This window comes from Gigantopelta aegis, chromosome 3, assembly GCF_016097555.1.
Source record: "Gigantopelta aegis isolate Gae_Host chromosome 3, Gae_host_genome, whole genome shotgun sequence".
Lineage (NCBI taxonomy): Eukaryota > Metazoa > Mollusca > Gastropoda > Neomphalida > Peltospiridae > Gigantopelta > Gigantopelta aegis.
In genome coordinates, this window is record NC_054701.1 from 81,881,134 (window position 1) to 82,006,998 (window position 125,865).

At 37.0% G+C, this 125,865-nt stretch overlaps 1 protein-coding gene across 1 annotated transcript; it reads left to right on the forward strand.

Moving 5' to 3' along the window:
- The first annotated feature begins 55,242 nt into the window (after positions 1-55,242).
- Positions 55,243-121,552, forward strand: LOC121369163 (leucine-rich repeats and immunoglobulin-like domains protein 3). Its single transcript, XM_041494059.1, has 20 exons — positions 55,243-55,666; positions 60,842-60,913; positions 80,017-80,088; positions 80,435-80,506; positions 84,803-84,940; positions 87,286-87,429; positions 90,257-90,400; positions 92,721-92,792; positions 99,771-99,842; positions 106,321-106,464; positions 108,837-109,061; positions 109,856-110,019; positions 110,746-110,888; positions 111,510-111,684; positions 112,380-112,661; positions 113,171-113,734; positions 114,563-114,730; positions 115,749-116,102; positions 116,443-116,565; positions 117,121-121,552. Exons 1-20 carry the CDS (start codon positions 55,479-55,481, stop codon positions 117,366-117,368), a joined length of 3,564 nt encoding a protein of 1,187 aa, XP_041349993.1. The 5' UTR covers positions 55,243-55,478; the 3' UTR covers positions 117,369-121,552.
- Positions 121,553-125,865: the final 4,313 nt, after the last annotated feature.

A 125,865-nucleotide genomic window follows, 5' to 3' on the forward strand; every position in this document is an offset into this window, starting at 1 on the left:
GCGAGGAATTTTATTTTTTCCCTCGCTAATGTGCACTGCAGTCTCGCAACTTCTATTCTGGTATGATACTGGTGTGACTTTCTGAGACGGATCGAAAGTCGTGTTATATGACTTGAGTAGCATTCACCTGATTAAGCGAAAATGTTATACCTCTAAACGAAATGACTGTTTGTAGAAATTATCAAATAGAGTAAGTGGTTGTTATAGTATTTTTTGTTTTGTAACAATGGTCATGAACATAACAATTTTATCTTATTTTTTATATTCGAAATCCAACAGACATTTATACTCATAAAAATTAATTAAGGGCCAGAAGATTGTTTTTTAAATTTATCTTTATATATTGTACAGAATACGAAAAACTCATTGCGTGCACGATTTTAGGGTGCACCACTATGCAAAATTTACTCAACCAACGTTTCGAAATTAAAACATAATATTATGCTACCTCTGACTACCAACTGTCAGGACGAAGTTGGCCAACTCGCCGATCCCACGACTTCTACGACTGTCAGTACGTACAACTCCTACGACCGAGTAGTTGTTAATCTGAGCGCACCCGTCAAAAGTAGGGAGTTGGCCAACTCCGTCGTGGTAGTTGATGGTGTCACCCTAGAATTACATTAGCAAAAACTAACCAATAAGTCTGTTAGTCCTTACTTAATTTTGTTGAGTATAATATATCTCACCTGCTGATAATACCTCACCACTGGCGTAGCCAGGATTTTATATTGGGGAGGGGGAGGGCAAACCATACTGAGGGGGGTAACCCACGCTATGTATATATATATGTATGTATGATTTTATAAAATTTAACAAAGTTAAAAAAAAGAAGTTTGATTTGGGTGAGGAGGGCGGCATGGCCCCCGTGCCCACCCACCTCCCTACGCCACTGTACCTGGGACACACCTGAACAAATCTGGATGTCTCTATCACATACATCTATATTAATAAAAATGTTCTCTCCATGTCTTTTGTTACTATACGTTCTGAGTTACCTGTCAGGGATAGTATTTCAGGTGTATATTTGAAAATTATATAACAGAACATCATGTACCTACATCACCAACATAAGAAACATAATTGGATTGGATAACATATTAACGTGCCTATATTCAATTAACGTTTAAGCACTTCTCTTCTAGGCATAATCTCTGACTTCGCCAGTGACTGGGTCTGGGACAGAAGGGGTGGGGTGGAGTTGGAAATGGAAAATATTAACTAACTCCACAGTGCATTATGCTTTTAAGACAAGGTTTAAAAATAGCATATTGTTAAAACTAAAAGTCGCATTAAAAAACACTAGGCGTATTGATTGGGTTTTTTTATATTTAAAAATACAAAAGGTTTCTGCCTTTAAACAATGATAATAATGCATTTTAAAATCCTACATCTAAATTAACAAATAAACATATATTTATATATAGCAAATCTAAAGAAAGTTAATACCGGTATCGCTTATTAGATTTAATATTAAATAGGTTCCCGGTTAAGATATTCTGTATATTAAATAACAAAACGTTGTATGAAAAGGATATCCTATGTCGATCGGTGCATGTAACAAGTATTTGTCACTTACAACTATTTGTGCATTTATCTGGAAAATCGTTTCAGGATTCATTTTCACAATTTCCTGTCGCATGAAAAGAAAACTGGAAACTTTTAGAACGCGTGCACTTAATGAACACAAGCACATAGATGAACGGTGATAAAGGTTTACACATGACGAGTGTAGAAAATCTATTACAATCTGTAACTTGTCAATGCATGGGAATGATATTTTGGTAAATCAAGACTAACACCCGAAGTCGTTACCAAACCGGGTTGCACAAAAACCGGGTATATATAATACTATTAATATAGCATGGGTTTAATAACGTCTGTTATGCATTACCCACGCACTCGAGATTCAATATCACACTCGAAGAGTTGTATACATCACACAACAAAGAATCACTGTCGATCGACATATTGAAAAACATACCCACAGTGTGTTGGCGGCTGGGCATAATGACAGAGTTTAATACGAGTGCGAGTGCGAATAATTTTTACATGCTCATATACCACTACAGTTTTGAGCTTGTCCGTCCCGGGGCCTGTCTCTGGATAGCCAGTGACTTGGAGATTAATACAATATTACTGCGATACAGTTCGTTTTGATGGGAAATTAATTTAAAGATTATCTAGTACATGTATTAATCTGATATTACTGATCATCCGTTGTATATCCAGGGGTGAAGTTAAAGGTTGTTTTATTTAACGACGTAGTGATTAATTAATCAGCAGCTATTGGATGTCAAATATAATTTGAGTAAATGTGAGACACGGTAGAAACTTATTCTTTACTAAGGAAAGTAAAGGAATGTTTAACAAGACCTCAGCACATTTTATTTAAACTACGTCTTTTCGGATCTTAACATGGTCATTTCGAAATTGGTCGAGAGAGAAGAAGAAGAAGAAGGAAATGTTTTATTTAACGACGTACTCAACACATTGTATTTACGGTTATATGGCATCAGACAAATGGTTAAGGACCACACAGATATTAAGAGAGGAAACCCGCTGTCGCCACTACTCTTTTCGATTAGCAGCAAGGTCTCTTTATATGCATCATCCCAATGGTGCCACCAACGGGGATCTACCCTAAACCGACCGTGCATCAAGCAAGCGTTTTACCACTGGGCTACGTCCCGCCTCTTGGTGAAGAGAGAGAAAAAAAAGAGAGAGAGAGAGAGAGAGAGAGAGAGAGAGAGAGAGAGAGAGAGAGAGAGAGAGAGAGAGAGAGAAAGAGAGAGAGAGAGAGAGAGAGAGAGAGAGTGTGTGTGTGTGTGTAAGGGGGGGGGGGGGGGGGGGGGGGAGGCTGCTGCCGACACAGGTTACTCCTACTGATGAAGCAGCCAGAGATCTTTCATAGGCATTTTTATAGATAGGTCAGTACATACATACCCTTTGATATACTAGACGTGGGGCATCGGTTGGAACGAGAAAAACCCCGAATCTCTTGAAGTCGATCGGTCTTGCGACTCATCCCACCCAAGGCGAGCTACATTGCGCTCCTCCATAAAGGAAAACGTCTCTTCAACTTACAGTCCCATGAAAATTGAATTTCGTGCAGTTTTGTAATTTAAACTAGAAAGCTTTCACTCTACCCTCGTTTTGATAATATTACACTATTTTGAATTAAAAAACCTTCACTTCTTCTTATTAAAATATCTTCTTTGGTGGTTTTTCTTGTTTAAACTACAAATATCTAAGATGTGGAGAATGTTTGAAATTCAGTGTGCGTGTGGCTGAAAACTCCAATATTGATTGAAGTGTTTAGTATGGGCGTTTTCTCACACCGTCTCCTTATTAGTGCATACTGCAGTCTGTTTAATGAGATACATCACACGTATACCAATACATGAAATATCCAATCTCATTAAAGCCTTTTTCAAGTGTAGCATATCCCTTTTAACATAGAACTTCTTTAAGCATCCTGTGTGTGTGTGTGTGTGCGTGTGTGTGTGTGTGTGTGTGTGTGTGCGTGCGTGCGTGCGTGTGTGTGTGTGTGTGTGTGTGTGTGTGTGATAAATATCGAGTAATGAAGATAAGGAAAGGTAATTTGACTAAATCGAGTTTAGATCAAATACAGGAAACAAACATTTAAGCCGCAGATCGTATTAGCAAATTAATTATTAGAATCTGTAGAACAAACGCTAAACGTTAGTTCGTTTTTGTTTAACGAAACCACAAGAGCACACTAATCTGTAGAACTAGTACAATTACAAAATATCAGTACTTGAAATGAAATATTTTGAAAACTTTTACTTAAGCAAAGAAAGAAAGGTTTTATTTAACAACGCACTCAACACATTTTATTTACGGTTATATGGCGTCAGACATATGGTTAAGGACCACACAGATTTTGAGAGGAACCCCGCTGTCGTCACTACATGGGCTACTCTTCCGATTAGCAGCAAGGGATCTTTTATTTGCGCTTCCCACAGGCAGGATAGCACAAACCATGGCCTTTGTTGAACCAGTTATGGATCACTGGTCGGTGCAAGTGGTTTACACCTACCCATTGAGCCTTGCGGAGCACTCACTCAGGGTTTGGAGTCAGTATCTGGATTAAAAATCTCAATTTTCGACTGGGATCCGAACCCAGTACCTACCAGCCTGTAGACCGATGGCCTACCACGACGCCACCGAGGCCGGTAAAATGTATATTGAAGCCCACATATTAACAAAACTCGCCATGTGCAGAAAGAATTCTGGCTTTTTTTATTTCCGTTTTATTAATATAATGACAACTGTTTAAAAACACCCGGTGGGGCACACTGTATAAAAGAGAATGCCAACACAGGACCTGCCTCGATACAATAATAACTTTTATTGGCCTTGTAATTTCTTTGATGTTAACTGTTATTGTATGTAATTTTCACCCATGCTTTAGTGCAGCCACTTTGATTTAAAACACACCATTGTTCCGTTTATTGTGCGTATTGTGCCGTGCAGATTCGGCTATGAAAGATACAAACATAGGTTCGAGTTGGTTTCAATAGACAATCGTAATATCGGTTGGAAACGTCATTGTGTCGGGATAAAAACATCGCTTTAAAAGAGTCATATAAATTCCGGTTCTGTACAACTTGACATCTTTTGAGGGGTTAATACTCGGTCAAACAGCAGACCATAGTAAATGCTTTATTATTTCCTGTGTTGTTAATTAGCCGTGTACATATATACAAGTATGCATTTACTACCAAATCTCGGTACATATATGGGGACAACCCCCCCCCCCCCCCGACTGACATTTCATGATGAGAGTTAAAAAAAAAAAAAAGAGTCCATGTTTCTATATGCATGTATATGTAATATGTATGTGATATATTTTTGAATCTGCAATATACTCTAAACACATTCAATGAATGAATGGATGAATGGATGAATCAATGAATCAATGAATGAACGAATGAATGAATGAAAGGATGGATTGATGGACGGACGGACGGACGTACGGTCGACAACACGAACACGGCTACAATAAACCCGCTACATTTTTTCCATTAGCAGCAAGGGATCTTTTATATGCACTTTCCCACAGACAGAAAAGTACATATCACGGCCTTTGACCAGTTGTGGTGCACTGGTTGGAACGAGAAAAAAACCAATCAGTTGAATGGATCCACTGATCCAGGCGACGCAAGCACCTCAAGCGAGTGCTTAACCGATTGAGGTAAATCCGTTGCAAGTTAGAAGAAAAAAAGAAGTTTCCTTTATAAAAGGGTGGAATGTAGCTCGTCTGAGGGCTGCGATGAGCTGCAGGATCGATCGCCGTCTATGAACCCTTTAGTTTTCTCTCTCCCCCTGTCTCTAATCCCATCCCCTCTTGCACCCCTCCCCCCCCTCCCCCCCCCCCTCTCTCTCTCTCTCTCTCCCTCCCTCCCTCTCTCCCCCCTCTCTCTCTCTCTCTCTCTCTCTCTCTCTCTCTCTCTCTCTCTCTCTCTCTCTCTCTCTCTCAATGGGCTACTCTCTCTCCAAAGTGTGAAAATAACCATATGTCAGATTTGACATATCCTTACTTTAAATATGCTGAAGTATTGTTAAACAAACATTTCTTTACTTAACCAAAACACAATTAACTATAAGGAATCGATCCCATAACCTCTTGCTCAATGGGCGGACTCAACCGAGCTATAACACCCCTCTTAACAACTCAAAGAAATCCAGTTTCCTACAGTTTGTCACTAGATTTAGCCAAAGACTGCGATGCATCTAATTCACAAGAACATATATCTAATTCAACATAAAGCAAACATTAGCAAATGAGTGAGAAACGTGGTTAGCCATTTGTCAATTAAAAGTGAAGATCTTATCGTGATGTGGATGATGGGAGGATTGGAGGGGGAAGGGGGGAGGGTCATCGCCAGCTGTACATCTTGACGCTCCCGGCACTGTATGGATTACGGGAGGAGTTTTATTTTCCGTTCAAACAAATCGCAAAGCAAAGTACTTTAGCAAATAAACAAACTCTTCACGTAAAATCCTACCAGAGTGTGAAAGGTGCGATGTGCAAACGATGTATATAAAAACTTTTAAGTTCGCACACAAAAACCGCTTTCAATTGGTTTGTTAGAAATGAAAATGGGTTAAGGAGCGAATACTATTCTCATATATTTGAGAATTAGTTTCTTTTTTTTCTAGACCCGTCTAACACCTGTTTAATATGACGGTTCTATCCAGTGTGAACAATAGATCAAAAGTGGACGAAAAACGCGTTTTTCCCTTCTAAGAATGTTTTCACAGCGTTATGAGCAAACAAAAGTTTTTAGCCAGTTTTGACATTTTGTTCATTTCTGGATATGTCAAATATTATGACAATCATTATCATTCGCTATGTCCCATCCTTATTTAACAAGTAAGAAAAAACATTTGTTGACACGCATTATTCTTCTTACTTCTATTTGTACTTTCATCTTTTACTCGTCTCTTTTGCAGAGGCAGCTCATTATTCCAAGCTGAGTAGCCAGAATTGCGTGCTTGGCGCTTAATTGGATATGAGCATTGTAATCTTATTTTCATACCACAGTGATTCATTTTATTATTGACATATTGAATGCAAATATACACTGGTTTTCATTGAAATAGGTGTTCCTTTCAAAAATAAAGAATTCAGACTAGTATTGACATACTTCGTAAATGTGTATGACAGAAAAGGAAGGGCCGCATTTGGTTAAAACAACCCGAGGCAGTGAAAATAACATGTATATCCTCACCTGATCTACAAAATTAATATAGAAATACATGCATATACGAAGCATATTCGCGGCGGGATTTTGCTCAGTCGTTGAGCGCTCGCCTGTGGTGCTTTCGTCGCAGGATCAAACCACCTCGGTGGATCCAATAAACTGACTGGGTTTTTTCTCGTTCCAACCAGTGCACCACAACTGGCCAAAAGCCGTGGTAGTAGTATTAAATTTACTTTTAGCCGTGTGGCTCATAAGCATATAATTACAAACACTATTATAAAAAAATATATATAAACAATCATCGGCATAAGCATAAAGAAGTGGATGTGTATTTGGAGGATGGGCAGTGGTATGTGCTATCCTGTCTGTGGAAAAGTGCATATAAAAAATCCCGTGCTGCTAATGAAAAAATGTAGCAGGTTTCCTCTGATGACTACGATGAGAATTACCAAATGTTTGACATCCAATAGCTGATGATTAATTACTCAATGTGATCTAGTGGTGTCGTTAAACAAAGCAAACTTTAAACGAAGCATATCCAGAGAAAGGGTTGTAAATAGGAATCGGTATTATGAGATTGTTTGTATCGCAGTATATCACGATTATATCGTGAAATTGGTACCCTGTATCAGGTTATGTATCATTTATGTTTATATATAACTCGTTCTTCGCATGGGAAACTTTAGATGGGAAGTGGTTCAGTTACACTGGGCTTTGCCCCCAAAATATGACCGCTGTCTAGATAGCCATTTCTATGTCATGTGACAAAGATGGCCGCATCCAGTACGGTTGTATTTATGGAATTCATCTTTGTACGCAATATTTAGCACGATGTGTGTTCAGCTGGGTAGTCGACTGAATCTCAGCGCTAAACGATTCTTGTGAAGTGCGGCATCGGATAAGTACACAGAAGGATGTCGGCAGTGCAGATTAAAAAAGAAGTTATCAGAACGTTGGGGAACTGTTAAAAGGGCATTGCATAAAATATTATAAATTTACAACAGCGTTAAAACTATTACAAAATAAAGAAAATACGTGATATAAGTTGAAGATCATTATTTAAAACGGAATTATATGGAATGTTTTATTTAACGACACACTAAACACGTTTAATTATGGTTGCCCTTAACCATATGTCCGACGACATACAGCCATTGGACCACACTAAGAATGAGAGAGAAAAACCGCTGCCTCCACGCCGTGGGCTACTCTTTCCGATTAGCAGCAAGGGATATTTTATATTCAAAACCCCATAGATATATATTTTAACATAACACGGCCTTTGTTACACCATTTGTGGAGTACTGGCTGGAACGAGAAATAGCCCAATGGGCTCACCGACAGGGTATGGGTTAGTTACATCAGTCAATTGAAGTTTGTCAGTCATTGTCTTTTTGAAAATTCTAGACAGAGAACTTTAGACTACAGTCGAAGGCAAGAGATTAGTTCTTCCGACTAACAACGGAATTTTAGGGAATTGTTAATCATAGTACATATATGTCGGTACACAGATAATACCGCGCAATATCCCAGGCGCAGATTCAGAGGTCGCATGCCCCCCCCCCCCCCCCCCCCCACTTCTAACTTCTAAGTGCCCCTTTAAAATCCTATATTTAAAGCATGAATATAATCATTAAAAAATGTATTAGGGATATTTAATATACTAGTATTGGTCAACTGATGTTTATAGGGATGATTTTTTGTTTGTTGTTTAACGAAACCACTAGAGTACATTGATTTATTAATCTTCGTCTATTGGATGTCAAACATTTAGTAATTCTGACATACTAGTATAGTCTTTGAGAGAAAACCGGACACATTATTCTATAAGAAGCAAAGGATATGTCATGTGCACCATCCCACAGACAGGATAACACATACCACGGCCTTTGATATAATACAAGTTGTGGTGCACTGGCTGGAACGAGGAATAGCCCATTGGGCACACTCTCGGGGATCGATCCTAGAGCGACAGGGCATCAGTCGAGCGCCTAACCATTGGGCTACTTCCCGTCCCCTTCAAGGGAGAACTGGGTTATAAATAATGCATATTAATGTTTTTCGGAATACTGTAGGGTCCCTTTTTAAATTACGCATTAAATTAAAAACAACACACACACACACAAACAAAAGCAATAAGCAATAAGCAAAAGCAATGGCAAAAAACAAAAGCAAAAGCAAAACCGAACACCTGCATTCACCTCTATACTTATAATGCCAATGGTACGTAGTATACTATGTATCACATTAACCGTGTTAGTGGGTATAGTATGTTTATAGGTATACACCACACACTACCTATTTATTGTGCGTGCCACGCTCGCCTATTGCTTCATTAAAAACACACACCTGCACGTAACATAAGACGTACCTAGTACACTATCACCATGTTGTATATATCAGTGGCGTGTTCATGGAAGAAAGCGCTCGCAAACAATTAGACCGGTGCCATCATCTTCTATGATATCGCATTTATCTAACATTCGGTGAAAAAAAAAGTCTAGCGATCGACCCGAGGGCGAGCGAACGTGGTCATTTGTCAGGCTGGGGTTTTTTTTACGCCTAATGTTAATACGATGGTATCAGTCAAATTATTCGCGAGCGCTTGCCGTCCTGAACACGCTCACTAACCACGATGTTTTCTGATATATTTATTACTGTTGTCAATCAATGTTACCGACTGTTTTCTGAGCACTTTCCTTCATAACATGTGTAAAGTCGTTTACTAATTTACTAATCATCAATATCGCTTATTATTTTTGGTAATTTGTTCATCATCAATATTATTGTAGCTGAGCTGATTCCTAGTTTTTTTATTACTTTTTTCCTTTAACGGAAAACTGTCAGCTAACTTATGTAGATGAGTCTTGACATAGGCATACGGGTTCCCATTTCTGTAGGGGGGTGGGGGGCAGGCTGGTTTTTGCCCGAATTAAACGAAAATGCCTGAACCTGGATACCAAACAGCTATATAAGGTTGCAAACGAAGCACTACGCAGTTCTACAGGGATTACAACTAATTTTGAGGGTACAATGCTGGAAATACATGGTAAAAAGGTCTCAGGTTAGCACATTTTGCCCAAATATCTCTATTATTTTTTCTCGAATTTGAGGTTTTGTTCCAGCACTGGGGTGGGTAGGGTGGGGTGGGCAGTTGTCCCCCCCCCCCACCCCCAACCCCCATCCCCGTGTCGTACGGTTATGAGTCTTGGCGACGCATGTGATTAATAATTCAAGGATAGACAGCCCAGATACTGAGGTGTGTGTGTGCCCAGGACAACGTGCTTGATCTTTACTTGGATTATTATGTACTATGGTATGTACTATCCTGTCTGTGGGATGGTACATATAAAAGATCCCTTGCTGCTAATCAAAAAGAGTAGCCCACGAAGTGGCGACAGCGGGTTTACTCTCTCAATATCTATGTGGTCCTTAACCATATGTCCGACGCCATATAACCGTAAGTAAAATGTGTTGAGTGCGTCTTTAAATAAAACATTTCCTTCCTTCCAGTCAGTATAACTGAACTATATGTGGCTGTGCGTTTGAATGTCTCTTTAAGTGATCAAAACTCACCGCTGCGCTACGCACGCACTCAATCGTAATGGCCTGTAACCGGCCTATTAAAGCGGCGACAGATTTTACCACGCACACCTGCAATATATTGTAGGATCGATACCCCTCAGTGCACCCATTGGCTTACTCCCCGTCGTACCCAGCGCTGCACGCCTGATATATCAAATGTCGTGGTATGTGATATCATGTCTGAGGGAAAGTGTATAGGTGATAGTCTTGCTGTTTTTTTGGAAAACATGTTGCAGGTTTCCTCTGTCAAAATAACTTCTATATAGGTTCTGAGTTGTTTGTCTAGGATAGCGTGTTTGTGCCGTTGAGGAGCGGGATAGACTTCGGGGACGGGTGGATGAGCTGGGGGCGGGTAAAACTTCGGGGTGGGGGAGCTAGATTCCGGGGGAGGGGCTGTGAGAGATTTAGGGGTGAGACTGTCCTGAGTTTGCTGCCGGCCTCGGTGGCATAGTGGTTAAGCCATCGGACTACAGGCTGGTAGGTACAGGGTTCGCAGCCCGGTACCGGCTCCAACCCAGAGCGAGTTCTTAAGGGCTCAATGGGTAGGTAAGGCCACTACACCCTCTTCTCTCTCACTAACTACTAACCAACTAACAACTAACCCACTGTCCTGGACAGACAGCCCAGATAGCTGAGGTGTGTGCCCGGGACAGCGTGCTTGAACCTTAATTGGATATAAGCACGAAAATAAGTTGAAATGAAATAAAATGAAATGCCATTGTAAGATGCTTCTGACTAACAGAGCTTTTTTTTTTTTTAAGTTTGTTTTGTTTAACGACGCCACTAGAACAAAATTGATTTATTAATCATCGGCTATTAGATGTTAAACATTTGGTAATTTTGACATAGGGTCTAAGAAACGAAACCCGCTACATTTTTCCATTAGTAACAAAGGATCTTTTATATGCACCATCCCATAGACAAGATAGCACATACCACTGCCTTTGATATACCAGTCGTGACACACTGGCTGGAGCGAGTAATAGCGCAACAGGCCCACCGACGGGGATCGATCCCAAACAGACTGCGCATCAAGCGAACGGATAACCACTGGGCTACGTCCCGCACCTCAGAGTCTTTTTAATAACTAAAATGACATAATAAATATGTTTTCTTGTTTAGAATATCAGTGTATGTATATATACAATGTGTTTCTCGTTGTCTTAATGTTTGTAGTAGCTAAATGTTCCTTCAATTTCTTAATATAAATTTTTAATACGTACGAAATTATTTTGAGGTAAAATCCATTTTGGGCTAAGTTACAAACGTTATGACAATAAAAAAAACCATACAGAGTGAGTCACTGATATTCTATTCAAGAAAATGTATTTTACAAGGCTCTGTTAATCGAAACATCTTACAATGGCTGAAAACTCGGGACAGTCTTTTTAAAGGGACAGACCCTAGTTTTGAAACACTACGGCATATTTTTCACTATTAGAGCCTTATATTTTATTGTTTAGAGAATCCATTCTCTTACAACCGAAGTATTTCTGGTCATCCTGGTGTTTCTAATACCACAAAATGCTTTTTTTCCTATTTTTAAAAACGCACGTGCGTCTGAGAAATAACAGTTATGGAGTCGAGTTTTGGTCTATTTTTAACGATATTTCACCGTTTTAAAGTCACAGACTTTTGTTTCACTCTCTTGTAACGTTATCCAAATGTGTTACAGGTTTGTAACTTAACCAAAATTAGTGTCCATTTTTACGGGTTAAAACTAAGGTCTGCGCCTTTAACTAAATCTTAATAAACCATATTATTTCCATACAAAATTTTAACACAACTAGATAATAGGGGCACAGCGTGGTCTGGACCTGGTGGGGGAGGGGGGATTCGTATATGAATCTAGCGGACCCTTTTGTCGGCATCTGTCCTGGACACATCTATTAACAGCCCAATACTGCACTCTAAAAATAGTTTTAACCCCCCGAACTGACCCACCCCAGTCTACGTCCCTGCATGAGGAATAAACTCGTGTGTTATTGTATGCCCTTTCATACAATAGTCAACATATACGACTGAGTGGCCATGTTTAAAATACTTTAATACAGAACAGAAAAAACCCAGTTCAATAGTGCCGCGCTTCAATGCATCAAAATGGGCAATAATGCACCTTTTTAAGAGTGTAAATAAAAAAAAACGTTTTAACAAAATACAATCAAATTGCATAGGTTAAGTATCTTTTTTTTATACAGGCTCAAAGGCAGTTGCCAGAACAGCCAAGGTAAACAGTTGCACGTGCATTTCTGCCTTTTAGCCTCTGTGTACTAAACATTTGCCTTCATCTCTGTTTTAAAAATGTAAATTTTTAGATTAAATTCAATTATAGTTACTTGCCAATTAATTCATCTGTCCATTTTGACGCAAACAGACTGGCAAATTAAAGCAAAGGGAAGTAACTCTTACAGCAATTGCTTCATGTAAATATATAACGTTTGATGAAACTTAGAAATGTAAATCTTGGAAACGTAATAAAGGTTGTTTCTAACCGAATGGTATTACTGTTATTATTTAAAAAAATATTTATAAAGGCAAATGCAAGTGTGAAACTTTACAATCAGACTAAGTTTCACCACCAGTTGTAATAAAATGTAGGAATACCCATGTCCTTGTTCAACCATTACATTGTATGCTTGTTTAAAAAATCAAACCACATACTTCAAAATTCAGATCTGACATTATCGGCCTACCAGAAGTGGATTTAAAAATTATAGGCCTATCGTTTTATGTGTTGAAACAGCAGGTTGACATATAGACTGACAGCGGGTTGACATGTAGACTGACCTACGAGTAGAAAAATAACAGAACGTATCAAATTGATAAAACGCGGTGTATGGGTTTTGATACAACCAATGGTAAGTCGGCACTCCGAACTATCGAGTACGGCCGAGCATGTGTACACTCGAGCATCACGCTATCAAGTGTCTGGTGTATTTATTTTCTTTGTGGAAAGAACCCGTCTAAGAGCTGGATAAACATTTCATTACTGGCACATCATGCTTCCATATTTCATTACCAGTCGTGTCAGCCGACGAGAAAACTCTTGAAACTACTGCACGTGCAGCACTCGTTTAGCTTGTCTCGTTTTGGCGCGGGAAAAGCCGATAATTGGGCATGATAATTAGTTCCATCTAGCAAACAGACTTTAATTTGCAGACGATATCTGCAGCTGTTAATTCCAGCGGTATTTTTACCTATATAGCATTGACTGCGATGAATTACGATATTAAATTTGTATATACTGATGGAAAGAAATAAGGGAACACAGTAATAGTACCATCAAATGTGTACTGCAATCAAAAGCCTCATCCACAGTATCTGGATGTTAGCTGCTACTGACAGTCAGTCGGGACAGTTTAGATAGGGACTGGGTGTAGTGGCTTTACACGCCCCCCCCCCCCAAAAAAAAAACCCCACACAAAACAACCCAACAATTACAACCGCCGTGTATATAGATAGCCCTCGTAGCAATTTAATTAAAATTAGCTCCAATATTACATGTGGATCTAACAGCAGCCACTGGGAGCTCATGTCCAGTTGACCTTTCATTCGACCAATCAAAAGCTTACTTGCAAAATCATGCCAGTGATTTGAAAAGAATTTGAAAAAATTCGGGATTATGCTGAGGGTATACGAAATGATTCGGGTGAATTACGAATTATGCCGGAAACTAATTGCAATATAATTTTTTTATATATAAAATTCGTTTCAAGACGAAAAAAAAAAACCGTGATGGTATAGCCATAAAATCTATTTATACTATTGTATACAATCCAGAGTTTATTACTGCAGTTTCCCCCTGTTTTTTTCAATGTTGAAATAGACCAACAAGTTCGCCTATTGCATAAATAGTCTCGCCCGATATTTTTAGAATTTGTATGCTCCCGAATAACGCTATACGGTTCTAACAGACCAAATCAATTCCTATTGCCGATAATGTTAACGTTTACTAATAAAACTGATATAAGCAGCGTTTCAACACACCCAGGAAATACAGCAATAGAAAGTGTGGCACCTCACATTTAATCTACCTGCAAGAAAATAGGGGGTCACGTATCATTTAAGAAATTTAATTAATGTTTTTAATAGCAACCGTCATTTTTGCTGAAAATTGCAGTTCCATTTTTGGGGGTACCCCGCATTAGTTTCAACCTCTGGTATATACTGCCTAACAACTGTATAACAAATAAAAGTGTATTTATTTATTGTCAATGGACAATAGTTATGCACAAATAATCAATGTCACATATTACTACCAATCACACCCACAGCTGCTTTTACTCCGTATATATTTGACGATGCACGTCGAACTTTGAAACAGAACTCTCTTCTTTGGTACTATGCAATCTATTAAAAACAAAGTGTAAGTGGTCGATATTTAAATTGTTATTTATAGATGAAATGTCACCTGGACATGGGAGTCCACGCAATGTTGTTAGATCTACTGGTAAACCCAGTAGAGCTAATTTTAATCAGATTGCCCTCGTACCCGAGACTATATACACGACCGCCGTATGTATAGCCACTTCTATTTTAAGTGACAAACATGGCGACATCCATTGCGGTTGTATTTATGGAATTCATCTTTTTACGCAATATTTAGCACGATGTATGTATGGTGGTCGACTGGAATTAAGAGCAAAAAGATCCTTGCTAAGTGCGGCATAGGAAAAGTACAAAGAAGGATGTTGGTAGTGCAGATCAACAGAAGAGCAGTGGTCAGAACGATTGAAAACTGTTTAAAAGGACTTACATGTTATATTATAGATAACTACTCCCTTAGTGAATTATATTTGGTCTCAAATATTATGTGTCCCCTTAGTTTTCCCGTCAGTATATATCGGCTGGTAGATAGACAATCAGATAACGCACCAGAGACATACATGCATGCATACATACATACATACATACATACATACATACATACATACATACATACATACATACATACATACATACATACATACATACATACAACATACATACATACATACATACATGTCCCAGCAACGGCATGAGACAATTTTTGAGGCCAGAAAGGATTTAATTATCCCCTGCGCCAGTGCGTTAATATCTATGTATGTAACAGTCAACCTCGACATACATACAATATAGATATTCATACATCAATACATACATACATACATCCAAAAAGACAACTGTATATTCAGACAGTAGATATTCAAACATAGTAAAAGAGGGGAGAATAAACGACATTGAATTGGAGGGGGGGGGGGGTAAACATGAATCGGCATTAAGAAATAAAACCAGAACCTAATTAAATATGAAGAGTTAAAGTAAAAATTAGTTTATGTTTTTTAAAGCAACAAAAATAAACAATAAACAAACAAAAATTAAAACACCACCAAATAAACAATAAACATTTTAGACGGTCCAGACAATCAAACGTTTTCCTTCGGGGTGGAGAGTGGGGTATTTGCTTATTATTATTATTATTATTATTATTAGTTATTAGATTATTAATTTATTTGTTTTTAAAATCCCAATTTTCTTTTCACCACAGTATACTGAATACTGAATTTAAAAAAAGAAAAAAAGAAAGATTTTTGAGCTACTTTTACACCAGCGAATCAAATGATGTAATTACTCAACATTTACTTGAACACGTGACTACTAAGTAATCGAGTTAACCCTTCGACGGAAATCCATGTTTTAATTAACTCTACTAGCAACTGATGTAGATTAATAATTGACTTTTTTTTCCTAATCAAATTGGGCTGATCAAGTAACGAACCATCTCCCCAATACCAGACAAATAAACAAAAATATCACGAATCAACAAATTAGACGCCAAGCGCTGGATAACTGCCAAGCTTTAATGAAAAAGTCGACTTTTTAAAAACTGTTCAAAGCGTCCTGGTCGCAGGTGTAAAAACGTTTACTCAGGTGGGGAGCCGATAGCCTGACGCCATACAGCCTCATTACCTGGCGGAGGGGTACACCGGATGCGGTCGTGGAACGGTAGCCATCTAGCGGAGCTTTTAACCGCGTGCGCCGCTCTGCTACGCCGCTCGCGTAATGGTAACTCCAGACGTCAGCAATTTGGCTTACGTCTGCTATTTAAAAAGCGATATTTAGCAGACAAATGAAGTTCATTAATTTCAAAGCCAACACGTCTATTTGAACGTGGTCAGCGGATCCGATGTGTGCTGTACCACTACAACCGGCCTCTGTGGCGCAGTAGCTAAGCCATCGGACTACATGCTGGTAGGTACAGGGTTCGTAGCCCGGTACCGGTTCCGACCCAGAGCGAGTCTTAAGGGCTCAATGGGTAGTTGTAAGGCCACTACACTCCCTTCTCTCTCACCAACCACTAACCAACTAACAACTAACCCACTGTCCTGGACAAACAGTCCAGCGTGCTTGAACCTCAATTGGATATAAACACGAAAATAAGTTTCAGTGAAATGAATGTACCATTACTGTATAAATACTTTGACTGGAGAGAAACATTAAATTGACTACAGCGTTTGAAGCACGGTAAATCTTTATGATAGGCACCAGTAATGTGGTAAACGAACTTAAAATTATTAATAATGTGTTACTGTAAGCAGTCTAATCAAACTTTTGGGCACTTTCTTATACGTTCTTACATTATAATGGGTGTTAAATACGCCAGTCATATAGGTACGTGTTTTGACCTGTAGTGATGATATGATGACAGTGATGGTATGCTGATGATATGATGATTATGGTGGTGATGATTATTATGGTTGTGGTGATGATGATGATACATTTTAATGGATGTTAAATAGACCGTCATAGGTACATGATTTGACCTGTAGTGATGCTATGATGACGGTGATGATATGATGATTGTCGTGGTGATGATTATTATGGTGGTGGTGATGATGATGAATCATTTTAATGGATGTTAGACGGTCATAGGTACATGATTTGACCTATAGTGATGATATGATGACAGTGATGATATGCTGATGATATGATGATATGCTGATGATATTATTATTATGGTGGTGATGATGATTATGGTGGTGGTAGTGATGATGATGATTATGGTGGTGGTGGTGGTGATGATGATACATTTTAATGGATGTTAAATAGACCGTCATAGGTACATGATTTGACCTGTGGTGGTGATTATTATGATGATGATAAAGATGAAGATGATGATGATGCTGATATTCTTCAGAACTGCTTTAAACTGAATATACCTTTAAAACAGGACTTTAATACCATCACAGATCTTACGATTGCCAAACGGTGGTAGATCGCTCGCCCGGGTCGTTGGATCGATCGAATTTGATAGACTTGGTCCCCCACCCCCACCCCCCATCACAGCCAGTGTCCACAATTGACACACTAATTGTCCTTAAGTCCATATAAATTATTTCTTGCTGGTTTTGAGTTTTTAAAATAAAAGCTGCTTATGTACCAGAAGCGAGTTTACTCTCTCTCTCTCTCTCTCTCTCTCTCTCTCTCTCTCTCTCTCTCTCTCTCTCTCTCTCTCTCTCTCTCTCTCTCTCTCTTTTCTCTTTGTACATTTGAAGTTCTACATATTAAATAGCCGTATTTTAGATATACTATTTAAAATACGTTAAAGGTCAGTAAATACATGGCAATTCACAAAGAAATGTTGCACAAAGTTTTAATGCACTGGTTGGAACGAGAAATAGCCCAATGGGCTCACCTACGGGGATCGATCCCAAACCGATCCCACATCAAGCGGACGCTTTACCACTGGGCTACACACAATATTGCAGTAACAACTACGTACATTAAAATGTTCACATCAAAACGAACTATTTACACAAAGAATATTGATTGCATCGTGTATTCAATACAAAATTTGGAATTATTTCGTTATTTTGGTTGATTTTATCAGAACTATCGGTGTTATAAATATTAATATCAAGGATTGCGTTGTTTGTGTTGTTTTTGTTTGTTAGTTTGGTGGGGGGGGGGGTTGTTGTTGTTGTTTTTTTAGAGTTTTTGTCTTGTTTTGTTTTGGGGGTTGGGTTGGGTTTTTTTGGGGAGGGGGGGGTTTGGGTTTGGGTTTTTTATATTCGCTTACTAGACACAGGTGTAACGCATGTGATGTCTAATTATCGAACATAGATAACTAATTGCTTTTTCTTTTGTTTCTTTCTTTCCTTCCTCCCTTCTTTATTCCTTTCTCTATTGCAATAATATTAATTTCTGTTCATAAATAAATTGAATAAATATATTACTGTCGTGATGTTTATGTATTATGGAGAAGGCTTAGCAAGGTGAAAAACTTGTGCCTAATCAATTTTTTTGAGCAGTATATACCGAAATATCGGTAAACAAATGGTCTTTTCCTTTTTGTTCCGTCTAAATTTTAAAATACCAAGTTTTTTTCTTTTCTTTTGAATATCTGGCTTATTCAGCACACCGAGATTTGTGTTGAATCGCTCGACACTTTCTCTGTGACATTTATGAGGGTTTCTTTCTTTACGGTGCATTTTCCTGTTTTTTGTTCAAATACTTCTCTCAGTTAACAGGATGCTAAGTCCGTGCTTCGCCTCTTGTGTAGCAGTCGGCCGATAAACACGCGGTTTAATGATCTTAATCCTAGGTCAACACGCAGAAAAACAACCATATCTTTTTTATTTAAATGTGACCCAAAAATCGTGTCAGATAAGCCGTAACAAAGTAAGCGGAATTTAAAAACATCATGTTTTGGAATTTGTAACTTAGATTCAAAACTGTTCTGTTTTTCATTCTTCTGTAACAGACAAAACAAAATTTTTGTTGGGGTTTTTTTTTGTGTGTTTTTTTTTGCAGTTTGTTTTTCTCTTTGTCTGTCTGTGTGTCTGTTTGATTATTATTTTTTGTTTAATTTGTTTTATTTACAAAAGGACGACTTCAGTTTTTAACACCCCCTCCACAACACACCCATCCCCCATATATCCATTATTCAACACTAATTTGTAAAACAGATTCCATTTTGAAATAAATAATATTACGATTATAACAAACAATTATTTAATTAAATCAATATTTCTCAAATTTCATTAATTTCATTTCAGCCTGATGTCGAGCTCATATTATATAGAAGTTCAAGCACGATGTCCTGGACACATGCCTCAGTTATCTGGGCTGCATATCCTGGACAGGGGATACTGGTCAGTAGGTGTCTCTGAGTTGGATTCGATATTTGGAAGTGAACCTGATACAAAACAACCTTTAAGACCGATTGTTAATAACTGAACCTCCGCATTATATGTGCATTTAATTATATGATGAACAGAAGAAGAAAAAGAGTTCAAAAACGTAATAGAACAAGAACACATAGAACAACAATAATCATCGGCTATTGGATGTCAAACATTTGGTAATTTTGACATATAGTCTTAAAAAGGAAACCTGCTACATTTTTTCATTAGTAGCAAAGGATCTTTTATATGCACCATCCCACAGACAGGATAGTACATACACGACATTTGATATACCAGTCGTGGTGCACTAGCTGGAGCGAGAAATTGCTTAATGGGCCCACCGAAGGGATAAAAAAATAATAATAATAATAATAATTAAGACAGCATAATGAATTCAGTAATAACACCTTTTGGAACATTGTACATGTAATACTAATTGTGTAGTTCTCTCACCTAGCTATTAACATGCTAATTTCTTAACACGCCTAATTTACTATATCTTTCACAACTTGTAGGAGTGGACCAAGACTTCAATCCGATAGAACTTTAAAACTATGAACCGGAACGTGAATAATCGCGCAGGTGAAAGGAAGGTTAATAAAAATAAATTGCTCAGCGGCTTCAAAATGAAGTAGGATGGTCTTCACCACTTTCTGGACATCCGGGACCTTGTGTGTCTGGTTTCTGGATGAATTCTGATGAGGCTTTTTGGAGGATTGTCGCCACTGCGCAGACGTCTAAATGCATTGCTGCTACCTTTAGTAGACCTATTAGCACGGACTCGCTAAAACTCGGCCCCTTCCCTTTGCTAACGCTAAACCATGATGGTCAATGATTAAAACGAGCATAGCGTAAGATTTTATACAAGACGATCTCTTCCGTGTGTAAAGATCACGAGAGATTAGTGGGCGAGAGAAGAATGTTGGACCTTTAAGCTAATAAATTCAGCTGCAAAAAAAAAAAAAAAAAAAAAATCTTTTCAAATCTTTTAATTGGCAGTGTATCATCCTGGACTGCATTTAGTCCCCAAGACACTTCCGCCATCTTGTGCTGGCAGTTTACCCTGCCGCCGTCATTCTTATTCATGCTGGACTCGTCAAATATTTGTTCTTGGTATCGGGTGGAGGTTAAATGTCGTGCTAAGTGAAACGGTTTGGCGCTACCTTGTAATGGAAGTGAAATACCTGAAAGTGAAATGTCTAGAGATAAAAGAACACCGAGGAGTTGCTTACAGGTGATGGGGCGATAACGTAGCGCTGAGGTAAAGCGCTCGCCTGATACGCGGTCGGTCTAAGATCGATTCCCGTCGGTGGGCCCATCTCTTGTCCCAGACAGTGCACCACGACTGGTATATCAAAGGCCGTGTTATGTGCTATCCTGTCTGTGGAATGGTGTATATAAAAGATCCCTTACTACAAAATGGAAAAATATAGCGGGTTTCCTTTCTAAGACTATATGTCACAACCTTGGTCTACCGTGTCACACCTTGTCCCACCTTGTCCTATCTTGTCCCACCTTGGCCTACCTTGTGTTAAATTCCTCTATTTTGTCTCATTTTGTCCTTTATTGGATATTAGCTCACCTGGGCTCACCTTGTCCCATTTTGTATTACTTTGTCCCATTTTGTATTACTTTGTCCCATATTATTGCAGCTCAGCTCACCTCTCCGCAAGGCTCAATGGGTAGGTGTAAACCACTTGCACCGGCCAATGATCCATAACTGGTTGAACAAAGGCCATGGTTTGTGCTATCCTGCCTGTGGGAAGCGCAAATAAAAGATCCCTTGCTGCTAATGGGAAATAGTAGCCCATGTAGTGGCGAAAGCGGGTTTCTTCTCAAACTCTGTGTGGTCCTTAACCATATGTCTGACACCATATAACCGTAAAGAAAATGTGTTGAGTGCGTCGTTAAACAAAACATTTCTTTCTTTCTTTCTTTCTCGGCTCACCTTGGCCCACCCTGTCGTACCTTGGCCCACCCTGTCACACCTTGTCCCATCTTGACTCACCTTGATCCGCCATGGCTCACCATGCCCCATATTATCCTACTTTTCTCATTTTGTCCCTCTATGTCTCACATTGTCCCACATTGCCCACCCCTATCCCACCTTGTCCCACTATGTCCCACCCAACAACAGAACCGGCCATCACGGAGATATATACATAATATATATATATATATATATATATATATATATATATATATATATATATATATATATATATTTATACATACTATATGACAGGATTTCGTTCTACCTGTATCTTTCAAACCTCGGGAGACTGGGCTCTTTGTTGTGACAGTTTGATATTTTCTTTAGCTCGCGCTACCATTAACAATTCGGTATGCTCAGGCACGCGCTGTGTAAATACGCCGCAACACTTCTCACCGCGGAATAAGAAAGATACGAGTATTTCTGACGCCTCAATTCAATCGGCAGAAGAATACCCGAACATTGCTTCTTTTCAGGGATTGTAACAAGTTGAGGTGGCCAGTTTCGCAACACACAGCGACAGCCAGCCCCGTGGCCCACATACTTTATACCGCTATAAGACACCTTGGCCTTTATTACAAGGCTTCGTCACCCGGGTTATCGCGCCCCGATTACATATACCGAGGACTGTTCTAGTTGGGGTGACACCGTAGTTATAATTTTATTCCGGGATGGTCTGCTACTGAAATTGTACAGTATATGCATACTTGGTTTAAATAATGTATTTTATTGGTAGTACATAATATTTAGTTTTATAGCCCCCCCCCCCTCCCCCCTCCCCATCACACACACACACACACACACACACACACACATACCCGCTATCATCTCCCTATACCCCACCCCGTGATCAGATGTGGAGCAACACTGAATACATCCACGTTGTCCTGTCCCAGGTATTCCAATAACAGAACTGTATATTTGAGCAGGTTCGACTTGTGTATAAACTGTCTATATCTGTAACGAGGAAAGGAAGGAAATGTTTTATTATATAACATTTAGTGAAATATCTTAAAATGTCAGTGAAATAAAAGAGTTATCAGTCAGTGACGATAACACACTTTAGAGTGAAAATTTCTCTATTTCACTCTAAAATGTGTTATCGTCACTATAGAAAGTGTTATCTTCGCTGTAAGAAAGCAGGAACTATTTTGCTGCTGGCATTTTAAAACTAAAGGTAAATTGCCAAAAGTTATATAATAAATAGAAAATTTCATTTTTTGGGGGTCAAATATGATTTATATCTCATCTCGTGAAGTTTGCAATCATATCACACTCGTCGCGCAAGCGCGTCTCGTGACATAATTGCAAATTTCACTCGATGAGATATAAATCATATTTGACAAAAAACATGAAATATCCTCTATTCATTTAACGACGCACTCAGCACATTTTATTTACGATTATATGGCGTCGGACATATAGTTACGGACCACACAGATATTCAGAGAGGAAACCCGCTGTTGCCACTTCATGAGCTACTCTTTTCAATTAGCAGCAAGGGATCTTTTATATGCACCATCCCACAAACAGGATAGCACATACCACGGCCTTTGATATACCAGTTGTGGTGCACTGGCTGGAACAAGAAATAGCCCAATGGGCCCACCGAAAGGAATCGATCCCAAACTGACCACGCATAAAGCGAGCGCTTTACCACTGGGCTACGCCCCGCACCTATAAATCAAGTAAGTGTTGTTTAAGTAGCAGTGATTGAGTGTGTCTGATAAATGAGAGAAAAAAACTTGCTGTCTCCGACCAACAAAATGGGACAAAACAAGTCCCGGCTTTTGCCGTGTCAGTTATGGAGCACTAGTTCAAATCGGAAATAAAAAGTTAAAGTTTGTTTTGTTTAACGACACCACACGAGCACATTGATTTATTAATCGTTGGCTATTGGATGTCAAACATTTGGTAATTTTGACATAGTTGTAGACAGGAAATCCATTAGTAGCAAGGGATCTTTTATATGAACGATCCAACAGACAGGATAGCCCATACCACGGCCTTTGATATACCAGTCGTGGTGCACTGGCTGGACCTTGAAATAGCCCAATGGGCCTTCCAATGGGGATCGAACCTAGACCAACCGAGTATCAGGCGAGCGCTTTACTACTGAGCTAATGTTCCGTACCCCAAATCAGAAGAAGTTTGTTTTGTTTAACGACACAACTGGAGCATATTGATTAATTAATCATCGGCTATTGGATGTCAAACATTTGGTAATTCTGACTCGTAGTCATCAGTGGAAACATGCTACTTTTTTTCTAATGCAGCAAGGGATCTTTTATATGCACTTTCCCACAGACAGGAAAGCCCATACCACGGCCGTTGTCCAGTTGTGGTGCACTGGTTGGAACGAGGAAAAACTATCAGCTGAATGGATCCATAGAGGTGGTTCGATCCTGCGACGCAAGCACCTCAAGCGAGCACTCAACCGACTGAGCTAAATCCCGCCCCTTCTAAATCAGAAATAACACATTGGGGCCACCGTTGGGGGATGGATCTTACGACTCATTGCACTTCAGACGAACGCTCCAAGTTCCCGTTCCTCCGATAGAAAAGAAAAAGAAAAAGGATCGTTCTTTAACGACAAATCATGTCATTTTTAAACCATGGATATTTCGACACTTAACCGAGAGACAAACAGTCATCACGGTACTCCCACCAAAAAAGCAGTAATGGATCTTTTTATTTTCAACCGGCCTCGGTGGCATCGTGATTAGGCCATTGGTCTACAGGCTGATAGGTACTGGGTTCGGATCCCAGTCGAGGCATGGCATTTTTAATCTAGATACCGACTCCAAACCCTGAGTGAGTGCTCCGCAAGGCTCAATGGGTAGGTGTAAACCACTTGCACCGATCAGTGATCCATAACTGGTTCAACAAAGGCCATGGTTTGTGCTATCCTGCCTGTGGGAAGCGCAAATAAAAGATCCCTTGCTGCTAATCGGAAGAGTAGCCCATGTAGTGGCGACAGCGGGTTTCCTCTCAAAATCTGTGTGGTCCTTAACCATATGTCTGACGCCATATAACCATAAATAAAAATGTGTTGAGTGCGTCGTTAAATAAAACATTTCTTTCTTTCGTTAAATAAAAGAAAGAAACAAACAAACTTTTATTTGCAGGACAGTAGGTATACAGGACAGTAGGTATACAGGACAGTAGGTATACAGGACAGTACCGGCATCGCTTGTGTAGTAGCTAAGTTATCGGACTTAAAGCTGATAGGTACTGGCTTCGCATCCACCCAGAGCGAGTTTTACGACGCAGTGGGTAGGTGTAAAGTCACTACACCGACTTCTCACCCACTAACAAGCCACTGCCCAGGACAGACAGCCCAGATAGCTGAGCTGTGTGTGTGTGTGTGCGTGCGTGCGTGCGTGCGTGCGTGCGTGCGTGCGTGTGTGTGAAGGACAGTGTGCTTGAACCTTTATTGGATATAGGCTTAAAAATAAGTATAAACATACATACAATACATACAATACCATACAATACCATACAATACCATATATTACAATACAATACAATACAATACAATACTTATTGCAACCATTGTATGAGTACACTTGTTAAGGGGACAGATTCCCATTTAATAAAAGAAAGAAAAACCAGTGCATACAACAGCCTTTTGCCAGTTGTGGGGCATTGATTGGGATGAAAGAGAAAGAAAAGAAAAAAATGTCCATCGATGGCGATCGATCCTATAACCCATTACATCTCAGGCGAGCACTTTACCGCTGAGCTACATCCCGCCTCTAATTAAATGTTAGAGCTAGTAATAAAATAAATATTCGTTATATCATATTTATGGTTGTTAGATGGTAAAGGTGATGGCTCCCTCAGTCGACTGGATTAAGATGGCTGAGGGTGGAATTGGAGTTCGACAAGCAGTTTAATATGTCCCAATTAATTACACATTAAGACCATAGTTCAGTGTCGAAACGATAATTGAGTGTGATGATTTTTGAGTAAATAATTAGTGTTGGCGCTAATCACAGATATTGGTTTTGATATGAATCATGGAAAAGAAACGATAGATTAATATATTTTCTACGACGATTCAATTACACTGAAATGGTTTGCTATTAGCAAGTCATTTCAAAATGCGAGGCCGCAGCTAAGAAAAAAAAAGAGAAAAAAAATAAAAGCAAAAAGGACGATAACTCGGGGGAGAGAGGAATAGGAGTTAACAAGTATTAGCTAGAGCACCAGAAACAGAGGTTGTTGGGGGGGGGGGGGGGGGATATTTGCTTCTTTTTTTTTAATTTAATTTTTTTGAGGGGTGGGTGGATGGGTATGGTTGGCTTGTTTCAGCAGATTGTTTTGCTTTAAAATAAATTTCGGCCGAAGTAGGAGGGTATGATTGAGATTCTTCACTTTTTTAAATTACCGTGTACCCTGTTTTAACTATTGTGATATCTTAGTCATATGGGTACGAGACTGACAATTTCAGTGGTTTGGGGTTGGCAAAATTGGAGAAATTCTGAAATTGTCAGTGGTGGTAGAGTAGTCGGGCAAAGCCTGTTAAATGGCTAAATGCTTTGCTTTGCTTTGCTTTGCTTTACTTGTGGTTTTCGGGGGTGGGGGGGGGGGGGGGGGGGGTGGGGTTATTGTGTGTGTATTTGTTTTTCGTTTTTATTGTTGCTTTGGTGTGTGTGTGTGTGTGTGCGTGTGCGTGTGCGTGTGCGTGTGCGTGCGCGTGCGCGTGCGCGTGTTTGTGTGTGTCTGTGTGTGTTGGTGCGCGCGCGTGAGTGTGTGTGTGTGTGTGTGTTTGTGTGTGTGTATTTGTTTTTCGTTTTTATTGTTGTTGTTTGTTGTTTTGGGGTTTTTTTCATGTTTTTTTTTTAATAATTTTTTTCAGTTTTGTTTTGTTTTTGGGGATTTTGAGGGGCGAAGGTGACATTACATTGTCTGTTGACACAAAAGCTAAAATCAAAGTGAAATTTTTGCTATCAGTAGACAATATAATAAAATGACATTCAGATTTTGTGCATAACATTCGACAAACGTTTATTTATCAATTAATTATTTGGTTTATCACGCTGGTCGATTTGATAATCGGATAGACTGACAGGTAAGGCATGCGGGTATTGTAAAAGTGCTCGCCTAAAGCGGTGTACAAAACCAGTGTACTGCAACAAAAAGCGAAGCCAATTGTAGTAGGTCGTCTGTAGTACACATCTCAGTAGTAGGTCGTCTGTAGTACACATCTCAGTAGTCTATTCCATTAGGGTATCCATCTTTCCGCTCATATCGGGTTTCAAAGTATCCGTCTTTGAATAATATTAACAAGATTTATTAATCGCGGTCAATGCCCCGAGTTCGTTTGACGGCCCTATACACTAACTCATGAATGAATGAATGTGTAACGACACCCCAGCACGAAACATACACCGGGAAGGAAAGAAGGAAATGCTTTATTTAACGACGCACTCAACACATTTTATTTTCGGTTATATGGCGTCAGACATTTGGTTAAAGACCACACAGATATTAAGAGAGGAAACCCGCTGTCGCTACTTCATGGGCTACTCTTTTTGGATTAGCAGCAAGAGATCTTTTATGAGCACTATCCCACAGACAGGATAGTACATACTACGGCCTTTGTTACACCAGTTATGGAGCACTGGCTGGAACGAGAAATAGCCCAATTGGCCCACCGACGGGGATCGATCCTAAACCGATCACGCATCAAGCGAGCGCTTTACCATTGGGCTACGTCCCTCTCCCTCGGCTATTGGGTGTCAAACTAAGGTATTGCTCAAATGTAATAATAATCAACATCGATATAAAAACCCAAGAATTAAAATTAAAACATAGTGTAAAGAACTGTGCCAAAAAAAAATACAAATATCAGATAGATAAAATTAAAATTTGGACTAACATTCAGTATCACGAAGAAATTTCAACAAAAATTTGATCCATCACACTTCTTCTACTAAATATATATTTCCTAGTTTGCTTAAGATGATTGCATGCCACCGAAAACTGATGCACTGTCAGAGTACACTGACAGTGATTACACAGGATCCTTCTTTAGAATAAATTAAAGGGATAGTAAACTCAAACATGAGCCTTATGTGTTGGAAAGATGCATACCCGGACCACCAACACATACTGACGAGTATGTATGCTGAAAAACCCATGGCACTATAAACTTCTACAACGTTACAAACTCACCGATCAAAATACACTGGTATTGGGGTGCGAACCCAGAGTCTCTCAGAGTTGAAGTCGGTAGCTTAACGACTAATAAAGTTTGTTTTGTTTAACGACACCACTAAAGCACATTGGATTAATTAATCGTCGGCTATTGGATGTCAAGCTTAACTACTACGCTAACAAGACTTGGGAATTGGGAAATTGTTTAACGTGCACATTCAGAGCACGTTGTTGTAGCGCATGCCTGTCCTGGGCACAAGTACCGGCCTCAGCCGGTTCCTCCGTCCAGGACAGGAAAGGGTTGGGGTGGGTGAAGGACCGCCTGCACTGACAGGTGCATGGGAGCACCAGCAGTCCAACCGTAGTCAGTAACAGGCGGTATGGTGCTATGTAATTTGGAATGTCCCGTAGGATTAAGCCAAAGGGAAATGAGTGCGCATTTTGATGAAGGACGTTTGGCGCAATTTTGATGGTCGTTCTAAAGAATAAAAGGTAAGGAGCTATGTATTATAGGTTTGGATTTAGTAGGCTGAGAGTAGCTCGTTAGTTAAGACCTGCGGATGATGAGGTGTCTAATAACAAGATTGCATTAAAAAGTGTTTTATTTTGATCAATATTATTTATCTGTACAGTGAGTGCATGTATTAAAATATTGTCCCACCTGTTCAATGTCCAGTTAAATTGCACCAAAATATTGCTTTGAAATAAACAATTATTCCTGAACTCTGAGACAAATATCGCATCAAGGCGGTAATTAAACCGCATTTGAAGGTCTAATAAGGCAAATCAAGAAACGTTCACGGAATCAAATAATGTTTTTGGCGGGTAAATTGACGTCCGTCGTCTGCCTGATGAAGCTGTTTGCCGCTTTTAGCAGACTTTATCATTAAATAAACAATTAGCTGCCACTAATTGTAGCCGTGGTGTTAAGATCAACACCAGTTACGGACCAACACTTTGATGTAGATTTGAAAAAGACCTACAAATCGCTGAGGGTAATGAGGGTAAACAGAAAATGGCAAGTGCAAAAAGCGCCATTGTTCCCGGTGGAATTTTTGCACCTTTTCGTTATGAACAATTTCTCTTTTCGTTTTTCGTTGCGCAGAACAATACATATGACACATTTCTGTTTGCTTTAACTACAATATAGATGTGTGTGAAGTTGGAAGGTGGAAATTAACTACAAACAAAACATGAAGAACACTCGATATGGCATGTTTGCATTAGCTTGTAAAACCACTCAGAAGTAAGAATATTAAATTAGGAGACTGGCGTTTTTCTAGATGGTTTCGTTACATACCCAACAGCATACAACAATTAAACAGTACATGAAACACATAGGATACACGTCCGTATTCAATGGACACTGCATTCGTAGCTCCACGACTAATATTTGAAAGTTAAAATTAAAGTTTGTTTTGTATGTCAGAATTACCAAATGTTTGGCATGCAGTAGCCGATGATTATTAAATCAATGTGCTTTAGTAATGTCGTTGAACAAAACAAACTTCAAATCTAAGCTTTAGACAAGAGTTTAAAGTTAGTTTTTTTTAACGACACCACTAGAGCACATTAATCTATTGGATGTCAGACATTTGGTAATTTTGACATACAGTTTTAGAAGACACATGCATTTTTGCTTCAGCAAAGAGAGATCTTTTATGTTAATTTTCTAACAGACAAGACAGCATATACCACGGTTTTTGATGTACCAGCTGTGGGGCATTGGTCAGGACAGGGGGAAAAAACAACAGAAAATGGACCCACAAAGAGAGTCCAGTTCTACGACCCATGCACCTCAGATGAGCGCTCTATGCCAAACAACTAAAGTTTTAAATGTGCTGAATGTTGTTACACAATCATTTCTTTCTTTTCCTTCCTTCCTTTTTTATTTAGGGGCTGGACGTGGCTCAGTGGTAAAGTACTCGCTTGATGTGCGGTCGGTCTAGGATCGATTCCCTTAGGTGGGCACATTGGAATATTTGTCGTTCTAGCCAGTGCACCACGACTGGTATATCCTGTCTGAGGGATGGCACATATAAAAGCTCCCTTGCTACTAATGGGAAAATGTAGCGGGTTTCCTCTCTAAGACTAATTACCAAATGTTTGACAACCAATAACCGATGGTCATTGACCAAAACAATTTTTTTTTCTTTTCCATTCCTTGTCCGTGCGTCCGTCCATTCTCTTATGCTCCACATTTGTGATTTCCCGTATCCGCTATAGGGGTATTTGAGACATGTGTAACTGACCCAGATGTAGGCTACCAACATGCACGGTTAGAGTGTGTATACACAAGCGGTGCACCGAGGCATGTGCTGTAACCAACAGCTGCCCGCACCAGTGTAAAGAGAAAACAGCCGTTGCCTAAAATGTGAAAATATCGGTGGATATCAAGTTTTAATAAACCTCCCAGAGTTTAACTAAATGAAGACTACCAACTTCGAGGCGCATTAGGAACACCCTGGTTAGGTTACGTTGTTTATTTACCAAGTACGCAGTTAACGGTTGGTTGTTTTTGTTTAGTTTTTATCAAATGTTACTTCGCACTTTCAAACAGTTTGTTTGTTCTGCACCTACGGGTCTTCGTGGAAAGTGGTGTTGTCGTTTATACTCAAAACAGAACTGGGTAGTAATTTGACTTTCTGCGCAAATTAACTTTCAGTGGCGGATCCAGAAAATCCATTTAGGGTGCCCCACAATAACATGTGGCCGAAGGCCAAAAACGTTCCAGGAGGGATACTCGGATTCTACAACGTAAAAAATTAACAAAAAGTTAAATTTAGGGAGTCCCCCTTAGACCCGCCACTGACTTTAGATATCTTTAATTCAGCAGGTTTGATTTTGCTAATTTTTGTTAAAATGAACTCTAGTAAAGTTAATAAAAATCACCATCCAATTTCGATTAAAATATCTGCAAAACTAACACATCTTCTTTACCTAAATGCTGAATTTGCCTACAAGTTGAATAATTACATGCACATATACCACATATAAAGTTAAAGGCGGAAATGTACTTTATATGATATCACCAACTGACCCTATTATTAGAACGGTATTTCCCGGGAAACAAAAATATATACCGGTACTTACTACAATGTGTATGATATTAAGAAATATTACTGACACAAACCTTCTTAGCTTAATATATGTGCAATTATTGTATGTTAACGTAATATTAGAAAATTAATAATGTAATATTAGAAAATCTTTAAAATGCATTATACGTACGTTTTCAACATATTTAATTGTCTACCCTCTCTGCAGCGCTTGTTTGAAGTCATTCAGTTGTATATGAATAAGTATAATATCATATATCCATAAGTAATAGCGTATAGTTTTTATCGGGTTTATCACTAAATCGGGTTTTGTTTTAGGGTTTTTGTTTTGTTTTGGTGTTGTTGATTTTGTTCGCTTTTGTGTTGTTAGTTTTGTTTTGTTGGGTTTTTTGTTTTTTTATCAATACAGGATTAATGAATTTTTATTTTTTATTTCAAATAATATCATTTAGTAATACATGTTTTCGCTTACCATCTTAAATATAATTCATCTTCAATCAATCAGCAATCAACCACCTGACATGTCTTTACATTCACTATAGATGTTTCAGTCAATCAAGCAATCACAACCACCTGACATGTCTTTACATTAATTATAGATGTTTCAATCAATCAAGCAATCAACCACCTGACATGTCTTTACATTAACTATAGATGTTTCAGTCAATCAAGCAATCAACCACCTGACATGTCTTTACATTAATTATAGATGTTTCAATCAATCAGCAATCAACCACCTGACATGTCTTTACATTCACTATAGATGTTTCAGTCTATCAAGCAATCACAACCACCTGACATGTCTTTACATTAATTATAGATGTTTCAATCAATCAAGCAATCAACCACCTGACATGTCTTTACATTAACTATAGATGTTTCAGTCAATCAAGCAATCAACCACCTGACATGTCTTTACATTCACTATAGATGTTTCAGTCAATCAAGCAATCAACCACCTGACATGTCTTTACATTCACTATAGATGTTTCAGTCAATCAAGCAATCAACCACCTGACATGTCTTTACATTAACTATAGATGTTTCAGTCAATCAAGCAATCAACCACCTGACATGTCTTTACATTCACTATAGATGTTTCAGTCAATCAAGCAATCACAACCACCTGACATGTGTTTACATTAACTATAGATGTTTCAGTCAATCAAGCAATCAACCACCTGACATGTCTTTACATTCACTATAGATGTTTCAGTCAATCAAGCAATCAACCACCTGACATGTCTTTACATTCACTATAGATGTTTCAGTCAATCAAGCAATCAACCACCTGACATGTCTTTACATTAACTATAGATGTTTCAGTCAATCAAGCAATCAACCACCTGACATGTCTTTACATTCACTATAGATGTTTCAGTCAATCAAGCAATCACAACCACCTGACATGTGTTTACATTAACTATAGATGTTTCAGTCAATCAAGCAATCAACCACCTGACATGTCTTTACATTAACTATAGATGTTTCAGTCAATCAAGCAATCAACCACCTGACATGTCTTTACATTAACTATAGATGTTTCAGTCAATCAAGCAATCAACCACCTGACATGTCTTTACATTAACTATAGATGTTTCAGTCAATCAAGCAATCAACCACCTGACATGTCTTTACATTAACTATAGATGTTTCAGTCAATCAAGCAATCAACCACCTGACATGTCTTTACATGTTTCAGTTAATCAAGCAATCAACCACCTGACATGTCTTTATATTAACTATAGATGTTTCAGTCAATCAAGCAATCAACCACCTGACATGTCTTTACATTAACTATAGATGTTTCAGTCAATCAAGCAATCAACCACCTGACATGTCTTTACATTAACTATAGATGTTTCAATCAATCAAGCAATCACAACCACCTGACATGTCTTTACATGTTTCAATCAATCAAGCAATCAACCACCTGACATGTCTTTACATTAACTATAGATGTTTCAATCAATCAAGCAATCAACCACCTGACATGTGTTTACATTAAAGGGACATACCCTAGTTTTTAAACACTAAGGCATATTTTTTACTATTAGAGCCGTTTTTGATAACTGAAATCATACTTTACTTAATTTCTATTGTTTATATTATTCATTTTCGTACACACGAAGTGTTTTGGTCATCCTGGTGTTTTTAATATCACAAAATACATTTCTCATATTTTTAAAAACGCACGTGCGTCTGAGAAGTAACAGTTATGGAGTTGAGTTTTGGTCTAGTTTCACCATTTCAAAGTCACAGACTCATGTTTTACGCAATTGTAACTTTATCGAAATGTGTTACAGGTTTGTAGACTAACTAAATGTAGTGTTAATTTTTACGGGTTGAAACTAGGGTATGTCCCTTTAACTATAGATGTTTCAATCAATCAAGCAATCAACCACCTGACATGTCTTTACATTAACTAGAAATGTTTCCTCTAAGACTACTGTATATATCAGAATTCCTGACTTTAAAATCGACGTGTTTGTCCCCCCCCCCCCCCCCCAATAAAACACAACTAATCAGTGATAGAATTCCTGACTTTAAAATCGACGTGTTTGTCCCCCCAATAAAACACAACTAATCAGTGACAGAATTCCTACTATCTTTTTTTTTAAATATATATATATATATATATATATATATATATATATATATATATATATATATATATAAACACCTGTTGCATTGGTTGATATTTGTATATAACTCAGGTAAGACATTGTCGTGTGTCCAGGTAACAGGTATTTTTAATCTCCCCAGCTCCCACCCGGGATTGACTACTACTAGTTAATTTACCACGGGCCCCGACACAATGGCTAGGTGTCAAAAGTACACGATCGGGCGTGAAAACTAAGTTTTTATATCGCATTATCCTCCAAGTTATTGCAGGAGATTTGCGCGGGTTATTGTGGCTTTGACCTACTAAAGCGTACTGTTCAGTCTGCTTCATATAAACGGCTTTGAGTTATGGTGGGATTTTTATTACATCATCAGAAAAGATTTATATCCACGATGGTTCTCGCAGGTGTAAAAACCACCCTCGGCTGTTACGGTTGTTTAGACAAACAGAAATAAACTCTTTACAGCTGAGGTAGAACTCATAATTAATTATATTTAATTATATTATATATCAGTATTGTATATATGTGTGTGCGTGTGTGTGTATATGTGTGTGTATTTATGTATTGATGTATTGATGTATGTATGTATTTATTGATGTATGAATATATATATTATATCTATATTGTATGTATGTGCGTGCGTGCGTGCGTGCGTGGTTGCGTGCGTGCGTGCGTGTGTGTGTTGCTCAGGGTTTCTAGAATTGTTATAAAATCCACTAGCCATGGGATCAGTGATTTTAAAAATTTACTAGTCATGATTACAAATTCACTAGCCGTACTTTACTTTAAGTTAATACAATTTTACTAAATAATAGTAATAATCAAATATGTCACCTAAAGGAGATAGTTTAAAAACACTAACATTGATTGGGGTGGGATGGAGGCAGTATATTCATATTTATACGGACGGACGGACGGACGAGTGTGCGGTCGGACGACGCACATAACATGTATACAAACATATGAATGAACGGATCAATGGAAGGAATGTTTAATGGACGAAAAGACGAACGGACGGATGAATGCATACTAATACTCCTAAAATCCTTACAGGTGTGAAACGACATCACGTGTTCCATTTTCAATTTCCCATGTACCTATTTAAGCTAATTAGCCTCTCAAGTGCCGCTAAAAAGAGGCAATTGGCACGTTTTAATTTAATAAATGATACAGCGTTTAATACCGCTGTTTGCATATTGCCTTCGTCGAGTGGCCCGCAAGTCCCGCGATATGCTAAAACTCAACAGTCGCGGCTTACGCGGAGATAAGGCATGAAGGAAGTCGGTGGTAAATTTAAATAAATAACAACATATTCACAAAATGACATGCGCTCGTATCAGACATTGACAGCCCTGGCCCTGGCTTTGATATAGAGGTACAGGACATTAGACCCCGGTGCGCAAACAGCTCTTATTATGGTGAGAAAAACGTTCACAAGAGGTAGCGATTCTTACCTTTTTATCTTTTAATATCCAACACCTGTATTTTTTCAAACGTCGATTAATCATAATCGTAATGGCAGGGTATTGACGACGAGTGGGTGACATGCTTATAGAAACGTAATAGAACACCTGATACATGTGTATTTGTAGCTGGTAGTTGAGTCAAATTGTTGTATTTACACAGGCATGTAACCAAGATTAAAGGGGACATATTATGTAGAAGCTGTATAACGATAGCTTCCCGCCAAAATTATTTATTACTTCTTGTTTTCAAATGTAAAAATTACATAAGTTTTATTTAAAAGAAGAAAAAAAAAATTTACTAGCAAAAAAATAAATAATAAATAAATAAAATAATAATAATATTGTGAAATCTTTACATACGTCACAGTTATCGTGTAGGTTTGCAACTCATAAATCTTTGAGAGCAAAACAAAATGACCACTGTTTGATGAATATGCGACTAACAGTTTTGTTTCTTTTTTATCCAGAATTCTCGAGGAAGACATTATTTACCGCCTGGTGATAGTACATTATAATTTCGATGTTCTCGAATCAATTATTATGCAAAGATTATGCGCTGAATAAATTAATTATCTATCTATCTATCTATCTATCTATCTATCTATCTATCTATATATATATATATATAGTAGAATCTCATTGGCTCGAACACTGTCGGTGCATCAAAGTCTGTTCGACCCATCGGGTAGTTCGAACCATGCATTCGGCCGTTGTCGGGTGCTTCTGTAACACAAAAACCAATCAGAAAACCTCGTATATTTTCGTAAAACTGGCTTGGGCGAGATGGTCCGATTGACTCATGAGTAACGAAGTCGCCTTCAAATGTCGGATGAGATACATATTTGTAACTATTATTTATCACCGTTGAATAAACAAATAATAAACACACTGGTAGTCTGTATTTATAAATATTTATTAATTTAAAAAATCGTTCTTTATTATGCTGTTGTAGAATCTTTTGCGACATATTGACAACGTTGAGAAAAGAATGAAAGTGCATGAAGCACAGGCGGAGGCCCTTTACCTTTTATTGTTGTAATCACTACATTACATTGATCTCTCCTGTATTTCAAGTTAAAAACAAAATATGCCGACGCTCATGCGTAGAGTAGCGATTAAAATGATTAAAGTAAACCGACGAGGCCGAACTAGGCTCACCAATTGATTGGTGTTTCATGCAAGGTTCATTCAGCTCACGATTATCGTAGTACTATTATCTGTACTAGAAAGATAATTACCGATAGGTGCTAAATAAACAACATGAGAAGCCGGCATATGATCTAGGATTAATTCGTCCACTTCCGAATTTATATTAACTTACTTTGTGACTGACGTGAAAGGGTCAATGAAAAATTCGTAAATAAATATAAATTATTTTTTGTATTTCTTCGGATAGACTTAGTCGTTCGAGCTATATATGTTTAATTTTACAGTTCGGACTAATAAACTGGTTCGAGAGAAACATTCTGTTCGACCCTAGGGGTATTCGACCAATCAGCACCAAAATAAAAGGGTTTAATAGAGAAAAAATTCGGGATATTGTTCTTGGTTCGAGAATACCGGTAGGTTCGACCGTTGGGCGTTCGAGCCAATGAGATTCTACTGTATATATATAAAATAATAAAGGTAAAAATAGCGAAATGTGGCATATATATTAATATATTATTATGAAAATGGACATTAATGCGGTGGCGAATCTAGTGTGAAATCGAACAGGGGTCATTAGGCTGTGATGCTGACGGATGGCGAAGGGTGGGTGGTAGCCCAGTATTATTGCACTTTTGTTAATATTGTCTGTATGCTGTATGTATATATATCCTCATATGCCGTAGACTACGACCTGAGTGTAAATAAAGTTCAGTTCAGGTCAATCACAACAGGCAGGAGGGGGTGTAACGCTTAGGTTAAAGGGACATTCCCGAGTCTGTTGCATTATAAGATGTTTCCGACTAATACAATATTTCTACGATTAAACTTACATATTAAATATATTTTCTTGTTTAGAATATCAGTGTCTGTATATTCAATCTGTGTCGGTCGTGTTAATATTTGTAAGAAGCCCAAACTGGATTTTGTCTTCAAATAATTTCGTATTTTTATGAAATAAAATGAAATTTAACCTAATACAAATATTATAACGATCAGAAACACGTTTAATATACAGCCACTAATATTTGATGCAGAAAAATATATTTGATATATAATCACAGTCGTTAAAAAGTCTGTGTTCGTCGATAACATCTTAAAAAGTTCAGCAAACTCAGGAATGTCCCTTTAAAAAGGACACCTGCAATATTCAAAAGTACACAAACGTATTATCTATGTAGTAATATTCCACAGAAATATCAAGCTGACCATTGTAAACATATTCCCCACTATAAAAGTATTAGTCTATGTTCATTTGCTCATTACTGCATTTTCGGGACGGGAGGGGGGGGGGGGGGCATTTTTAGATGGGATGCGTACCTCCAACACCCTCGAAGGCAGTTCATGGCCCTCGTCAGTCACATCTCCCCCCCCCCCCCCTCCGCCCCTAATGTGGGTGGTCTCCCTATATAAAATCCTGGCTAGACCAATGCTTACGCACCCCCACCTCCGACTTCCACGGTCTTGATAAACAAACAATTAAACAAACAAACAATCAAATACGTACCTCTATTGGCATATCTACTGAACACTTGTAGAAAACAGAACATCACAGTAGCCTAGTTAGCTGTCGACAATAGGCAGTATTACATCCATGCACAGATATTTTACATATGTATACATTTAAAATTAATATGATTATAAATGTCAATGTTAGCACATTTCTGAAGTAAAATTATATTCAGAATGTACGTAGTATCGGTTTGAGATCAATAAACATATTAATATAAAACGTCATAGCATTGTTGACGTCATGTCAACGTTTTAATGGTAACGTTTTCGGTCATTTTCTTAACTTTACGGAAAATTTCGAAATACCTTTGAAATACACACACACAGTACACTTGCTTCTCGCCTGACAGACAGGATAACCTACAGTGACAATCCACGAGGATTGATGATACAAACAATATAATGTGCCAAAAAATATTTATAGGCCTATAATAATTTAACAGTCAGGTGTTGATTTTTATCTGGGTTTTTTGTTTTGTTTATTTGTTTGTTTTGTTTATTTGTTTGTTTCTTTGTTTTGTTTGTTTTTTGGGGGGTTTTGGGGGTGTTCAAATTCAAAATGAAGCGTTACATCTCAAAATGCGGTAATAAATGAAATTATTTGATGAGAGTAGATTTAACATAATTTTAATGGGATTCCTAACTTAGGGTATTTGCTCTATAATGCGCGGTCGGCCTAGGATCGACCACCGTCGGTGAACCCATTGGGCTATTTCTCTTTCCAGCCAGTGCTCCACAACTGGTGTAATAAAGGCCGTGGTATGTACTATCCTGTCTGTGGGATGGTGCATATAAAAGATCATTTGCTGCTAATCGAAAAGAGTAGCCCATGAAGTGGCGACAGCGGGTTTCCTCTCTCAATATCTGTGTGGTCCTTAACTATATGTCTGACGCCATATAACCGTAAGCAAAATGTGTTGAGTGCGTCGTTAAATAAAACATTTCCTTCCTTCTTTCCTGTTAGTGTTAACACTCATATAGACTTGATGCGGCGCGTGCGTGCGGTTATATTAAAACAAATCCAAATATATTAGTTTCAATGAGAGCGTCTAGGCTGGATCCGTGCGAAATAATCGTATATGGTTAAAGCTAGCCATCCATGTATGCGTGATCCGTGATCCGTGTATGCGTAAATTTAACATGTTAAAATATGTGAAAACACTTAAATATAAATAATAATAATGTCCCACTGTGTTTGATGGCATCGAGGTCATGCCAAGCTTCAAAATAACGCATCCGTGCCGGTGAAAACCGCTCACAGAGCGATTCCTCGCGGATACGAACACGGACACGAAAACGGAGCGGATCAATGGATGCTTCACAGAACAGAACAGAACAGAACAGAACTTTATTTACTCTCATGGCCCCCATTCGGTGGCATCAGAGAAACATAAGTAATAATAAACATACAAATTGTCAAGTTGATTTCAAAAACATATATACCACGATACAAACAGATGAGCAGCTAAATATTAAATTTTTTTAAAATTACACATAAGTCAAGAAGCACAAAATTGTTTATTAATAACTGATATAAACTTACATCATTTTTTAAGAACACTAAGACGTTTTGCACTGAGGAGTTGCTGGAATTTGTATATATTTGGTCTTCCCTATGTAGCGATTTCTCACGGAAACGGGCGCGGACGCGGACGCGGATCACGGATCACGTATGAATGGATGGATGGCTAGCTTTATATGCCCAAAACGCAAGCCGCAGACGCAACAGTGGGACCGCACGCACACACGCGCCGCATCCACTCTGTATGAGCCTTTAATGTGAATCCTTATTTCTTTCCATCAGTATAATATTATTATATACACAACGTTACTGCATATATTAATATTAATAATAATAATACATTATTCAGTTATATAGACAGCCATTTTATGCTCTGAGGAAATGGTTAGAGCGTATTTTCGTTACCAGCTTTGATCGATCAAACCAAGTGAACAAGTGTGACTGGGACACATGATATACGAGCCCCATTAATCTGAGCCTATTTCCGATTTATTGCCAGATCCTTGTTATACATTCCATGCATAAAGTATATTCACGAGCAGCACTTCATAAATCATGTTTTTACAATTCAAATACAAAATTACCGGCGATATTCGAATAACGCCAATCAATTGGCCAGTTATATATTACGAAAAGACGCGGACTCTTAAAGGTTTTTCGTGTCTATTAAACCACAGGGCCGGGGATGCTTAATAAATACAATAAAACAGTCAGTTTGTTCCTCAATTTGAATAAGAAAGTTGGCAATTAATTTCCTAAATTAGCGACCTGGGAGTAATATTTTGTGCACAGTGGCAGTGTATTTGCAAATTTGGCGGGGAAATATTACAATCGCATGAAGCACTTAGTGTTAATTACCTTCATGTAATTCAGATTGTGTTAAAAATAATGACTCTGGTGTCAATAAATCAAAGAAGACATCTCGTCCTTTTGAAATGAATCTGATTAGGTATTGAAACAATCAGTTAAACTTGATTTAAGGTGTTCGGTTAGTGTTTAATTTGCTTAAAGTAGGCCTATAATAATTTCTTTACCGTCAAAGTTGTGGTTAGACATTTCTAAATTTTAATTTTAATTTTAATTTTGGATACTTTAATTCGTACTTCTTATATTTACATTTAATATATTCAATAGGTCTAATTATTCAAAAAGTATCTAAAGGGCATCAACTAAATTGTATTAATTATATCTATACAGTTTTAGATTGGTTTCATTTATAACTTATAAGTTATACAGTTGCAATAGTAGTAACAAAAAAGTAATTGAATAGTGCCAAACATACTAAATCAATTCAAAATGGTTTTGGTTTTATAAAATATTAAAAATGTCCACTTTTTAATGTAAAAATTACACAGGTTTTTTAAATTTTTAAACAGTTTAATTTATTTTATTTTTTTAACTTTTGCAAACAACATCCAACAAAGAATTTATTGCTTTTCGTTCTTCGCCATTTCGACATAAGTTTCACAGATTAAAAACCTACATCATGTTAACTACAACGTAATACTAAAAATAGATCTTCATGAATTGTGTTTACATCACCTTTAAAACGATTACGCTTGGAAGCAACTGTTGCTTATAACACATAGGTACCGTTATAATTGTGAAGTGCTGGCAAAAGTTGCCCATCTGTTGCCGAGATTTTTTTTCTTCTCTTATACCTCCACGAAATTCACATGGCATTATCCCGAGCCGTAAATACGAGCTCTAAATGACAATTATTCCATTATAAATAAACAGAAGTAAACATTGGTCTCATTAGGTAATGGGTGTGGGTGGGGTAGGTCTACTAACAATGTGTTTATCACGAAACACGTGTGCGGGAAACGCTCGCCTCATGTGGTTAGTTACCGAGAAGAATTTATTGTATTATAATCGATTCAACACCACGAGGTTGGATATTAGCTGTGCAATAAACACCGCGCTACGTAAATAGATTACGCTTCAGTATTACATGAGCGTGAATGTACTGTGTGAAATTTATGAAGCGAGTTGGCCTATTGTTTTTATTCCGTTGACGAGTACATTTCATTTCAACTTATTTTCATGCTTATATCCAATTAAGGTTTAAGCACGCTGTCCTGGAAACACACCTCAGCTATCTGGGCGGTCCCTCTAGGACAGTGGATTAGTTGTTAATTGTTTGTGGTTAGTGAGAGACAAAAGGGTGTAGTGGCCTTTACACCTACCCATAGAGTCGTTAAAACTCGCTCTGGGAGGGAGCCGGTACCGAGCTGGGAACCCTGTACCTACCAGCCTGTAGTCCGATGGCTTGACCACTGCGCCACCGAGGCCGGTTTGGCGAGTACAAGGCAAATATTAGCCTACAATAATTCGATGAGGTGTTTCGAAAACGCGACTTGTTATTGCGAATATATATATTAAAAAAAACCTAATAAAAAAAAAACAAAAAAAAAAAACAACGGTTAACTTTTTTGGAATTTGTTTTATTGTTACTTCATATATATTTTAAAAGGTATACGTAGATACCAAACAATAGTGAATTACGTTTTCGACAAGCCTGGACCTTTAAATTTTCTGGCGAGTGTGATAATTTCTTTATTAATCAGGGGCCTAATTCACAAAGCTCTCTTAGGCTCTGTTAGACAACAAAGCATCCTCTTTGCAATTCTTTTTGCATTGCACTGCGAGATCGCAAAGTTGCGAGAGTTTAGTGAACTAGGCCCCAGGTCCCTAGAGCGAGGAAAAGCAATCTTGAAATAAGTTCTTTAAATTCCGTATAACATATGCCCGAGTGTAATAACTTTAAAAACTTATATCAAATTGTCGTTAAAACAATGATGTATACATAGGGAAATTAAATACAGATTATTATTAATGAAACTAACTTACAAATAATTGTTTTTATTAGCTACATGATTTACAATAAATGGTTAGTAAATTAGTCGACGATTTCAATAAACCAGTTTTATAAAAATCGTATGGAAAAAATAAAATAATATACACTCGCGGAAAAAACGTTTTTGTGCACCCAATAAAAATGGTCTCAAAACAACTAAAAGTTTATATTTTTGACTTGTATAAATCGTTTCATAATGACCAGTAAATAATTTCTTGAAAAAGATTTGATTTTCCCGTCATACCATTCAATATGTACTTTGTACAATACATGCTCGGGAACCTTATTCCGTGAGTATATATTCGTTCTACTTAATGCTAGCGTCAGACTGTCAACTGTTACGACGAAGTTGACCAATTCGACAGTTGCGTTGTTATTTACGACAGGTACGCTCAGATTAACAATTAGACGGTTGTCGAAGTCGTATACGACGAAAATCGAGTTGTGAGAACTGGATAATAATAATAATAATTTATTCTCTGTAAACATACAGTTCATAGGCACACACATACATTATTTATAACATAATTATACATGCACATAATTACATTAACCGTAATCCACCATATACATGCAGTTATATATTCATCACATAATAATACATTGCAGTACATTGTGGAGAGTGATGCGTAGATCTATTATAAATATAAATTATCTTTTTTTTTGAGATGTTGCTGCTAATAAATATTTACACGATGTTGTTAACTGCTTTACGTTATTAATGGACAGTAATTGTATTGTAAAGTTAAAATGAAGATGGTCGAGTAATACATGAGAAGTTACTTTGTTTTGTTTCACGAAACCACTGGAGCACATTGATTAATTAATCATCGGCTATTGGATGTCAAATTTGGTAATTCTGACACGCAGTCATCAGAGGAAACCCGCTACATGTTTCCTAATGCAGCAAGGGATCTTTATATGAACCATCTCATAAACAGGACAGCACATACCACGGCCTTTGATATACCAGTCATGGTGCCTGGATGGAGCGAGAAATAGCCCAATGAGCTCACCGACGGGGATCGATCCCAAACCGACCACGCATCAAGCGAGCGCTTTCCCATTGGGTTACGTACCGCCCCCTGTTAATATATCAGAGTACTATAAAATGGACAAACTAATATGAAGTGGAACTCATCTTCAACTGCATGCATGTTGCACAAATTACAGTCTTTCTCATCTTTCAGTATTATTATATCTGCCCGTTTCTATAGCAAGGCCGTGTGCAGGTAGTCTATATTTACATAATATGTTTTTATACTTCGAAGCAATATATTTGTGTAAATAATATTGCAAACATAAATTATCAATGAGATATTTGTATATAAAACATTTTGTGGATGTGTCAAGAATAGCATACATGGATTAGGTGAATTGGTCTTTTATTCTCTGTTTAATTTCAGTTATAAATATAACACCATTATGAAGTTTCTGCTGGTACCAAATATTATATAACATTTAGTGCAATATCTTAAAATATCAGTGAAATAAAAGTGTTATCAGTCACTCAGTGATGATAACACATTTTAGAGTGAAATTTTCACTATTTCGCTCTAAAATGTGTTATCTTTGCTGTAGAAAGTGTTATTTTCTCTGTAAGAAAGCCGGAACTATTTTTCTGCTGGCATTTTAAAAATAAAAGTAAATTGCCAAAAGTTATATAATAAAAAAACAATTTCATGTTTTTTGTCAAATATGATTTATATCTCATCTCGTGAAGTTTGCAGTCATATCTCACGAGTCGCGTTTGACAAAAAACAATGAACTATCCTCTGTATCCAAGGCTACAGAGCAAATCACGTACCTGACTCACCCAGTTTATCGTGCTTGGTTTTCTTAAACAATTATCATATTCTGTATCATAGCACTGATGTAAAATACAATTATCCGTTTCCAACAATTTCAACCAATATTTAATAATACGTATATTTCCGTACAATGGTAATCTTCCTAATTCACTGTATATCATCATATTAGTCGTACTTCTTTTCACACCTAATGTTCTTTTACACCCTTGCATATGTACAATTCCCTCGTTATTGGCTTTGTTGAATCCCCACACTTTACAACCGTAACTTAAAATACTACATACAAATGTGTCAAACAATAATAATAAAGTCTCTGTATTTAAGGAATAATTAGTCGTTTCATTCCATAAAGCAGTCATAGCTTCTTTTTGTTTACCTCGATTCGCTATTACCTTTTGAGCAACATTGAACTTACTGTTATAATAAAAACAAACACCTAAATAGCTACAACAATCAACAACTTTTAAATTCTCACCATTATAAAACCACTTTTCATTTTATTTTAAGTTACCCCCTTTTCTAAATACAACTATTTTTGTCTTGTTAATATTAATATTCCAAATTCTGTGCTCATACAGACTGTTTAACATTTAGCATTTAATCAGAAGCATTTTCTGAGAAGAAAAAACTAAAGTGTCATCAGAATACATTAATAAACAAATATTGGGCAGTCGTAGAAGTCATGACGGCAAAAATAAAAAAACCTACAGCACTTGTCATCAGAATACATTAATAAACAAAGATTGGACAGTCGTAGAAGTCATGACAGCAACAAAAAAAAACCCCACCTAAAGTGTCATCAGAATACATTAATAAACAAAGATTGGACAGTCGTAGAAGTCATGACAGCAACAACAAAAAACCCACCTAAAGTGTCATCAGAATACATTAATAAACAAAGATTGGACAGTCGTAGAAGTCGTGACAGCAGAAAGTTGGCCAACTTTGTTAGGGCAGTTGGTAGTCTGACCCTAGCATAAGATAATTTAATACAGTTCTCACGCGAATTGCTTAATTCATTGTATATGGACATCTTGTTTAAACTCAGTTTCTTGCATGAAACAGTAAGTTGTTTTCTTCAACTCTTGTCTTTAGAATGTATAATCACAAATACATTTATCAGACAGCCTACAACATAAACCTTTCAAACTTTGTGACCACGAGTAAATGCCTACGTTCATGATTTGCCTGAACTGTCACAGACCGTTTTGTAGGATTCATGCTTAAATTTTTTTTTAATCAGTATCATCAAAATTCTGGCACAGAAGGAAGGAAATACTTTAGTTAACGACGCACTCAACACATTGTATTTACGGTTACGTTGAGAGAGGAAACCCGCTGTCGCCACTTCACGGACTACTCTTTTTCGATTAGCAGCAAGGGATATTTAATATGCACCATCCCACAGACAGGATAGTACATACCACGGCCTTTGTTACACCAGTTGTGGAGTACTGGCCAGGCCCGTAGCCAGCATGTTTTGCGGGGGAGATCGAAATTCCATGTAGACGGAACTCATCAATTGTGAGTGTATGTATATATATATATATATATATATATATATATATTTATATATATATATATATTTATACAGGATTTCTGCCAGAGTAAAATGGCTTTGGCGCCATACCCAAATATGTTTGCAGATTTTGGTTGTTGTTTTTTTGTTCACCTTTTGACAAAATTAATTAATCTTATCATTACTGTATGCTTTTCTTAACCCTAACCCTAACCCATTTTCTTTCTGGGGGAGGTCCACCATACTGTTGAAATCAATTCCATAGTGCCATACCCAAAAATTTCTTTCTGGCAGAAACACTGATATAGAACCCCTTGCCAAACAATGGAATACAGGGGCGTGCGCAGGAAATTTTGTAGGGGGGGATTTTGCAGGGGCGGCGAAGCCCGACACCGCGAGCGCCGCAGGCGCGAAGCCCGTGGCGGGGGGTCTGGGGGGATATGAACATTTTTTTCGCCTTGAGCAGGTATTTTTTAGACCCCCATCCACCCCCCCCCCCCCCCCACCCCCCTGCGCACGCGCCTGGAATATTTTAAAATGTCGCTGAAATAAACGTGTTATCAGTCACTCAGTGACGATAACACGTTTTAGAGTGAAAATTTAACTATTTCACTCGAAAAATGTGTTATCGTCACTGCAGAACGTTTTTTATCTTCACTGTAAGAAAGCCAGAACTATTTTGAAGCTGGCATTTTAAACATAGAGGTACATTGCCAAACGTTATATATAATAAATAGAAAATTTCATGTTTTTTGTCAAATATGATTTATATCTTATCTCGTGAAGTTTGCAACCATTATCACACTCGTCACGCTATCCTCTGTGTATCAACTGCGCGCAAAACTGTCATCATCACGTCATGTGACCGTCACTGAATTAAATTGTGTATATACTCTTCAAAGAAAGAAAGCATAGTTTGAATCTTTAACGATATTTACATGCATTTGTGTCTGACCAAAAAAGAAGAACAAATAACTGCAGTTAATCTATGCTTCTACTCTAATCTGTAAACTCACTAATATTGTTACGTGACATGTTGTCAATTTAGACTGTGTTGGCTTTCTGAAGACCTTTATGTATCTATTAACTTGTAATAAAATGCATTTTTGATCTAACTATGCCTTTCTCTTTTTGAATCGTATATAATAAGCCTGCATTATTATTTAACCATACCGCTATAACTGATTTGGTGACGGGTAGCAAACCCGGCTACGTTGTCCCGATCATTTGGGGACAAGGACTTTTATATGTAAAATCCGATTATTATTTTTCCGACCCCCCCCGCCCCCCCCCCCCCCCCGACTACGGGCCTGTTGGCTGGAACGAGAAATAGCCCAATGGGGCCACCGACGGGTATCGATCCTAAATCGACCGCGCATCAAACGAGCGCTTTACTACTGGGCTACGTCCCGCCTTTGTAACCACGAGTAAATGCCTACGTTCATGATTTGCCCTGAACTGTCACAGACCGTACAACAGTTTTGTAGGATTAATGCTTAAAACAAATTTAAAATCAGTATCATCACAATTCTGGCACACGCGTCAAACAGTCACACATAGGCGTCGAAAGTGGAGGAGTAGGGGAAGGGAGGACACAGCCCCTCAACTCTGAAGGAGGTGCCGATCACTTTTCAGTTATATAATCGATCATTGGAACATCACTACTAAAAAACAAAGGGCCGAATTTACAAAGCCTGTTTTAGACTTACACGCGTGTATCTACATACATTTACTTTGCTTAAACACCTGTTTTACACGCGTGTAACTACGTACATTTACAATGCTTAAACACATGTCTTACACGCGTGTAACTACGTACATTTACAATGCTTAAACACATGTCTTATACGCGTGTAACTACGTACATTTACAATGCTTAAACACATGTCTTACACGCGTGTAATTACGTACATTTACAATGCTTAAACACATGTCTTACACGCGTGTAACTACATACATTTACTATGCTTAAACACATGTCTTACACGCGTGTAACTACATACATTTACTATGCTTAAACACCTGTCTTACACGCGTGTAACTACATACATTTACTATGCTTACACACGTCTTACACGCGTGTAACTACATACATTTACTTTGCTTAAACACATGTGTTTAAGAAAAAAATTCTTCTAAATTCGGTCATACGTTTGAACCAGAAGTATCATACTATGTACAGTGGGGTTTATATATATATATATATATATATATATATATATATATATATATATATAACTGTGTATACTTAACGGTTACAATTTATAGGACATTAAAGATGGCCATAAAATCTGTATATGTGATATCTATAGCTTCGTTTATTCTCAATAGTGTATTAAGACACGAACAGATTTTATATACCATGTTATGATAAACAGCCATCTGAAACTACTGTGTAGTTTTTGATTTTATAAATACCGACAAAACATTGCATACTATAATCTTTTTAGTGCACCTGTCAGTAACTAGAGCCACTATTGAGATATGAGCCCAGGACCTACCAACCTGACGCCGAATTAATTTTATAACTTGTCAGAGGCGGGTCCAAATGACATTTTAGGGGTATATTTTCTCTCCAAAGCGTAGCGTGTGCCGTCATTAGCATTCATAAAATAATCTATGATCATTTACCGAAAATCAACGGCTTGGAAAGTGCCTTTTCGAGTTGTCCGCCCTCCACGTTTTATTTCTTAAATTCTTGACACTGGACTCGGTGACATCGTGGTTAAGCCATCGAACATAAGGCTGGTAGGTACTGGGTTCGCAGCCCGCTATCGGCTACCACCCAGAGCGAGTTTTAATGACTTAATGGGTAGGTGTATAGCCACTACCCACTCTTCTCTCTCACTAATCACTTACAATTAACAACTAACCCACTGTCTTAGACAGACAGCTCAGATAGCTGAGGTGTGTGTCCAGAACAACGTGCTTGAACCTTAATTGGATATAAGCACGAAAATAAGTTGAAATGAAAATAAATTCTTGACAAAGAAGTCGCATTTTGTTGTTTCTATAAGTGGCAATGTGTTAGCACACCTTTAGATACTCCTATACATGCACAAGTCAACGTTTTTTCCCTTTACCGAGAATTTCGTTCCTCAGAGATTTAACTTTTTAAGCTACATGCCATGTTTTTCCCAGAATGCATCTATTAATTAGCCGACATTGTAGTACAGACACGTGTACGAACTCAACATTGACTGCTGTGTCAGATGGGATATCGCACATACAGGATTTGTGCAACACTAAACTCTGCACGTGTCCTTTCCAGAAAAGTGCAGTGCGTGGTTTGAATGCTAGGCCCGCCAAACAGCACGTGCATGTTGGCGTATATAACGTGGTGATTTACACCAACTGGGGATCACATTTAGGCAGCGTATTTTGGCCAATTATTTCCAGGTGCTATTTCACACCTGAATTTCCATATCAACTTTCAGAGATTTAGTTAATTTTAAACTCATGGGTGTTTTCTTTATCAGGGTGTGTATATCCTGAAAAAAAAAAAAAAAAATAAAGAAAAAAAATCAAAATCAAAAAAAAAAAAAAAAATGTATATATATATATATAAATAATATGAAAATAAATCGTAAAAAAGTGTGAAGACTACTTTTAATCAAATACAAACTCGCAATTCACAGTTACGAACAATAAATATAGAACAAAAATATTCTATTTATTTACAACCAAAAATGATTTTTTTAAAAATCTGTTTGAACAAGAATAAGAAGAACAAGTGTATGTTTTGGACTAATTAAGACTGTCATGGCATTGACATTCTGTTCTAAGTTTTATTTTTTGCTAGTAATATTATTTTGAATGACATAGTATAAAGCACTGGCGTAGGAAGCGGGAGAGGGGCCCTCCACTTTTCAGATATTTTGCTTTATATTTGCTTTATAACAGTGTAAAAGTGTATAAATATAAAAGTGTGCCCCACCCCCACTTTTTGGCACCTTCCAACGCCACTGTTTAAAAGGTTTGTATATTTTTTTTAATGTTCTATGTTGTGGGGTTTTTGTAAAGTGCATTACAAAATAATATAATGAAATAAAATGTACTAACAGCAAAAGAAACGCGAATATTAATTTAAGTTTTCTTTAATTTGCTTAAAATTATCAGACTAAATCCCATTAGTTTTTGTATCTATTAAAATTATCAATGTCTTGTGAAAATTTTAGGCCCATTTCGGCAGTCTACCAAATTAATGTTATCATGAAAAATATATTTATTAAAACATTCGCGTCCCTTTTGTTTTTCAATATATTTTTACTTGTCTCATTACTAAAATGGTGAATTAGGAAGGAAGGAAGGAAGTGGTTTATTTAACGACGCACTCAACACATTATTTTTATTTACGGTTATAATATATTATGGCGTCGAACATATGGTTAAGGACCACACAAATATTGAGGGAGGAAACCCGCTGTCGCTAAATTCATGGGCTACTCTTTTCGATTAGCAGCATGGGATCTTTTATATGCACCATCCCACAGACAGGGTAGTACATACCACGGTCTTTGATGTACCAGTCGTGGTGCACTGGCTGGAGCGAGAAATAGGCCAATGGGCTCACTGACGGAGATCGATCTCAAACCGACCGCGCACAAAGCGAGCGCTTTACCACTGGGCTACGTCTCGCCCCAATTAGGTAGCGTGCGTGCGTTATTGTTTTCTTGTGGGCTTTTGCTGTTGTTGTTGTTGATGGTGTGTGTGTGTGTGTGTGTGTGTGTGTGTGTGTGTGTGTGTGTGTGTGTGTGTGTGTGTGTGTGTGTGTGTGTGTGTGTGTGTGGAGGGGGTTATGACCATAACTTTGCAATCATAATAATCTGTTAATAGCTGGCTTTATAAAAGTTAGTTGATACAATAATGTCCATTATTTTATTTCGTGAAAAGGAACCATCCATTTTAATCCATTTATGTTTGGAATTTATAAAGGTAATCCCACTTGGATGCAAATACAAAAGTGGATTTACAAATAAACGAATATCATACGGTATTTAACTTTTACAAACAAAAATGTAATTTTTAACTTTAAAACAAATAGTAACGTTTCTGTAAATGTCAATTATATTAGTAAGTAAATTGTTGATATTTAAAAGTTACTAGTATTTTACGTCTTATAGACATAAGCTAGAATGAATCTATTATAGAGATATAACATTCTATGAACGTTATGACCAAAGTTGTTACTTATATTACTTTAATTAATAGGCCTACTAGATGTGATGTTATAAATTTGTCAATTTTTGGTGTCACGATTTATTATGATAAAATGTTTGGGCTACGTATACAAATTTATGAACTATTTAAAGTTAGAATTTATTATGATTTTTTCTCTTATTTACTTAATTTATATATTTAGGGAGAATATATATGCTGAATTAAAGTTATGCTAAAAACCCAAATGCTCTATACAGTTTATAAAAAGTTAATATAAAATGTCTAAATATAAATGTCTGTTATGGAAAACCGCAGGAAATGACATTTAAAAACTTCAGCTGTATGAATTTTTAATCTTTTGGGAATAAGGGGAAATAGAAATAATACATTTTAAAACTGCAATCATCAATGATTAATTGTAGCATAAAACGTGAATTAACAGCAATAAAATAGCCGATATTCGCTGCGTGTCGCCATTTCTTCTTCTCCCGTCTCGTTTTCAATAATATATGATAGACCATGATTTAGACTCTTCCATAAGGTGTAACTTTATAAATCCCATAAAGAAAAAAACAGGCGCTAAATCGGTGTGAGAAAAGCACCCACTTGTCAATAGCGCTTTTCAATTCTCACCTTTGCGTTTATTCTTTATTTTGACGTGTACAATGGCGCAGCGGAAAACACTTTTGAAAAGTAACAGCGAATATTTCAATTAATATCATAGATGAAAAATGTTTGTTTGAGTTCAACGGGTGGAAAATTTAAATAGATAATATTGACCGGTAATAATCGCGCTCCGCTGAAAAGTTTCGAGACTTTTCGAGAGCCCACGTGCTCGGCGGGTCTTTTCATGGTGGACAAAAGCGAAAGGTGCCTTTATCTCGTGAAGAAAGATCTTATTTAAAGAGTAACTTTTATAAGCATGACTAGACTAAGAGAATAAAACAAATAATAAAATGTTTCACGGGGTGTTGAGGGTTTCCCTGGCAACAAATGATCCGGGTGCCCATTTATTCAAGTGCCCCCTTTCAAAGGGACCGTTGTGGTGAAAGGAGGTGTGCATACAATTCGGACGTTTTCGGAAATCAAACAACGTGAACTCGACATTAAACCTGAGATGAATTTTGATTCTCGCCTTAAGACGAATATCTAAGTGACAGCTCCGTCGAATTATGGATTGCAGCTGTGTGTGCGAAAATGTGTACAGTGTCCCAACAGACGAAAGTGTGTGCGTGAGGCTGCGTGTCCGACAGTGTGTGTTGTTTGCATGTGTTTATCTAAAAGTACATGTATTTCTATGCATGTCTGTGTCTGAAACACTGTATGTAGCCTGTGTGTCTCTACCTTCGTCTCAGTTCCCGTTCTAGCTTTCTTCCTGTATATTTTTCTTTTACTAGTTCTATATACCTCTTTCTATCCTGTGTTAAACAACTCCAAACAGCCGTAGTTTAAAATGTGCTGAGGTGTCGTCTCTTTGTCACTCTCTGTCTGTATCTCTGTCTGTGTGTCTGTCTGTGTCTCTCTCTGTGTCTCTCTCTCTGTCTGTATGTCTCTCTGTGTCTCTCTCTTTGTCACTCTCTGTCTGTATCTCTGTCTGTGTGTCTGTCTGTGTCTCTCTCTGTGTCTCTCTCTGTCTGTATCTCTGTCTGTGTGTCTGTCTGTGTGTCTGTCTCTGTGTCTCTCTCTGTCTGTGTGTCTGTCTGTGTGTCTGTCTCTGTGTCTCTCTCTGTCTGTGTGTCTGTCTGTGTGTCTCTCTCTGTGTCTCTCTCTGTCTGTCTCTGCCTCCTCTCTCTGTCTCTCTCTCTCTCTCTCTCTCTCTCTCTCTCTCTCTCTCTCTCTCTCTCTCTCTCTCTCTCTCTCTCTCTCCCCACGCTTTCATTATCCCTTTGGTCACCCTCTCATTAATTTATCTCTCCGCCCGCTATTCTCTGGGGTTTTTTTCTATTTCTCCCCCCCCCCTCTCTCCCCTCTCTCTTTCTGTGTGTGTCTCTGTCTCTGTCTCTCTGTCTCTGTCTCTGTCTCTGTGTCTCTCTGTGTGTGTGTGTCTCTCTCTCTCTCTACCTCTCTCTCTCTCTCTCTCTCTCTCTCATTAACACCACATCTTTTTTATTGACAACCCTTTTCTCTTTCTCACTTCTCTTTTTTATTTTCCCTACTTCCTTCCTCCGTTCCTCTCATTCTCTGTTTCTCATCTTATTTATATATGTATATATTTTCTCTATACCCTATCATCTCTCCCTCCCTCCCTGTCTTTCTCCCTTCTCTCTCTCTCTCTCTCTCTCTCTCTCTCTCTCTCTCTCTCTCTCTCTCTCTCTCTCTCTCTCTCTCTCTCTCTCTCTCTTTCTCTCTCTCTCTCTCTCTCCCCTTTTAAACAAAACAAATCTTTAACTCTCTCTCAGTATCTGTATAGTACGCGTTTTCATACATCTGTACCAGGCGACTGCTATCTCCGTATTTGTACAGCAAGTGTAAAACCATTTCACTTTATTTTATTAATCCCATTTGGCTAAATTATGAGTTTGTGATGAAACAATGATTAACGCAGGAACCATAGGTCTTACATGTTTAAATAAATCTTGCGGATATTTTTTTTATTTTATAAATGACTAGATGTTTTGTCGGGTTCAGAAACTTGCATCAATAACACGTAATATGGGCCGATAAATCTAGGACCATTAAATCAGCGGGTCTCAAACGACGTCAGACTATCATGTACCGTTGAGCGGACCATTATCGGGACGATTCGGCCAGTCATGTACGGGGAATTAGTCCAGTTATAAACGGTTTAAAAGCCCATACTGCTACCACTAACACATTAATTAAGTTCTCATCTAGTTTTGGTTAACATGGCCGTAAAAACAGGGCGGCCGCGGGTAGGGTTGCGGGTTGGGGGTAGTGAAACCCACATTTACTTTTTACTTTTTTTTACTTTATATAAAAAATTTAATGTGTCTGTGTACCCCCACCCCATATGTGATCCAAAACATTTACTTTTTAATGTTTTTACGTTATATAGAATGTTTTAATGCGCTTATGTCACTCACTAAAGCGTGTGTCACTCCCCTACTTTACATATCGTTCCTATGCGACCCTGATTAAAGAGCCTACATGTTATAGTTATGTTGTGTGTTCTATATCAAAGGAAAATGGGCGGGGGGGGGGGGGGTAAGGATGTTCCAATTTCCTACCAGTGGTAAAAAAAAGAAGTAAAAAAAAAAAAAGGAAGAAAGGAGGGGAAGAATAAAAAAGAAAGACAGGATATACCCCCACCCACCCCCATAATCTAGTTTTAACAATATTTATTTCAGCAATGTCATTTCTTATTATTTAAATAATACCAATAGAGTACACTATATAATTTCTGATTATCGAATAATTCAATAATTGATGATAAAATCAATAATTATATTGTTCATACCATGTGTACTTATGTTTTTATTTTGCAGTTGGTAAAATTGGGCATTTTGGGGTATAATAAATGTTAAAATAAAGTGTGACATTTTTTGTTTTTTTAATTTCGTTAAACATTTCATTGTATTTTAAACAGTCTATTAAAAGGCTTGTACATTAAATAACATAATCGACTTTAAACCACACATATAGGCACTTGCCTGTTGGCCAATCCCAGATTTGATCTGCAAATAAATATTGTTTAAACCAATCCACAAATAGTGTAATTCATAATTTTACGCATGTTTTTTGTGATCACAACCTTTGACTATGACAGAACTTCCTTTGAAGACAATCGCAGTTTTCATTTCAAAATAGCTTGTACAGACCTGGCATAATTAATACATCAATGCAAATCAATCTAGATACAGAGGGTCATGTCTAATGGACCAGGATTGGCATAGTAGTGTTCTGTCTGTCTGTCACCATTCTCTGGGCTTCCGTGTGTTGGTATAAGTAATTAACATACGGCACTGATTGCAGCACGCGTGCACTCGACGCCCAAGCTGTCGGCTAAGTGATATGTTAATTGAAACAGATATCTGGATATTTGGACTATAACTCTTCTGCAAGTTTTTAAAGATCCCATATTTTATCAGTAAGTTAGTGTGGTAAGATTGAAAAAAAAGAAAACAGATTGTTTCGTTGTTGTCTTCTGGGGTTTTTTTTTTTTATATATATAAAACTGATCGCCAACGTTCTACATTAATTCACGGTGTAACTTTTTGTTAATTAGTATAACAACGTTACACTGGAAATATAGTACAACATCGTTTTACTGGGAGTTTTATGTTATAAGTATAACTTTTTGTTCTTGTATAACAATGTTCTAGTATAACTATACGTTTCTTCCGGGTAACAGGTTAGTGTAACTTTTGCTTCCATTACAATTAAATAGACATTTTATTCTAACTTTTTATATACGGTATCGTCAAAAAGTAAGTTTCAGTACTTTTTTATGTCTCTCTCTCTGCTTGTCTGTCTCTCTAATTTTAAAGTTTACATAACGGTTTCGTATCGTAATTTCTTAGTATTACTTTTCGTTCTAATTTATCTATAACGTAACGTTATTAAAGTATAAAAACTTTTCGTTCCAGCGATTTGCAGTGTTAATTCCCAGACACCGTAACAGATTACTGTTATGATCATTTAACCAATGTGTGTATCGCGAGTTAGTCAATTGCTGTGTTCTAAGCCGATGAACCTCTAGTGTCGTTTGCCGGTAAGTTTGAAAGACAGGTCTAGGCACCGCCTTCTTAAGCAAAAAGAAACGGAGAGAGTGTTGCCAGTTTAGATCAAACAGATCATTTGAACACCTTAGACTCGATGTTGTGTATTCAATTTGTCCCGTCCGATCATATGTTTTGCATTTCAAACCTAGGGTGTTAATGTATGTATCACGTGCTTCCCACTGACCAATCAGCGAGTGGAGATTTCCTTCAAGGAATGTATTCACCAAAACGTGGGAGGTTGGTGTCACATTACTAGAACTCCGGACCCGTACACGAGTAGAGACACGGTCGGAACAGTTATTACGTCAAAACGAACGGAAGTGCACTGTGATCATGGATTCATAAAAATGAAAAATGGCCTCCGATTTCTGCGAGGGTCTGGTACACCGGTGATCTTGGGCAGCGGGGAGGTGTAGGATCCACGAAAGAGTCGCCCTGCGACCCAGCGCAGGCGAAACGAGTCGGCCAACATGGCGGCCAAAATGTTCTGTGTTTGTGCCGCTTTTGTTGTCTGGATATCTTACTTGGACCACAGGACGTTGGCAGCCGAACACGTCCGTTGTCCCAGGTCGTGCAACTGTCTGGGAAACATGGTGGACTGCAGTAAGAAAGGGCTGATCGATGTCCCCGTCGATCTACCATCGTGGGTCACCATTCTGTAAGTAGAAACTTTTTTATGTGAAGGGGGTATTCCCTTGTTTATATTCGTTACTGAGATCTCTTTCTCGCACATTTTGCTACCACTCTCCTGTTAACCATTACGTCTACTTACTTCTAGTAATACCTACCTGTGCGATCTTTGTACGGCAAAACAGTTTATTAATGTTGATGTGTTGTAGGAGGGTTTTTATTCGCACGTTTCTGTTTTTGTTTATATCATATTCACGCGTTTGTTTTGGTTGTCAGATCTATTAGGTGGCCTAGTTTTCTGAAACTGTACGTTATACCTGTCAAAGCAGCCACCTCTGTTATACAGTTAAGTAATTATCTGTTTTAAGTTAATTAAATGATCCCCTAAATCTTGTAATATTATACAAAGAGGCCACATTTTGATATTCTCAGGTGTCTGCTTTACTCAGGTTGGTCTGTATTGGTATTCCTAGCTTACCGAGGAACACCACTCTTATTATCAAAGCTGTCAATTTAGCTGCACTTGGTCTTCAAGTATAATTCTATTAAATTAACATTCTAAGATAAATATGTTTTTCAATGTTCTATTTTGTTTTTGTTAGAAAAACATTGTATCAAATTGTAGTAATGTGATATGATATTTGTTCTGAATTGTACATTTTTGTATTTGTTTATTATTAGCATAGCATAGTAGTTTGGTATTTGCATGTTTAATTACTAACAGTAACATTATTTAATTGAAATAAATGTTTAAAAGAAAATAATACATAGAATATTAAAAATAATGACACTTGGATACTAACATTTCAAAATCTGGTATCCCACCTGAGAATTTAGTATTATATGGCATCCCTGTGGGATACTGGGTTCTTGAAGTCTGGTATCCAAAATTAAATTCTGGTATCCCTGGGATATCGGGATACCGTTAATCTCGAACACTGATATCTATTAATGAGATGAAAGACAACAATTTTGATTATTCTAATTATGAACATTTTTTAAATGAATGCTGATACAAAGTTTATATTATTATAGGAACAATATCTGAAGTGGGGACATAGTCTCTAGTTGAGAACACATGGTGGGAGGGGGCACAAGTCCGATTTTTATCTAAATATATAGAGTAGGATACATTTTTAATATACATTTTTGTCCTCAAGTTGCATGGGTGTTTGGGGATTGGGTGGGGAGCTATGCCACCATTCCAAGTTCCCACATGCCTATACATTTATCTTAAATTATATTATTTTTGGTACCTTAACCATGTGACTCCTTTGTATAACAATTTTTGAATTTAAAAAAAACGACCCCAAAATTACCAAATAAATTGGTTGTTATTTAAAAAAAATAACTCTAGTTTTGACATGAATTATACAAGTGGCAACTCGAGCATCCATGGTGCTATAATGTAAACTGCAGAGAGAAGTGTGAGAAGGCCTCATCAAGCGAAAATACCTCTCATTTGGCACGGCTCAGTGAGCTGGGAGAGATTCACAGCTGGCCAAATAATTTGCCTGGCAAACCTTGCTACCCCTTGTGGCTAGAGGAAAAGTTAAAGTCATCGAGTCAGTTCCACCAAGTACACAGTACCAGATCACAGACGGTCGCTTTCCAACACGAGTATATAGAGGGCACACGTGTAGCTTCTCACCACTTCCAGATTCAGTTTAAAAAAAAAAAACTTTAAAAAAAAATCAGTGGTGTTGAAATTAGAACAGTTAACTGATTTTTTTTTTAATGTTTTAAATCGAGGGTCAGTATTAATGTAATTTTAATTTTAAATATTACATTGCTTTAATTGTGTCGTTGTTGCGCTTGAATAAACATAAATTATAGATATTGTTGTAAATAATTAATACATTATTAAGAATATTTAAATTACAAAGTAAAATTTGGTTTTTTTTTTATTAAAGAATTTGGTTGTCTAAATCAACTCTGTTGTTATTGTAATAATATAACTTGGATTTATACAAAGAGCTTTGACGAATGATGATCATTGACTCATGTCATTGTAAACACAGAAAAAGGCATGTGTGCAAGAAAATGTGCAGTGTGAGGGGGTCTTGGTCTAGACTGGCAAGCAAAGTTTTTTTTTTACAGAGGTTTGGTTATGCTCCCTCCATAAATACATTGAAAAGAAAAAGCTGAAAGATGTAGTGATGTCATGTTGCAAACGTAAGATGCAGTGGATTTTATAAGCTAATTATAATACTAAAATTGCATTAGAAAGTCAATCGATATCTCTCACTAAAGTTTGCTTCAAGTGTTGATTTTCTTAAAGACTTTATGGCTCGAACTTAACGACGGCACTGACGGCAATTGCCGTCGTTGAGATATAAATTGCCGTATGGAGAGCCCATCACCGATGGCACTTTTCTGCCATCGGTGAAGCTCCTGAACAATGGCAAAATATATACACCTGAGTTCGAGTCCTGGACTTATGTGAGGAAAACCATCTACAAAAGGACTTGTCCCCAAAACTATTAATGTACATAATATTAAACAAAGTAGACATAGATAAATGATCAATACAGACATTAATGCATTGACACTATACTGCTATAACGCTAAAGGGAAAAGTTAAAAAATTAATTTGAAAGGGGGAAAACAAATTCTTTAATATGTACACATGTATATATAATATGTTTAAAGGAAGTTGACACACACTATTGGAAAACATTTGTTTAAAATCTTAAAAAAACATTACAAAGAAAGAAAAAGAAAAAAAATAGGGTAATAACCTCTTTAATTTTCTGTGCATGTACAACACTGTATACACTGCATGTACAACACTGTATACATGTGCATGTACAACACTGTATACACATGTACAACACTGTATACACATGTACATGTACAACACTGTATGCACATGTACATGCACTGTTTGCTTAACATGGACACAACACAGAGATGAAAAAAAAACTACCACTGAGGTCTTTGGCGTATGTAAATCCGCAAGAGTGCCAAGTGCACATGGACTACATCGTCACCAACTTCCACTGTGTCAACAGGCGGCTTTGCACTTTGTCAGTGAAAACCAACGATTACGGGGCCATCTTTTGAAGTGCGTAGAATCAACACGCCGGTCGTTCTCAAACACGGCAGAATGTGTCTCATTCACGGGCTCGTGTGTGCTTTTGAGGTGGAATACTGGACGAGCGAATCTGACACAGAGGTACTGAATGTGCCACGCAGCGTCCACGCCACCAGGTGTCTGTTTGTCCATCCATGCCTGGACACTGGTCACACAGTGGGTGTTTGGCGAATAAAAAAGGGGAAAACTTAGAAATATGAAATCCGGCAGTGGAAAATGGCATGTTCGTGTTTTTATATTTAACACATTGTTGATTAAACACGTAATGTACATGTTTTTACAGTGATGGCTTTGAGATTTTTTTTAGATAATATTATTTTGTTTTTGTTTTATCATGTATGCTTTTAAAATGTCAACTTGTACAAATTATTTTTATTAATTATTTCTAACATTCATTCAACTAAATAATATATAAGACTAAACTTTATTAAATAACCTACTTTTAACATATGTTTAGTTTGGAAAAAAAAAGACATTTAAATTTGAAATAGTTACATACATGTATTATTTAACATATTAATATCTTTAAACTAGTATTTACACATAGCTTCAGGATTTCACTGCTTTAGTGCTATTAACATTATACATATTACATGTACACATATATGTAGTATGCATCTACATGTCCACTGTCATTAGTAACAATGATTAATTGTACTTTGAACAACAATTACTTCTACACAAGTGTTTTACAAGACACTTGCTGCATTGTAATACAGTTATACCGGCCTCGGTGGCGCAGTGGTTAAGCCATCGGACTACAGGCTGGTAGATACCCGTTCCCACCCAAAGCAAGTTCTTAAGGGTCCATGGGTAAGGTGTAAGACCACTATACCCTCTTCTCTCTCACTATCCAACTAACAACTAACCCACTGTCCTGGACAGACAGCCCAGGTGTGCCCAGCGTGCTCGAACCTTAATTGGATGTAAACATGAAAGAGTTGAAATGAATACAGTTATGTAATTAAAACAGCTCAGCCTATGTAAAGCTGATATTATGAGGTGAAACCTTTTCATGGCATTGTTTTAAAAAAATTAATTAAAAAGCATGAGAAGGTGAGATCATTTCTTTTCCAATTACTAAAGAAAATATTTTGTACCCATAGAATAACATTCTTTAACATGTAGGAAATGTAACCTTTAGTCTTCATTCATTTTAAAATTCACGAGTGCATATTCATGTTTACAAGTGTAAAATACAGGTTCATAGTTTTCTATATATGTCCTCAGAGCTCACCGTTTAAAGGGGCAGACCCTAGTTTTTAAACACTATGCATATTTCTCCCTATTAGAGCCATTTATGATCACTAAAATCAAACATTACTTATATTTTATTGTTTAGATTAGCCATTTCCTTACAACTGAAGTGTTTCTGGTCATACTGGAAATGTTTTATTTAACTACGCACTCAACACATTTTATTTATGGTTATATGGCATCAGGGTAATACTGGTGTTTCTAATAAAAGGCATTTTTCATATTTTTAAAAACACACGTACGTTTCAACTTTGAGAAGTAACGATTATGGAGTCGCGTTTTACACTATTTTGAAGAGTATCTCAACAACACAGATTCTTGTTTCACTCTGTTGTATCCAAATTTGTTACACGTTTGTAAATGAATCAAACTTAGTGTCTATTTTTACGGGTTCAAACTAGAGTCTAGGTGAAAAATATGCCTAAGTGTTTAAAAACTAGGATATGTCCCTTTAAAGGGGAGCTATTACTCTGGCTCCCTATCTCTTCCCTAGTCCATCGAGAGCAATGAATGTTGGGACTTACTGCACCTCACGCGAGTACTCTACCACTGAGCTACATCCAACCCGCTAATCATATAATAATAATTATGTACAATCCTAGACCTTGCCATTTAAGGTGAGCTGTCACTCTCACTCCCTGAGACTAGTTCAAGGAGAGTGAGTTTGAACTCACCTTAGCATGTGAATTTACATGGGTAGGTAATTTCTTAAATGGCTCCCCACATAATCTAAGTTAGGCTGCCATTTCTTTTTTTTCTTTCTTTTTTCCAGTGATGTTCGAGGTGTGATATTTTGTATATTTGTTTTCTAGTTATGTTTTCTAAGTATCATCTTGTTGAATTTTTCAGGGATCTAAATTCTAATGGAATATCTGCTTTACATGAAGATGATTTTAAAGGATTACCAAATCTGGAAAAATTGTAAGTAACCTCTTATTACATATTTGTAACTTAGTTGAGTCTAGATATTTATAAATGAGTTGATAGATCACAAAGCGGGTACTTATCTAGTTACATGATACTGACAGAACATACTACTGGTTACACAGTGCAATCAGTATTATATAATATATGTTACAGAATGGTACTAACCAGAATCCAAGATATTAGCATCACAGACCACTACACACCATGGCTTACAATTCCAGTATTACAGGATGTCACATACCATGGACTATGAGTACTACGGAATGTTACCATGTTATCATGGCCTATGATAACAGTTTTACACAACAATTCATTTCTTGGACTTTGTTATCAGTATTACAGACTGGCACATTCCATGACTGATGATATTAATATTACAGGATGGACAGTACTATGGTAACAGTATTACATGTTGACACATACCATTGCCTATGAGTACTACAGGACTGCACATACATCTTGGCATATGACAACAGTATTAGTACTATTACATGACAACACATATCTTGGCCTATGTTATATCAATATTATAGGATGACTTGTAATATCAATAAATTAAAGGATTGCCCATACCATGGACTATGTTATTAGTATCACAAGACAGCACATACCATGGCCCATGATATTGGTTTCACAAGACAGCACATACCTTGGACTATGATATACATATTACAAGACAGCACATGCCATGGACTGATATTGATATTAAAAGACAGCACATACCATAGACTATATTAGTATTACAAGACAGCACATGCCATTGACTATATTAGTATTACAAGACAACACATGTCCAGGGCTATGATATTGGTACGACAAGGCAGCAAATACCATGGACTATATTAGTATTACAAGACAGCACATACCATGGACTAGATGTATCTGTACGATGTGTTTGTATGATCTCTACTGTAGAGCTGACACACAGGCTGTTGAAGCCTGTTGGCAGCGTGGCTCGTATGTGTCTTGAAGCCTCTGTACCTGACAGTTGCCAAACAAAGAAGCAGAGCTTTGTTTAAACTTGAGAGTCTTGACTTTGTGCTTTTTCACAGTTCCCTCTATCCCACAGAACAGCCCTCCTCCAACAATTTACCAAGTTAGGCCAAGGACACACTGGGCTTTTCTGGTCTTCTTTTTCATGCATTCACATCTCTACAATCCTGTGTAGGATATATAAGTTTGATGATTTCACAAATTGAGGAGTCCTACCATGTATGGTTTGGGGGCGAGGGTCGTGTCTTTTTCTCCAGGGAACCTGTTGGAACCCTATCAAATTGCATATAAATCATGGCTTATATAAACGCCATTTATATTTTAAATAGTTTTTATTGGCAATATAGTTGGATATCATTTTAAATTGTGGGAGGAAAGTATGGATAGAAGGGTAGGTGGAGGGAGAGAAGTATGGATAGAAGGGTGGAGGGATTTTAGATGAACGGATGGGACAGAACTGTAAATATTGTATATAAATTTATTAAAATCTAGTATATTTAATTCCCTTGATCATCTAAGAATAACTCTGAAAATGATATAGCAACATTAATGTATTGTTTATATTGGAATTCTTGTGCTACTGAATAATTTACCTTGTCCTTCCCAAAGGGAACGCCGTATTCTTACTATGGTATATACGGTAAATATTTAATGGTGAATACGTATTGTATTTAAGTAAATAAGTAGTACTACAAGTTATTTATGTTATGTAATTTTCTTAACATGCCTCTGTCTCAATATGGTTTAGGCACTCAAGATATTTATTTCTGAGCCAATTGAAATTATTTACAAAAAAACAATGTTCTTGGAGGCTAGGGAGGACTATAGTGTACTATTCCAATTACACTTCTGTTCCCTTGTATACTCAACAACCCATTAGCACTTGGTCTGCCTGTACCAGGTACTGGTTATCATCACAGCTAATTAATTACACATGGTGCTTCACAAGCTGTGAAAATAAAACTGCCCTGTTGGTAATTGGTAGCTTCTTCGCACCTCCAAGTCTACTACAGACTGAGCCCAGCCCACTTCACCTCCATCTATTGTGATAATTGTTTTGAAGTTTTGCCCCTAATTGACTAGTGATTCTTTACAACACAGCAGTACTGTGGCTTGTGTTTGTTTAACACAGACAAACAGAAATCAGTATAAACATGATGAGCTGAAGTCTGCCACTAACCACTAACAACTGTCTACTTGACTTGACTAGGAGTTTAACGTGTCCATATACCTCTATGGTTTTGAACACCCCTATCCCGAATCCAGCCTCCGATAAAGGGGGGGGGGGGGGGGGGGGGGGGGGGTCCGACCAGGGACACCAGCCACTAACCCACTGTCCTGGACAGTCCAGATAGTGGAAGCTTAATTGGATAAAAGCACAAAAATTAATTATAAAGAAAGAAGCTGATGGGATGGGATGGGAACTCTATTTACGTGCCCATATCCACAGAGGTTCAGGCACGCCTCTGACTTAGCCAGTGACCAATTAAAAAAAGAAGCTGACATCTGGATGAATGTCTACCAATATGAAGGAAGGAAATGTTTTAATGATGCACTCAACACAATTTATTTACGGTTATATGGCATCAAACATATGGTTAAGAACCACACAGATATTGAGAGAGGAAATCCTCTGTTGCCACTTCATGGGCTACTCTCTTCGATTAGCAGCAAGGGATCTTTTATATGCACCATCCCACTGACAGGACAGCACATAACACAGCCTTTGATATACTAGTCATGGTGCACTGGTTGGAACAAGAAATAGCCCAATGGGCCCACCGATGGGGATCAATCCTAAACCCGACCGCACATTAAGCAAGCGCTTTACCATTGGGTTATGTCCCACCCCCTCTACCAATAGGAGTGGCTTATTTTTTAGTTTAAATGTATGCTTATTTTAAAGATATCCAAGTTACCTATAGGGGAAAAATTCTAATTCATGATGTTATTTTTAGGGTAGGGGTGGTGGGGTTTTTGGGGGGACTGGATATTTTTTTTTCATTTATAAAGCTTCACTTTATACATTTAAAACAAAATCAAAATAAAGTTTTAAAGTAATATTCTAATAATAATTTTTAAAACCCTAGTATAGCAGGTGTGGATTTAGGTAGGGGTGGAATTTGCTATCCCCTATTTTGGTCAAGTGATTTGGTGTCGAAATTACCGTGTGTTAAGTTTTCATCAAATAGCTGTAGTTTAAAACTTGATCAGGTGTCATTAAAACAAGGGCTATTTCTCACTCCAGCCAGTGCACCACGACTGGTATATCAAAGGCCGTGGTATGTGCTATCCTGTTGGTGGGGTAGTGCATATAAAATAGCCCTACCTACTAATGGAAAAATGTATTGGGGTTTCCTCTCTAAGACTTTAAAAATTACTAAATGTTTGACATCCAGTAGCCGATGATTAATAAATCAATGTTCTCTAGTGGTGTCGTTAAACAAAATGAACAAACAAAAAATCATTAAAACAACCTCCTTTCCTTTCCAAACTACTTTCGATTAATGTTACCCCCTCCACCACCATGTGGCCCATCCACCTCTATCCCTCAATTTTAAAATCCTAGATCCCCACCTGACCACTGTAATGATGTGTAATATCAAAACATACCATACATATGTAGGGTGGTGGTGACATGACATTAAACAAAAATCACGAGTAATATTATGTTATTGTACAGACCTATGATTAATCCGGGTCTGAGAATGTGTGTGTATTGCGATTATCAGTGAAATGTGACTAGTGTATCACCACATGTGTTAGTGCACCAGTCTGAGTGCGCCTGTAATCGACACACAGGAAATTGATTGGTGATAATAACAGCAGTCCAGTTTAAAATTCAAAGATTGCAAGTTGTCATAGACACTGACTGGTACTCTGCAGTGATAACCTCGTAATCTCACAGGCGCTTTAACCATCCACTCTCCAGGGGTGCTATCCAAGGTTCACCGTTGATAGGGCTGTATAAAACACATTCATTTTGGGTGTGAACCACCGAACATTTTGAGACTAGTTGGACAACAGTTTGTTCAGTATTGTTGGGGTTTTTCTGGTTTTTTCTGGGTTTTTTTTTTTTTGGAGCATATAGTACGCTAAAATTCTACACAGTAACATCTGTAGATAACATATCATTATCTCAAATAGGGAATCCAGCTATCTGAATACGAGGCCTTAGATGATTTCCCCAATCATCTAATATAGGTCTGGTAGAAATAAACATGTATTAAATAGCCACTACTACTAAGATGATTTTCCCACTCATCTAATATAGGTCTGGTAGAAATAAACATGTATTAAATAGCCACTACTACTAAGATGATTTCCCCACTCATCTAATATAGGTCTGGTAGAAATAAACATGTATTAAATAGCCACTACTACTAAGATGATTTCCCCACTCATCTAATATAGGTCTGGTACAAATAAACATGTATTAAATAGCCACTACTACTAAGATGATTTCCCCACTCATCTAATATAGGTCTGGTACAAATAAACATGTATTAAATAGCCACTACTACTAAGATGATTTCCCCACTCATCTAATATAGGTCTGGTACAAATAAACATGTATTAAATAGCCACTACTACTAAGATGCCGTATTTTTGTGTATTTCTGTGTAGTGTCTATAACATGATTCACTGATATATAGTTGAAATTGTTGTTTATTTTAAAAAGCACAGTGATGTACATGTAATGATGTAGTCGTTTTGCATACCAATGCTTTAAGAACATATATTTGTATGTGTTTTTTCCCCTGTCATGCTGCAATCTGTATGTATACAATTGTTTGTCTGCCTACAGAAGATTTATTTAACACCGTTCAGTACAGGGCAGGTTAATTCCGGTGACTGTTGCCATATGACACCTGTTTGCAGGTGGGCAGGTAACACAAAACCCTTGGAGGTGACACTGGTTTGCCGGTATTGTTGTTCTAGTAGATTTCATAAACAGGTCTTCCCATTGTTGTATCTGTTTTCAATAATACACTCGGATCATTCAGTTTGAAAATATGTGCAGATGGCAGGATGTATGTAATTATTATAATTAAAAAAATAAAATAATAATCATCATAATAATTCCTGTGATCTATTATTTAAAAGTTTTACATTTATCCTATGAAATACAAATAATAAATTAAATAGTTAGTATTAAATGTATAGCTCCCTAGCTGGTTGCCTTTCATGTTTGTACTATCCCTGCCTTCCCCATTACTAATTGCTGGAATCTGTCATGGCTGGTTGCATAGAATACCTGTACTATAGAGTATCTGTATTATCTCTGCCTCCCCCAGTGCTAATTGCTGGAAACTCCCTTGGCTGGATTCATAGAGCATCTGTACTATCCCTGCCTCCCCCAGTGGTAATTTGTAGAATTTCCCTTAGTTGGTTGCATATAGTATATGTACTACCCCTGCCTCCCCCATTGCTAAATTCTAGAATCTCCCTAAGCTGGTTGCATAGAGTATTTGTACCATCCCTACCTCCCCCAGTGCTAATTTCTGGAATCTCCCTTAGCTGGTTGCATAGAGTATTTGTACCATCCCTACCTCCCCCAGTGTTAATTTCTGGAATCTCCTCTGGCTGGTTACATCAGGTGTTTGTTATTTATATGATTTGCAGATCTGTGTGCATATCAATTTGTCAGATCGCTGTTGGTCCTGACCTGTGAATATCTCTGTGCACCTCTGCACCGCGCGGCCCTGAAACTTGAGAAATTTGTCTGCTTGAAACCCCAGCCATCACCCAGCCTGGAGCAGACAGACATACATTTAACAGCCAGAGACATTTTGTTTCTTGTTTTTCGTCTTCGTAAAACTGCAGTCACACATTGAAAAATAATCTGTCTCATTTGGTTGGCCTGGTTTATGTTACACTGTAACAATCATTCAGATTAAGATTACCACATACGGTAGTTATTTTTCAGATTAAATAAAACTGATATCTAATTCCTGTAACATAAGTTATGTTGTGATAAAAATATAAGTGTAATAGAGGAATAATGATTGGCATCTACAAGACAACATACTGCTATAAACATGTTTGCTAATGTTTATGTAATGAATTATATAGATCTGTTTAAGTTGCTTGTGAACTTTGAAACCAGTAGCTTTGTGGTAGTGACATGCCACGGGTCACAGAATCGATCACCCTCAATGGATTATGTTTTTTCTCCTCTGTCCCACAGGGCCTCATAACTGGTACATCAAAGACCATGTTATGTATTATTCCCTTTATGGGAAACTGAGGATAAAAGATCGCTTAGTGCATTTTGGAAGGAGTAGCCAATGGAGGCAATGGATTTCCTTGTTCCTCTTTTATTCTCTCCCCTTATCTCCTCTCTCTCTCTCTCTCTCTCTCTCTCTCTCTCTCTCTCTCTCTCTCTCTCTCTCTCTCTCTCTCTCTCTCTCCATCTCCATTTTCTCTCTTCCTCCATCTCCCTCTTTCTCTTCTATCTTTTCCTCCTCCCTCTTTCTTGCTCTTTTCTTTCCTTCTCCCCCCTTTCTCTCGATCTATCTTCTCTCTTTCTTCTCTCTCTCTCCCTCTCCTCTCTCTCTCTCTCTCTCTCTCTCTCTCTCTCTCTCCTCTCTCTGCCTCATTTTCTCTCTCTTCCCCCCCTCTCTCTCTCTCTCTCTCTCTCTCTCTCTCTCTCTCTGCCTCATTTTCTCTCTCTTCCCCCCCCCTCTCTCTCTCTCTCTCCCTCTCCCTCTCCCCCTCTCTCTCCCTCTCTCTCCCTCTTTCTCCCTCTATCTTTCTCTCACACACAACTATGTGTCGATATCACCATATGTTAAGACACCACCAAAATGGGCGGCCATAAGTTTAAAAATGTACTGAGGTGTAATTAAAACAAACATTCCTTTTCTCTCCTTTTGAAAACCGTACCCCTCTCACTGGGTTATCAAATTCCCCCCAGCTAGTATCAGTTGCTAGCAGCTGCAGTACTTTGCCATTGATTTAGTGTGCAAGTTGACTTGGGTAGAACCATTAATGTGAAATGGTGATACCGAAATCCATGTGATTCACAGAGACTCTGAAACCGACACTGCTCTGCCATGTGTGCTGTCCTCGTGGTGCAGGTGTGGCTAGCATGCTGTATATCACACGATCCTTTCATCAGCGATGGGTTTCGCTTCCCTTTACCCCCTCCACCCCGACTTAATGATACCTCTCCGGTTCACAGTAAACCCAGAAGACCCACTTTTCGTGCAGTTTTATCTTTGCTGTGCTATTTTTATTGGCCGAAGTGAATTATGAATTAAAAGTTAAATACAGGGAAGGACAAAATGTTGTCAATTAATAGTTAATGGAATAGGGATTGTGTGTGTAAAGGAATGTGGTATATGGTATGTACAAGGCTATGAAAATTGTGATTAAGATCTTGTTGATTCAGGGTTTGACAAATCCAGTAGCCTCCCCTGATCCTCAGTAGTGAATTTTAGGTCTAAGTCCAGCTTTGAGTGTTTTTACTGTTATAATATTTAGCACTCTCTAACAAACAACAGTGTTATATGACAGTGTTAAAAGGAATGTGGTATATGGTATGTACATGGTTATGAAAATTGTTATTACGATTATTGATTCAGGGTTAGACTTCAGTAGCCTCTCCCCCCCCCCCCCCCCCCCCCCCACCACTGGTCCGAGTCAAGTTTAGAAGTTTATACTGTACTAATATTTAGCACACTCTTAACAACAGTGTTACATGACCCATCAAATTCATCTACAACTTCCATTTCATCTTTTAATTATTAATTATTAAAAGACTTCTTGTCGAATATTGCAAGTTAACATTGAATATAAATTATTCATTGGCAAGACTTTATACAGAAACACATTTTACATCCATCAGTGGAGATGGAGAAGAAAAAAAAAAAAGAGCAAATATTTGAAAATGTTTTGAGGAGAGCATTTGTTGATTGTTGTCAGTAGAGTACATTCAAATGTGAGAAGATCCATTTCATAGAATCCAAACACACACACACATGCCGTATGAAATCAATAACTTTAGTCAGTTTCATAGCTTGTCATGTTTACTCTACATTAATGCAGTGAAAAGAGAAACAAGATCACTACATTAAACAAGATGACATTCATTTCATAATGTAATACTTAACATTCATCAAGTTTGTCAGGTTTCTTTTTTAAATATTCGGGTTTAATTTCCGTTTCCAAAATACTTAATGTAAACTTTGTCAGACAGATGAAAAAAAAATGTTCCGATCACTGTAACATGAATAAGAAAAGGGAAAAAAGAGAGTTAAAATAGAAATTCTAAAGGTGTGTTACCACAGTTTAACTTACAGTAGCATGAAAGTTTTATTGATTTAAAGTGTAATTTATTGTATAAACAGCAAACGGATAAGGAACAAGTTTGCTAACTTGCAACTTGTATACATATAAGTGGTAAAACTTAGGGAATAACTTACATATATATATATATATATATATATATCAATGTGTTGTTCTATCCCAAATTGAGTTTTATTGGTGAAGCACTAAGTAGTGTAGGTTTATCACCTGAAATGTAGTGTTATTGGTGAAGCAGTAAGTAGTGTAGGTTTATCACCTGAAATGTAGTGTTATTGGTGAAGCATTAAGTAGTGTAGGTTTATCACCTGAAATGTAGTGTTATTGGTGAAGCATTAAGTAGTGTAGGTTTATCACCTGAAATGTAGTGTTATTGGTGAAGCATTAAGTAGTGTAGGTTTATCACCTTAAATTTAGGTTTATTGGTGAAGCATTAAGTAGTGTAGGTTTATCACCTGAAATGTAGTGTTATTGGTGAAGCATTAAGTAGTGTAGGTTTATCACCTGAAATGTAGTGTTATTGGTGTAGGTTTAGCATGTAAGGTGAGCATTAAGTAGGTTTTATCACCTGAAATGTGTTAGTGTTATTGGTGAAGCATTAAGTAGTGTAGGTTTATCACCTGAAATGTAGTGTTATTGGTGAAGCATTAAGTAGTGTAGGTTTATCACCTGAAATGTAGTGTTATTGGTGAAGCATTAAGTAGTGTAGGTTTATCACCTGAAATTTAGGTTTATTGGTGAAGCATTAAGTAGTGTAGGTTTATATACTGAAATCTTAGAGATCTGATTAGATTCATTCTTACAAATGTGTTGAATTAGAATAATACATAAATTTTGTACATTACAAAATAATTTTTCAATAGAAACAGTTTATTTTTTTAAATAACTTGCTATTACGTACTAAAAAGTAAAAATGATTGAACATTTGTGCACTTAATTCAAAGACTTAATTCAGCATTCTATTTATTTATGTGTTTTTTTAATTTAGTTTTTTTATAAATCCAATTCAGACTAATTTACTTATCTGTACTAAGAATATAACAATATTGTATTTAATCATTCAATCTTTTTCATTATAACATGACACCATTACTACTGACATGATAAGAGAAACATATTTCCCATGTAATATACACTGATACAGGTACATACGCCTTATGAGTAGAGAAATGTGAAAACGAAATTGAACAACAGGTTAAAAAAAAGAAAAAAAGAATCTCAAACATGAGCTCATTAAAAATGCTGCCCAACTTGAACATAGCAGGCCAGCTTAGAATGTAACAAAGCCCCCAGCTAGTCCAGGAAACCCAGCAAAGCTTCTTGTGTGTAGTGTTCGGGAAATAAAGACAACCAATGTGAATAAAAATGCAAAGAAAGCCTCAGCCATTGGGGCCCTCTTGCCATTGACAAGCCTTTGCCCAGGTGTATTGGGCAAGGCCCAATATCCCTCTCGAGAATTGTTTCGTTGTGTTAATCCGGAGAAATAACTATTGGGCTTGGGACGTGTGTGAATACGGACGGGAGAGAGGTATTGGGCTCGGGGACGACTGTGAATACAGACGTGCTGAAAGAAAGAGCCTCTTCAGCCAAGCCTAAAGGAAGTCTTGCTCTCGAGTCGGCTGTCAAAGCATGCCCCCTGTGACCGCCAACACAATGCCCCCCTGGCTTTATTGTCCGTGGTTTCATTCCACCAACCTGACGCTGAATAGCCACGGTGTGAGCAAACCGGAGGAGCTGGTGGTTTATTCAGGGTGGGGAGGGTAGACTCACTTGAAATAATGGGTTGTGGGGGGGGGGGGGGAGATCCACTTGTCACAATGTGTTCAGTGTGGGAAGGGGATCTACTTGTCATAATGTTTTAATGTAAATTTGATACAGGGACCAATGGTTTATCTAGGGTGGAGAGGGGATGGGAGATCCACTAGACACATTGTGTTCATATACATTTGATACTGGGGCTGATGGGTTATCTAAGGTGGGGAAGGCAGAAACATTTGTCACACTATGTTTAGGGTGGTGAAAGGAGATCCACTTGTGATGTTGTGTTAATATAAACTTGATACAGGGGCTGATGGTTTATCCAGGGTGGGGAGAGGAGATCCACTTGTCATGTTGTGTTAATATAAACTTGATACAGGGGCTGATGGTTTATCCAAGGTGGGGAGAGGAGATCCACTTGTCATGTTGTGTTAATATAAACTTGATACAGGGACTGGTGGTTTATCCAAGGTGGGGAGAGGAGATCCACTTGTCATGTTGTATTAATATAAACTTGATACAGGGACTGGTGGTTTATCCAGGGTGGGGAGAGGAGATCCACTTGTCATGTTGTGTTAATATAAACTTGATACAGGGGCTGATGGTTTATCCAGGGTGGGGAGAGGAGATCCACTTGTCATGTTGTGTTAATATAAACTTGATACAGGGACTGGTGGTTTATCCAAGGTGGGGAGAGGAGATCCAGTTGTGATGTTGTGTTAATATAAACTTGATACAGGGACTGGTGGTTTATCCAGGGTGGGGAGAGGAGATCCACTTGTCATGTTGTGTTAATATAAACTTGATACAGGGGCTGATGGTTTATCCAGGGTGGGGAGAGGAGATCCACTTGTCATGTTGTGTTAATATAAACTTGATACAGGGACTGGTGGTTTATCCAAGGTGGGGAGAGGAGATCCACTTGTCATGTTGTGTTAATATAAACTTGATACAGGGACTGGTGGTTTATCCAGGGTGGGGAGAGGAGATCCACTTGTCATGTTGTGTTAATATAAACTTGATACAGGGGCTGATGGTTTATCCAGGGTGGGGAGAGGAGATCCACTTGTCATGTTGTGTTAATATAAACTTGATACAGGGGCTGATGGTTTATCCAGGGTGGGGAGAGGAGATCCACTTGTCATGTTGTGTTAATATAAACTTGATACAGGGGCTGATGGTTTATCCAGGGTGGGGAGAGGAGATCCACTTGTCATGTTGTGTTAATATAAACTTGATACAGGGGCTGATGGTTTATCTAGGGTGGGGAGAGCAGACTCAGTTGTCACATATAATACTGTAAATATAAACTTGATACTAGGGCTGATGTTTTTTTCTAGGGTGGGGAGGGCATTTTATACACTAAACTGGTGGTTTGTCTAGGGTGAGGAGGGGAGAACCATTTGTTCATATAAATTAGATAGCTAGAGATAGTGGGAAGAGGAGGGGGAGAACCATTTGTTCATATAAATTAGATAGCTAGAGATAGTGGGAAGAGGAGGGGGAGAACCATTTGTTCATATAAATTAGATAGCTAGAGATAGTGGGAAGAGGAGGGGGAGAACCATTTGTTTATGAATATAAATTAGATAGCTAGAGATAGTGGGAAGAGGAGGAGAACCATTTGTTCATATAAATTAGGTAGCTAGAGATAGTGGGGAGAGGAGGAGAAGAACCATTTGTTTCAGTGTGTTCATATAGATTTGATAACTGGACATGGTGATGGTGGTGTGTGTGGAGGGGTAGGTAGAAACCATTTTTACAATGTGTTCTTATAAATTTCAAACAGGAGACACTGATGTATTCAGGGTGAGGAGGTCAGTCTTTATAACACAGTTGACTTGATAACACTATGGTTGAGGACGTAGGTTGAAGTCGGTCTTTATAACACAGTTGACTTGATAACACTATGGTTGAGGACGTAGGTTGAAGTCGGTCTTTATAACACAGTTGACTTGATAACACTATGGTTGAGGACGTAGGTTGAAGTCAGTCTTTATAACACAGTTGACTTGATAACACTATGGTTGAGGACATAGGTTGAAGTCAGTCTTTATAACACAGTTGACTTGATAACACTATGGTTGAGGACGTAGGTTGAAGTCAGTCTTTGCCTTTAGTGTCTGTGTGATCCCTTATTTCTTTCCATCAGAATGCAACGAAATAAACATACCAATGTTACAATATCTGCGATTAATAAAATGTGAAATAAGCATATTAATCGACACCTACATGTATGTGAAATGTTATCAGACACAGATTTCTTCTAAAGCTAACATTTTGCAGGCTACATATATTTTTTTCTTCTTTCTCTTCTTATCCCAGTGGAATCTATATCCCCCAATTTGTCAGTGGTGGTGTTATGATATTGGGAGGTGATAGTGAAGCCGCGGTGTGGCAAGTCTTCGGTGGGTTGGCGCACGCTGGCAATGATTGCACTGCCAGGTGCCCTGCCATGATAACATCTGATACCCAGACAGCCATTTCAATACAATCGCTTCCAAGATGGCCGTCGCTCGCTGATACCATTCATAGACTGATACATGGTTTGATCTCTTTTGAGTGACAGTTCACAGCAAGAGTCGGTGTGTGTCAAGTATGGTGTGGTTTAAAAAAAAATTTTTAAAAAGAAGAAAAAGTGATTTCTGGTCTATTTTGGTGTCTGGGTTAATATATGGAAGAATTTATTTTTTTAAATCTGTACACTGGAATTTTGAAGTCATTTTGGTGCAGTTTGCTTTATTCTAACTTTATCCTTAGTTTCTAGGTTTAGTAAGATTTAATGCTTAATGTTAGGAAGAAAGATGGAGACAGACAGACAGACAGACAAAGAGACAGACAGTCGACATTTACATTTTATAATTGAGTCTTGGGTTTTCCCCAGTCCTACAATGTGTATCTCTTAAATTTAATAATATTTACATTTTTTTTTTTTTTTATGATCTTTGTGTAAAAAAACCCTACAACTTTCTTATCCATTTTGATACGGTAGTGCATTTTGTTCAATATTTCCTAAGTTTAATAATATATACATGTAATATATTTACTGTAAAATAAAATAAAAACCAGAGAGAAATATCACTTTACATGTACTTACCAGCTTATGACCTTTGTATAGAAGTTTTAATTGGATTTGTATTGTATTACTAAAAACTAGAGAGCACTTGTATGGCGGTATTCTCTGTCTGTGGTTTATGTTTATTTGGCCAGTATTTATGGCTTGTTTGAGGACTTTTGTACAAAAGAGATTGAATTTGAGTCTCCAGAGATATCCAGAAAACTAGTGTGTCATTACCCGAGTATGCAAGAAAACCCCATAAACAGCCAGTGTTTTTAATTGGTTGATATTACAAGTATTTAGTGTGAACATATTGTAACTGTGATGTATGTAGGCTACAGTGTAAAGCAAGAAATCTGTTATGTTTTAATTAATAGTAAGGGATATTTTGTGTATCATGGTCGTACCTAGCAGGGCAGTGATATAACACCTCCTCTTCCCCCCCCCCCCCCCCCCCCCCCCCCCAAACCCAACCCATCATCCCCGGAAAAATACAGTAAGTGTCCTTTTAAGTTTAAAAGATACATTTTTGTCTATGTTCCAATTCTTTCTTGTCCTGCCCTCCCCAATGGTTATTTTAGGCTCGATGTGTCGCCATATATATACATGTATGTACGTTAAACAGCCCTGTTATAGAAATCTCAATAGAAAGGTTGGAATAATAAAACCAAATCCCACCCAAAACAGCAGTCTTCTGAGGAGAGGTGGTTGCGTCGGTTGTGGGATCAAATCCCCTCGATGGACTCATTCTCTGATCAGGTTTTTTCTTGTCCCAACCAATGCCCCATGACTGGTGTATCAAAGACCATGGTATGTGCTATCCTGCATTAGTACATATGAAGGATCACTTGCTAGTAATGGAAGAATGTACCACGTTTTCTCTGAAGACTACGTATTAGAATTGCCAACTGTTTGACATTCAGTAACTGAATGAATTAATCAATGTGCTCTAGTGGTGTCGTCAAGTAAAACATAGAGTGGCAGCAGTGGGTTTCTTCTCTAATTATCTCTGTGGTCCATAATCTGATGCCATATAACCATAGTTAAAATATGTTGAGTGCATCATTGAATAAAACGAATTCTTTTTTTCTTCTTTTTTTAAACAAAACAAACGTAAGTTCTTTTAACTTGTTCTGAGGAGAGTCAGTTTGTTGCCCATGTTATTCCTGTTCTGAATACTGAAATAGATTTTTCTTTCAAAATATTTTATGTAAAGGACTCCAAAGAAAATGAGCCTATTTTATATACAAGTACACCTTGTCTTCCATACATACATGTCTATACTACTGTATATTTACCTGTATAATGTTACATCAATGTTAAATTGCAGCAAACAGAATTTTTACCTGTATTCCTACACAACACAAAATATATACCAAAACTCTAAAAAGAGCATTGTTTTATAAACAAGCACATCTCTATTTTTCATATATACATGAATACTGTCTATCTACCTGTATAATTTTTACATCAATGTTAAATTGCAACAAACATAATTTTTACCTGTATATATATGCAAAGACTCTAAAAAGAGCATTGTTTTCTGTCTATCTGCCTGTATAATTTTTTTACGTCAGTGTCAGACAGCACAACTAACCTTTACCTGTATTCCTACATGCAAAAACTAAATATGCCAAGATGCTATGAGTTTTCTTGTGATGGTGGTGTGCTTGATTGTGACCCAGATGTCAGCTCGAACACCCTGTTTGTCACTTGAAGTGAGAAATATATTGTCCCTGTGTCATTTTCAGGCAATGTGGCAATAAATTGTCTCGTTTAGATAAGCTGGGTCATGTTGTGGTTTGAGAAATTGAATCACAGGTCTGAACTCAACGTGTGAAGTGTTTATCTGCCCTCCTTTCCACATTTATCACCGCACAGTCAGCCCATGGAAATACTTTTATCGGCACCTAGTTACCTTTAGGTCTCTCTCTTTCTGCTTTTTTGGGGGTAACTACAGATTCTGATTATTTCACTTCGTAAAAATGTTATAGTGTAAGACTATAAAACTAGTCTTAACTTGCTTGATTTTAGATACAGCAGTTTTCTTTCTTTTACTTTTTTCTTCCATTATTTGGATTATTTATGTACAAAAACATTTTCTGAAAACTACTCTGATTGTGTTGTAGATTTACAATACATAAATATTTTTAAAAGAAAATCTGTGATAGTGTATTAAATTTGTTTTGTTTAACAACACTACTAGAGCATATTGATTTATTTATCATCGGCTACTGGATGTCAAACATTTGGTAATTGTGACACGTGTATAGTCTAGAGAGGAAACCCACTACATTTTTCCAATTGCAGCAAGGGATCTTTTATATGCATTTTGCCAGACAGGACAACACATACCTAAATATTTCCTCATATTGTTTTTTTGTATCTTTTTATTTGTCCTCAATTGTGACGTTTATATGTATCTATTAAACTTAACCTACCATAAAATGAATACATTATTGGTCCACTGGTCGGGATTAATCCCATGATCTCCGACCCCTCAGTCGGGAGGGGAGGGGTGGGGGGGGGGGGGTGGGGGGGGGGTGTGTGGATATGCCACCAACAAATCTTTGTTCCTGTTGCTTGAAATCTGTTTCCTACATGCGGGTTGAAGAAAACGTCCATTGATGTTAAACACGGAGCAGTGGTAGGAAAAAACAGCTGAAGCAACAGAAATACTATGATTTCGACTTAATTCTTATTTGCTGTGCATTCTTTTCAAGTGCTGCATGTTTTCATAGCCCTGTGTGGCATGTTTGTCTCCCTTTGCTTGCCCAGTCCACGTTTCTCATGTTGAACAAACACGGCAGAACCGTACAATAATTATATCCCGACGATTCGCGGGCCGATCTGCGTATTTACACTTCAGCCTTTAATTAAAAAGCAACTTCTTTCTCTTTCACACTTTCTGTTTGCGTGGCTTTACGGTGCTCCACAAGAAAAAGAACTGGTTCTCAGTATGTAAATGTCCGTTTCCATGGCAACATGGGGGTCGAGGGTAATTTGCCGTTGGGATAGGTATAAAATGAGAGATTTGACACAAAATGTTTGCCACCGTGTCTGCGAGATGTCATGACATTTATTCTTGTCCTAAAATTTCATGAAGCATATCAGTATCTGGATAGATGGATGGATGAATGGGTGGATAGATGGGTGGGTGGGTGGATGGGTGGATGGATGGATGGGTGGGTGGATGGATGGATGGGTGGGTGGGTGGATGGGTGGGTGGGTGGATAGATGGATGGGTGGATGGATGAGTGAAAAAATATATATCAGTTATTGGATGTCAAATGAAAATAAATGGATCATCGACACAGTACAAAAACTAGATGTCACACCAAAGCCTAACAAAAGGTGCGACTTTTCAGTTTGTATATTGATGTTGATGATCCATGATGAGTCCCATCTTTATTACCAAAAGTGTTTAACTGGTGATCTGGCAGTTACTGGGGATGGGTTTAGGTGGTGGGTGTGTATGTTCCCATCTCACTTATAAATATAAATCTTAGGGGGTAGTATAATAATAACATCCTTTCTATAGAGGGCACCACCTGTATCATACTATATCTTCTAATTAAAGGAGAAGGATTAAGTCTGGCTTGTTAGTAATAAGTATCCTACAATGTTTTTATCTCTAGAGAAAACTTTAGTATACATACATGTATATAATTATATAGGCAACAGAGGGCACCATATTTTGATTTTTAAGTGAGTGGGGCAATGCATTATCTTCAGAATTGGAAAGCCCAGGGTCCCCAGGTCCTTTTGCTTCTGTTTCTCTCTCTCTCTCTCTCTCTCTCTCTCTCTCTCTCTCTCTCTCTCTCTCTCTCTCTCTCTCTCTCTCTCTCTCTCTCTCTCTCTCTCTCTCTCTCTCTGTCTGTGTCTGTCTGTCTGTCTCTCTGTCTCTCTGTCTCTCTCTCTCTGTCTCTCTCTCTCTCTCTCTCTCTCTCTCTCTCTCTCTCTCTCTCTCTCTCTCTCTCTGCTCTGTCTGTCTGTCTGTCTGTGTGTGTCTCTCTCTCTCTCTCTCTCTCTCTCTCTCTCTCTCTCTCTCTCTCTCTTTTTCCTGCCTCTCTTTCTCTCTCTCTCTTCCTCTCTCTCTCTATCTCTCTCTCTCTCTCTCAACATTATTTACATTATAAAATACCTTGTAAAACAACCACCTGTCTACACTATCATATTTTAATCTCTACATACTAAAACAATCTTGCACAAGCATATATTTCTCTCTCTATCTCTCTATCCCTCTCTCTCTCTGCCTCTCTCTCTCTCAATCTCTCCCTCCCCCTCTCTATTTCCCCTTCTCTCTCTCTTTCTCTCTTTCTCTCTCTCTGCCTCTCTATCTCTCAACATTATTTACATTATAAAATACCTTGTAAAACAACCACCTGTCTACACTGTCATATTTTAATCTCTACATACTAAAACAATCTTGCACAAGCATATATTTCTCTCTATCTCTCTCTCTCTCTCTCTCTCTCTCTCTCTCTCTCTCTCTCTCTCTCTCTCTCTCTCTCTCTCTCTCTCTCTCTCTCTCTCTCTCTCTCTCTCTCTCTCTCTCTCTCCCCCTCCCCCTCTCTCTTCCCCCTCTCTCTTTCCCCTTCTCTCTCTCTCTTTCTCTCTCTCTGCCTCTCTATCTCTCAACATTATTTACATTATAAAATACCTTGTAAAACAACCACCTGTCTACACTATCATATTTTAATCTCTACATACTAAAACAATCTTGTACAAGCATATCTTGCATCATGTAGTTTATTATACACACGGCAAACCGGCAAACCGTAACTCATAATTAATTTCAAAGGTGTTACGTTTGGACGATTATTTTTCCTAATTGTAATGATAAAAAGTGATAGCGTTACCAGCTATTGTAAGATAGATCTTGTGATAAGATGGTGGTAGGAACTGTGTCTGTTATCCGGACACATCTCAAGTGCTAAAGACATTTCCACAAAGGCAGCAGATAACTGGCAAGCCCGTGTGTGTTGTGTTCGTTTGTTGGGGTATTTATATAGTGATAAATTTGTGAAACTCTACACTGGCCTCTAACACAAATCTATTTATTAGACTCTTAGGCGGAGGGCCACCGTTGTGTGACAGCCCGACAAATTGAGTAATACAGGTGTAGGGGCCACCCTATGTTATTACCTGACCCTGAACGTGGATATCACATTTCACTTGTTTGCAATCCACAATAGCGTTATCAGCTTAAGGGATTATGTGGTTACAAATGGATTGACTGAGTAATGTACATGTATTTTTACTGTTAAACTTGCGCATGTTTCCATGTTACCTGTCAGCTGAGCAAAATGAATGCGCATGTAGTAACATTCATCATCGCAAGTACTTTAATAGCTGATAAATTCGTCTTAGATGCACATATTTCCATGTTACCTGTCAGTTGATCTAAATGAATGAGCATGTAATAACATTCATTTCCACAAGTATCTTAACAGCTGATAAAAGACTTCTTCTGTTGTTTTTTGTAGACATGTTCATGCATTTTACATATAAGCCTGCACATTTTCTCATGTTACCTGTCAGTTGTCTAAAATAAATACACATGTAATAACAGTCATTTCCATAAGTACCCCAACAGCTGATGAAAAAAATGTTTTATTTAGATATGAAGATGGGTTTTTTTACATGTATGTTTGTGCGTATTTTGATGTTATGTGTTCTTTACTTAAAATAAATGTGCATGTAAATAATACTCATTTCCACAAGTAACTTAACAGATGATAAAAATATATAGATATTAACAAAAGGTGCATGCATTTCAAATGTAACAGTTACTTTGCACATATTTCCATGTAGTTATCTGTTATATATACATATAAATAGCATTTATTATATAAACATTTTTTTATCTAAACTGATTAAACTTTTTTAATACAGAAAGTTAATGTGCCTGTATTTCTGTATAGTGGAATGTGGTAAATGATACAAATTTAATTATTTTATTCTATTTTTTCAGAGACCTCAGTGACAACGATATCAAATTTATCAACAAATCCATCTTTCAAAATCTACCAGCTCTACTTGAAATGTAAGTTATATTTTACGTTTATTTATTATGACTATCTGTTTGTTTTGTTTTTTTGTTTTTTGTTTGTTTGGGTTTTTAGTTGTTTTTTGTGGGGTTTTAGCTTTTAAGTAATAATTTATTTTATTTTTAAATATACACATAATAAATGTTAGCAAATATATAACATGTTTTGTTTGGGATTTGTAGGGGAAGGGTCATAATTTTATTATTATTATTATTTTTTTTTTTTTAAACATAAATGCTATTGTGTATTATCAGAGAGAAGAGGCTTCAAGTTTAAATGATATAATTTTAAAAATGTATATATTTTCAGATTTTATTGTATTTCTATTTTATTCTTTTTCAGAAAAATTAATTACAACAAACTGACAGAATTGCCGATGTTTTCGTTGAATTCCACACTGAATCATTTGTCACTGTAAGTATTATTATTATTAAACTACAGGTGGCTGCTTGTTAGAGGTGGTTGCCTATTACAGGCAGTTATTTATTAAAAGGTGGTTGGTCACTAGAGGTGGATGTTTACTAGAGGTGTGCTTGGATTGTAACTTGACTCAACAGCAGAGTGTTTGATTGAGGTGTGACGGGTAATGGGATCAATCCATCTCAGTGAATTTAGGATTTATTTATAGATGGAAAGAAAATTAACGACACCTCAAGACATTTTAAAACTATTGCTATTTGGGGATCTAACTTTGTTATTTTGACACATGGTTAAGAGAAAAAGAAAGGAAACCTGCCACATGGGTTACTCCTATCAATAAAACCGCAAGGGATCTTTTACATGCACTTTCCCACAGGACTAAACACCACAGCCTTTGATATACCAGTCATTTTGCACTGGCTAAAACAAGAGATAGTCCAATGGGCCCACCAACAGGGATCGATCCCAGACTGACCATGTATCAAGCAAGCGCTTTACCACTGGGCTACGTCCTGTTCCCGTTTTCCCAGACCATGTTTCACAATTACTGTATATTACTAATACATGTTCATTAGTGCTCAGTAATTAAAACTTTGCTGCTGATGTCTTTTAAAAACATTTCCCCACAATGATAAAATTCATACGATTCTGTTACGAATCTTGCCTGTTGAATTGCCAATTCACCTTGTTTTCTAACAAAAGGCTTTTCTCGACAATCAAAGATCAAACTGTTTTATCACTGTTCAAACACTAGCGTGTCAATTGGCGCCAGTTCTTCACACCTGTGTTACGAGAAGATATGTACGATAACGAGTCGTGTCACAGGTATAACAAGTACAGAATACCTTGGCACGTCTACCTCTGACGTGCTGTGTCGTTGCATTCGGCAGCGAAATAACGATATCGTATGCATTTAACAAATCTTTATATCCTGTTTAATGACACCCCAGCTTATTGTTTAATCATTGACTAATAAGTAAAACATAGACATCAAAAGACTGTAGTATGTACTGTCCTGTTTAGGGAAAGTTCATATATAAAAGATTCCTTACTGCTTTTTGGTAGGATGTGATGGCAGCGAGTTTTCTTTCTCACTTGACCAAAAGTCAAAGTAATGATATGTTAATGTTCAAACTTAGCTGTACATAATTTACAATGTTACAATCGACCCAATGTCAAAGTAACCATACGTTAGTGTTCAAACTTAGCTGTACATAATTTACAATGTGCTGAGGTGTCGGTAACCAAACATTCCTTTCTTTTCTTTTCTTTTTTCTTTGTGACCTATTACATGTTCTATCTTCTCCAAGTCGCCCTTTATCTTGTTTGACCTGCCAATACAAGCTTCAATAACTTCAAACGCATGGTGATAAATTCTTGTGCGGTGCTTTCAAACCCCTTGGAAAAAAATGTAAGGTCTGCTCTGTAGTCTGCCCTACGACCTCTATCGGAGGATAGGAAGAAGAAATCCTTAACGCTATGCCTGCCAGCCTTCGTTCGTGTCCCTAAACATGCCCATATAGCGGATATCTCGAGTACCCTTGGCGACAGTATTTGCGGCTTATGTGACTTACTGAGGCCAGGAGTCGTTTTATGTTGTCGGGTAGATCGATTGGGTACATCTCTATGTTCTGTTGACAAGTCGACCTGCATTCCTTTATTGGATTATTCTGTCATGGTTTGACAATTGAGATAAAGCACAAATTCCAATACATGGTCGTATTGTGTTTGATAGCAAATAACATTATCTTTTTGTTTTTGTCTTTTCGGTATTTGAAATAACGTTATGGGCAGATTTAAGATATGGAAGAATTACAAGAAGGATGGTTACAAATCCATCTATATGCCTTTTATTACACCACCTCTCTTCATTTCCCAACCATGTGGAATCTCATTTTCTGAGTTTTTTTCTCATACCAGCCAGTGTCCCACAACTACCAGTAGTATTTCAAAGTCCATGGTGTGTGCTGTCCTGTCTATAGAAAAGTGCACCCAGTTAGTGTTATAGAAAAGTGCATGTAAAAGAACCCTTTGCTAAAGCATATTGATTTATTAATTATCGGCTTTTGGATGTCAAACATTTGGTAATTTAGACAGGAAACCCGCTACATTTTTTCATTAGTAGCAAGAGATCTTATATATGTACCATCCCACAGACAGGATAGCACATAACATGGCCTTTAATCACCAGTCATGGTGCACTGGCTGGAATGAGAAATAGCCCAATGGGCCCACCAATGGGGATCAATCTCAAACAGATTGCGCATCAACTTGATCAAGAGAGGACTTTACAACTGGGCTACATCCCGCCCCGAACCCTTTACTAATGCAAACATGTAGAGGATTTCCTCTTAAGACTATTTAATTATCAAATGTTTCACATCCAATAGTTGATGATTAATAAATCAGTGTGCTCTAATCGTGTCGTTAAACATAACAAACTTTAACTTTGTCATGATCACTTGGTAAAGATTTGGCTGGCTAACAGGCTAGCAAGCCATTTTGTAATGTTGTGGATCATTGCCATCAGTTGAATACATTGCTATTCTGTACTTATTAAAATTTCATATTGACCATAAGTCCAGAACCGATGATAAGTGATTGAAGGGTAGAGAGAAAATTCAGCTTTTCATTTCTGTCTGGATGAATATTTTCAACACTGCCCTGCCGAATCTCGGCCAAATACCAAGGCCATTCCAAGAGTACTGTATATGTATTGTGCCAACATTACCTTTATCAAATGTATACATGTGTTTATATAACGTAATTTTCACATGTTTAATGCAGGTGTGCATTGCTGGGTTTATTTAAAGATGCCAAACCGGCCCTTGTAAACAGCAGGATGTTTCAATATAGGTGATACATTCAAGCCACCTTGGTTGAAGCCTGATATTCACAAATATATATGAGAGGCTGTGTTTGTTTACAGCTTGGTGGTGCACGGAACACGCCCAGGCTAGTGTAGGGACTAACTAACCCATCTGTGAAAATACACCCTTGTATTTTTGTAACTTCACAAGGAAAACCTGACTGGAAATCCATTCTGAGGTTCAGCGTTTTCACGGAGATATCTTAGCATGGCATTCCTTCAAACCTGACACATTTCCGGGATGTTTCTAACACGTGTGTGATGAAAACAATAAAACAATTTTAAAAATCCAAAATTCGGCTGCATGTTTTTGTCTTAATCATATATATTTTTTTAATATATCTTCATGTTATGTTTAGGTTTTCAGTAGCTTCAGTAGACGATTTGTTTATTTTTAAAAACGTTTTAAAAATTCTTTTTTTTTTTTAATTATTCATAATTACATGTAATATTTATGTAGACCTGAACCAAGTTTTTGTCTAACAAAGTAAAAAGTGAGATATTATAAGTATTACTTTTGGGGGGTGGTGTGGAGGGGGTGGCAACAGTATCAACTTTTGCGTTAAAGTATTGCATTTAGATCTGTTTCTCACACACAGGAGTACATTTCAAAAACTGATTCACCTATCAGTAAATCTTAAGGCAGAGATGAATTTTACTTGTAGAATGTAGGAAATTGCATTTCAGGACATCTAAGTTTTACAAAAGTTTTGGGGAACCATACCTCTGAATCCCTTAGAAATGTTTCTTTGTCAGCCCCCAATGTCTACTTGCCTGCACCGTGCCTGCCTGTGTTTAGCACAGTGCATTGTAGGTGAGATATTTAATTCTGCCAAATTCTTATTGTGAAAATAGTTTAAAGCAGTGTATGACAAATATTTGAGAATGTCACTAGCCCTCACAGAAGCTTTGGCTAGTGCCCTGTGTATTGTAGTAATACAGTTGATAATTTCCACTAGCTAAGACTAAAAATTGACTAGCCGGGACTGAGTGCTAGTGGTAGGGGATGAAGGCATATAGGCTTGACTACAGTTAGGTGAAATCGTGTTATATAAATGTAAATGCAGTCAAACCCGCTTATTTGCATACCCTCGGTGCAGCTCGATCGTATGCAATTAACCGAGTTAGTCGATTAACCGATAGTACAGACTTTCACTTTGTAACAGCCATCCAACTACAGAAAAGCATGGGAGATGTTCTAGCACAGTGCAGTACTTCATACCAGAACTATTATAGTTAACACATGCATATTTTGTCTGTAGTTGTGCAATTAACTGGATGTGTTGTAGTGTTACAAAGGCAAATGGTTCCATGTTGGGTGAAAATAGTCGATTAACCGAATTATGCTATAAACCGATATGCAAATAAGTGGAGTTGACTGTATATAAATATGTATATAATAAATTTGTATTCGTTTACAGGCATCACAACCAGATAATGACCGTGGAGCCTAAAGCCCTCGTGACAATGCCAAATCTTCGCTTTCTGGACGTGAATTACAACCAGTTGATGGATTTGCCCATAGGAACATTTCCCGCTGGATCAAAGTTGAAAGAATTGTAAGTTTTATTTAATTGATAATCAGTTTCACAGTATAGACCCACATTTCTTATTACACAGTATTGGTTCGACTTTATGAGAAAATTCAACGCAGGCTTCCTTGGTTATGGCACAACTATTAATTTTGTCAGCAGAATCTTTTTTCTTTGTAATATATTTTAACTATACTGATCGAGCAGCAATTTAATATACATGTACATAAGTAAACTTGTTACCATGACACCGGATTGTAGAGGACACTCACATAGTTCAGTAGGTCATTTTAATGGGTAATGTCTATATTGTAAATTGTATTTAACAAAACATAAAGATATTGTGAATTATTGAACTAATATATATATATCACTGGCGTAGGAAGCGGGGGGCATGTGTGTGTGTGTGTGTGTGTGCCACCCAACTTTGTGGGAGCAGTGATGTTTTGTATATATGTATACATGTATTGATATGTGTGTGTGTGTGTGTGTGTGTGTGCCACCCAACTTTGTGGGAGCAGTGATGTTTTGTATATATGTATACATGTATTGATATATGTATGTGTGTGTGTGTGCCACCCAACTTTGTGGGAGCAGCGATGTTTTGTATATATGTATACATGTATTGATGTGTGTGTGTGTGTGTGTGCCACCCAACTTTGTGGGAGCAGCGATGTTTTGTATATATGTATACATGTATTGATATGTGTGTGTGTGTGTGTGTGTGTGTGCCACCCAACTTTTTGGGAGCAGCGATGTTTTGTATATATGTATACATGTATTGATATGTGTGTGTGTGTGTGTGTGTGTGTGCCACCCAACTTTGTGGGAGCAGCGATGTTTTGTATATATGTATACATGTATTGATATGTGTGTGTGTGTGTGTGTGCCACCCAACGTTGTGGGAGCAGCGATGTTTTGTATATATGTATACATGTATTGATATGTGTGTGTGTGTGTGTGTCACCCAACTTTGTGGGAGCAGCGATGTTTTGTATATATGTATACATGTATTGATATATGTGTGTGTGTGTGTGTGTGCCACCCAACTTTGTGGGAGCAGCGATGTTTTGTATATATGTATACATGTATTGATATATATGTGTGTGTGTGTGTGTGTGTGTGTGCCACCCAACTTTGTGGGAGAAGCGATGTTTTGTATATATGTATACATGTATTGATATATGTGTGTGTGTGTGTGTGCCACCCAACTTTGTGGGAGCAGCGATGTTTTGTATATATGTATACATGTATTGATATATATGTGTGTGTGTGTGTGTGTGTGTGTGTGCCACCCAACTTTTTGGGAGCAGCGATGTTTTGTATATATGTATACATGTATTGATATGTGTGTGTGTGTGTGTGCCACCCAACTTTGTGGGAGCAGCGATGTTTTGTATATATGTATACATGTATTGATATGTGTGTGTGTGTGTGTGTGTGCCACCCAACTTTGTGGGAGCAGCGATGTTTTGTATATATGTATACATGTATTGATATATATGTGTGTGTGTGTGCCACCCAACTTTGTGGGAGCAGCGATGTTTTGTATATATGTATACATGTATTGATATATATGTGTGTGTGTGTGTGTGTGTGTGTGTGTGTGTGTGCCACCCAACTTTTTGGGAGCAGCGATGTTTTGTATATATGTATACATGTATTGATATGTGTGTGTGTGTGTGTGCCACCCAACTTTGTGGGAGCAGCGATGTTTTGTATATATGTATACATGTATTGATGTGTGTGTGTGTGTGTGTGCCACCCAACTTTGTGGGAGCAGCGATGTTTTGTATATATGTATACATGTATTGATATGTGTGTGTGTGTGTGTGTGTGTGTGTGCCACCCAACTTTGTGGGAGCAGCGATGTTTTGTATATATGTATACATGTATTGATATATGTGTGTGTGTGTGTGTGCCACCCAACTTTGTGGGAGCAGCGATGTTTTGTATATATGTATACATGTATTGATATATGTGTGTGTGTGTGTGTGTGTGTGTGCCACCCAACTTTGTGGGAGCAGCGATGTTTTGTATATATGTATACATGTATTGATATGTGTGTGTGTGTGTGTGTGTGTGCCACCCAACTTTGTGGGAGCAGCGATGTTTTGTATATATGTATACATGTATTGATATGTGTGTGTGTGTGTGTGTGTGTGTGTGTGCCACCCAACTTTGTGGGAGCAGCGATGTTTTGTATATATGTATACATGTATTGATATATGTATGTGTGTGTGTGTGTGTGTGTGTGTGTGCCCCCCAAATTTTTGGCACCTTCCTACACCCATGTATATATATCTGTTTATATATAATTAAGTACTTGCTCCTTCCTATATATTATTCACAAACTACAATTTTTTTTGCAGACATTTGAGCAACAACAGAATTCTCAGTTTGGAAGTTGGCTGTTTCGATAATCTGACGGCATTGGAAACTTTGAAGTTGAACAAAAATAAACTGTTTGAAGTTCAGAAGAAGGTATTTGCCAACCTGACTTCATTGAAATTTCTGTAAGTATTTTTGGAACATATTTATAAGCGAATAAATCTATTTGTGGTTAAAAACTCTACACTTAAATGTATGATATATTCCCCCTAAATGATGGATATTTTCATGGCCAAAAATAATTTGTGTCCTAATAATTTTAGTTGATTTACACAGGAACACATTTTTAAAACCAATCACACCCTGCTGTTATTCAATCAAAGAACAGTTGTGTCCCTATCATTACTTGATGGAAATAAATTGACTATACTGTTTTCTAAAACACAACTCATCACTGATATCAACAGGCTTCTTACAGTCTTATAGCAAAAAATGGAAGAGCAATTATCGTGTGAATTATTCATGCATTAACCATAGTTCAGACAGGTTTTTTCTCTCTCTCCTTTTTTTTTTTTTTTGATTGGCTGGTTGTAAAGGACAGATAATATTGGTTCAGAAAAATGTGTTTTGATTGGATGGCGATAAATCAGTACAGATAGTGTAGGAGATTGCTGATTACCTAATTATCATAATAATCATATAAATTTATACGTGCTCGATACTGCTAGAACATCACCACAAGCAGTAGCTTGACCAGAAAACATGGTTGAACACATCAATACATAACTTTATTGATTGGCTTAAGAGGATCGTGTAAAAAAAAAAAAAAAAAAAAAAGAACCAAAGAAAAAAAAAGCAGCATATTAGCGTGAATGACAAGAAACGAATGTGTAATCTGTGAACAGTGAGGTACAGAGATTGTGACGATGAATGCGAGCATGATGTCTTGAAGACCTGGTTCCGAGCAATATCACTTAGCTGCACGAGCTTCCTTACAATTTATATTGATTTGACAAGTTAACTCTTTCTTTTTTTCTCTTACCACTTCATAGCATACGTAATGTATTAAATGATTCATAAATTGATTAGTTAATCGACAGTCCACATTTTGAGTATTTCCTTCTTTATTTTTGTCATGTAGTTCGTTCTGAGATTATAAATCACTTTTAGAGTGAATTTAGTCTCATATTTAGTTTTAAAATATTTGTATAAATTGTGTTAACTTTTAGCTTTAAGTATAACATTTTTGGTTTTTATGATCATGTCATAATAGTTTACATGTGTTTTTTATTTATCTGGATTGATCTTTAGTTTTATATTCATAGTTTTGGTTTATATATATTATTATATGTGTTAGAATGCTTGTGGTTTTTGTTATGCTGGGAAAATTTTCAAAGATTATATAGGAAGGAAGGATGGAAATGTTTTATTTAACGATGCACTCAACACATTTTATTTATGGTTATATGGCATCAGACATATGGTTAAGAACCACACAGATATTGAAAGAGGAAACCCACTGTCGCCACTTCATGGGCTACTCTTTTCGATTAGCAGCAAGGGATCTTTTATATGCACCATCCCACAGATAGGATAGTACATACCACAGCCTTTGTTACACCAGTTGTGGAGCACTGGCTGGAACAAGAAATAGTCCAATGGGTCCACCGATGGGGATCGACCCTAGACCGACCACACATCAAGTGAACGCTTTACCACTGGGCTACATCCCGCCTCTCAAAGATGATATAAATACACATACATGTGCACACGTCAGTGTACAGCACAATAATGATGCAGTCTAATTATGTTTAATGACATTGCAGGTGTCTAATGCACATTCACACAATTGCTTATTTCCGCCATTAAGTAATTGGAGATATGGAATGTTTTACACGAGGTTACATGTGCATGGCTACTCTCTGTCAACTTCTAATGGAATAATCGTTGCAATAATAAGTGTTGACATTTACGGCAAAATCAAGTAATTTAGCAAAAGTCTTGTCGAAGGCACATTGAAATAGCAGTCAGGGGGTAAAATACTATTACAATCGTGTTAGACATTTCCTTATAGCTGGGTTGGTTTGTTTTTTGTTTTTTTTAACTCTGTTTAATCATGCTTGTTATTTTCTTATTAGTTTTTATGGCGCTGCACCTGTGTTTATTAGCTTGTAACTAGACCGGTTTGCAGTGGTTAACTAATCTGTGCAAGGAGTTAAATGCACTTAGTCATCACCGTTTCAGATTCACACCAAATTTATAGCCCAAGTTTCGCATTTGAAATGTTTGAACAATTAAACATTTTCAGTTGGTGTATAATTTTGTATGAAGTATAATAAAAACTTTTTTTTTTTAATTGATGTACACTGAATGATGGTGATCAAATAAACTGGAAAATGTTTTGTGGTAATTACATTCAAAGGATGTATAATATAATATACCATTTTGCATACTATGAAAGTAGTATTTATGTTGATATGCACAGGACAAACATTTGTATCTCTCCTTTAAAAAGTCAGTTTGTTTTGTTTAATGACACCACTAGAGCAGATTGATTTATTAATCATCGGCTACTGGATGCTGAATATTTGATAATTCTGACACCATCGTCTTCAGTGGGACGTGGCCCAGTGGTAAATCGCTAGCTCATTGCGCAGTGGGTGTGGCATCGATCCCCATCGGTGGACCCATTGGGCTATTTCTCGCTCCAGCCAGTGCACTACGACTGGAATATGAAAGGCTGTGGTATATACTATCCTATCTGTGGGATGGTGCATATAAAAGATCCCTTACTGCTAATCAAAAAGAGTAGCCCATGAAGTGTCAACAATGGGTTACCTCTCTCAATATCTGTGTGGTCCTTAACCACGTCTGATGCCATATAACTGTAAATAAAATGTGTTGAGTGTGTCGTTAAATAAAATATTTCTTTCCTTTTTTTTTATTAATAAACATCCTAAATATAAAAAATGCCTATATTTTAAACAAATGTTTGGGATTTTTATATTGCAGTGAACTGATGAGAAACAAGATAGATAAGATTGAAGGTTTGGCATTTCAAGGGTTAACAGCACTGCAGGTGTTAAAACTGAAGCGGAATGTCATCTCCAATATGATGGCAGGATCTTTTTGGGGCCTCGAAAACATCAAAAACCTGTAAGTACACAAGTATATAGATATTAAAGTTGATAAATTTGTTTTTAAATATAATTTGTTTATAAATTTATCTTAAAATATAATGCTCTATAGTCCATTCCATCCTCCTACAAAAATATTTTTTGTAAATTATTTCAGTTTGGGTTGATCAGGGGTGTGCGCAGGAAATTTTGCCGGGGGGTGGTCGAGGTGTCTGGCGAAGCCCAACACCGCGCGCGCTGTAGGCGCGAAGCCCGAAAATTTTGAAAAATTGACCCCTTCTAGGGCTATTCTGAGGTGTTTTCTGCTGGCTAGCCGAGCTGCTTTCTGACCACATTTTTTTGGAAAGAAATTACATTAAAAATCGGGATATGAAAAAAAATTCACCTTGAGCAGGGGGGATTTCGACCCCCCAACCCCCCCCGCACACGCACCTGTGGATGTAAGAAGAAAAGTAAAGTGTTTTAAAAATAACAACTTTTTTTCTCTCACTATTTTTGTGTACAAATTAAAAAATATTCAGCTCAGAAATAAATAACTTGTAGTAAATTCTATAGTATGAAAAAGGCGTTCTGTGGGAAGGACTATAGGTCTGCATTTGTGGGTTACTCAAAACCATGCTTACTTTGATGTAGTTAATTGTTTAAGCAATATGTAAATGTATTACCATTACTGGTGGTATACAGATGAAAGCAAAACGAGTCAAATAATTTCAAGTGTTCAACTAAATGTACACACAGTAACGAGGCAAATAATTCAAACATCAAAAAAATAATAATTATGCTCTTGTTAATTCACAGGTCCAGGCATGTCACCCCCTGGTCCCTGCCTCTTGTAAGACCAATGGCTTCTTGGTCCAGACCAGAATGGCAAATAATTTCATGTTTTCAACCAAATGTACACACATAGCTTTAGCTTGTACAACTGTTATCTATACAGCTAATTGCCTATAAGCTGTTTTGTTTACTCAGTTTGTTCATGGTCTTTGCCTAACAGCTGTGGTTATCCATTTAATTTGCTATATTTAAACACTGTGTGGTCAACCCAAGTTTCCTTTTCTTTCCATGTACCAGTGGTCAAATTATGATCAAACAAAAAACCCACTGCTTGACTACATCCAATATGCAACAGTTATATCCACATACTTAGTAATATGTATATTTGCTCATCACCGTGGCAACATGAAAGTGATTAAGTCCTGACAATAGGGATAGGAAGTTTGTTTTAGGGGACAGCTTGACCCCACTGTGAGAGAGTTTGACCACTCTTTGATGTTCACCACTGGGGCATACAGAGTAATGTCACCATCAAAGGAGAACTAGTTGTTTGGCAAGCATTCTTTCATCTTTGTGGTACAGATAGTTATGTAATTTTGCTCCAATCAAAGACAGTGTTACATCACTGTATTTGGGCTGTTTGTCTGCATGGATAACTCATTTGAAACGCTCACTGTTTATGAAAAGGATTGTGTTTTTGGGTTGCTTTTGTACTTTTAATTTCGAAATTGCAAAATGAGTAATTTATTTGATGGTAGTAAACTGGTGGAATGTCTGATGTTTCTGGGCTGATTTGTAATAATGAAAGCTGTCGAAAGTTAATTTGTAACAATAAAAAAAATACTCAAGATTTAAGATCCTGTGTTCAATACATTCTTATATAAAAATATATGAATGAGTTAATATCCACAACAAGCATGTTTGAATCTTAATTTGATAATATCACATTAAAACAGTACATTCATATGTACCTACCTACCTATTTACCTACATAGCTACCTACATCAACCTACCTGCATGTACCTACCTACCCATTTACCTACATAGCTACCTGCATCAACCTACCTACATGTACCTACCTACCTATTTACCTACATCAACCTACCTACATTCACCTACCAACCTGTTTACCTACGTTCACCTACCTACCTATTTACCTACATGTACCTACCTACCTATTTACCTACATCAACCTACCTACATCAACCTACCTACCTATTTACCTACATAGCTACTACCTACATGTACCTACCTACCTACCTATTTTCCTACATAGCTACCTACATCAACCTACCTACCTATTTTCCTACATAGCTACTACCTACATCAACCAACCTACATGTACCTACCTACCTACCTATTTTCCTACATAGCTACTACGTACATCAACCAACCTACATGTATCTACTTTCTTTCCTATCTGCTTACATAAGTACCTATGTTAATTTAAAGCTCATCTGTTTAAAATGGACCATTAAAAAGATCCAAATATTTATACATAGGTTTGTTTCATTCCTTTAGTTTTTAATGAATTTGTATTAAACTATTTATTTTGTTTGTTTCAGCCAACTTGATTACAACAACATCACGAGCGTCAACAAGGGATGGTTATATGGACTTCAGTCGTTACATCAATTGTAAGTAACATTGTCACTTGTTTTTATTTCAATTAAAGGCACTGAGTCTAGTGTTTATACAATGTGAAATATGTTTGGGCTATCATAGCTTTCTTACCATTAAATAACATAATGCTTAAAATTTCTTGCTTAAACTGTAAATTTTAGCAAACTATTGTGTTTTTGGTTCTACTGTTCTTTGTATCTAATGTTAGACGAATGTGATATGATAGAAGATGAATGGTACTAGTTAAATAATTTGTGTGATTTTGGTCATGTGAACATGCCAAATGTATCTGTAGTAGTTTGATTGTACAGGTAGTGAGTGGCTCAAAATACATTTTATGGAAAACTGTTTTCTAAAAGTCGTTACCATGGGAATTAAAGCAGACCTGTCAACCCTCCCGGATTCCGCGGGAGTCTCCCGGTATTAGATCAAATCTCCTTTCACCTGTGCGGGAGACAGTTTCTCCTGTTAAATGACATTTTTGTAAGCATAAACAAAATCGATCCTCTTTTGTCAAAATAACAGAAGGGAAGTAACTCTGCCTTTTTTTCTCATTCGGAAAATGTCGACTACTTTCGGTTTCCGAGAATGTAACAGGCCGAATTGTCCCGACTGTTTAACCTTTGCCGAAGTGAGAATTGTGGGATAGCCTATTTATATTGTTAAAAAAGCACATGGAGTTTATAAAATGATGTGTTATTATAATGTTTGTTGTCATCGTAATGGCTATGAAGCGTGTTGCCGCTAATTAAACAGGCTGTGTATTGACATTCAGTGTTGCCATATAAAAAAAAAAAAATATCCAATTTAGTTCTAATAACACCTCTGAATTGTAAAATGTCTTCCCACTGGATTACATAATGCAACTATGACAAATCTGAACTGCCAGACTCCCCGAGTTGACAGCGATACACACGATGCATGTTAAAATCACATGTCACAGCAAGACAACGAAAAGACCAATTAGCTGTATAAACATACTTGTGTCAGTTAATTTTGTATGTTTGTGCGGTAAAATGTTGGTTATAAGGGTACACTTCAAGAAATTATTTTTGTACAATTAAAAAATGTTGTGTTTGACATTGACATAAAGTTACTCACGGAAATGGGTATAATTCCGGTATATTTCACACGATGTCCGTAATGAGGTTTTACTTATGATTAATGAAAATACAATGTTTATTGCATCATTATAATGATTTTAAATCAGTACCACGCCACCGTTCCTCATTATAGTAAAAACTGAATATTAATTTATAAGATTTATATAAATTTGTCTTTGGTACTTAGGTACACTAACCACAAATGATAATGTAACGCAACCTGTAAGGCTGTAAGTGTAATACCGTAAATGTACTAATTAAATTTTTTATTTCTTGTTCATGTTCTTAACATTTTTGGATAAAATATTTTATTTTTTTTAAATATGTATTAAATCATAATAATATTTAAACTTAAAAAAAAAAAAATAATAATAATAATAATAATTTTTTTTTTTTTTTTTTTAATGCCAAGATCTAAAGTTAAGAAGTATATATGACATTATAAAGTATTCATATAACTTATTGTAATAATGTTTTTTTTAAATCTTGCGATTTTGGGTTAAATTGTGTGAATTTAAAAAATCTCCTGCTTTTTGACCAAATCTCCTGCTTTTTCAACACACACCTCCTGCTTTCTCTTGACTAAAGGTTGACAGGTCTGATTAAAGAGTCAGTGAATTTCAGTCCCATAGAAACAATATCTAAGGTGGGGGGGACAAAATCTCCAATGGGGGGAACACAGCCAGATATTTTGTTTTATTTATATAGAATATTCTGACTAGAACCAAACAAATTTACATTTCCGTTTTCAGTTGGGGTGACCTGTACTTCACCACTAACCACCACCCCCACCCCCACCCCCACCCCCCACCCCTACCCCGGTGGTTCTTATGGGCCTGAATTTAAAGAACATTAAAAATTGATGCTACTCAGTGCAATACATATACACAGCTGTCTTGAAAAAAGAAAGCCAACTATATATCATTGTAATTTAAAAAGTGAAATATTATACATGTAAGTCAGTCAAGTGTAAGGTTGATCTGGAGCGAGATGACCAGAAGGGAACGGTGTGGTGTGTGTGTGTGTGGGAGTGTCAGGGATTAAACCGGTCCCCAAGGGGGGTATCAGGGATTAAACCGGTCCCCGAGGGGGGTAGGAGATTTGCATAATTGAGCTGTATGTCCCCTAGACGTGTGTGACAATTGGTTGATTTGGGTATGACATAAATCTCCGCCACTCACTGGTTCCCATTGTGTTGTCTCTGTATCGGGTGTGAAATCTGCAGTGACCTAAACCCAACTTCTCAATTCCTCGTCTGTGTGTTAATCCAAACCAATTTATCCACACACAGACTCGTTCCAGATCACTGCCTTTTTGTTAGGTATTAGTTTAAAGAAAAAAAGTTTGTAAAAAAAGTCCCGATCTTTTGATTGACATGGACAAAAGTTTCTTTATTGTTTGTACGTCAATCTTCTCTGCATGTGGTTTATTTTGTTTCTTTATTTTTTTTATTGTAATTTTATTAAATCTTTAACTGATTGCAAGTCAACCATGTTTATTATTTGGACTTGTTAAAAGTCTTTTGTGGGGGTTTCGAAGTAATTATAACAGATTTTATAGCTTCAATTAGTTACCCTTTTGTACAAAATGTAGATTGACTGTTAGCATACTCATTTTAAACAATACCGACAGCTCGTTGCATTTCCTGTTTTGTGTCATGTTGTTAAAATTTTAATTATGTTAATCGATCTAATACATTTTTATAAAAGGTTACATAACAGTTATATTCCTTTTAGAAAACTCCAGACATTTACCAAAAGAAAATAACAAGCGACATGATTGGTTGCAATTTTGCAGCTAATTGTGATTGATTAACCAATTACATTGGTGTTTATTTTTATTACTATCCACAGAGGAAGTGACATACATTGTAACACCATGCATGTTTTGGTAGTGAATTTTAAAAAAATTACTTTCAGTTAAATTCAATTAAACTTCACTGTCTCAGACAGACACCTCGATATGGGATGTATGTCAAGGACATTTACAGTAGATCCTGTCTTGGACAGAACTCTGGCAAAGTCGGAGGTTGTGTCCACAACAGGCGTGCTTGAACAGTACTCTGATGGAAGCATGCCATAAGTTACCCACACCCACACAGGACAGTGGGTTAATGGATAGTTTGTTAGTTGTTAGTGGGAGAGAAGTCAGTATAGTGGCTATACCATCCTCCAATGAGCCAATCAAGCTATATCTGGGTGACAGCCGGTACTGGGGTGTGAACTCATTACCTACCAGACCTAAGACATTTAGCTTAACCACAATACCAGCAAGGCCGGTATTCATGGGTTCACAGATGTAGAGTTTTATTGAACATGCCACTGGGTGCGACCCAAGGTTGACTCTGGTATAGGAAGTCTCCCATCTGTGACAACGAAGAATAAAGCTTTCATCTGTGTCTAATCCATTCAGCTACAATACTCAATAGTTTGTCAGGCTAGACTTTCTCCCTGGCTGCATCTTCCACCCTCTATACCCTGATGGGGGGCACTCTTTGGGTTCTCATATTTTCACATCACTGTTGATCCTTTCTTCAAAATGATTCTCTCTCTCTCTCTGTCTCTCTCTCTCTCTCTCTCTCTCTCTCTCTCTCTCTCTCTCTCTCTCTCTCTCTCTCTCTCTCTCTCTCTCTCTCTCTCTAAACTTTTACGGTGTTATTAAACAAATATTGTCTTTCTTTCATTTCCCACCCACAAGAAATAGTTAGCAACAGCCATGGATGAGGATACAAAACTATATATAGTAGCAAGGAATCTTTTGTATACACCACCCCACAGACAGGATAGCACATATCATGCCCTTTGATATACCAGTCGTGCTGCACTGGCTGAAACGAAAAATAGCCCAATGGGCCACCGACGGGGATCAATCTCAGACTGACCGCACACCAAGCGAGTGCTTTACCACTGGGCTACGTCTCGCCCCTTCAGAAAATAAAGACCAAGAACTACAAAACTAAATATTTAAAACAAAACAGTTGTATATTTGCGAAATTGTTTTTGATATGATTATTTCAGTGGGGTATTGTTTCTCTTAATGGAATGACTCTGCTTCAAATATTGTTTACATTATTTGCTTCGTTCCACGTGTGAATGGCAATAACCGAGGCTTTTAGATTTCATAATGTTTTTCTCTGATTCGTTTTGTTCCACATTAGTATATGTACCTAACAATGGTCTGTCTCAAATCTGGACTCGATCAGCAATATGTTTCTAGTTCATTACAGTTTAGCAGGCAGACGGCAATTTCAGCCATCTTGAAATACTGTTCTTCCAAGATGTTTTTTTTTTTTCGTTTTCTTTTTCTTTTTTTTTTTTTCGTTGTTTCCATCCTGTATATCGCATGATATGTGAATATTTTTGCTTGGGAAATATGTTCAGGTTATGGCTCATTTAGAACATACAATCTTGAAAATGTTTAATAATTGCTTCTCTTGCCATATGTACAAGGAATATCTCATATTCTTTACCTGATGCATAAATGTTTTAGCCATATTAACTGGACTTATTATAAATATAATACTGCTGGAAAAATATTTTCTTTTCCTGTGCATGTTGAAAAGTGATGCTTTCTTGAGGTGATGAGCTTGCAAGCTGCTGCTGTTTTTGTGGTTTGTTTATTTTGTTCCTAGTGCCGGAACAGTGTAGCCAATCTGAGGCTGGGTTTTGTGGATTGAGTTACCAACAAACAAATGAAAACAAAAAAGTGACATTTTGATGATAGGCCGTGAGAGGTCACAGTTTATAATTTGCTGTGTATGACTTGCTTAAAGACCCAGATGTTAACCTGGGAGGGTATTTTTCATACTTTTTATCTGATTTTTCACACTTTTTATCTGATTTTTCACACTTTTTATCTGATTTCAGCCTCTTTTTTGTGTTTTGTGGGGGTTTTTAACATAAATCTTTTTCACAAATAGACTGATTTTGATCTGGAATGCTGAAAAGTCGCCCTTATTTCAGTATGATGTATTATGTCCTTACCTTTTTAAAAGACCATTTCTGTTTTTAGTGGTTAAATTGGCCTCATATCCATGGTTAATATATTGGACTGAAACAAACTACAGTCTTGTGCTGTTATTTTTCAATATTTAATTTTTAATTTTTTTTTTAGAAAAGACAAATTTTATAAAATTTATCATGAATGCATGCCTCGCTGTTTAAGGTGAGCTATCACTCTCGCTCTCCATCACTCACCTGAGACTAGTTCAAGGAGAGTAGTTTTTAGCTTTCTTTGGTATTGTGAATTTATTATTATGGTTCCAGTATGGTAATATCTTAAATGGCTCCCCATAATCTAATTTAGGGAAGCAATTAATCACTCACCTCATTTTTTTTTTTTTACATCAAGGTCTGTTAATATCTGTTTTCAGATTGCATAAATTGATTTGGTATGAATTATTTACTTACTTCTTTCTCAAATGTTGATAACTATCATTGCTTGGTAATAGTTAAGCATTATCTGGGATCCTGAGGTGTCAGAGGTGGTGGGATCAATCCTTCTGCAATCTCTTTAGGTTTTCGCCCATTCCACCCAGTGGTGGTAACACAGTATATGTATGTGCTACGATAAAGAATATTTCAATAAGGATTTCTCGTTGGTGTAATAACTGAATAGGTTATGTAATGGAAACAGTTGACTGAATATCAGACGTATTTTAATATGATTAATAAATAAATTGTACTAAGAGGTCAGAACTTTATTTTAAAAGAAGTTTAAAATTTTAAGATATAAAATTTCAATTTAATGCAATATTTCACATTTTGAGATAATTTTCAATTTTTTTTACTGATAAAATATATGTGTTTAATGTTACAACCTTAGTTTTGATATGAATTAATATTAATCAGATAGGTTTTTTAAATTTTAAAATATAAAATTTCAATTCAAGAAGAAGAAGAGAAGTTTTCCAACGTTGTTATGGATAAACTATATGTGTTTAATGTTATAAAAAGCAACCCTACTTTTTGATATGAATTAATTTGAATCAGATGTTACAGATGGCAGCCAGATTTGTTAAATATATATGAAAAAAGAGCGGCCCATCAGAAAGGTCAGTGTATAAGCGTTAGGATATACAGATGTTGGTGGAAATGAGGATATGCTTGTGAAAATACACACAGTGACAGCAGCCTCAACCTGTTTATTCTCAGAGTGGGATTTAGCTCAGTCGGGAGAGTGCTGTCCGGAGGTGCTTTGGTTGTAGCATCAAACCCCCTCAGTGGACCAATTCTCTGATTTTTTTTTTTTGTAGATTTTTTTGATTATTATTATTATTGATTTAAAAAAAAAAAAAATTGTATTGTATGTCAGAATTATCAAATGTTTGACATCCTTGTGAGGCGATGAATCGGGGCACCCCAACCCTGACATCGTCAAAATGAGCTGGGGGATAATATAATAATTTTTTTTAAAAGAACCAAAAAAAAATTTGACATCCAGTATGGCAGTAGACGATGATTAATAAAACATGTGTCTAGTGGTGTTCTTGAACAAAACCAACTTAAGAGTTTCTAAGTGTTTATTCTGGGCCTTATAAACACTCCTTGAAGCAATGTTCCTTTGTCATGGTACATTGCAATCCCATTAAAATAGCCGTTGTTAACATTTGATTGGTTTGTATTGTTACCAGTGTCATATGTTTATTATTATACCTTCTGTATTTTACTCAATAAGGTGTGTTTTCGAGTGGAATTAAGGTTTTAAAAAAAAAAAAAAAACCATTTATGTAAACACTAGGCTCTGTATAAAATAGATTTTGCTGATTTAGTGTGTGAATGTTGCTAGTGGTACAGATCATCTCAGAACTATGTAGAGAATACCTGTGGCTTGTAATCAAAAGATTTGTTAAATTTTATTATTTTTAAATTTTAAATTGTTTATTTTCAGGTCATTGGCTCACAACAATATAAATAATATTGAACCAGAGGGACTGAGTTTCTGCGAACGTCTTCACAAAATGTAAGTTATTTTTATTTATAATTTATTCCCATTTTATTTATGGTTTGTATGTGTTGAAAAATGTGTAGTCATCAGTCTAAAACTCCCTTTTTTAAGTTAAAACTGACTATTATTGGTTTAGTCATTATCTATCAATTGTAATTTATTTAGAGATAACATTTGACAACTATAACAAAAAATTATGACTGTTTTATATTTTTATTAGAGCTTTTGGGGGATATTGAAGTCATATTTGATTGATCAAAGCCTATATTTCTAGTAAATGACAATGTTTGTGAAATCATTATCTATGTGTTGTAACATCTTTGATCAATGATCTCAGGTCATTATTTGTGACATTATTCATCTTGTGACAGGTTCTGTCATTGGTCTAGATGTCAACCGTTCATGATCATAGCTATATTATAAATCATTGGTTTAAGAAATCACTAACTGTGGTGTAACAAACTTGATCAATGATGTAGAAGTTGACTGCTGGTTGCCATATTGTTAATTTTTGCGAGAGAATATTTTTGTTACAATCTGGTCAAAAAGACATGAGGTTGACAATGTTTTTGTACTTCAGTAGGTGTGGCTGTGGTAATGCATAAAACCTGTGGTCTAAACCCACGATTATATATATATATATATATATATATATATATATATATATATATATATATATTGCTGAACAGTGTGTGGCATTATCGGCCATTTACTTAACTTTTTTGTATTAACCTCACAGCCCGTGAAATAAGTAAACAAACTGCACATAACTCCCATATTTGTACAGTTTTTGTTTTGATATCGTTCTTTTTCTCCCTTAGGCCCCGTTTCTCTGTCTGTTTTTTAGGTGGTGTTATTGTGCGTATATAATTTTTTTCTTCTTTTCGGAGATGAATCTAAATAATGTTACACTCAGTCGCATCTGCTTTGAGTACACATCGGATGATTGAATATGAGGCCTCTTTGGCTTATAGCAAAGCTTTCTTTAGACGAAAGCAACAATTGTGCGTGTTTTGGTGTGCTTCATCGCCTTTCTATTGCCGGCATTGTGACGAGGCGCCAGTTGTGAGTCAGGCCAGTGTCAAAGGCAGTCGATAATTCAATTGAAAAGCCGAATAAGAATAAAAAATAGGACTTGAGAAACGGTCCCTAGAAGTAAATGGTACAAAACATTTGTGAAGATATTTGTGTTCGAGATTCTCTGTGTATCTGGCTGTGCGATTATTTTTGTGAGTGACAGTTTTTTCTTTTATTGTCACTTTTCCCCTTCCCACAATGCACTGGTCCAGCTGCAGAGCGTAGTAAACACTTGAAAACTTGATTGGCCAAATAGTACTTGTGAAAAGGAAATTTTCTTTGTAGTCTTATGTACAGGCTAGCATTTACCTTCGAGTCCTAATTTTCGACCAAGAAATTGTTTTGTTGATAAACCTAATATTAGATATAATTGTCTGTGTTTTTCTTCATGTCATTTTTTGTGATATATAATATATATAAAATGTGCTGTATTCTTAATGCAAATACAGTGAAACCTGCTTAACCGGGCCTCCCAAGGGATATAGAAATTGATGTCTTTATCAACTTTTAAATTGCTTATGCTGAACGAAACTAATTGAAATAACCCCTGATGTTTTTTTTGTGCTGTGTAGCAGATTTGGCTTTAAAGTATACTTATGTCAGTCAAAACAAAATTTAATTTTTAATTTGCACTGTATATATATTTGTCATAAATATTTTGGTGTGTTTTCATTACAAGGAAATTAAAAAACCCCAACAACTTGCAAAAACATTTGTTTTGTTTATGGACACTGCTAAAGCACATTGATTAATTAATCATCGGCTGTTGGATGTCAAAACAACATATAATGTCACAGAAAAATGTCTTAACCAGGGAGCTGTATAAATAAAACATCTAGGATGTAACCATTTTGAAATTAATTAGTTTCAACTTCTTCTTTTTTGTGCGGAACACTTTTTCTCCTGAGTAAAGGTTTAACTAAAAAGGGGAGTGTATTCTGTTGGTGTTCTGGCTCATTAGGTGAAAACAAACTGGGGCCGGCCTAGCACGAGGCAGCCATGTCCCAGTAAGTGTGTGTGGAGAGCTGTCGGCACACAGACAGTATTTATCGAGCATGTCGTGTCCTGCTCATCCAGCCATCTTGGTCACCACTGACTCATTTCCTTCCGTACACCTGTAGTGAAAAAAATACTTGCCTGATGCGCAGTCAGTTTAGTATCAATCCCTGTCGGTGAGACCATTGGGCTATTTCTCATCCCAGCCAGTGCTCCACAACTAGTGTAACAAAGGCTGTGGTATGTACAGGATTGATCCCCGTCGGTGGGCCCAATGGGCTATTTCTCATCCCAGCCAGTCCACAACTGATATAACAAAGGCTGTGGTATATACAGGATCAATCCCCATCAGTGGGCCCAATGGGCTATTTCTCATCCCAGCCAGTGCTCCACAACTAGTGTAACAAAGGCTGTGGTATATACAGGATCAATCCCCATCAGTGGGCCCAATGGGCTATTTCTCATCCCAGCCAGTGCTCCACAACTGATATAACAAAGGCTGTGGTATATACAGGATCAATCCCCATCAGTGGGCCCAATGGGCTATTTCTCATGCCAGCCAGTGCTCCACAACTAGTGTAACAAAGGCTGTGGTATATACAGGATCAATCCCCATCAGTGGGCCCAATGGGCTATTTCTCATCCCAGCCAGTGCTCCACAACTGGTATAACAAAGGCTGTGGTATATACAGGATCAATCCCCATCAGTGGGCCCAATGGGCTATTTCTCATCCCAGCCAGTGCTCCACAACTAGTGTAACAAAGGCTGTGGTATATACAGGATCAATCCCCATCAGTGGGCCCAATGGGCTATTTCTCATCCCAGCCAGTGCTCCACAACTGGTATAACAAAGGCTGTGGTATATACAGGATTGATCCCCGTTGGTGGGCCCATTGGGCTATTTCTCATCCCAGCCAGTGCTCCACAACTAGTGTAACAAAGGCTGTGGTATATGCAGGATTGATCCCTGTCGGTGGGCCCATTGGGCTATTTCTCATCCCAGCCAGTGCTCCACAACTAGTGTAACAAAGGCTGTGGTATGTACAGGATTGATCCCCGTCGGTGGGCCCAATGGGCTATTTCTCATCCCAGCCAGTCCATAACTAGTGTAACAAAGGCTGTGGTATATACAGGATCAATCCCCATCAGTGGGCCCAATGGGCTATTTCTCATCCCAGCCAGTCCACAACTGATATAACAAAGGCTGTGGTATATACAGGATCAAACCCCGTCAGTGGGCCCATTGGGCTAATTTTTTGTTTTAGCTACTGCTCCACAATTGGTATATCAAAGGCTGTGGTGTCTCAACTGTGGTGTCAGAAATAGCCAGTATGTGTTTTGTGCCCCCTCTCATAATTGAAGGATGAGGTAGGTAATAACTGCAGCCTCCCAAATATTGCTGGCATCGTCCTACTGTTGGATTTTGTTTAAAATTCTAATGTGTTACTGACGTGTATTATATCAGGTGCTAGTTTTTTATGATTTAAAAAAAATAAAAAATGAATGTACTATGACATATTTGACTGAATTAAAGGCGCAGGCCCTAGTTTTAATCAGTAAACAATGGACACTAAGTTTAGTTAATTTACAAACCTGTAACTCATTTGGATAAAGTTAAAATAGAGTGAAAGAAGAGTGTGTGACATTAAAACAGGAATTATCCTTAAAAATAGACTAGAACTCAAATCAATAAACCGCTACTTCTCAGACGCACATGAATTTTTAAAAATATGAAAAATGCAATTTTTGGTACTACAAACACTAGGATTACCATAAAGAATAAAATATAAGTAATGATTGATTTCAGTGATCATAAATGGCTCTAATAGTGAAAAATAAGCTGTAGAGTTTAAAAACTAGGGTCTGTCCCTTTAAATCAGGGAGAGGTGATCATATATTATTATTATTATTATATATGTGTGGAAAAGTAAAGTAGGTGGGAAAGACCTGTAGCCAACAAATAAAGCATATTTACGCACACTCACACACAATTACTGAGATTGAGTTTGTTTTGTGCATTCTGCTTCAGTTTTGAAGTCACATCAAGTTGCACACAGCTGTTTAAAATCCAGCAGATGTGTCCAACTACCTTGCAGACGGCAAAACAACTCTCACAGAAATAGCAGACGGCATCAGCAGCCATATTGTTTCTTCGTCCCTCCTTTTTCCTTGAAAGGGGAGAGGGTTAATTTCCAAATGAATCGGTGATGATTTTTCTCCCAAGCAAACTGATTTGGTAACTTTGCTCCTTGAATTTTACGAAATGATAAAAAAAAAATCCATCACTGCTGGCAATACGATCAGGCAGCAGATCCCCAAAAGCAGCCATGTTTATTTGTGTTCCTGGCCAACTGGCACTTTCAAAGGTAGCGCGCCATGTGTGAGCCATCGCAGGCAGTGTAGCGGAGTGGTGGAATGTTATTGGCAGGCCGAAATGTGTGCCCGCTTGTCAGCGCCTTAGCCCCAGCAGCTGGAGGTAATCGGCTTCAAAGTCAAGCTTCACACCTGAATCTGTTAAATTGGACGCCATTTTGGTACGATTTTGGCATACAGCCCATAGCACAGTGGCTGTGGGTACTAATTAACAATACAGATGGGATCAGACTGAGGGGAGGGGGGTTGGGATGAAGGGAGGGAGGAGGAGCATACAGGGTTTTTAAGATGTTTTATAAACTGTTTTTGTTACTTGGGTAGTTAGTGTTACATGAAGCAATATATATTTTTAATATTTTAATAGTTTTATTATTTGAAGCAATATATATTTTTAATATTTTAATAGTTTTATTATTTAATAATATTTTATATAGACTCCTTGTTATGTTGTTATAAATTTGTAGGTTTTTTTTACAATAATTAATTTGTAATGGTTTATAAAATCCTTGCTATGCTATGTTTTATAATTAAATTTATATTTCAAAAATTTTAATTTTAATTTTTAAGAAAATATCAGTTAAAATATTATTTATATTTGCTCTACACCTGCCTATTTGTTTAGTTGATTTTTTTTAAAATTATTTTTTAGTTAAAAGCTTTTAAATGACTCATAAGATTTTTAAAAATTCTATCATAACATCTTGATAATTGACATTAATAATTTGTTACGCGCAATCAATTATGCATCAGTCCTAGAAAATAAACTAACCGTGCCCTGAGACCCATTGAATCGTATGCTGTATTCTTTCACATATTTTCTCTTTTATAAATGTTATGTCATGCGAGAGTTATGGGTACCAATTTACTGACTCCTGGTAGGTTGGTTTGGAGCAGTTTGTTGTGAACACTACGTTAAAGTTTCCCATTCAGCGATGAATTGCCGATTGTAGCCGTTTCTATAGATCTGGGTCAGCTCATGGGCTGTTTGGTAACAGTCCGGTATCCGAATTGGATTTCTAGTGGCCTAAACAATGCACCATTTGAGTCGTCTATAATTACAGTGCATGAAGGTTTGGTGCGATTCAGGTCACTTTGATAACATTTTGTATTAAAATTCCATAGATATTGTCCCAGTGTCTGCAGAGCTGTATCCCCCCCTGGGGACCGACACAAGAGAAAATTAAGGATGTTTTTGATATACACTATCTTAGGAGTAGGTACTCAAAATCTCAAATCATGATTGTAAATCCACTTGAAGAAATAGGGGACAAATTGTTTGTAAACCCAGGCTTTGCAGTAGAGTTTCTCATGTATTGTGGTCATCTAATGGCCATTGACAACACATATATCTCAAGTGTTCCATACTCTGTTGAGAGCTCGCCTTCCATTGGTCTGTACATAATCAGAGCTTTTCTTCTGTGTTTGACTTCCTCCTATTTCATGCCTTGTTGTCTACATGCATACAGTGATCTTTACGCATCATTTTGTAAACATATTACTTGACACATGGAGGACTTCAAAAAATAACTAAGGAACAAAAATATCTCATAGATTTATATTAATGATTTTTTTTTGGGGGGGGGGGGGGGGGGGGGGGGGAGCATTTGACTAAGGATAGTGGAACCTGTTCAAGTACCATAGCCAGTTTATATACAAATACATATACATTGACCTATTAAAAAAACCATTTCTGTTAATTGACATATTTGCCAATCTGCCCTGTCACTTAAAAATCGTCAACAAACCCATATGAAATTCAGCAATTCTGTTTGCATTTTGCTATTTTTATACTTAAATCAGTTATTCCATGTCCACTTTTTTCTTAACCACATGTAGATCATCACATTTATAAAATTTCCATATAAATATATCCACCTAGTAAACAATGTGCTGGGGTATTGTTAAACAGTCCTTTTCTTGTTGCTGTTGTTTGCCATTGATTTCCACATATGACAAAACCAGACTGTATATCACAGTTACGACACCTGTTATGTTTTGACATCTCTTATTAAACAATGCGTTACAAGTTTTTGTTTTTGTTTTCAGTGATTTGTCTCGGAACAACTTGACGTCGATTGATGAGAAGATGTTTGCTGGAATGACCACACTTCAGGATCTCCTGCTGAATAATAATAAAATATCTCGTATCGATATCGGAGCCTTTCAAGATCTCTCCTCTCTCAGTAATCTGTAAGTCTAATTTTTTTAGTTATCTCCCTTTATTTTTTCCTATTTTAATCATATTTAAATATTCATGTTCAAATCAGACCGATTTTGCATATTCTCACTTTTTTCTTCTTTTTTTTCTATATTGTAACATGGCTGACTTTGTTTTTAGACATTAAATTTCGGTTTCTTTGTGGTGTTTTTCAGTTAATGTCTAATGAATTTGATATCTTCTTGTTAAAGTATTATAGCAAACAAAAAAAAGTCTGGGTAATTTACTGTAAGCCGAAAAATTTACTTACTGCTAAAGACCAGTTGACAGCAAAAATTTTTTTTGTGAATGTGAAATTTACATTGATTAATTTTTTTTATAGATTTTTGTAGTTTTTTAAGCATACAGTGTTCAAACTTTAAAAAAAAAATCCTCATAAAATTGAACTTAGTGTTAAAGTTGTGAGCTGCATTACATCAAACAGGAATGAAAATAAAATAAATATACAAAATATCAATCCTAAGAAATTAATAAAATATGTCCTTTTAGCAAAAGTTCCCTTTCTTAGTTGAAACTCTTTGGTCTTGGGAGGTGAAGAAATGGTGAGGACGTGTGAACGCACCACATGCCCTGCTCCGTATGCTAGCATGCTCATGCTAAAAATAAATGTTTGATACGGTGTCCACAAATGTGACGGCGCCTGGTACTGTAGGTTGTCTGTGAAAAGTTTCCGCATAGTGATGTGGTTTGAGAGAAATATGTGCAAAAACTTTGAAAATCTTCCCCATAAAAGAATGCGTCTCGTAGAGTCGGGTTCTCTAGGCCGGCTTGTTTGTCAGGCTTATCCCCGACTCGAAATGGGAGATCACCGCGAGGCACATGCACAAACGTAACCACGGCGGTGACCCGACCTTTCGAGGTTCTCCCAGTTCATGTCCGCATGTAGCTCTTCACAGTCTTCTGTATTGTGTTTTCCTCCGCTTTCGCTGGCCTTCACATCCCAGTGCTGAGAAATCAAATATTTGATTTTCATTGTCAACAGTTGGGCTTCTTTTTTTTTCTTCTTTTTTTCTTTTTTTTCTTTTTGTAACCTTTTTTCCACTTTTTTCCACTTTTTTTTTTTCTTTCTTTTTTAACGTGGATGATGGCACTGATAGTCTTCGCTAATTGGGCCGAATGGACAGGCAAACAATTCCTGGGCGAAATGACAATAGGCCATCATGAAAAGCTTAAAGATTTTCTTGAATATCTTTTCATGTTGTGACCCACATTTCGGGGTGTGTTGACATTATGGTATTTTCGTTTCACACCTAGGCGAGTGAGATGAAACTGCACGTATCGGGTTTATATTAGCATTCATCGTCTGTTTGAACGGCTGTCTGGCTGCCATTGAGACCCGTTTGATTGTCTAAGAGTCATATTTCATTGGAAAATCATCTTAATGTTCATTATGATACGTCAGTTTAAACAAATGTTTAGTTTTTTTCGGACATTGTAAACCATATTTCGGTCTGATTTAAAAAAAAAAAAAAAATGTTAATGAATGCTCTAGATTTTTTAATGACAGTTTAAAATTTACAAATCTTAAACAAATATACTAAAATTGTAGTGGTTATAAGGGAATAAAGCTAAATCTTTATTGGCCTTTGAAATGTATTCCAAATATTCACACAATATTGTATTGCTTGAAATATTTTTGTAAAGTGCAAGCTCATGTGTCTATGCAAGTCTGTGGAAATTTTACGTTTGTGTAAAACATTTATGGGTTATGTCAAAAAAGTTAAAAGTTAACCCATTTTATTTTACACAATCTGTTACAACCGAAGTATATTATATCCTAAATTCAAGGAACAGATGAAAAGCCGGTTACACCAAACCACACGTGTAAGTGTGGAGCAAATGAAATTACCGGTCTCACAATTTTCAGAGGCCTACTATATGTCATAGCATTTTAACTTAGTAGTGGGAGGTTCAGTCCTATGACCCCAGCACCTCAGATGAGTGTTCTACCAAGCTAATTCCCAGGACTAGGTTAGCATATATATAAACAACTAAAATAGCCAATAAGTTCACGTAATCATTATTTTGCAATTAATTGAGACATGTTGTATCATGGTGCTTTTGTTACAATCTTGTTCCAGCCAGTGCACCATGACTGGCATATCAAAGACCATGGTATATGCTATCCTGTCTGGTATGTGCTATCCTGTCTGCTATCCTTGCTACAAATGGAAAAATGTTGCAGGTTTTTGCTCTAAGACTAAATGTCAGAATTACGAAATGTTTGACATCCAATAGCCAATGATTAATAATCCTGTGTTCTAGTGGTGTCATTAAACAAAAACAAACTTTAACTATTTTTACAAGAACTGATATTTTATTTTATGTTTTTTTTCACCAACAGAGACCTGAATTTCAACGAGATATCGTGGACTATAGAGGACGTGAGAGGGGCGTTCTATGGCCTGAAGAACCTCAATCGCTTGAGTCTGAAGGCGAACCACATCAAGTCAATCGCAAGCGAGGCCTTCACGGGACTCGAGAAACTGCGACAACTCCACCTGGAGGATAATAACATTACAGGCATCCAGGAAAACTCGTTCGCGCCACTGGAAAACCTGAGAGACCTGTACGTTTTACCCCTTTTATGTTTGTTTTAAATACATTGGCTTTAGGTAGCTGTAGGTGCAGGACATAGCCCAGTGGTTAAATGCTCGCTTGATGCACTGTCGGTAAAATGCTTGCTTGATGCACTGTCGTTTTGGGATCGATCCCTGTCGATGGGCCCATTGGGCTATTTCTCATTCCAGCCAGTGCACCACGACTGGTATATCAGAGGCCATGGTATGTGCTATCTTGTCTGTGGGATGATGCATATAAAAGATCCTTTGCTACTAATGGAAAAATGTAGCAGTGTTTCTTTGCTAAGACTATGAGTCAAAATGACCAAATGTTTGACATCCAGTATCTGATGATTAATAAATCAGTATGCTCTTGTGGTGTAGTTAAACAAAACAAACTTCTTCATTCCACTGTTAATGCTACCAGTCCTGTGATAAATGTGACATGGTTTGTTATCATAAAATGGTGTTTCACCTGGTCAATAAATTCCTGTAATTTAGTTTGAAATAGCATCAGTGTACCAGCTACTGTTATGCTTGAAACATGTATGAGGATTTATTAAACATAGGATGACAATGTTTATGCTCAACTAGGATAGTCAAAGATGCTTACTTTATTGTTTTATGAGCGTGTCGTTAAATAAAACATTTCCTTCCTTTATTGCTTTATATTGTGTAAGTACATACTATATACTGTTTGTTGATTAATTAAAGATTTTGTTTATTGATAAAATATATATTTTAAAATAATAAAATTTGGTGTTACAGTATTTATAATGAACTATCTTTCTCTTCTTTTCAGTCGATTGAATACAACAGCTCTCTTGTGTGATTGTCAGTTGGCATGGTTACCAACATGGCTGCAGCGTTCTGGTTTTCACAATTCGGTGAAGGCCGTCTGCAGTCATCCAGTGAACCTGAAGGGAAAGAGTATCTTCAGCATCCAGCTTGATCAATTCACATGCAGTGAGTAGAGATTGATTTCACCTGGAAAAACTTTTAACAATATAAGCAGAACACCTTGTTTTTCATAAACTCTTTTAGTCATCCCATCGCCTGATGGGATGTTCAGACCAGACTCCTATTATATCCCTAGGGGAATATGCCATTGTTTGAGGTTACGTTAAATATTCTTAAAAGAGGAAACACTAAATTTTTTCACAAACCATTTGTTCTGTTTGTGTCTCAGTTCCGCAAATGTAAATTCATGTGATCCATTAATTGCTTACATAGTTTTAAAATTAACAATTGCAAAAAGTTTCCAAAATTTGTCTGATTTTGGACATTTAAAAAATATTATATTGTTTGAAATACATTTGGAATATCAGTGTAATGCAGAATCATTAATTTGTCGAAAAGCTAATTTGAAACTTGCATGTCCTTTGTAGATTTAGCACCATTTGTGTTGTTTAACTAATTGAAACTTGAATTTGGCTACATTCTTTCTCACCAAATTCTTAATAACATTGAAGGTCCAGCTTAAACCCTGGCTATTATTATTGAGACACAAATTCAGATACATGTCTGCAGGCCTCTCTTCACTAACCAGGTTATATTTGACCCAGACGGAATGGAACAGAATGGACGAACATTTCAGTGCAAGGCAATATAAAGTCCTTTTCGTTTGTCTGAAGATTAAAACAAATATGTTTGAGCAGTTTCAAAATTATCATCTTTGTATTTTCATTGCAGATGATCAAGAATATCCCAAGCCAATCATTGTGGAGCATCCAAGGTCGCAGATAGCTCTCAAGGGAGACAACTTGACTCTTCACTGCGTGTCTGTGATTACGGGAGATAAGCCACCCAAGTTCCAGTGGAAGAAAGACAGCATGGTAAATACTGAGTGCATTCCTCCTTTTTAACCCATTGATCTGTCTGTCCATCCATCCATCCATTCATCTACCCCTCGATCTATCCTTTCCATTTATGTCTCACCAATCCCTCCACAGATTCTCTAACTTGTCTGTGTGACAAGCAATTTTAAAATATGTCTCCACATATCATTGTCAGATTCACTTATTATAATCCTGCCAATTCAGTTCTTCTTTTACTTTTCTGAAGGTTTGGCAACAACTAGATCAGTTTTGCAAAAAAAATTTGTTTCCTGGTTCACTTTGCTACAGCATTTTTTAATATGCATTAATGGCTTTAAACATATAGATGTTTTATTTGTATAGCAACATAGAGAGCCAATATAATTAATATACACCAATGGCTGTAAACATATAAATGTTTTATTTGTATAGCAACATAGAGAGCCAATATAATTAATATACACCAGTGGCTGTAAACATATAAATGTTTTATTTGTATAACAACATAGAGAGCCAGTATAATTAATATACACCAATGGCTGTAAACATATAGATGTTTTATTTGTATAGCAACATAGAGAGCCAATATAATTAATATACACCAATGGCTGTAAACATATAAATGTTTTATTCGTCCAGCTCCTTCACCACGCGAATGTCGAGAACCGTGCGACGACGGACGGTGACGTGAAGAGGTACACGACGCTGCTACACGTGTTCAACATCCAGAATGACATGGCCGGCCGCTACCAGTGTGTCATCTCCAGCGACTTTGGCTCAACTTACTCCAACAAGGCTGATATCAACGTGCATGGTAAATACTGAGATATTAACACAAGGCTTTATGGTGGCACCAACAGCAGTAGCTGTAGTGGCAAACTGAATTGCCATAGGTCAGGGGGATTTACTTTTGGCAGTTTATTTTAGCACTGGATAAAAAGTATTGCAGTTGGTTCAAAGAATAATATTTTTCTCTCCTTTACTAAGTAAAAAGGTGAGATAAATGTATTAGTTTTCCATTGATGGCAGTCGTGTCAACTTCTTATTGTCATGTCTAATAATAGATTGTCGGACACCAAATAGCTGTAGTCTAAAATGTGATGAGGTGTCGATAAACAAATATTCCGCATCTTTTCTTGATCTTTAAATAATGTCTTCTTTATGTAATAATAAAATATTAAAAGACTCCAAATAACTATAGTTTAAAATGTGCTGAGGTGTCATTAAACAAACATTCCTTTCCTTTCTTTTATCTTTAAATAATTATTATTGTCTTGTTTAATAATAGCCATTAAATAGCATTAGTCTAAAATGTGCTATGGTATCATTAAATAAATATTCCTTATCTTTTCTTGATCTTTAAATATTATCTTGTGTGTGTGTTTTCTTTTCTTTTATCTTGAAATATTTTCTTGTGTGTGTAATAACATAGTCTAAAATTTATTCATTTAAATAAATATACTTTATCTTTTCTTGACCTTTAAATATTATCTTGTGTGTGTTTTCCAGTATTCCCTGTATTCACGAAGACCCCGGTGGACATCACAATCAAGGCTGGTAAGACTGCCAAGCTAGAGTGTTCTGCAACTGGTCAGCCATCGCCAGTGATGGCGTGGCAGAAAGACGGTGGGGACGACTTCCCGGCGGCGCGTGAACGGCGCATGCACGTGATGCCGCAGGACGACACGTTCTTCATCGTCAACACCAAGAGCAGTGATGAGGGCGTCTACAGCTGTACAGCGACCAACGACGCGGGGACCATCGCCGTCAACGCAACGGTTACCATACTTGGTGAGTGGGAGATTTCATTCATTTCATTTATTCATATTTTCATGGTTATATTCACTTAAGGTTCAAGCACACTGTCCTGGGCGCACACCTCAGCTATCTGGGCTGTCCGTCCAGACCAGTGGGTCAGTGGTTAATTAGAGAGAAGTTGGTGTATTTGCCACATATTCGTTGTTATTGAAACTTGCTCTGGGTAAGAACTGGTACCAGGATGCAAACCCATTACCTACTAGCCTTAACACTCATGGCTCAACTGCTACATCGTTGAAGTTGGTTAAAAATAGGAGATGAACAGTTTCTAATAAGGAGCATAATTCTGTGTTTGATATTGCATTGATTATTTTATTTTAATTGGATTATATATTAATATGTATATAACATTCCATTTGCGGAAGTCTCCATATGCATATGCTAGATCATGTTGGTGTTTGGTAAAGTTGTTATCAAACAACATAAAAAGTTGACCATCATGCATGCCTCTTAATAAATATTTTTAATCTTTCATTTTTCAGAAACTCCCTCATTTGTTCAACCCATGGAAGCCAAAAAGTTCTTCAATGTTGGCAAGACTAGTGTTCTCGAATGCATGGCGGCCGGGAGCCCCAAACCGAAACTGTCATGGCTGAAGGACGGCGAGCCGTTGATTGTGACCCCACGTCATTTCTTCTCGGCCGACAACCAGCTGCTGATAATCGTGGAGACCCAGAGCTCTGACTCAGGCATGTACATGTGTGAGATGTCCAACACCCTCGGAACTCAGAAGGGCACCACAGAACTGAAGGTCATACCGGCCGAGGCTCAACCTCGGGACTCGAATGGCGGGACTTTCGGACTGGACGATGAGTCGACAACCACCGGGATCATCATCATCGCCGTCGTGTGCTGCGTGGTGGGAACATCTCTGGTGTGGGTGATCATCATCTACCAGACGCGCAAGAGGCACGAGATGTACAGCTCCACCCCGACAGACGAGACGACCCTGCCCTGCGAGCTGCCCAGTTCGGGGTACACGTCGTCTGATAAAGATGGAAGCTTCACACAGGCGCAGATTGCAGTCCCCAGCTACCAGTACCAGAGTAAGTGTTTTGGTCTCAAGTAGGTAGTACAAGAAAGCAAGCACTATATTCTCAAAAAGGTTTGACTATTTATGAATATCTGCAGCAGTCCCCAGCTACCAATACAGAGTAAGTGTTTTGGTCTCAAGTAGGTAGTACAAGAAAGCAAGCACTATATTCTCAAAAAGGTTTGACTATTTATGAATATCTGCAGCAGTCCCCAGCTACCAGTACCAGAGTAAGTGTTTTGGTCTCAAGTAGGTAGTACAAGAAAGCAAGCACTATATTCTCAAAAAGGTTTGACTATTTATGAATATCTGCAGCAGTCCCCAGCTACCAGTACCAGAGTAAGTGTTTTGGTTGGTTTTATTTGGGCAGTAAAAGATTGGTGGTTTAGAAAGCAGGAGATGTATTCTTTTAAAATATTGTAACTTTAAATGCATATCTGAAACAGTTCCCAGCAGAGTATGTGTTTGTGTGGGTCTTGTGTAGGCAGTATAAGATGGGTGGTTTAGAAAGCAGAAGCTACATTCTCAAATAGTGTATTGTTTGTGTATTTATCAAGTTAAGCTGACCTTTCATCGACACTCGATAGGCAATGTATTCATTCATTATGTTAGTCATTTATGTTGATTTTATTTTCAAACTTTGTTATAAAATTAACTTTTATCAAACATAAATCTTTAATTCTTGTATTATTAATGTAACACTCACTAGTGAGATTGTCATAGTTCTGCTATACACAGTCATTATTTTTTTAATTTTACAAATCATGATTTCACAATTATTTCACTGACATCCTAATTCCCAAATTACGAGATGATTATTAACATGAGAACTTATTTTTAGTTGCCGACTATCAGATGAAGGAATCGGGCTATGAATCGTCGTCCGGTCGATTCCGGGCCAATGGCTGGGTTCGTCCGGCGGCCATCTTCCCAAGTGATGTGGACGAAGATGACCGACAGTCGGTGCCGCTAACTTTAGGAGAGCAGCAGCCGGGAAGAGACTCTGGTGGTAAGTTCATACTAGACTTTTAGAAAATAGTATCAGGTCAAAACAAAAACATGTGACTACTGCTTGTTAGCATTAGTTTCATAATATTTGATCCTTCTGGATAACAGGCTTATCAGAATTTATTTTCCAGAACATATTTTTTGGCCAGATTTTTGGTTTGTTACATTATATAGAAAAATATTGCATTCTTTTACATTGAGTTCAATATTGCTGTTATGTAGAAGTGATAAAAATATCAACACAATTAATTTTTTCAGTTTAATTTACTGATGGGTAAACTATAATCATGTTTGTAAATTTGAATGCATTCTTTAGTGACCAACAATAGTAGAATTACGTTAACCTTTTTGAGTATGTGCTGGAAAGATGTCATGAACTAAAGCTTTTTGTGACGTCGAAGTAATAGTCGTGCAAAGTGGGTCATCAGGTCGACAAGTAATTCAACTGACAGCAGACCGGCCTTGGTGGCGTCGTGGTTAGCCATCGGTCTACAGGCTGGTAGGTACTGGGTTCGGATCCCAGTCGAGGCATGGGGTTTTTAATCCAGATACCGACTCCAAACCCCGAGTGAGTGCTCCGCAAGGCTCAATGGGTAGGTGTAAACCACTTGCACCGACCAGTGATCCATAATTGGTTCAACAAAGGCCATGGTTTGTGCTATCCTGCCTGTGGGAAGTGCAAATAAAAGATCCCTTGCTGCCTGTCGTAAAAGAGTAGCCTATGTGGCGACAGCAGGTTTCCTCTCAAAATCTGTGTGGTCCTTAACCATATGTCTGACACCATATAACCGTAAATAAAATGTGTTGAGTGCGTCGTTAAATAAAACATTTCTTTCTTTCAACTGACAGCACTTCATCACAGTACAAATGGGTTAAAAGTGTGTACTTTACAATAAATCATCAAAGTATTTCAATATTTATATTCATATTGTAGAAAGACTTAATTTTGTTATGGATCATCAAATTACTGAAATGTTTGTTTAGTTCAGTGGTAATTAGTTTAATTTTTACATTCACAGGTAATAGTGTGTGTAGCCTGCACTATCCACACAGTGAGACAGATACGGTGGGGAGTTCCCACAGTACTTCCAGCACCCATTCGGGGATTCACCACCCCCTGCGGACGTTTCACCCGCAACTGACTAACCACGATCGGTGTTCGCCTGGCGAAGAGTGTGAAAACAATTGTGAAAACTCTGACAATAACCGAACATTAAACGGGAGTGTTCAAAGACTTTCTCAGCAGAGAGCTCCCAGTATTTCTTCTATACCAAGTTCAAGGTCGTCGGGTCTTGGGCTCCCAGAAGGGGAGTCAGGGTTTAGAGGTCACAAGTTGTGCTCATCACCTCCTTCAAAGCCATTAAATATTGCAGGTAAGATTGGTTTAAATTTATACATTACATTATACATATACATAAATTTAAGTGTATATAAAATAATTTTTGCTGCTAATTAATCTGTCAAATCATTGATAATTTGTTTAATTGGTTAATTATCCCTCTTTTCTGTGGTTTATTCAAAGAACCAGTATATACAAAAATGGTAACCAGTCAATCAGTCTAGTAATATTAACCAAACAACAAGTTCAATAATATTTTTTTTACTAACACAAAAGCTATGTTTATTTATTAATATAAATAATTTAGATAATGTAACACAAAAAACCACTTTTTGAATCTTACAGCTGTTTAATATTGTAATCTTTGATTTCAGAAATCCACGACAGTTCAGTTTGTGACTGTGATGGTGATGTTTCATCAAGTAGGTGCTCTGTCCCCCACTCCCCCCATGTACACATCACATGTAACCACATGGAGCGCTTACATAATGCGGCAGGTATGTTTCTTGTTCATCGATGATACTACTATCTACGCTACTCATATTCATCATCTTAAAAACGATTGTTAGATAGGTTACATTTCTGTCTTTTTATATAAACAATTTAAACATTAATATTATTTAAATATGTTTATTGTGTATAGCATTATCGTGTACTTTTACAGATCAAGTTTGACTTTCATGGCAATTTACCTATTTTTCGAAGTTATGGCCCTTGAACTTGGGAGATATGGAAATTTGTTGGGCCTGGGCTTTAGCAGTACTCTTAGAATGCTTGTTGAACTTACTGATTTACACAATAATCTGAAAGAAAAAAAGTGTGTTTCTTCTGAAGACTATGCATCAGAATTACCAAATGTTTAATATTCAGTAGCTGATAATTGATAAATGAATGTTCTCTTAGTGGTGTCATTTAACAAAATAAACTTTGACTATACATCAGAATTACTAAATGTTTGATATCCAGTAGCTGATGATTAATAAATAAATGTTCTTTTAGTGGTGTCATTTAACAAAACAAACTTTGACTGCATGTTTATTATTTTCTTTCAGATTTGAAGCACAAGTTGGAGAACTCCCATCACAAGCTGCCCAATGGGACGTGGCAGGGTCACTATCCAGTTGGGAACGCTGCTCACGAGCCTCATCTCAAACAGTGTCCCACCAATCACGCGGGCGTCAAAGTGAAATCTCGTGACGCCACAAACAATCTGTACACTGCCATTCCAGTATCACAACACCATGGTTCACACAACAGTTCACATAACAAGAAGAAAAACTGTTCTGTGGTCAATGTCTAGCATTGGCTGTTGGGGGGGAAATTTCACTCAACAAATTCTTATAATACGCTGTCTGTGATTGGCTGTTGGTAAGAGAAATTTCTCGGATTCTCCTCTAAACATGTCTGTGATTGGCTGTTGGTAGAGAGATTTCCTGGGATTCTCTTCTAAACGGGCTGTGATTGGCTGTTGTGTTCTCACACACACACAGGAGTGCCATCAGTTGTGGCGAAATCCACATACTTTGACAACAAAAAGAAAAGAAAACAAAAGATGTTGGATGTCCCATAATGTGTTGCAGTTGATGGACGCTAGCTGAATATTGCAAACCGAAATCTTTATTTTTCAGACGGGTATCGTTAGGCTCAGGTTTGCTGTGAACAAAATAATGTGTACTTAATGGTGCAAGACTTTCTACAATGGACAGCACATATAGGGCATTGAGTCCTGCCAAAAATACCTCACCCCTGTATGGTATGGTATACTGTACTGTACTGTACACTGCTGTATTGTATATTATACTGTACTGTACTTTATACTGCATGTTGTTGTACTGAACACTATGCTTCACTGTATTGTACATTGTACTCGACAGTATATTGCACTGTACGGTATATTGTACAGCACTGTACACTATACTGTACTGTACTGTACTGGGGATCATGTAAGAAAATAGTGTAAACATTCAAGTATTGGACACTGGTATTTGTGACAGTAACGTGGACAGGGATTTCTTTCACAAAATGGCATAACATGGTCATAATTGCAGACTTTGTGAGATTTTATAACTTTGTATGGTATTTTATCAGTTTTTGTGAAACAGTCATTTTCGTACTTTTGACTAATAAATAAATTAGGGGTATGGTAATTTCGAGTGGCATGAGGGAAGCATGGTATTACTATTATTAATTTTTCCGATTGTGGGATTTGTATTATAAAAAAAAAATTCAAAGGATAAATTTATATAATTTTATGAATATCTAGGGGAGGGAAATGGGATATTGTAAAATAATACAAAAAATTGGAAACAAATTTAATTACTTTTGCATACAAAACAAAATAAAACTGATACATGAAAACAAGATTTAAATATCAAGAAATCATTGCATTAATATTATATTACTGTTCATTGTGGTGGGGGTGGGGTGGGGGGGGTATGAAACCAGCAAAAACAAAAAGTGCTATTTGATTGATTGACAATGGTTATGCATAATAGTCTGCATAATAATATGATGTTATAGTTCCACAAATCTGATTGGTTGAATGTTGTCTGACATCATAATTATCTGTTGACATGTTTTATTATAATGATTATATTTCATGCATAACAAAGTGCTTCCCGTTCTTCCTTTGAGCCAGTGTCCAGGCTGTGCCAAACCTTTTGTACAATGGCATAAACTACATGTTGATCGTTGGGTGATATATTTGATATATATACTCTGGTAGATACGTAATTGATATCACACAAGGGATCACAAGGGTTGGGGTGGCTGGGGAGAGAATGAGGCTGTGTTGGAATGAATGCATATTACACTTTCTTGTCATATAAAAGAATTTAGAAAACAGTCTGTCATTGTTCTCAGTGTGATATTATTTAGCAAGAGATTTTAGCTGAAAACCTTTCATATAGTTCAGATGTATATTTTTTTTATATTAAAAAAATGCGTTAATCTGTTGTTAAAAGCATGACTATATATACGAGGCAATCATAAAAAACCAAAATGTTATATGTATTTAAAATAATATTTTTTATAATTAACAAATATGATGTTTATATCAAAAAAAAGAAGAGAAAAGATTTTGCTACTTTTGGTGATTAAATCAAGTGTTCATTATATTATAATGAATGAAATGTTCAGTATTTTTAATATTTTTAAATAGATTTGTTATTCACTTATAAAACACTAAAAATGTTATTTTTAAATTGAGCTTCAAAATATAAAATTTACATAAATATTAAAAATTTCCTATAATTATTTTGGATAGATACACAATTAATTCCTATTTAACTGCATGAAAGGTTTTCAGTTATGATTTAAATCTGATGTTGAGATGGGGAGGGGGGGGGGGGGGTGATAGGGTGGGTTGGTGATCCAGGAACATTATAGTGATATGTATTTACTGCATAATCTGATCTAGAAATCCTTAGAGAGACTGACTCCAGTTTGATAGAAATCCATTTGTTATTTGTTAGAGCATTTTATAGATTTATTTTCTTAATTTAGTTAAATTTGTTTTTTGCACATTTTTAAGACTGTTGATTGAACAATCTTGGAACATGCTTTTGTGCAGACTGTTTCAGCAAATTATGAAATGAAATTAACGGCTTAATTGTAAAACTTGAGGAATATGAAACCAATTTTAAAACATTTGAGAATCCTATACTTTGTAGCTAATCAATTTGTTTTAAAAAATTAAAATATTATATGGGGGGGGGGGGTTTAATTGGTGGGTTTAATTTTTGAAATTTTATATTTTGTCCTATCTTTAACCTTTACTGTACATTTTTTAAGAAATAATATTGAAGCCATTGATTTTATTCTGTTAGATTATGGAAAAAATTTCTCCACTGTTGACTTTCTGAATTAAAAACATTTGTTTTAACTAAAAAGGTGCATATGTACCCTCATTGGAATTTTATATATATACTTACTTTAAAAATGTTATTGAAGGTTTTTTTAAAGTGTACCTTTCTCCCCTGAAATTCTGTTAATTCTTGGTATGTAAAATTACTTTTCTATTTTGACCGTTAAATCAAGTTAATATTGCTCAAATAGAAAACAAAAATCTTCTCTCTCTTTTTTTTTTTTTTTGCATTATTGTCAAAACTTAACTATTGTCAAATATAAGTTTGGATCAAAAATCCATTTTATAGCAATTTAACTTTCAGTGAGAGTAATTTGTTAATCATTTGAATGATTTTGACCATAATCCAGCAATTAAATTAGAATGGCCTGAATGAAAACAGTATAATAGAGGGCATTAGGAATGCTGGGAAATGTGGTCACAAAGTCTGCTGATTGGTCACAATATTTGTTTCATATTTTGTTGCTGCCATGGTTGATTTTACGATTGTGATGTGTGCCAGAAGAGTTTTATGTGTGGTATGCTGTTGTTGTGAATGATGTTGCCATGGATACGTTTTACATATGGTTGTGATGTATCTGATCCAGTGTACTTCCATTTTTTGTATATTTTATGAAAGTTTAAAAATAATTTTAATTTTTGTCACTATCCAAAAATTGTGACACAATTTAATTATTGGAACATTTTCTAGATGTTTTTGTTTTTTTAATACAAAACTATCACAAACCACTGTTGGGTGCTTCCAATTAAATTATGACCAGTTTTTAAAGATCTCGAGTACCTCTAAAATCAATCATATTGTAGTGCAATATAGAAGGTCCATTTGTCTGTGTGTGTTTGGGTGTCCGAGTTTAGATTGAGTGTTAAAGTATGGTATCGGGAGAAATGATTCCGCATTAAAAAAATTTTTTTATTAAAAACTAAAATAATTAAAGATATAGTTTAAATAGTAATGTTTTAATTTTAAAATGTATCAAACTCTTGGCCCAATTTATTTGTAGAACATTTAATGTAATTTATAAACTGATTTTGAATTTAAATATTTAAAAACAAAACATAGTATCTTGTAACCATTATGTACTTTATACATAAAACATAAAATTAGTGTATCATAAAACTTAAGTTATATTGTAAGAATTACAGAGATAAAAGTGTAAAAATAAAAATCATTGTAATTTATAACTTAAATTATATGATAAATATTACAGGTAAAAAGTTATTAGAACATGCAAAAAACATTGTTTGTCAAGAAACTAGTTTATATTCAAAATACACACTCAAAAATTGATATTAAAAAAAATAATCTTATCGAAACCACATTTTCCACTGTTTATCAAAAATTAAAGTGAAATATATGAATGCATGTACAACATAAACTGGATGGATGCTGTTTTTTTCTGATTGGACTATGAGAAGAATGGCGTGTGAAAGAGTTGTGTGGTAGAATTGTATATACTGGATGGTACCATGCAGTTAGCAAGATGACTAAACATACACGTAGAATTAATTTATTGTACAAACTGTCAAAGGTTTGTGTGAAATATAAGCAATATGTACTGTTATTTGTACAGTATATTTGAAAATGAAACGACAAAATATAAATAAAAATAATAAAATCATGATTGCAGTTTTGTTGTCTTGTTTGAATTTTTTTTTTTTTAAATGTCTTCATGCTTTGTTACATGATTAGTGTCGAGTTGTACAGGATGAACCAAGCGGACCGTTTTTCTATTTTGTTTTTGCACCTCCAGAAACTCCATATGTATAAACCTGTATGCTTTAGTTCTGAAAGCGGACCGAAAGCCCCCCCCCCCCCCCCCCCCCCCCCCCCCCCCTGTCACGCGTTGTTTTCAGATGCGTCTACAGTCTTCCTTTAATGGTGGGCGTGGGCGTGTTTCTCAAAACGGGAAAATTATCGCAAAGCCGTCTAAGTATCCGCCAGCAAGACATATTTTTTTGTTGTGGTAGGCCTATATAGGGTGACAGTGGGGTGGATGGGGTGAGATCACCATATTGAATACAGGCGCGGTTCCGGGTGTGTGTGTCGGAGGGGTTCCTTGACCCCTTCTTTGGAAAATATTATGGGTCATCCACTTGCTGTAACCCCATAATATTTGAGTAACATTAGTCTAGGCTTAGACAAATTGAGCAAACACCTAAATTAGGAAAAACATTAAAATTATGCTAAATTTACTCTCATCCAAATAATTTCATTTTACTAGTATTTAAAAAACAGTTATTATTGAATCACCCAACAATTATGAGCGACAGGTTAAGATGATAACCTCAATTATTTGTGAATTTTCAGCAGAGAGTTATGCATACCAGCCCCTGGCATTCTAAATGCCCACCTATGGTTTAAAACTAAAGAAAGATAGGCCTACAGGTATTTTAATCTAAAGGAAATGACTATTATGGTCATAATTATAAAGAGGACTCATTTTAAATACTTTGAGTTAAATTTTAGTGTTACATTCATCATAATATGCCCCACATTCCAAAATGTGTCCCCAAACTGTATGATTTTGGGTGCATTTTTGACAATGTTCACACCCTTACGGCAGTTGGCGGATATGACGCATATATTTATTGACACTTTGCTCATCAAACTTTGAATAAAGGTTTAGCTATTAAATGTTTCACAAAATCAGTTTGTTTAAAAATTATCCAAATTGTGCCACGGGGAAAACCCGGTGCATGAATACCAAGCCTCATTACAGCTATACCATTTCACGAAGCGATCTTAGCACTAAGTTCATCGTAAGTGCATAACTACTTTATGCACTTAAAGGGACATTCCTGAGTTTGCTGCATTGTAAGATGTTTCCGACTAATAAAATATTTCTACGATTAAACTTACATATTAAAATATTTTCTTGTTTCAAATATCAGTGTCTGTACATTCAGTGTGTTTCTGGTCGTCTTAATATTTGTAAGGAGCCCAAACTGGATTCTGTTTTCAAATAAAGTTCGTACGTACGAAAAATTAATATTTTAGGAAATAAAATGAAATTTAACCTAGTAAAAATATTAGAACGATCAGAAACACGTTTAATATACCGCCACTAATATTTTATGCAGAAAAATATATTTGATATGTACTTAAAATCGTAAAAAAAAGGCTCTGTTAGTCAATAACATCTTAAAAGTTGCAGCAAACTTAGGAATGTCCCTTTAAGGTGATCTTAGCGCTAAGATAGCTTTGTGGAACGGGGTCCTGGGCAACTCCTTGGCTATCAATAAGCTTAAGAATTTACTTCATATAAATAATTACCCTTCAAACACGGATCTATGCAAAAACAACAGGACAAGTGAACTAATTTTCATTTCAACTTATTTTCATGCTTATATCCAATTACGGTTCATGCACGCTGTCCTGGGCACACACATCAGCTATCTGGCCTGTCTGTCCAGAACAATGGGTTAGTTGTTAGGGGTTAGTGTGAACTATTTTCGCGACAGAGTACACAAGGGAGCTAACTGTATACAGCTACGTTCCTTTGACGTGACGTCAACAATGCTTTCACGTTTCAATATGCTTATTGATGTCAACGCGATACAACGTACATTTTTCTGAATGTAATTTAACTTCGGAAATGGTGTGAACAGAATCGCTGTTTGACATTTATAATCATACTTATTGTATAAATGTAAAATATATGTGTCTTGATAGATACCATCTAACGACGACAGCTAACTAAATGATGTTCTGTTGCAATCTGTTCTACAAGTGTTGAGTGAATATCTCAACAGAGCTAAGTAATCGTTTGCTTGTTTAATTATTTATATCAGGACCGTTGATGTCGGAGGTAGGAGGGTGTAAGCATTGGCGTAGTCAGGATTTTATATTGAGGGGCCATCCACATTGGGGAGGGGGGTATACTTGAGTGAGGTGGGTCATGGCTCCCATGTTCCCCACCCCTCCGGCTACTGTAATGTGTATTAATAAAATTGTACAAACATTTTTCGCGAGGTCAGTATCTTAAGAACTGCCCTCGAAGTTGTTGGAGGTGTGCACCCCTCCAAAATTCGAAGTGCCCCCCAAAACACAGCGTTTATTGGATGAACATTTAATGCATTTAAGTGCATTTACATTGGTTTTGATATAGTGGGAGAACATATAGTTTTTACATTGGTCAGTTTGATATAGGATCTGTGGAAGATTACTATATAGATGATGTTTACATTGGTCAGTTTGATATAGGATCTGTGGAAGATTACTATATAGATGATGTTTACATTGGTCAATTTGATATAGGATCTGTGGAAGATTACTATATAGATGATGTTTACATTGGTCATTTGATATATATCTGTGGAAGATTACTATATAGATGATGTTTACATTGGTCAATTTGATATAGGATCTGTGGAAGATTACTATATAGATGATGTTTACATATAGATGGTCAGTTTGATATAGGATCTGTTGAAGATTACTATATAGATGATGTTTACAATGGTCAGTTTGATATAGGATCTGTGGAAGATTACTATATAGATGATGTTTACAATGGTCAGTTTGATATAGGATCTGTTGAAGATTACTATATAGATGATGTTTACAATGGTCAGTTTGATATAAAATCTGTGGACGATTACTATATAGATGTTTACAATGGTCAGTTTGATATAGGATGTGGACGATTACTATATAGATGATACATGTTATATGCATGTACTAGTACAGTAGAACTGTGAATACTGTAGATGACCCTTTTAAGCGTTGCACCCTCTTCCCTAGGTACACCCTGCATCCGCCTTGCCTGTTGTGACAATTACAAAATTACAATATTATTACCATCCATATTTCCCGACCCGCAAGTATCACAGCCTCGTGGCCCCTGGATCCGCCATATGAACCAAGCGGACCGTTTTTCTATTTTGTTTTTGCACCTCCAGAAACTCCATATGTATAAACCTGTATGCTTTAGTTCTGAAAGCGGACCGAAAGCCCCCCCCCCCCCCCCTCCCTCGCCTACACCCCTGTCACGCGTTGTTTTCAGATGCGTCTACAGTCTTCCTTTAATGGTGGGCGTGGGCGTGTTTCTCAAAACGGGAAAATTATCGCAAAGCCGTCTAAGTATCCGCCAGCAAGACATATTTTTTTGTTGTGGTAGGCCTATATAGGGTGACAGTGGGGTGGATGGGGTGAGATCACCATATTGAATACAGGCGCGGTTCCGGGTGTGTGTGTCGGAGGGGTTCCTTGACCCCTTCTTTGGAAAATATTATGGGTCATCCACTTGCTGTAACCCCATAATATTTGAGTAACATTAGTCTAGGCTTAGACAAATTGAGCAAACACCTAAATTAGGAAAAACATTAAAATTATGCTAAATTTACTCTCATCCAAATAATTTCATTTTACTAGTATTTAAAAAACAGTTATTATTGAATCACCCAACAATTATGAGCGACAGGTTAAGATGATAACCTCAATTATTTGTGAATTTTCAGCAGAGAGTTATGCATACCAGCCCCTGGCATTCTAAATGCCCACCTATGGTTTAAAACTAAAGAAAGATAGGCCTACAGGTATTTTAATCTAAAGGAAATGACTATTATGGTCATAATTATAAAGAGGACTCATTTTAAATACTTTGAGTTAAATTTTAGTGTTACATTCATCATAATATGCCCCACATTCCAAAATGTGTCCCCAAACTGTATGATTTTGGGTGCATTTTTGACAATGTTCACACCCTTACGGCAGTTGGCGGATATGACGCATATATTTATTGACACTTTGCTCATCAAACTTTGAATAAAGGTTTAGCTATTAAATGTTTCACAAAATCAGTTTGTTTAAAAATTATCCAAATTGTGCCACGGGGAAAACCCGGTGCATGAATACCAAGCCTCATTACAGCTATACCATTTCACGAAGCGATCTTAGCACTAAGTTCATCGTAAGTGCATAACTACTTTA

What these genes read in the sequence shown, in the direction of transcription:
- LOC121369163 (XM_041494059.1), top strand. Translation starts at nt 55,479, where the DNA reads ATGGCGGCCAAAATGTTCTGTGTTTGTGCCGCTTTTGTTGTCTGGATA. An exon ending in GGCTGATATCAACGTGCATG is followed by an intron (nt 111,685 to 112,379) that starts GTAAATACTGAG and finishes TGTGTTTTCCAG; the next exon opens with TATTCCCTGTATTCACGAAG. An exon ending in CGCAACGGTTACCATACTTG is followed by an intron (nt 112,662 to 113,170) that starts GTGAGTGGGAGA and finishes TTCATTTTTCAG; the next exon opens with AAACTCCCTCATTTGTTCAA.